The 144,179-nt window shown below is 41.0% G+C and overlaps 1 protein-coding gene across 1 annotated transcript; it reads left to right on the top strand.

Moving 5' to 3' along the window:
- Nucleotides 1-67,211: 67,211 nt before the first annotated feature.
- Nucleotides 67,212-141,510, top strand: HEPHL1 (hephaestin like 1; the record flags this gene model as incomplete). The annotated part of the gene is made up of 21 exons (XM_079707786.1): nucleotides 67,212-67,381; nucleotides 78,493-78,671; nucleotides 86,914-86,994; nucleotides 87,407-87,619; nucleotides 88,244-88,423; nucleotides 93,359-93,613; nucleotides 96,820-96,988; nucleotides 102,632-102,771; nucleotides 102,916-103,047; nucleotides 104,636-104,847; nucleotides 108,253-108,403; nucleotides 116,914-117,126; nucleotides 120,022-120,235; nucleotides 124,374-124,513; nucleotides 126,939-127,079; nucleotides 130,639-130,745; nucleotides 134,240-134,462; nucleotides 135,786-135,925; nucleotides 140,530-140,692; nucleotides 141,141-141,212; nucleotides 141,308-141,510. The coding sequence occupies 21 exons, from the start codon at nucleotides 67,212-67,214 to the stop codon at nucleotides 141,508-141,510; spliced, it is 3,498 nt and encodes a 1,165-aa protein (XP_079563912.1).
- Nucleotides 141,511-144,179: the final 2,669 nt, after the last annotated feature.

Raw genomic sequence — 144,179 nt, 5'->3', positions numbered from 1 at the left:
CTCTCCATTGTCCTTAGTTTGCCATTTGGGTTGCCAGGCGGCCCAGCATGTCCTCCCTGCAGGATTTCAGATGACATGCTATCTGTGTTCAGCCAAGTGAGGTGGCTGGGCTAGTTGGCTATAATGATGTGGGGCTACAGGTACTCTGTGCCCACCTGGGGAGAGTGTGGAATAGTTTCTGAATTTTCCCCAGAAAGTTTACACCATCAGCCAATCTGATAAACTCATTTGTGCGAAGGACGTTCTGGTGTGGTGGGCAGAGCTCTGGATTTTAAGTCAGAAGACTTGGGTATAAATAATGGCTCAGCTTCTTACAAAGCTGCATGTGAATTGACCACCTCTCAGAGCCTTGCTTTCTTCACTTATAATTAATTTATTTATTTTTGCTGTGTTGGGTCTTCGTTTCTGTGCAAGGGCTTTCTCTAGTTGTGGCAAGCAGGGGCCACTCTTCATCACGGTGCGCGGGCCTCTCACTATCGCGGCCTCTCTTGTTGTGGAGCACGGGCTCCAGACGCACAGGCTCAGTAGTGTGGCTCACGGGCTTAGTTGCTCCGTGGCATGTGGGATCCTCCCAGACCAGGGCTCGAACCCGTGTCCCCTGCATTGGCAGGCAGATTCTCAACCACTTCACACCAGGGAAGCCCTTTCTTCACTTACAGACATGGGTATATTCATATCTCTCTTTTCCACAAGCTGTTTTGTGGATCAGTGGGATAACGAATGTGAATATAAGGGGCCATACAGAGGAAGGGATTTGTGAATAGTGTTGGGAGAGCGTTAGAGGACTAACCAACATGCCAGCTCAAGTCAACATTTTAATTACATTTTCTGGAGAAAGTACCATTTCTTTCATTATCCAATTCAGAGGAACTCCATTTCAGGTGACTCTTAAATCACATTGCTAAGAATCCAGTGCCTAGAATAACAGGTGATATATGATAAGCACTCAGACAGTTGACTGGGTGACAGAATAATTGGGTGTCTAATGAACTGTGACAAGTAGATACCTTCTGGGTATTGTGGGGTGCATTTATTTACTGGTCTTAAAAGCATACCTTTAAGTATAGGAACTCAGATCCATTAAAGATAAATAAAGGAAGCTCTAGGTTGCTCAGTAGAGAAGTAAAAAAAAATACTACATTATGTATTATATCAGTAGATTAAAAACCCAGTATTGTTTTTTAATTTCAAAATAACCGTGTCAGTTATTGAACTATTGTCTCTGAGCTGCAAGCCTACTCTTCTCTACTTGGCTCTGGGGCTGGGGCTCTACAAATCACCTTTCGGCCAAGTACCTTTGCCAGCTGCTCTGGGTAGCGCCGGTAGGGGGCGCTAGAGGAGGGCTGGAAGAGGAAAAAGGGACATGGCCATGGCCCATTTGCTTCTGGTGCCTCTCAGCATTGCCCAACAATGCTTCTTCTTCACCTCGACAGGGCCAGTTTGTTCCAATCAGCAGGTGAATCCAATTTGCAGTTTTCCCAACGTTTGCAGAATCAGCCTCATGGCAACACTCTCCCCACCTGACCTGGGCCATCAACTCCAGTTGGCCAGTGCCTCCTCCTCAGTGGTCTGGATCCCAGCCCCAAGGCACCTCTCCTCCAAGCTCCTAGGTTTTAATCATTCCATACTCTTCTCTTTGTTTATGCACCCTAGGGGTTGAAGCTTCATCCTGCACTTGTTACCTCTGTTATATCTTAGTTTTCTCTTTTTGCCTTTTCAGGTCTTCAAACTTAGCTAACTTTTTTTGTTTTTTTTGTATCTGAATTCTTTTACTTAGGATAATTTTTTAAATTTATATTTTTTACTGAAATATAGTTAATTTACAATGTTTCAGGTATACAGCAAACTTTTTCAGTTATATTCTTTTTCAGATTCTTTTCCATTATAGGTTATAAAAAGATATTGAATAGAATTCCCTGTGCTATACAGTAGGTCCTTGTTGTTTATCTATTTTATATATAGTAGTGTGTATCTGTGAATCCCAAATCCCTAATTTATCCTTCCCCTACCCTTTCCCCTTTGGTAACCATTAGTTTGTTTTCTATGTCTGTGAGTCTATTTCTGTTTTGTAAGTTAGTTCATTTGTATCATATTTTTAGATTCCACATATAAGTGATATAATATGACATTTGGCTTTCTCTGTCTGACTTACTTCACTTAGTATGATATTCCAAATGTCCATCCATGTTGCTGCAAATGGCATTATTTTATTCTTTTTTATGGCTGAGTAATATTCCATTTAGCTAACCATTCTTTATATTAAATCATCTCAGTTCAGCTAACTGGTATGGTAGTTGATGTGGTGTGGACTGCACTCTGATGGATACCCTGAGTCTTAGAAAACCTTCAGAGCTCTAATGAGAAGTCTCTCCCTCTGTAGTGGTTGGTGGGTCCTTTCTGGATAACCACCTTTCTGGAAGGGAGGCATAGGGTGCAAGGAGCAGTTAGATACATGAAGAGGCACTGCTTGTTCCTGAACATTTGGAGAGAACATTTGGCAGATCTTTTTGTGGGGGACGGAATTACAAATATATCTCTTCTGGTCCTTAGAACTTTTTCTCTAGGACTTTTAAAATAAAAAGCTGAAAGAGACATTAAGGATCACTTAGTTCAATCTCTTCATTTTATAGGTGAAGAAACTAAGGTCCAGAGAGGTTGGTATTTGCTTAAGTTCAGTTAATTAGAGCCATTGTCTGGACAGGAACTCACATCTCTTGTCGCTTATTCCTGTGCATTTGTCACCACATCATGCTGTACTTTAGTTATAAACTCACCTTGGCCCTGCATGGGCTGATTAGGTGAGTCTCAGTCACATGTGGGCCATAGAAGGTAGTTGTACTTTCTGGAGTTATTAGGCATAAGATATGACTCTTTGGGGCTGCGTTGAGACATGGGCCTTATATTTTTTTTTCTTTCTGGAAACCTCACATCTTAGCCGTCACTGGGAAATGGCACTGTGAAAATGTGGAGGATATGTAAGTTTGCTTTGCTGGCTTCTAAGTGTTGAAGCCCCCTGAGCCTCAGGCTTTGAATCTGCCCTTTAGCTACATTCATTTTCTAGGTGAGCTCATCTAGTCCTGACTTTAAGTTCATTCTGTACTCCAGATTTATGTCTTCAATCTTGACCTTCACCTTGCTTTCCAGACACATATAACCAACTGACTATGTATCATCTCCCCAGGGATGCCAATAGGAAACTCAGACTTGACATGCCTGAAACCAAACTCTTCATCTTTCCCCCAGTTCCTAAGGCTGATTCTCCCCCAGTGTTCTCTATCTCTGTAAATGGTACCACAATTTATCTAGTTACTCAAGACAAAAACTTTGGAATCATCCTTGAATTTTCTCTTTCCTTCACCTCTATGTAAAATTCATCTGCAAACCCTGTGGATTATACCTTCTAAATATATCCAGAATCTAACTTCTTTTCACTTCCTCCACTGCTCCACTCTACTCTTACCCAGACTTTAGTAGTTTACTAATCGATCTCATGTTTCCACTCCTGCTATCTTTCATTCTATTCACATAACAGCCAGACTGGACTTTTAGAATTGCAAATCAGAGAACTAGAAACAAACATGGTGAGCTTTATGATCACTCAAGCTTGCTGCCTGGAAGTACTTTCCAGACTGTAGTTCAGGGAGAGAGAATCTAAGCAGAACATGGTGACCCTGCTGAGCTGAGGAGAGATTGGAGTTTGGAGAGGCTGAGGCTGCTAACATTTTAAAATCAGAATAATGAAGAGGAGGAGCGAGCCCCTTGTGTCTGTTGCTGAATACCAAACCGTGCATAGGGTAAAACTCCGTGAGGCAGGCAAAAAAATGGCTAGAGTCCTAGAAATTGAAAAATTCCCAGAGCTTACACCTGGAAAGCTGAAAGTTGTTTGTGGTCTAATCAGTCAAGGGATAGTACTACTGAATTCCTGGAGCATTCAGTATAGATCTCAAAAGGCTAATACCATATTTATAGAGCTAAGATAGCCCTAGAGTAAAGACTACTTTAGACCCACACGAACAAAACTTAAAAACAAGTCTCAAAAAGATCAAGCTGGACTTCAAGTAATTTGCCAAACTGGCCAGATAAAAATTCAACACTCAATAATGTAAAACACTTTTTATAGAACACTTTTATAGAACAAGATTCAACACTCAATAATGTAAAATTCATAATGTCTAGCTTCCAAACAAAAATGACTAGACATGCCAAGAAACAGAAAAATGCAACCCATAGCTGTTGCTATTTTAGGGCCTTTGCATTTGCTGTTATCTCAGCCTAAAACTCTTTTTCTCAGATATCTGCATAATACCTCATTTCCTTTAAGTACATGGTCAAATATTACCTCCTTAGAGAAGCCTTCCATGATATACAAAATTGCCCTCATCTATCAATCTCATCCTGTTATTTTTTCTTATTCAGAGTATTTTTTCACTAGATTATGTCTCTTTGATATGTTTTTGTCTTGATATGTCTTATACAAAGTATATACTCAACAGACATAATGAATGATTGAATGAATAAATATGATAAAATATTTTAGTTCCCTTTGAGTAAGGCTAAATATGGTTACTTAAATATCTAGTAAATGCCACCAGGATTTTTCTATGTATAAAATGTAGTCTGCCTTTACCTAGTTATCTCATTAAATTTATACAACCTTATGAAGTCAGTATTATTATATTCATTTATAGATGCCATTGATTTATTTATTTGACAAATATTTGTTGAGCACCTACCATCTAATCTATTGATAGATGGATAGATAGATAGGTAGATAGATAGACAGATAGATAGATAGACAGAGCAAAATATTCACAGTGTGACAAGCCAAGGTCAGGCCTACTACCTTACAACCTTGAAACCTTGCATTTGTGCAAGTAAATGGCTTGTATAACTGGGGCAGCAGGATATTGTGAACCCGACATCCAGACATTAGAACCAGTGATGGGATCTTGTATTACTCTTATTCTGGCTCTAAAATTGAATAAAAGGCAGCAGACCCTCACTTCTGGGCTTCCTTGACCTAGCAAATTCCTCTCTCCCCACAGTCTGCTGAGACCCCTGACCTTTGGGCATTCTCTGTGGGAATTGAGGAGTGTCACTGTCCATTTGCATCATTATGTACCCTTGATTTTGTGTAAATCCTTTCTTTAAAAAAACTGAATTTGGGCTTCCGTGGTGGCGCAGTGGTTGAGAGTCCGCCTGCCGATGCAGGGGACACGGGTTTGTGCCCTGGTCCGGGAAGATCCCACATGCCGCGGAGCGGCTGGGCCCGTGAGCCATGGCCACTGAGCCTGCATGTCCAGAGCCTGTGCTCCGCAGCGGGAGAGGCCACAACAGTGAAAGGCCCGCGTACCGCAAGAAAAAAACCCGAAATAACAACAACAACAAAACTGAATTTATCCTCTTCTCACAGACATCTACTTTCTGGGTTCCCTCAATTAAGAGTATCTTCAGTCAACTCCTTCCGCACTCTTGTTTCCAAACAGTCATCACATTCTTCCTCCTTAATTTCTCTCATATCTCTTCACTTCTCTCCAACCCCTTGCCACTGCCCTAGTTCAGGCTGTTAACTTCTCCGGTCTGGGGAACCGCAACCTCTTACGCCTTTACCTCCTGACTCTGGTCTTGCTCCGTACAATCAGTTCTCAATTCTCTAGCTAGGTGTGTAAAACTGAGCACTTCACTCCCCCTTCTTACAACTCTCTCTCTGCAGAACAAAGTCTAAAGTCCTTAGCATCACAGAGAGAGCATAGCATTGCATTGTGTGTATTCTCTGCATTGCTAGCTGGCAGAAGTGCTGGAAAACCAGAGTGAAAGCATCCCTAGTGAGTCAGCGCTGCTATTCTCTATGGTCCTTGAACCCGACCTTTCTCTCGTGGTCTATATAAACTAAACTGTCTAGAAGGAAATCATGCTGGGCCAACAATGACAGCATAATGCAGTTAAGAGCCAGCATAAAAGGCAACACTGAATGTTCTACAGCAAGCAAAGAAAAAGATGCTTGGAGTGGCAGGAGAAGGTCGGAGGAAATGAGGCTTAAGTTTAATCTTAACGGGTGGGTAGTTTTGCAGGCGGTCAAGGTGAGACACGGCATTCTGGGCTGAGCATACAGCATGGCGCAGGGACAGAGGTGTCAGATGATAGAGGGTTTGATAGGTCACACGCCTGAGTCTGGCTGTATCTTGGCACAGGGATCACTGGAGGGTTTTAGAATCAGTTTTCTGTGTTGAAAGGTGACTTTGGCAACAATGTGTGGGATGGATTTAGGTGGAGACTGGAGGCAGGAAACCAGTGAAGAGGCCACTGCAATAGGTCAGGCAAGAACTAATGAGGGACAGAAACAACACCACCAGCTAACATCGATTCAGAGCTTACTGTGTTTCTGACGCATAGTAGGTTCCCATTTTAGCTCATTTTACCCTAACAACATTCCTAGGAGGTAGGGAAACTGAGACAGTTTGCCCAGGGTCACACAGTCAGGGACGAAGCTGAGATAGAATGCCAGGTAGTAGCCCAAAGCTTATGTCCCACGATGAAGGGGATGGATTCTAGAGTCTTGTAGGATATTAAGTAATGAAAGGATAAGTTCCCAGTTTCCTCCCAGAACAGTCCAGCTCAGAGTGATTGATTTGACTTGTGAGAGGGTCACCAGAGGCCCATCCAACTTCTCCTGGGCATGAAGGACAGGAGTCAGGCCAGCTGGGGTGGCAGCTGGGCCTGTTTTGTACTTCCTCTGAGCTTGGCTTGTTTTGCTGCTGTCTCGTCATACAAAAATGTCACTGGATTTGAATTATGAGAGTCATTATAGCAGGCTGGTGCCAGCATGATGCATGACCAACACGCTCTCCAAATGAGAAGGAGTGCTTCCTGTGGGCTAAGTTTAGGGCTCATATGGCTAATTAGAAGCTGCAGAAAATGCCAGCATTTGAGATTTACCAGCAGCCTCTGTAAGGCGAAGCAGATACCTCTGTTTTCTGTGAAGGACTAAATGAGAAGGAAATGAATTGTCACCACTTACCACTCAGCAACGAGCAAAACTTTCAAGACCAAAGTGACAAAAAGGGTTTAAGTTTGTATTTCCCAGGTTATTTCTACATAATAGAAATGTGAGCTAATTTTAAGCTTTAAAATCAGATACACTTGTCAGCTATTAGTGATGTCTGTATTATCATACTTCTTTTCCCCACATCGACCTGATTCTGCTCCATTGGCAGTTGGATGAAGCAGAAGCAAAGCAAGCAAGACACCTTGGTCCTTGAGAATCTCTGTAAAAGTGAGAAAACTCTAGCAGCTATCATGTTCATACAATGGCCACAGGTCTTTTAAATGTTTTAATTGAAATATAGTTGACCTACAATATATATATATATATATATATATTTTTTTTTTTTTCCCTGCGGTACGTGGCCCTCTCACCACTGTGGCCTCTCCCGTTGCGGAGCACAGGCTCCGGACACGCAGGCTCAGCGGCCATGGCTCATGGGCCCAGCCGCTCCGCGGCATGTGGGATCCTCCCGGACCAGGGCACGAACCCGTGTCCCCTGCATTGGCAGGCGGACTCTCAACCACTGCACCACCAGGGAAGCCCTTCACATGTTTTATAATTATAAAAGTCTAAGTGCTCATTCTGGAAAATGTGGACATTTTTATACTATAGCACAGTGTAAAGAGTAAAGAATCTCTAAACTCACCATGAAGAGCTATTTTCTTCATATTTCCAGTAACAGATGTACCATGTTCTATAAACACTGTAAACATCCAGAATATGAGTTTGGAAAAAGCAACGTCAGTCAACTCTGATCTGGAAAACATGTGGTTTCTCTTGAGAAAGTAAGGAACTTAAAAACATGAGATATGCTTGAAGACACAGAGATTGAAGTGGAAATGACCACCTCCCCTGCTTCTGCCTTACATCTGGATAGTTGTGCGCTGAAAATAATTCCCTCCACTTAAACCCCTTCTTTCAGAACTGAGAGCCCTGTCCATCCCTCCTTTCTCCAGGCACTTTGCTTTGCACATTGTAGGAACTCAGGAAATAATTGTCATGTAGCTGAAGTAGACCTAAGTCAGCCTCAAAAATCAACTGTTTCTATTTAATTTCAGATTTATTTCAATTTATTTTTCATTTGGCAATAAACACTTTTTTAGTGGATTAATCATGACTCATTTTATACCTGGTCCTACGTTTAAAATGTTGGTGACGCTCTTTCCGCCCTCCAAAGCCCTTGATGGAGCACATGAGCCGGACTCTGTTGCCTTTATGAGCTGGGGTCCACTTTATTAGCCACAGAATGTTTGTAGTTTGGTGTCTTTAACTCCAAGTTCCTTTTACTCACCAAAGGAGGAACCACAAGAGGGACTTTTGCCAGAGGCAGAAAACCTTTCTCCTCCCTTGCTTCAAATCTATCACTTTACACAGAGGGTGTTTTAATGGGGAAAAGCTAATAAAACTTTTCGCTTTGGATTTTTTCCCTCCCAGGGAAACAGTATTTGGGCCATATAGAGCCATTCAATCTGATGGACCAACTGTTTTAAAGACTTCCCATCCATAAGCCCAGTTTTCTTACATGGATGACAACCTCAGCATTGTCAGGGCTGAGGGAACAGTCTCGGGGGCCAGTTCAGTTCTGGGCTCATTGCAGGGTTCTGGGTACCTCTCTTTCTGGGGGTTGTGTATCTGCTTTGTGTCAGTGGGAGGGCTAAAGGGAAGCTGAAGGAACAGCCTGGGGTAGCAGGGCAGCCGGGCCTTTGTGACATCAGCAGGGCCACCTTCATTTGAGTAGGATAAACGTTTCTGTACAAGGTAGTGGTCTAGCTTGAGTGGGGGTCTGAGATCCAGCCTGTGCCCGGCTCACCTGCGCCCGGCTTGCCTGCGCCCTGGTATGGGACTGTGTATGGGTGTCTGAGGGCTGCTGTAACAAACTACAACTAACTGGGTGTCTTAAAACAACAGAAACTTGGGAATTCCCTGGTGGTCCATTGGTTAGGACTCTGTGCTTTCACTGCCGAGGGCACGGGTTCAATCCCTGGTCGTGGAACTAAGATCCTGCAAGCTGCATGGCATGGCCAAAACAAACAAACAGACAAACAAACAACCCCAGAAATGTATCCACTCATAGTTCTGGAGGCCAGAAGTCTGAAATCGAGATGTGGCTGGTCCTGGAGTCTCAGAGGGAGCATCTGCACCATGTCTCTCTCTTAGCTTCTGATGGTTGCCAGCAATCTTTGGCATCGCTTGGTTTGTGGCAGCATAACTTCAATTTCTGCCTACATCTTCATGTGGCCTTCTCTGTGCGTGTTTCTTCTCTTCTTACAAGGACACTGGTCATATTAGATTTAGAGTCCACCCTAATCTAGTTTGACCTCATTTTAATTAATCACATCAACAAATACCCTATTTCCAAATAAGGTCACTTCTGAGGTTCCTGTTAAATATGAATTCTGGGGGGAACATTATTCCACCCCAAATGGGCATCAACCTGGAGGAGAAGGCACCTTTTAAAAATTTGCCCTTGGCTCTGTTTACTTACCAAGCTATAACATTTGCTTTTTTTCTTATTTGTACAAAGTTGGATATCATCTGTGGAAGCAGTCAGCTATGCAAGATCCATTAGTTTGCAAGCTTCCTGAAGCAGAAACCCTATCTGATGCCTCTTTGGGAACTGCCATGGCTTGTATGGTAGATTAAGTTCTTAAAAGTGTTTGTTTCAAGAAAGACAAATACCATATGATATCACTTGTTTGTGGAATCTAAAAAAAATGATACAAATGGACTTATTTACAAAACAGAAACAGACTCACAGACAGAGAAAGCAATCTTATGGTTACCAAAAGGGAGGGATAAATTAGGAGTTTGGGATTAACAGATATACAATACTATCTATAAAATAGATAAACAACAAAGACCTACTGTATAGCACAGGAAACTATATTCAATATCTTATAATAACCTATAATGGAAAAGAATCTGAAAAAGAATAGATATATGTATATGTATAACTGAATCACTTTGCTGTATACCTGAAACTAACACAACATTGTAAATCAACTGTACTTCAATAGAAATTTTTAAAAATAAAAAATAAAAATAAATGTCTGCTGCAATGACAGTAAGGAAGCCTGAAAAGAAAACTTCTGATTCCAGCAATTGTAACACAACTTCTTTTCTTTTCAACACAGGTGAGTCGTCCTTAACCTGTTTCATCCCATGTTTTTTCTGCTTCTCTGGTGGTTTGGAAAAGTCTCTTGGATTCTCATGGGTTAAGTGAGGTAGGTTCTACCTCATCACTAAGTGATGCATTCCTTTTCAAAGTGGGCTCCATGGGATATTAGCCCCGTTAAAAATTGTTCCAGGAGAAAAGGGTTTTGTGGTCAAATAAGACTTCTGGGAAATTGTGCATTTGCTATTCTCTTCCTGGAAATTAGCTATACACACTGGCTTTGTAGAGATTCTGACAAGTCCTGCAGTAGAGAAACCGATTACACTTTGTTTAATCCAGTGTATCTCAAATTAACTTGACCACAGAGTCTCCCCCACCCCTTTTTTGGGGTGTAATAACACCTATTACAATCCACAGAACTAGTCCAGTGGTTTGAGTACCACTGGAGAGAGTGGTCAAGAATATAAATGTTGCAATCAGGCTCAAGTTCAAAACTTAGATTTGCTGACTTCGGACAAGTAACTGAACCTCTCTGAGCCTGAGTTCCTCATCTGTAAGATGGCGTTATAACGCTTCTTGCTTCGTAGGATTAACTGAAATAATGTAGATAAAGTGCTTAGCACGAGGCCTGGGATATAGTAACAACTGAATACGGTTAAGTATCTATTATTATATTATTATTAAAATTTTTTAATTATTTACAGCCCTATGACTTCTTATTATTATTCTTAGAGATCATTTGGGGGAAATGACAATCTTGATTCTAGCAAAGATCAAAACTGTTGACTTTTGTAAAAATCAGGGGCTTTTCCTCAGCTTCTCAGAACTCTGGGGATTGATATTCACCAAATCCAGTCCTTCTGAAGCCGGGGAACTCTGCCAATCAGTTGTGACTTCTTAGGCTGGTCATAAGCCAGTTATGGTCACCTGAAAGAAAATTAAGCCCCAAGTGGCAAATGAAGTTCGACATTTCAAAAGGCATTCCCTGGTTACTGGATTACCTCTGGGAGTGTGGGGCTGGGGTAGGAGGGAGATGTGAGAAACAGGTCAGGGGAAATGACTTGAACATTCCTGGTTTGTAGAAGCACCAACCTGTCCTTTTCGGACACATGTACCACAGAAGATATCACAGAGTCCACTGACGACTTGGCTGAGGCAAAGGACAGCTTCTACCACGCCGATCCCCAGCAGGATGGAGAACAAGACCACGTTCCAGAGGACGATGTGCTCAGGCTCTTGACAGTTAGCCCAGGTGGGTTGGTTGAGTAAGTAGCTGTTCCTGCCAGGACAGGGGAGACAATTAGCCTGTCTTTGAGAGCCAGGAAAAGGAGAAAGCTGCCATTTACAAGCATGTGAGAGGCACTAGTCTATTACATCGCTCTCATCTTCACACGGATAGTACATTCATGACTGCCCATTGGTCGAGGGTTGAACACACCATCTTTCCCTGTAACAGCACAGCATCTGAGCAAGGCATTGTGGGTACAGACATAGCCACACAAGGGAGCACAGGAAGAAGCAGAAAATTGTGTGGTGCAAGATTTGAACTGCTCTAAGGATCTCAGGGGCAGTAAGGATTGGTTAAGAGCTCGGGCTCTGAAGTCCCACAGACCCAGATCCTAACTCCAGCTTCTTCACTAGGAAGTTCTTGATAAGCTTGGTCAGGGAGGGATAAAATGTCCCCCTCTACATGTCTTGAGTTCTTGTGGCTGGACTAATAATAAAATTGACACAACACAGATTAACAGGAGAAAGAGAAACAAAATTTAATGCATGCCCCTGGAGGTCTCGTAGAAATGAGACCTAAAGTAGTGGCCAAAGGAGGCAGCTTTTTTTTTGTCCACACCCCACGCAGCTTGTGAGACTTTAGTTCCCCAGCCAGGGATTGAACCCAGGCCCTCAGCAGTGAGAGTGCAGAGTCCTAACCACTGGACCACCAGGGAATTCCCTAAAGGAGGCAGCTTTTACACTCTTCAGACAAAGAAACAATACATTTGTGAGGAATCGACAGGACAAAGAAACTTAGGTTTGGGTGCTTAATTAGTAAAGAATCTAAACAGTTCGAGCTTGGTAGTAAATTAAGGAAGTAACAAGGCCTGTTACTGGCCCTGAACTCTCTATCTCTGGCAATAAGGGTGTCCTTTTAGGCCCCGATGTAGGGAGTGCACCTTTCACATGAGAGATTTATTTCCTGCTTTCAGGGAGACAAGAAAGGAGGGTCAGAATGGGCTTCTTACCTCATCTCTTTCTTAAGTAACTTTCACTCAAAATAATCAATATACCATTGATTGATATGTGTGTCAATATGCAGCCTTCCCTGGCCCCAATAGTTTCTTAAGTGTTTCGGTATATCAGCTTCCTTATATGTAAAATGGGGCTAAAAAATAACATCAATACCATCGAGTGGGTTGGGAGGATTAGATATTAGCACAGTGTCTGCCATGCAGTAGGCACTGTAGGCAATATATTTATAATTATTATCATAAAACGGGGAGGTCTAGAGGTTTAGAGTAGTTGGACAGGGTTTCGTGGGGGAAGGATGGAGTCACCTGGCCTTGAAGGAGGCAGCAGCCAAGGGGAGGGCAGTGCATTATAAGAGGAAACAGCAGGCAAGCAAAAACTCTAAGGAATATTTGGAATCAGAGGGTTCTAGCTGGACAAAGAGAAAATGCAATAGGTTTTCAGGCCCTGTTTCATAGAGTTATATATTGGTATCTCTGCCTTTAATCTCTGCCTTCACCCATATCCATACTCGTCTATTGAGTTCTCAATGAGATTGCAAGTTCCTTAAATGTAAAGATTTCTTGGCCTTAATGAGGACTTTTACATTTTAGAAAGCCCCTCCGGCTCATCTACAGCGAAAGGATTGAAGGGGAAAACGGAGCTGGGATGCTTACTGGAGGGCTAGTGTAGACACGGAAGCAAAGGGTGTTGCAGATTTGGAACGGGGTGATGACAGACTAGGCGAAGAGCAGCAGCCAGATTCAAGGTGCACTGGTGAGGTAGAACTCACAGGATTTGGTGGTGGATTGAACTTGGGGTGCAGAAGGGAGAATAATCAGTGACTCACAGGTTTTGGGTGCCATCTAACGGGCTGGGGATGACAGAGAGGAAATTGGCAAGGGAACATCAAGGGTTTGGACATATAAATATTGAAATGATCTGAAATTTGCAAGAGGAAATTTCAAAGAGGTAATTTGGTATCTGAGTCAGAAATTCAGAAGAAAGATCTGGGCTAGAGATAGACATTTGGGGATTATTTATATGGGTAGATAGAGGGTTCTGAAAGCCATGGGGATGGATGAGCTCTACCAGGGAGAGAACGTGAAATGAGAAGAGAAGCAGTGTCTTTCTCAATCATTGGTGCTGGGTTTCTTATTCCTTTAGGAAAATCAGTGGACGTCACAGGGCCTGCCATTTAAGGATATCTGTGCAACCCTGCAGTGTAAACCCTGACAGTTGGTTTTTCTTTTTGTAATGCAAGTGCCTGACTTAAACTTTGATTGTGAAGCACCGCTTCAAAGAGGGCTATCTCAGATAAACACAGTGCCAGCTTCACACCTAGGTAAAAGCCTGACTGAGGCTCCTTTGTTTTAGCGATCTTGGTTGATTTCAATAACCGACCTTTTGGGCCACTTATTTTTTCTATTCCTGTGCTTTAAATTCCTGCTTTTATGTTGTAAGTTCATCAATAAAGAGTGAGCCTGCGAAACCCTAGACCCCCAGCCTCAAACCCAATAAAAGCAGAACCCCAGGCCCACGCACTTGCGCTCCCTACCACCCCACCTCCCCTCCCCCCGACCTTGCTGTGTGACCCCAAGTGTGCTGTGTAATTTCCAGGTCCTGTATGTAAGAAATCTTTATTTTTTCAAAGTTTCTTGATGGTTATTGCTAAAGGGCGTCTTGCAATCATAATAAGAACCACAAGGACTGGTCCAACCACAACACTGCTTATTGATATGCTGAGATCGTCACAAAACAAACCCCAAATTTGACTATTGTCTCCCCAATTAGACTGTGAACAGGCAAGGTGTAAATAGGCAACTGGTCTTATCCCTCTTTTGGAATCCCTTCTCTTACCACAGTGCCTAGTCAGTACTAAGCAAGCCCTCAGCACATGCTCACCTGTGTTTAATAATGGGGGAAAATGAAGTCAAGGTATTGTACTGAATACCTTGGGTGAACTGCTTAATTCATGGGCACACCTTGCCTTGGCCAGTCACCTCTAGAGATTGGTGATTTGGGAATAAATGTGTCAATCTGGTACAGAGAGAAGAGCAAGACACCAAGTATGAATGGGGGTACCTGGCCCCACTACTGCATAGTCAATTCTCAGAGCACACACTCTTTGTGGTCATCACGGTATCATCTTTAGATGTTAGACACGGACCCAAGGTCATAAATGCTACTCACTCCAAGGAGTAATTCCTGAACGGGTAGGTGTAGTTTCCACTGCCTGTGTCACAGAGGGGGCCACTGAGCAAACCCAGTGAAGAAATGACCACACAATACACGGCGCCCACAGTGCCCTGTATGGCCAGGAGCACAGGGAACAGCATCTGCAATGGAACAGAATCAGAAATTCAGTGCAACAATGCAGAGGGAGGTGGTGGTCCTTTTGAAAGATCCATCCTGAGTTTCCTGGCAAATTGAAGAGGGGAATTGATCTGGTGGGCATCCTTGTTTTGCTTCCCAAATGCACACAAAAAATGGGGGCACTAGAGCTGAGAAGACCTATGTCCATTCATCTGCTCCATTTGCAATTCTTTTTTTTTAACATCTTTATTGGAGTATAATTGCTTTACAATGTTCTGTTAGTTTCTGCTGTATAACAAAGTGAATCAGCTATACATATACATATATCCCCATATCCCCTCGCTCTTGCATTTCCCTCTCACCCTCCCTATCCCACCCCTCAAGGTGATCACAAAGCATGGAGCTGATCTCCCTGCACTATGCGGCTGCTTCCCACTAGCTATCTATTTTACATTTGGTAGTGCATATATGTCAATCTCACTCTCTCACTTCGCCCCAGCTTACCCTTGCCCCTTAAGGGTACTTGAGGACCATTCTCTACATCTGAGTCTTTATTCCTATCCTGACCCTGAGTTCTTCAGAACCTTCTTTTTTTTTTTTTTTTTTTTTAGATTCCATATATATGTGTTAGCATATGGTATTTGTTTTTCTCTTTCTGACTTACTTCACTCTTTATGTCAGACTCTAGGTCCATCCACCTCACTACAAATAACTCAATTTCATTTCTTTTTATGGCTGAGTAATATTCCATTGTATATATGTGTCACATGTTCTTCATCCATTCATCTGTCGATGGACACTTAGATTGCTTCCATGTCCTGGCTATTGTAAATAGTGCTGCAATGAACATTGTGGTACATGACTCTTTTTGAATTATGGTTTTCTCAGGGTATATGCCCAGTAGTGAGATTACAGTGTCATATGGCAATTCTATTTTTAGTTTTTAAGGAACCTCCATACTGTTCTCCATAGTGACTGTATCAATTTACATTCCCACCAACAGTGCAAGAGGGCTCCCTTTTCTCCACACCCTCTCCAGCATTTATTGTTTGTAGATTTTTTGATGATGGCCATTCTGACCAGTGTGAGGTGATACCTCATTGTAGTTTTTTTTTTTTTTTTTTTTTTTTACGGTACGCGGGCCTCTCGCTGTTGTGGCCTCTCCCGTTGCAGAGCACAGGCTCTGGACACGCAGGCTCAGCGGCCATGGTTCACAGGCCCAGCCGCTCCGCGGCATGTGGGATCTTCCCAGACCGGGGCACGAACCCATGTCCCCTGCATTGGCAGGCGGACTCTCAACCACTGCGCCACCAGGGAAGCCCCTCATTGTAGTTTTGATTTGCATTTTTCTAATCATTAGTGATGTTGAGCAACCTGTCATGTGTTTGTTGGCAATCTGTATATCTTCTTTGGAGAAATGTCTATTTAGGTCTTCTGCCCATTTTTGGATCGGGTTGTTTGTTGTTTTGAATATTGAGCTGCATGAGCTGCTTGTATATTTTGGAGATTAATCCTTTGTCAGTTGCTTCATTTGCAAATATTTTCTCCATTCTGAGGGTTGTCTTTTCGTCTTGTTTATGGTTTCCTTTGCTGTGCAAAAGCTTTTAAGTTTCATTAGGTCCCATTTGTTTGTTTTTATTTTATTTTCATTTCTCTAGGAGATGGGTCAAAAAGGATCTTGCTGTGATTTATGTCATAGAGTGTTCTGTCTATGTTTCCCTCTAAGAGTTTTTTTTTATTCAAACAGAAAGTCACAAAAATTATAATCATCCTCATCAGTTCACTCAGTCCCATGTAATTAATTTTTTTCATCTTGATCTTTTGTTAGCACTTTTATGAATTCATCAGTTTTCCATTAGAGTTCTGAAAATGCTTATTCATTCAGTTCAGCAGTATAGTCAGTTACCAGAAACCTGTACTTGTCAGAATCTTTTCCGTGAATTCCTTGAAGATGAAACCCTTTTATAGGAACATATTTGCAAAAGCATCAGAGTACACCCACAACGGTCTGTAAATGACAAAAGACTGAAAAATGACCATGGTTAAAGATTTAATGAAAGTTCATAATAATAATGCAATTGACAAGGAAATTTAGTTATTTCTGTGATATACATTTTAAAGTAATAACTAGAATTATGACTTATAACATTATACCAGAACATATAATATTTTTAGAAATTTCATGTAATGTCTGAAACATTTATATTAACATATTTCTATACAAATAACCCAAAGAAAGTTTAGTATTAGTTGGGTTTTTTTGTTTGTTTGTTTGTTTTATACTGCAGGTTCTTATTAGTCATCAATTTTATACACATCAGTGTATACATGTCGATCCCAATCGCCCAATTCAGCACCCCACCATCCCCACCCCACCACGGTTTTCCCCCCTTGGTGTCCATACGTTTGTTCTCTACATCTGTGTCTCAACTTCTGCCCTGCAAACCGGTTCATCTGTACCATTCTAGGTTCCACATTCATGCATTAATATACGATATTTGTTTTTCTCTTTCTGACTTACTTCACTCTGTATGACAGTCTCTAGATCCATCCATGTCTCAACAAATGACTCAGTTTCATTCCTTTTTATGGCTGAGTAATATTCCATTGTATATATGTGCCACATCTTCTTTATCCATTCGTCTGTTGATGGGCATTTAGGTTGCTTCCATGACCTGGCTATTGTAAATAGTGCTGCAATGAACATTGGGGTGCATGTGTCTTTTTGAATTATGGTTTTCTCTGGGTATATGCCCAGTAGTGGGATTGCTAGATCATATGGTAATTCTATTTTTAGCTTTTTAAGGAACCTCCATACTGTTCTCCGTAGTGGCTGTATCAATTTACATTCCCACCAACAGTGCAAGAGGGTTCCCTTTTCTCCACACCCTCTCCAGCATTTATTGTTTGTAGAGTTTCTGATGATGCCCATTCTAACTGGTGTGAGGTGATACCTCATTGTAGTTTTGATTTGCATTTCTCTAATAATTAGTGATGTTGAGCAGCTTTTCATGTGCTTCTTGGCCATCTGTATGTCTTCTTCGGAGAAATGTCTATTTAGGTCTTCTGCCCATTTTTGGATTGGGTTGTTTGTTTCTTTGATATTGAGCTGTGTGAGCTGTTTATATATTTTGGAGATTAATCCTTTGTCCGTTAATTCATTTGCAAATATTTTCTCCCATTCTGCGGGTTGTCTTTTCATCTTGTTTATGGTTTCCTTTGCTGTGCAAAAGCTTTGAAGTTTCATTAGGTCCCATTTGTTTATTTTTGTTTTTATTTCCATTACTCTAGGAGGTGGATCAAAAAAGATCTTTCTGTGATTTATGTCAAAGAGTGTTCTTCCTGTGTTTTCCTCTAAGAGTTTTATAGTGTTCGATCTTACATTAGGTCTCGAATCCATTTTGAGTTTATTTTTGTGTGTGGTGTTAGGGAGTGTTCTAATTTCATTCTTTTACATGTAGCTGTCCAGTTTTCCCAGCACCACTTATTGAAGAGACTGTCTTTTTCTTCATTGTATATCTTTGCCTCCTTTGTCATAGATTAGTGGACCATAGGTGCGTGGGTTTATCTCTGGGCTTTCTATCTTGTTCCATTGATCTATGTTTCTGTTTTTGTGCCAGTACCATATTGTCTTGATTACTGTAGCTCTGTAGTATAGTCTGAAGTCAGGGAGTCTGATTCCTCCAGCTCCATTTTTTTCCCTCAAGACTGCTTTGGCTACTTGGGGTCTTTTGTGTTTCCCTACAAATTGTGAAATTTTTTGTTCTAGTTGTGTGAAAAATGCTATATGTTGTTTTATAGGGATTGCATTGAATCTGTAGGTTGCCTTGGGTATTATAGGCATTTTCACAATGTTGCTTGTTCCAATCCAAGAACATGGTATATCTCTCCATCTATTTGTATCATCTTTAATTTCTTTCATCAGTGTCTTATAGTTTTCTGCATACAGGTCTTTTGTCTCCTTAGGTAGGTTTACTCCTAGGTATTTTATTCTTTTTGTTGCAATGGTAAATGGGAGTGCTTCTTAATTTCTCTTTCAGATTTTTCATAATTAGTGTATAGGAATGCAAGAGATTTCTGTGTGTTAATTTTGTGTTCTGCTACTTTACCAAATTCATTGATTAGCTCTAGTAGTTTTCTGGTAGCATTTTTAGGATCCTCTATGTATAGTATCATGTAATCTGCAAACAGTGACAGTTTTACTTCTTCTTTTCCAGTTTGGATTCCTTTTATTTCTTTTTCTTCTCTGATTGCTGTGGCTAAAACTTCCAAAACTATGTTGAATAATAGTGGTGAGAGTGGGCAACCTTGTCTTATTCCTCATCTTAGAGGAAATGGTTTCAGTTTTTCACCTTTGAGAATGATGTTGGCTGTGGGTTTGTCATATATGGCCTTATTATGTTAAGGTAGTTCCCTCTATGCCTACTTTCTGCAGGGTTTTTATCATAAATGGGTGTTCCATTTGCAATTGTATCGAATGAAATCACACACTACAAAATTGTGAGCAGGAAATGTAACTTATTCATCACTGAACTCTTAGAGCCTACACACTGCCTGGCATGTAATATAGGTGTACTTCCAGTCTCCTGGTCTGCACTCACAGCAGACATCAGTTACTGATCTCAGTACTCTTCCCCTAGAAGAAAAAGCACCACAGTCCTCAAAACAGAGCGTCTGACCGATTCATATTGGCTTTGTTTGAAACCTAAATGAAACCTACTCGCCATCCTGGTGGTGGGTGTTTAGTAAGTGTTGTATGATTGGATGAATAAATGAATAATCACTTTTCTAATGCCTGAGTCAGCGATCAACACAGGGCCTTGTACTGTGTACAAACTCCATAAACGTGTTGGCTGGATGGGTGAATGAGTGTGACAGCGAGGCAAGTGTCTGGGACAGGCAACCTCCTGGCATATTAACGCATTAAATTGGGGCAAAGCTGAGAGACTCGTTTGCTTCAAAACATGAGCTCTTATTCCTGACACATCCATGTTGTATCTTTCTTACCACAAGAAGTGAGGGAGGGGCTGGCTGGAGTTGAATGGAATGACTCAGGGAGCTCCTTGGAGATGGTCCTCAAATGACCTGGTGGCCAAGGTCTCTGTGGAGGGTCTGACTGGGGACTGCAGATGTTGGGAGAGGGGACTCTGGGAGTAGAAAAGAAGTGAGACAGTGTATGAACTAGGAGTATAAGAACAGTGAACAGCTTGCTGTGAGCAGGGACCTTGATAAGCAGGTTTGTATGTGGGAAAGAGCACGACCTGGGGGTCAGGAGACCAAGACGAGTCCCAGCTCAGCCAGACCTGCCTTCACTGGCTGTGTCTTGAGAGCCGACCGTGTGTCAGGCATCTGGGAGTATGTAGGTGATAACTGTGGACCTTGCCTTGAAGAAAGCAGCTTATATTCTTCCTGGAGTTGCGTAAATAGTCCTATATGTCCATTCCAGCTTTAAGATTACAGCCATGAGAATCTGGGCAGGCCACTTAGCCTCTCTGGGCTTTTCCTTTCCTATTCATCAAATGTAGACCAGTTTGTAAAATTTGTGGTGACATTTCCATTGGTTTCTTCCAGCAGTGTTGGGCAGTAGAAAGACCAGTGGCATAAGAGGGCCACATGTCAGGAACAAGACATAAATACATAATGGATACACTTACAGAGTGTCAGCCTTCTGTTCTTCATGGGGTGATTGTAAGAGAGTATCTGTGAAAGAGTTTTTGACAGTAAAATCTCCAATTCCCTTCTTGCTCAAATCCCAGTTCTAGGATGTGTTAATCTACTGGCTATTAGGGAAATAAGAAAGCCAGAGGATGGGGGGTCCTAGACCTTCCCACAGACAGACAGACTGATAGAAACAACCAACCAAACCCTGGCAGGCTGGTTCACCAGAGCTCTCAGGCTTTGTGTGTTAACGGCTCTCTTTATACCCTCTCCAGGCTCATTCTTCCTGGGATCTCATGCAATAACCCTCATCACTGTTGGAGAGAGCCCTGCATAATATCACTGTACTTTAAAAGGAAGTATTAGTCATTTAGATGTGGAATCTAAAAAATGATGCAAGTGGATGTATATGCAAAACAGAAACAGACTCACAGATACAGAAAACAAACTCATGGTTACCAAAGGGGAGAGGGAAGGGGAGTGGGACAAATTAGGCATATGGGGTTAACAGATACAAACTATTATGTATAAAATAGATAACCAACAAAGATATACTATATAACACAAGGAATTATACCCATGATCTTGTAATTACCTGTAATGGAGTATAATCTGCAAAAATACTGAATCACTATGCTCCACACCTGAAACTAACACAATATTGTAAATCAACTATACTTCAATAAAACTAAATAAATGAAAGGAGGGTATTAGAAGTATTAGAGTATGGTCAGTGGGTTAATAGTCTGGCCTTCAGAAGAGAGAAAGCTTGCAGCCTAGGAAGTAAGCCCTTTTGGGGGTATGGGTGGGAGTCAAAACATTCTGTAGACCCCACAGTACTTACCCCACATCTGTGAGCACAGCAGTCCTCTCCACCTCCCCTCAACATTATCAGGGCTGGCACCATAACCTGTGGCAAAGAAGATGCTCTTGTAATGAAGGGAATGTTACCATTTAGGAACAAAGTTCCAAAACTCAAGTTATTTAAAAATGTCTAATGATTCCTCATTGCCTGTAGGACACAACACGGGTCCTGGACATTGTACGTGAGCCCTCATGCCCTGCTCCTGACCTGCCACCAGAGCCTCACCTCTCCTCCGTAGAGACCTCTTGACACACCACCTTATGGGCCCCCAGGAGACACCCGGGACCTTCCTGCCTCTGGGCTTTTGAATATGCCCTTCACCCTTTGCCATCAGATAAACTCCTATTCACCTGCAAAGGGTCAGTTCAAATGTTATCTTTTGTAGTAGGCTGAACAAAAAGGCTCCCCCCGCCCCCGCCCTGCCAAAGATATATTCACTTCTGAATTCTGGGACCTGTGAATATTACCTTATATGACAAAAGATACGATTGAGTTGGGATCTTTATTATTTATTTATTTACTTATTTTTGACTGCCTTGGGTCTTCGTTGTGGTGTGTGGGCTTTTCATTGCGGTGGCTTCTCTTGTTGCAGAGCACAGGCTCAGTAGTTGTGGCGCACGGGCTTAGTTGCTCCGCGGCATGTGGGATCTTCCCAGACCAGGGCTCGAACCTGTGTCCCCTGCATTGGCAGGCAGATTCTTAACCACTGCACCACCAGGGAAGTCCCTGTGTTGGGAATCTTAACAGGAAGAGTTTATCCTGGATTATGTGGGTGAGCCCTAAATGCAATCACATGTATCCCTAGAAGAGAGAAGCAGAGGAGTTCTGAGAGACACACAGAGGAGAAGGTGATATGGAGACAGAGACTGGAGTAATGTCTTTACAAGCCAAAGAATGCCAACAGCCACCAGAAGCTGCAAGAGGCAAGGAATGATTTTCCCTTACAGCTGAGAACAGGGGGCCCCGCCAACACATTTACTGAGAGCTTCTGGCCTCCAGAACTGTGAGAGAATAAATTTCTGATGTTTTAAGCCACCAAGTTTGTGGTAATTTATTATAGCAGCTATGAGAAACCAATACATCTCCTCTTTGTAGTGTTCAGTGACCCCCCCTCATCCACCCTCGGCAAAATGAATGGTTCCTTCCTTCCAGTCACTCCATCCTGTCACACTGAGCATGCTCATTCTCCTTTTACCACTGGGTTCTGAGTGCTGGTTCCAGCGCCTACCAAGGTGCCCAACATGGAATCAGGACCCAATGGTATGGTGGTAAAATCTATGATGACATTTTGCCATGTTTCTTCTGGCACTGTGGGGTAGGAGGAAGGTAGGGGTATGATAGGGCCATGGATCAGGAGCAAGAAATAAATACATAATGGTTGAACTTACCTTTATGAAAAAAATCACCTCACCCTGAGAGATAGTTGGTAAATGTGTTTGCTGATGCAGGCATCTGGGAAATCTCTACTTCTCACCAAGGTGACCAAGATGTACCCTGGGGAATGTATGGGTATGTGATTGATGCTAAAGATGACTGTTGCCTACACGGATGTATTCTTTCACCTGATAGTCTAAGGTGGTGGTGGCGGTTGCAAACTCGCATGCCTTTTGTGGCCAAGCAGGTAACTTTCTTTTTTTTGGCTGAGTCGCGTGGCTTGTGGGATCTTAGTTCCCCAACCAGGGATCGAACCCGTGGCGCCTGCAGTGGAAGCGTGGAGTCCTAACCACTGGACCACCAGGGAATTCCCAAGCAGGTAATTTTAAGTAAGAAAACGTGTCCTGGTATAAGACAATAGGGAGTGGTGGGGACTGTGGAGAGAATGGGAGGATGCATACCGCTCCTAAAGGTATCCAATTCCTGGTAAAGCAAAACAGACAGACACTGAGCCAAACTCTGGCCAACTCCCAGGTGTTTTGCAAACTTTAGGAAGACTTGATGGGGGCCGGGGCAGTGACACAGCATCTAGTAAAAAGAGAACCACGGTTTTAGGACTTGGCGGTGCGTGTCTGCTCTGTTGGGGAAGAGTGTGCTGAGTTTGCCTTACCATCAGCTCTCTTTAGTGGAAATGGGGCAACTCCATAACACTAGGTACAGTGATGGTTAGGCATCCCTTGCTCCCGCTCTCTTACGGTGGCCACTGAATGAGCACGATCCATGAGCCGGGCTTGGGACCGAGTGCTCTCTACATGATCTCCTACAGTGCTCATCCTAACCACAGGCTGTGGCTACTACTGATATCCACACGTCACTGAAAGAGGAACTGAGACTTGGAGAGACAAGTGCCTTGCCTGAAATCTCTCAGCTGGCCTGCTGTAGAGAGTGTTTCAAACCCAATTCCGTTTGGCTCCCACCACCCTGCATACCACGGCCATGGACACAGGGGAGAGAAAGCCCTGCATTCCCTGCCCCCCACCTCTTTTCCTGGCAGGAGTATTTCTCTTTGGTTCTCCTTGGGATAAATACACTGACATTTTTAGCAATTGAGCTTTGGTGAGTTTGGTTAGTGTTGATCAGAGTCCCTGAGAGGTTTTACTTTGTGCACAGACAAGATGGGATTCCTGATCTGCAATGCTGCCCATCAGACCTTGGCCAGAACTGACCTCACCAAGGCACTGCCCTTCTGAGCCACCTCTGTCTTCTGCTTTGGGCATCTTTTTTTGTGTGTGTGTGTGTGTGTGGTACGCGGGCCTCTCACTGTTGTGGCCTCTCCCGTTGCAGAGCACAGGCTCCGGACGCGCAGGCTCAGCGGCCATGGCTCACGGGCCCAGCCGCTCCACGGCATGTGGGATCTTCCCAGACCGGGGCACGAACCCGTGTCCCCTGCATCGGCAGGCAGACTCTCAACCACTGCGCCACCAGGGAAGCCCTGCTTTGGGCATCTTTTAAGCGTCAACAGATGAGTGCCCAGAAACCTGCATTCTACACCTGGCTATGCTGTACACTAGCTCTATGATCTGCATCTAGCCTAACCACTCTTGGATCTCTGTTTTAACTCTATAAAAACAACAAGGCCCTACTGTATAGCACAGGGAACTATATTCAATATCCTATGATAAACCATAATGGAAAAGAATATGAGAAAGACTATATATATGTACTACTGAATCACTTTGCTGTACAGCAGAAATTAACACAACATTGTAAATCAACTATACTTCAATGACATCTTTTTAAAAATTTAAAAGAAGAAAAAAGAAACCAGGGACTTGCTTAGGACTCTGCGCTTTCACTGCCTTGGGCCCAAGTTCAATCCCTGGTCAGGGGAACTAAGATCCCACAAACCACGCAGTGTGGCCAAAAAACAAAAACAAACAAAAAAAGCCAAAGCTGAAGGTGAGATGGCATAAATCAAGGCTAGATGAGGAATAAAGGGATGGTAACTTTCATTTGCAGGAAATGACATCACACAAAAAAATCTATAAAATAAGAACTGTTAAAATGTTGATGTCTTATATACACTAGCAAACGTAAAATAGATAGCTAGTGGGAAGCAGCCACATAGCACAGGGAGATCAGCTCGGTGCTTTGTGACCACCTAAAGGGGTCGGATAGGGAGGGTGGGAGGGAGGGAGACGCAAAAGGGAAGAGATACGGGAACATATGTATATGTATAACTGATTCACTTTGTTATAAAGCAGAAACTAACCATTGTAAAGCAATTATACTCCAATAAAGATGTAAAAAAAATATTGATGTCTAAGATTCTTTCCAGTTTAAATGTTCAGTTCCAAGACGCCTTAAACAGAGTACGATTTTTGAGCTGAGGAGGTGAGAGAGGAGAGGAAGTGCATTATTATAGGGCTGCCAGCCCACTCTTTCCCTTTCCCTTCCTGGTCTTTGGCCGTATTTTCTTTCTTCCCTACACTGATATAAATCAGGTCACATACCTGAATTCTTAGCCCCAGAGGAGAAGACAAAGATCAGAACTGCTGGTGCTTTCTGCAGACCTCACGCAAATCACTGAATGACGGTATACCCTGCACTGTTTATTGCACGAATGAGGCATATTAAATTTTTCTAGAGAAACCTGACTGGTGTGATGGTCGTGTGTATTTCCCACTTATTCAATGAAATATATTTCTTTAAGTGAAGTATTTTCACAAAAATCTCAGATTCTCAAAGTTATCTCATGGTAACTCTGTGCTGGGATATAGAGCTGATGGGAGCCTCCCAGGTAGGAAGAGATGGGCCGGGACTCCTGGCTTCCCTGGGGGATGGCTGAGGGCAGCTTTGAGCCTCAGGTCGCTGTACACTCATAACCTGGAGATGAGGTAATGCTCTCCCCTTTTTGAGTTTCTTTTCCTAGTTCTGATGATTCTCTGGCAACAGGAATTACTGATTCTTCTGTCTTATGATGGGCCTTTGGGAGACCCAAAGCTCCCTTGAGTCAAATGGGAGGGTCAGCTGGAGATTGTGTGGCAAGGGTACAAGTTTGGGCCTGACAAATGAGAGCTTTTGGAACCACCCTGGAGGAGGTGGGTGCTGAGAGTGTTTCTAAGCACCTTCTGGGGAGCATAGCTGGGCATTTCCAGCAAACCAGGCTCCAACACGGGGGTCAGGATGAAGTGATGGATTCAAGTCAGAATTGTCATAGCTTGATGGCACCTGGGCATGCTTCTCTCCTGCTTAAAAGTTCTAGTGGATGCTCATTTCTCCCCTGACCTCATTTCCTACCCTCTCTTCCAAATCTTTTTTTTTTTTTTTTTTTTTTTTTTTGCGGTACACGGGCCTCTCACTGTCGTGGCCTCTCCCGTTGTGGAGCACAGGCTCCGGACGCACAGGCTCAGCGGCCATGGCTCATGGACCCAGCCGCTCTGCGGCATGTGGGATCTTCCCGGACCAGGGCACGAACCCGTGTCCCCTGTATCGGCAGGCGAACTCTCAACCACTGCACCACCAGGGAAGCCCTCTTCCAAATCTTTTTCACGTGGTTCTAGCTACATTGGTTTTCTTGCAGATCTAGGAATTATTCAGCCCATTCCCAGCTCAGGGACTTAGAATGTGCCAATCCCTCTGTTTGGAATGCTCCTCCCCCAAATATCAGCATAGCTATTCTTCCCTCATTCAAGTGGCTTCTCAAACACCACCTCCTCAGACAGTATCTCACTGTCTATCTATTCCTTTACTCTATTTTCTTCCTAGTGCTCACCACCTGACATCACCACACAGTGGATTATTTATGAGCTTTCTCTTCTCCACTAGAATGTATGCCCTAGGAGAGTAGGAATTTTGTTTGCTTTTTTTTCTCCATGGTATCGCTAATACCCAGAACAGTGCTAGCACATAGTAGATGCTCAATGAATACTTGTGGGTCAGCTACTCAAGGGTAAGGGACTGGCTCATCAGCATGGTACACAAGGTCAAACGGAATGTTGCCTAAGTCTGCATTTCAGCACCATTTCCTATCCCTTCTTCACGTAAGCAGCCCTTGCTCCAGTCACACCAAACTGCACAGTTTCCATGAATGCATCGTACTCTGTGATGCTCCTCTGCCTTTACACAAACTGCTTCCTCTGCTTGGAACACGCTCCTCCCTTCTCTGCCTGGCAAATACCTACTAATTCTGTAACTCTATACAGTACAGCTCAGATACCTGTTTCTCTGGTATGCCTCTCTTGGTTCCCAGAGGTAGAGTTGATTGTTCTCTCTCCTGCAGACTCCAGGCCTCCACTGTGGCAGGTACTCACCCCACTGGGCTGAATTAGTTGTGTGTTTTCCCATCTCTCTTGGTGGAGGAACCTAGGGACCATCTCTGCTGGGTCAGGCAGACCCCCACCTGTTGCAGACCTTCCACCTCCAATCAGGCCTCAAGTGATCCCAAACCACACCACGGACTAGTTCTAACCTCTCCCTCCTAATGGTCTTGCCAAGTCTGCAAATAATATTGCTGGAAAACAGCCATTAGTTACCTATGGAAAGAAACTGGGGCCCTGCATCTCAGTCCCTAGAGCAACCAATTCGGTTTATGTCATGCTTGTCCCAGGTGCCCTGTTTTAACCACAGAAGCCTGCCAGGCGTTCTGGGTTGGCCTGTGGCCTCATGAGAACAGAGAGCTGTTATTCTTGGCCGTGGATTTGCTGGGACAACTACCCTGCTGAGGTCCCGAGGCTGCCTTCCATCAATAATATGGGGAGGGACAGGGGACCTCCCTGCCTAGGAGATGACATACTGCTGGATGTGACTTTACACACCATGGCCGTGAGCCCTGTGTGTATAAACTCAGCCCCCGAGTGGCTGACCTCCTGGCAGGGGCGGTGGGGAGACAGTGACTCACGTGGTCTGGTTTTTCTCTCTCATCTGGAAAGCAGCACTGTCTAGAGTAGCCCCCCACAGCCACTTTCCTGTCTTGTTTCATCAGGGCATGTACAGAGCAGGGCTCTGCTGGCTTAGCTTCACACGTGCCATCTTTTTCTCTGTGTCCCGTGTTGCAAACGCACATGTGCATCAAATGGGAGAAATGGAGAGATTATGCGCTTTGGGCTCAGATGAGTGTTTTTAAGTCCTAATTCTGCCGGGCTCCCTCCGCGTGGCCGCAGTCAGATGACTTAATCTGCTTGGGCCTCATTTCCCTACCCATAGGATGGAGGTGGTGATTCCACCTCACAAATGAAATACCATGTGTGCAAGCATTTGATACACTCGAAACCTTTGTGCAAACGCCTGTTACAATGATTATTAAAGGGCAGGAACTGTGAATTCAGGATTTCTCCCTTCCCTACCCTTACACAGTGTTTGGCATGGAGCTGATGATAAATGGATAGTGTGCTTGTCATTGCCTGCAGCGTCCCTTGTGGCTTTTGAGATCTTTCTGGCCTTTTTTTTTTTTGTTATCAGGAAGGCAGCTCTGCCTATTGGCTTCTCTTCCTCCGTTCAGAGCCCAGCTCCCTACCTCCACACCTTCCTCAGCTCTCTGCAGTCTGGGGTCCCCATCCTCCCTCAGGACCGCTCCAGCCAAGAGCCATCAGCACCTTGCTGGGTACCAGATGCTTTTCAGGTCCCAGCTACGTCCCTTCTGCTGCAGTTGACACTGGGATTCCTCTCTTCTTCTAGAAACTTTCTCTCTTCTTTTTTTCCGACTTTTCTCACTTTCCACTTTTTCGCTTTGCCTGAAACTTTCTAGCTGTTTTTCTCAGTCTCCTTCCTCCCCTCCCCTCCCTTTGCATACTCTCAATTTGCAAGGTTCCCTGGGGTTTTGACCTGGGCTTCTTTCTCCTCTCAGTCAGTTCACGAGCCCTGGGCAAACCCACTGTCCCCGGAGTTCTACATCACCTCTCCATGGTGGTTCTCAAGGTTGCCTCTCCCCAGGTCTCCAGTCCCAGCCCAACCATCCTCTCCTCCTTCAGGGGGAACGTGGAACAAAGCTCAGCCTCTGCCCTGCCTCCGAGGTCCCTGCCCCAGGGAATAGCCTTCACCATCTCCCCGGCTGCTCAGGCAAGAATGCCAGAGCCACCCTGACTTCTCCTTTTGCCCCCTTACCTCCATCACTCTTCAGATCCTGCCAACTCCACCTTTCAAATGCACCTTCCTCTCTCCAACCTCATGGCCACTGCCTTAGTTGGTCTTAGAGCCAGGCGTGAGTGAAGGCATAGAGTAGACACTAAAGTGGCCTGAACGAAGAAAAGGAAAAAGGAGGAAAAAGGAAAAGGAAGGAAAGAAGAGAAAAGGGGATAGCTCATTGGTTTTTACTTTATCCAACTGCATGGACTGGTTTGGTCCTGTTTATTTTATCCCCATTTCGCCGTGAATATACAAGTGTAAGCATCTTTTTAGGAAATCTTGGGAGGTCGTGTTGGAAAATTGGAGTGAGGGTTGGACAGCTGGCTGGTATTGAGGGATGCTATGCAGACAGGGTGTCTGGTCCCTGCCTGAGCCAGGCTCCACTCTGCTTTCCCCAGGACCAGGGAATGTCCTCTCTGGGTCACTCTCTTTCAGTGAACATTCTAAGATTCTGCAAATAGGAAGCCTAAATTCCCTCAAGCTGCTCAGCACCTTTCAATAGTCACTGTATTTGCTCATCTATATCTTGAGAGAAGTTGGGTGCCGACGTACCTATACATTCTACAGGTGAGGAGAGTGAGGCTAAGGGGAGTTTAATGATTTGCTTGGTGGTGGAACTGAGAAATGCAAACCTGTCCTGCAGAAATAAGCAAGGTAGGTAAGAGGCAGGACACAGGTGCTCGGCTGGATCCAGGGAGGAGGTGGAGGAACTGGTAATCTGGGCCAGGAAAGAGGACAGGTTGCATTTTACTGGCTGCAGGTATGTGCGGGGTTCTCTGTGTGTGTTGTCTCATTTAATGCTCCCCACCTCCTGGTAAGATGGTGTGATTCTCCTTTCACTGAAGCTCAGGGAGGACACACAGCTGGTCAGGACAGATGCATGGTTTGATCAGGGTCTGTTAGACAACTTGGTCTGTACTGCCTCTTAGGTAGGGCTCTGAGCTGAGAAACAGACAACCTTTGCTGAGGCATTGCTGATCTAGAGGTTCTCTTGGGCAGGAAGAGAAGGCCCAGCTCTACTAGGATGGGAGGGGCAGGTGGCCACTGGATGAAACTTGAGACATCACTGCGTCTACTACTGTGTGGGGAGGAGAAACAGGAAGGGAGGTGGTCACCTTTTTCTGAGGGTTCTTTATCCTTCATACATTCATCCTTCCATTTGCTGAGTTCAGTGCCCGGCCCTGGGGTCTCACATTAACCCATGATCTTTTCCTAAGGGACCCTGGATGCCTGGGAAAGGAGGAGCCAGATGAAAATAAAGGTGGAAAGGAAGGAAAAACACCCAGTGTCTACCTTGGGGGCAACGGATTACACCTTGTGGGCTAAATCCAGCAGGTTGCCTGTTTTTATAAATAAAGTTTTATTGGAACACAGTTCCACCCATTTGTTTACATATTGTCAATGGCTGCTTTTTGCCCTAGGACGGCAGAGTTGAGTAGTTGAAACAAGAGACCACATGGCCTGCAAAGCTGGAAATAGTCACTCTCTGGCCTTTTACAGAAAAAACTTGCCAACGCCGTAATCTAGCCAAGGGAAGCCTTGATGGGAGCTACATAATTTATTTTTCAAGATGACCATCTTGAAAACTGATGACCTGACAAATGCTCTGCTGTTGTGCTTTTCTTAATGCATATCTTTCATAACAACCACATACTAAGCTCTAGGCTGAGCCGGCACTTTGCTAGGTAGGTAATTTAGAGGCCACAGTGAATGCAACTTGGACTGTATTCTTAAGGAGCTCACAGCTAATGGGGGAGGCAGGCACATAAAGAGATGTTTGCAGTATGAGGTGCCAGTGTGGAGGGTGTTTATGTATCACATGTTGTGGGGTACAGAGGAGGAACAGCCGGCCATGCTCTGGGGGCCCTAGGAGCGTGGCCCCATGAGGAGATGAATTGCACTGTGACTTGAAGTTTGTTTAGGGGCATCATTCACCTGGAGGAGGTAAGGTAGTTAAACCTCATTCTTACCAAGAGTCCAGCTCCAAGAAAGCCGTGGAAAAACCAGACCAAGTCTGTGATCTTGGCAGGCTCCAGCACCTGTCCGCTGGGAAAGTACAGCAGGAGGTTGGCGATGATGGCGGCGATGGCCAAGGCCAAGAGCAGCAGGCCCGTGTACCTGGAACCCGTCTCAGAACACATGGTGAATCCTCCCTGGAAGGAAGAAAGAAACAACCAACACCAGGAAGCTGCCTGCTCCAGGCACTGCAGAGTCAGGAGAGGGTGCGTCAGCCTCAGAGCCCCAAGAGCAAGATGGCGAGTCCAGCTCTGCCACAGGTAAGTGGTGTGAGCTGGGGAACCAGCCACCTCACCACTCTGAGCCTCAGTTTCCTCGGTAAAGCAGAGAAAACATTGACTTTACAGATGGTGGTGCGTGGACTAAAGGAAGTAAAATCAACATGACAGCATCTGGCTCTAGCAGATGTTCAATAGGGTTTCTTTAAAGGATTGGGGCAATCGAGGTGATGTTTAGGAACTTGCTGTTACCCTGTTTGGGTTCTTTCATCCACTCCCAGAGGAATTCCCCTAGTGATTATGAACTACATCCTGATCCAAACCCTGTGGCTCCATCACTTAGCAGCTGTGTGACCTTGGGCAAGTTGTTTTACATCTCTCACCTCAATTTCTTCATCTGCAAAATGGGACTGACAATAGCACTCACATTATGGAATTGTTGAGGGTATGAAAATCATATTTTCAAAATGTTCTCCTACAAGGCTGTCAATATGTGGTAGCTGGAGAAGAAAGAACTAAAGGGAATCTGAATCATCTTGGCCTCTCCTTTGATTTACGTGGAAGATTTCCTCTCTCACTGTCTTTGTCAATTGAGATTACTGAGCATGGAGATTTCTGAGAAGCCAGGCTGGAGGCACATGGAAAGAGGGATAGAGGGAAAGGTTTTGCATCTTGGTTTTTTTCTGCATAATGATGCATTATTTTTCTCCTGGGCATAAATGAGTTTGGAGTAAACTCAGTATCTTGTTTGCCCTGTGAAGGCTGCCTGAGCAGCGTGAGCCCTGGTGCTCTGCGCCGAGGTCCAGGGGCTCCAGAACGTTCCTCTGAGACCCAGGGAAGGCTTCTTGTTTTGTGTTAGGTGGCGCTCTCCCAACAGCCCTTTGTGCCCATTCTTGACTCAGATTCACGCTGAGATTGTTAACTGACTCCTGAATAGCAGCTCCTTCACTACCCGGCTCCCAGACACAGAGGCCTGGTCCCACGAATGGCCCTTCCCACGGTGAGTGGTGGGTGGGGAGCGGAGGGTCCTGGAGCAATTTGCAGAGCCAGGGACCTCTTTTCAGGGGCAAAATTGAGAAATGTCCAGCCTTAGCTTTCTACTCCCCCAGAAGAGTCAAAGTTATTAATGCACAATGGGTTAGGCAGGGTGGTAATGCCTGGGGTCTTATTTCTATCTGATATCCAAGTTCAGGGCTACAGAAAGCTGATGCCTGAATGGGGCGCCGCCTCTGTTTGGATGAGGGAGGTTGAAACTGCTGACTTCACTCGCATTATAATCACTGAGAGTAGCGGTAATGAAAATTTAACACTTACGGGGACCCCATACTGTATGAAGAGCAACAATAACACACAGCTACTGCCACTTGTCCAGACACATGGTATGCATCATTTCATTTAATCCTCAAACATCCCCATGAGGTAATAGCTCCCTAGCTCTGAGAGGAAACAGGCTTATAGAAGTTAAACAAGATTGCAGGGTCTCCCAGCCCGTAAATGTCATTGCTGATCCTCAAATGTAGGTCTGCTCTTGTCCACTTCTAGTTATTCCCAGTGAGGGCAGATGATTCACAACTGGGAGCGCTGGGAATCCAGTGCTGTTGAGCCTCCTTACACACTGTAAAAGGATACAAAGCCAACAGCCCCTGTTGCTTCTTGACACCTAGAGGTCCCAGCTCTTACAGTAACAAATACAGTAGTGCTCACCCTCCTGGAAAACTGCAGATCTTCTTAGGAGGAAAGGGAGTAGGGGTTGAGACTGTGGCCACATTTGGAAAGGGGAACCACGCAGCACCCAGGGTTGGTGGGCACCGTGAACTAAAAATGCCACCTGCCATATCAGTAAACAAAGGATGTTGCAGCCATCAAGCCATCACATTATAGCCACCCTGACGGTGAGCCCTGAGGGAACTGAGGAGGGAGGCAGGATTTGGCCCCCATCCAGCCATCAGCCACTGCAGCCACCCTTGAAGATGGGCCCTGAGGAGACTCAGGATGAGAAGCACAGGATACTGGCCCCAGATAGCTGAGGTGCATATTAAAGGAATGGTTTAAATGAGCCCAGACTTTGCATCTTCCCATACTTAGAAAAGCGCCAAATTCCTTAACTTGAGATGTCTGGGTTTCTTTCATTAACAGTAATCTTTTGATGTTCTGACTACCTGGTCTTTGTTGCAAAAACTCCTCTATATCCTGGCTCCCCCCTTACCTCTTCTGAGCGGTCCCTCAGAGTTATCTGAGATGCTGTTCCCGGGCCTAAGTCCTCAGTTTTGTCCGCTGAATAAAACATAACTCTCAAATTTAGGTTGTGCCTTTTTTACAGCTGACAGCACTTAATTAAAACTGTGAGAAGCCAGTCATTCTCTTGGGCTGAGAATGTTAGAGTTGCTAAGGACTCGTGGAGATTTAGTCCCTTCCCTTTCTGAGCAGCATAGCCCTAGAGAGTTGAAATAACTTGTTCAAGGTTATATAGCTAGGTAGTTGGAAATCACAGCAAAAATAGTCACAGTCCTGTTCACAGGCATGCTCTCACTCGATCCTTTAATAGTTCAGTGACAGAAACATCATGATTATGCCTATTTTATTCACTTATTCATTTGCTGCTGGACATTCTGAGGCTCTGAGGAACCTAGGAGCTTGTAACGGGGCAGCTCGTCTTCTGAGGTTGTCCGGTCCCCATAGCTTGTGGCCTCAACAGGTGGGACAATCACAAGCCCTTGAGTTCCTTGATCACAGACTTCACATCTAATAATCTGCTTCATGCTCCCTGCATCATCATATTCATACGTGTCAGACAATGACACCCTAAGTTTGGGTTTGTTCAGCATGGTTGCTGCACTGAGGTTTTAGGCCAGCTGTGCAGCTCCAGGCTGTGAGGACCGGCTTTCAACACCAATCCTGCCCAATCTCAAGCAGAAACACACAGACATACCTGTCCACCCAGTACCTGGTCAGCGGGGGTTGGGCACAGGCCCAGTGGGCAGCCTCCCGTGGGCAAGGCACCCCGGCCCGGCCAGGCCAGCAGCAGTGTTGCAGTTCCAGAGAATCTAGCTCAGCCGCTGGAAGTTTCTGGGTGAGCCCCGGATCCTTCCACTTTTCAGGAGGCTCAAAGTGAACAATAGGTGTTGGGCAGCAATAGGTCCCAGGCACCAGGACAATTTATGCATCTAATCACAGCTGTCATCTTCTCTTCTCTGAAGGCCCCCTGTGAGGAGGTCTCTTGTCTCTTTAGAGTCTGAAGGCCTTTCCAGGTCCTTCTGAGGCCCCTCAGCACGACAGCACACTGAGCTCTGAGGGGCAGAGGGCTCCCTTCTTTCTGCCTGGACCCACGTCTCTCTTGCTCTCCCCCAGTCTTGTCAAAGTGGCTCAAATTCCCCCAGTAAAAGCCAGCACTTCCTGCCTTGCCAGGTGGCCCCAGGGGAAGGGCTCATCCACCCAGCCACAAAGGCGTGTGCACTTACTGTGCTCCGCCCCTCCCTCTGGGTCATTCCTGATAACCTCTGAAAAGTTTCCCTGGCGGATGTGTTTCCACCCAGCTGAGATGGAGGAGGGGAGGGGATGTGGGTGGGCAGGGAGGGCCCACCAGCCCTGCGTGAGCACGTGTGGGGAAGGTCCCAGTTACTCAGCGGGCAGGGTTGCAGCAGGGCCTCGCCACCTCTTCATCTTCCAGCTCCGCTGCTCCAGACCCCGAGCTGTCGGCTAATGGCGTCTCACATAGATGTGCAGTGCGGCTCCCTGGCTGTGCTTTGGTCTTCCAGCCAGACCTGATGCCCCAGCCAGCCAAGGAAAGGAAATGGATTGTCAAGTGGGCCCCCTCCCCCTTCTCACCCATCCCTCCAGCCCCTGACGCTGTGAAATTGATGCTGCAAGAGATGGAGGAAGTGTAACCGTGTGGGGCTCAGGGCCAGGAATCTGGTTACCCAGTTGCCCAGTGGGATGAGCCCCAAATGGCGCTGCTTGGCCTCCATCTCGGCTTTCCCAGTCGGTGAGCAGAGTGGCTGCAGGAGAAAGCCCTCTTTGTCTTTGGTCTTTTGCTGCCACTCCTTCCTGCCCATGAGAGCACATTTCCCTTTGGTCATCTACCAAGTTTTATTTTTCCTATACAGTGACACCCAGGGTGCTGTGAAACCTCTGAGAAAGAAGAACCAAGTGATTCTATGATCAGATACCTGGCTCCCAAGGCCTAACTGCATCGTAATTGGTAACCCACCTTGGCAGCAAAGTGCTTTGCTATGCTGTGCCTAGACTGCTCTGTCAGCAGCCCCAAGGGGCTGTCAGGACGATATTATTTTTTCCTCATTATTCAAATGCGGAAACAGGATCAGAGAAGATGTGACCTGCCTCAGATCAGGGAAACCAAGAGAGAATTCATGGTTCTCATTTTTGTGCTCTTCCTATGGTACTGAGATTACCTTCTGATCTTGAGCTCTTCCAGCAGAGTACATTCTGGGCACTCAGGCTCCGCCACACTGCTTGTCACCCGCAGAGACTCCCTTGAGTCTGAAGGGAACTACTTTTTTTTTTTTTAACATCTTTATTGGAGTATAATTGCTTTACAATGGCGTGTTAGTTTCTGCTTTATAACAAAGTGAATCAGTTATACATATACATATGTTTCCATATCTCTTCCCTCTTGCATCTATCTCCCTCCCTCCCACCCTCCCTGTCCCACCCCTCTAGGTGGTCACAAACAGGTCAGTCCGGTAGAGGCGGCGTTTGGAAGATCTATTCAAGGCTGCAAACGTCTGTACTATTTGATGCCTTTTCACAAGAGCACACTGTTCCTAAGGGTCAAAAATAATGCAAACATCCTCCAAAGCATAGCATTAACCTCATTCCTAGATGAATATGCTTCCAGGAGCAGACAAAGAGAGATGGAGAAATCTCACTTGCAGTTTGTGACAGACAGAGGTAACAAGATAAAAATTTCAACCAGGCCATTATAGTATGCATGTTGTACATATATATATATATATATATATATATATATATATATACACACATACAATAACTTACATCCTTTTAAAAAATTTCTTATTTTATATTGGAGTATAGTTGATTTACAATGTTGTGTTAGTTTCAGGTGTACAGCAAAGTGAATCAGTTACACATATACATGTATCTGCTCTTTTTCAGATTCTTTTCCCATATAGGTTATCACAGAGTATTGAGTAGAGTTCCCTGTGAATAACTTATATTCTTTTTTAAAATTTTTCATTGTTATTGGGGTATAGTTGATTTACAATGTTGTGTTAGTTTCTGCTGTATAGCAAAGTGAATCAGTCATACATATAATAACATATAATAACTTACATTCTTGAATCAAGTTTTTTGATTTATAAAGTTTCAAATACATTTACTATAGCAACCCTGTGAGAGAGGTATTCTTTTACAGAGGAGAAACCTGAGCTTCAGAGAGAATTAAAAAATTGCCCAAGGTCTTACAATTAATTCATAGATGGAAGATGTGGAACTCTAACCTAGGTGTCTGTGCGCTCGTTTCACTCGCGTCCGAGTATTGTCCACATACTCACTTACGTGTTCGTGTGTGCTTGTGATTATATCAATATACCTCAGCATATGAAACACAAGGCACACCCACAAATGTTAGACTCGTTAACACATCATGGGGGTGATGTACTCATCGGGTCTGCCTCTTGGGTCAACAGAACCCTGACTGCAGTGGTCCAGTTCTCCCTGTCCAGACATTGATCACAATACTGGAAGGGACCATATAGAGATAACAGAAAGATTTCACTGATGTAATTATTAGCACAAACACAAATAGATGCATAGCTCTAACTGAGTTCTGTACAGAGTTCTCCCACATTTCTAGTTCCATCCCTCTAAAGATACGGTGTAAATGCACAGCCAAGGAAGCGGTTTCACTGGGGTCCAGTCCGAGCTTCCTCTCCTCCCAGGCCCTGTTGATCCTCTGTTACATTTCTTATGATGTTCATGTCTTATGCTGCTGCATAGCACAGAGCCTTTGGGCTTAACTTTCTTGTGTTTCAGTTTCCTTATCTCTGAAACGGGGAGCATCATAATAACAGGATTGTAACCCTTATAACTCATAGGGCTGTGGTGAGGATGCAAGGTTCCTGGTACATGCAAATCCTATTTATCAATGGAAAGGTACAAGTCACAAAATGTCATGTGACGGTGCCTGATGCAGATTAAACGATCAATAAGTGTTACCCACTCACGTCATGCCAGGGAGCACTGACTGCTAAATCCTTAATCATACTCTCTGCGTCAGTGTTTCCATTTAAGAGCATAGGCTCTGGAACCAGATGGGCTGATTTCTCATCTCAGCTCTGCCACTTAGTTGCTGAGTGATCAGGACCAGTTACGAGGTTGCCTCTCCAGGCCTCAGTTTTCTCACCTGTAAAATGGGGATGATAACATCTATCTAACAAGGTTATTGTGAGGATTAAGTAATTTTATGTATGTAAACTGGAAATGTGGGAGAACTCTGTACAGAACTCAAAGCTATGCTTATATTTGCATTTGTGCTAATAATTACATCAGCGAAATCTTTCTGTTATCTCTATAAAGTACTTAAAACCATGCCTGGCACAGAGTAAACGCTATGCAATATTATTATTAAACACACAAAATAAGCCCTGGAGGAGTTGTGGTTTATCCCTTTACCAAAGGATCTGGTGTTCAGTGAGCACCCATAATAGCACTAAGAAGGTATAACTGAAATGAAATTGGTAAAATTCCTTGCTTGAACTTTATAACTATATAACTTTATAACCTGCTCTATCAATTAGAAGAGTTTTAGCCTGTGGCAGGAACTGCTATATGATCACCAAAACCTTTTCCTCCTGGAGGTAGCTTACCTTTCCCAGCCTCCCTTGTGGGAAGGTGTGGCCATGTGATTACATTCTGGCCAGCAAGAAAAAAAAAATAGCCCTTGACCTATGGAAGATCACGGAAGCTTCATTGCTTATGGTGTTCACAGTAAGATGGATGAAAAGACAGGGAGATGAGCCCAAGGACTTCTTGGCCCTAGGACCTGGCCACTGGCTGTGAGAATTACGGGTTGTACATGAAGCTAGGGCCTAAAAGCAATCTGGCAGTGATCCCAGAGGAAGTTTTAAAATGCTTTAAAAATTTTAAATAAATTTATAAAATAACTAACCTTGGTTTTAATAAATCAAATGGTATAGAACGCTGGTAATAAAAGCCACAGTCTCCTGCCTCATTCTTTCCTAACTCCTATCCTTTTCCCTAGGGCAGCCATCCCTAGGGCAGCCACTTGTAATCTTTTTACTTTTTCTTGTAGTATTACTTCCCATTTCTCTGAATCAAACGTTTATACTCTTGGGTTTTTTTGTGTGTTTTTTTTGTGTTTTTTTTTTTTTGCGGTATGCGGGCCTCTCACTGTTGTGGCCTCTCCAGTTGCAGAGCACAGGCTCCAGACGTGCAGGCTCAGCAGCCATGGCTCACGGGCCCAGCCGCTCCGCGGCATGTGGGATCTTCCCGGACGAGGGCACGAACCCGTGTCCCCTACCTCGGCAGGCAGACTCTCAACCACTACGCCACCAGGGAAGCCCTCTACTCTTGTTTTTTGATTCACCAATTTTAGAAACTAGTTATTGAATTTTGGGCATTGATCTATTAGGATTTTACCGTCCTCCATCCCCCTTCCCTCAACCTTTTAATTTCGCTATATCACTATTCTATTTCTTTTATCAGTTTCCTTTGAAACTTTGCCATAAACTTACCACTTTATTTCTTGTTCAGCTATAGACATTTTTTTTGACTCTCCACTTTATAAAATGGGACATTTTAGAGCATCTCTCGCCTTCCTTCTGGCTCTCCTTCCTGCCTTCCAGCTCCCAACTTCTATCATTCAAACTTCCCTATTGTCAAGATTGATATTTATATTCTGTATTGTAACCACAACTGCATCTGTGCTTTGCCTATGGATTTAGTTTAAGAGCCGAAGATCATTTTAACTGCTTAGTGCAGAGTCTGATTTTGTACTGATTATATTTTCTCTCTTGTAGAACTTCTTAGGTTTTTCCTAGCATCTTTAATTCCTTTCTTTTTCTGGTACTGTTTGCTTTTATTACATCCTTAATTTATTCCCAAGTGTTGATCTGAATAGGCATTCTATTAAATACCCTCCATCCATTTACCCCAGACCCCCCCCTCCCAGGGCCCTCCATCCTCTGCTGACTGCTCTCTACATGCTGCATGGCCATCACTCTGGGACTTCCTCACTGCTTTGGTTTTTTTGGAGCCCACATCTTCTTCTTTTTTAAAGAAAAATATATATTTATTTATTTATTTGGTTGCACTGGGTCTTAGTTGCAGCAGGCGGGCTCCTTAGTTGCAGCTCGTGGGCTCCTTAGTTGCGGTTCACTGGCTCCTTTAGTTGTGGCACGTGAGCTCCTGAGTTGCGGCTGGCAAGCTCCTTAGTTGTGGCTGGCAGGCTCCTTAGTTGTGGCTCACCAGCTTGTTAGTTGCGGCTCACCAGCTCCTTAGTTGTGGCTCACTGGCTCCTTAGTTGTGGCATGTGGGATCCTTAGTTGCGGTTCACTGGCTGCTTAGCTGTGGCATGCTAACTCTTAGTTGCAGCATGCAAGTGAGATCTAGTTCCCTCACCAGGGATTGAACCCGGGCCCCCTGCATTGGGAGTGCGGAGTCTTACCCACTGTGCCACCAGGCACGTCCCCCCACATCTTCTTTATTCTTGGTTTAATTTTTCTTACTTTCTTTCTTTCTTTCTTCTTTATTTTTGGCTGTGTTGGGTCTTTGTTGCTGTGTGCAGCCTTTCTCTAGTTGTGGCAAGCGGGAGCTACTCTTCTTTGTGGTGCGTGGGCTTCTCATTGCGATGGCTTCTCTTGTTGCAGAGCACAGGCTCTAGGCATGCGGGCTCAGTAGTTGTGGCTCTCGGGCTCTAGAGCGCAGGCTCAGTAGTCATGGTACACAGGCTTAGTTGCTCCACGGCATATGGGATCTTCCTGGACCAGGGCTCAAACCCGTGTCCCCTGCATTGGTAGGCAGATTCTTAACCCCTGCGCCACCAGGGAAGCCCCAATTCTTGGTTTACTCTTGTTTTGCTAGAACATATCCTCAATAGCTTCCCCAGAAAGGCATATTAAAAATATATTTTGAATTCTGAATGCCTAGAAATGTTTTTATTCTGCCCTCAACATAAGTGATAGTTTGTCTGGGTAGAGAATCCAGGGTTCAAAATACCTTTTTCCTAGAACTTTGAAAGCATTATTCCACTGTCTTCTAATTCCCAGTATTGCTGAGGAGAAGCCTAATGCCAGTCTCATTCTTGTTCCTTTGTGGGTGACCTATATTTTTCACCCTAACATCTCATAGGGCCTTTTTCCTTATCATTTTGAAATTTCATAGTGGAGGGTCTAGATGAGAGTCTGTTTTCATTGTGCTGCAAACTTGGTGGGCCCTTTCGATTTAGAAATGCTTATCTTTCATCTCTGGTAAATCTTTTCATATGGTTTCTTTGATAATTTTCTTCCCTCTGTTTTTCTGAACTATTTTTTCCCTTTTATAAAATTGAAGTATACTTGACTTATGCATTATATTAGTTTCAGGTGTTCAACATAGGGATTTGATATTTTTATCCATTACAAAATGATCACCACGCTGAACTCTTCTTTTGTCTCTTACTGGTGGTTACAGGCAGAATTGTGTGTGCTACAATTCATATATTGAAACCCTAACCCCCAAGTACCTCAGAATATGACTTTATTAGGAAATAGGGCTTTTAAAGAGGTGATGAAGTTAAAATGAGGTCATTAGGGTGCATCCTAAGCCAGTATAACTAGCATCCTTATAAGAAGAGGAAATTTGGATACACATAGAGAGGACGGACACAGAGGGATGGACACACAGAAGAAAGACTGGGTGAGAACATGGAGATAATGTAGCCATCTGTGAGCTAAGAGGCCTCAGAGGAAACCAAACCTTCCAACACCTTGATCTTGGACTTCTGGACTCCAGAACTGTGAGAAAATGAAATTCTGTTGTTTAAGGTACCTGGTCTGTGGTACCTTTTATGGCAGCCCTAGCACACTAATACCCTGCTCAAGCTCAAGTGATAAATGTAGAAACTGACAAACTTGAATTGACTCCTTTTAATAAGGAGAATTTATTGGCTCACATAACTTTGACCACTGCTGAATTCAGGGGCCAAGCAACATCACTGGGATGTGGCTTCTTTTATCTCTCTGCTCTGTGCTCTACTTTCTGCCTTTATTCACAGGCCCTGGGTGGCGTTGTGTTACATGCTCCCAGGTTTAAGTCCAGTGGAAAAGAACCTTTTCATCTGCAGTTTCAGAAAAAGTCTCTTTGCTCTTAATTGGCCCTTTTTGAGTCACATGTTATGAGCCAATGACTAAGACCAGGATAACAAGATGCTCTAATTATCTAGTCCTGTGTCACATACTCCCCTTCTGAGCTAAGTGTGTCTCATCATTCGTGTCCAAACTGCGTGAGTGAGAATGGGAGAAGGGTGATTGTCTCACCAGAGGGAATCAGTGTGGGGAAGCTAAATGACAGAAAAGGTTTAGATGCGCTAGGTTACATTTTGAATAGCGATTTTAAAAGTGTCTGGTAGCAGGAATATAGCTGCATTCAATTACTATAAATCTAGGGATTTAATACTGGCGTAATGGTGAGAGGCAGTAAGGATTTGATCTAATCAGTATTTAGTGAACATTTACTATGTATCTTGAAGGTAAGTGAAGATGAGGACAAAGCACATTTTTTATTTTCAGTGAGTGTGCTTGTGGTCAGTGATTGATGCAGAGTTTCCAATCTGTGACCAGGTAGGTTCATCCTATAGCACTTTCCCATGACCTCTGCCTTTGTAGTGGAATAAATAGTTATGGCTCATCTTCTTCATCAACATTCTGAGCCTCCATGAGAGAGCTCTGAGAAGAGGAACTTATTGCAGAGAGTTTATCACCACTCATCTCCATATCCTTAAAATTTTGCTTCATTCCTATTCCCTCTATCATCAGTGCATGTGTCCATGTGACTTTCTCTGATTGATGGCCTTCAAGCTGATATTAGGGTAGAGAAAGTGGGACACCTTCCTGTTAGGAAATCTCATAAGACTCAATGAGTCTTGAATGCCCTGTATAACTATCCTCAGAAAACCCATTTCTGGGCTTGGTGTGGGGTTCCATTAATGACTCACTGGATAACATTGGTCTAGCATAGTTCATTGCCTCAGTTTCCCCATTTGAGAACAGACCCCAATCAGACCTGTTTTCTTCTCAAGACGTTGTGATATATAGGGTTTTACTTTTCTTCCTCTCCTAAATTTATTTCTTCCCACAAGCTGTCCTCACTGCCAACTAATGTCAGTTAGAAGAGAAGTGGTAATAATAATAACAACAACAGTAATAATAACTTACATCTACTGGGTGTTTTCTACATATCAAGAACTCTGCTAAATAATCATTTTACTCACAACCATACTTTTTGTATGTACTTTGCAGTAAGTGGCCTCATTACACTGTTGCCATTTAACATATGAGGAAACTGAGGCATAGAGGGGCTCATCTGGGTTTGCCTTACTCTGGAGCCCTTGTTCTTAACTATTGTTCACACCTACCTTCCTAAATAGCATGAAGTCACAGGGATTATGGACCAGGACTGGTCAACTTCAGTGGTAGAGGACTAAAACTGCTTGGGGGATTTAGAAAGAAACTTCATGGTCATGGAGCCTAACACGTGGTCCACAGGTGAGGAAATTGAGGTAAAGAGATTAAGTGACTTGCTCAAGTTCATACCTAACAGGACCTCTTTGTCAACAATGATTTCAAAATACCATTTGAGTCAATATCAGAGCTCACATTGTTTTTTGTTTAATTTAAAAACTTTTTTTTTTTTTTTTTTTTTTTTGTGGTACGCGGGCCTCTCACTGCTGTGGCCTCTCCCATTGTGGAGCACAGGCTCCGGATGTGCAGGCTCAGTGGCCATGGCTCACGGGCCCAGCCGCTCCGCGGCATGTGGGATCTTCCTGGACCAGGGCACGAACCCGTGTCCCCTGCATCGGCAGGTGGACTCTCAACAACTGCGCCACCAGGGAAGCCCCTAATTTAAAAACTTCTATACAATTTTTAAAGGTTATTTTCTATTTACAGTTATTACAAAATATTGGCTGTATTCCGCATGTTGTACAATCCATCTTTGAGCCTATCTTATACCCAATAGTTTGTACATCCTACTCCCCCAGCCCTATGTTGTCTCTTCCCCAACCTCCCCACTAGTAACCACTAGTTTGTTCTCTATGTATGTGAGTCTGCTTATTTTTTGTTATATTCACTAGTTTGTTGTATTTTTTAGATTCCACATATACGTTCTATCAGACAGCATTTGTCTTTGCCTGATATTTCACTTAGCGTAATACTCTCCAAGTTCATCCATGTTGTTGTAAATGGCAAAAATTTTTTATGGCTAATATTCCTTTGCATATATTTACCACAGCTTCTTTAGCCATTCATCTGCTGATGGACACTTAGGTTGCTTCCATAACTTGGCTATCGTAAATAGTGCTGCTACATTAATTTTTAATTAACAAAATATTTTGTTCCTATAACATTGGTTTCCAGTGATAACATAGAAAAATTGCAAGCACATCTTTCTGGTATGGGTATTTTAAAGGTAAATTTTCCATTTTAAGAACTAAATCACACTCTTCACATCAGTGTGTTTCATCCAACTCATAAGCAAAACTTCTGCTAGAATGCCACATGGGCTTGTCATTGCTCTTCCACAATGTGCGCTGTGGGTAACGTCTGATACCAACAGCGTCATCTGATACTGGGACTTTACCATTAGCTGCCTTGTTTTCTCCTTAACAGATGAAACAGTATTGGGTTTTTTTTTTGAAATTTGGGACTGGTTTTAGAAGCTTTTGAAAATATCTGATTTATTTATTTATTTTTGTCATGAGGGCCGTAAGTTTTAGCCATGCCTCTGTAGGTTTATTCTCTTCTCCAATGATGATTAATCAATTTCTTTATAAACAAGGGTACTGTGCTTTGTTTGAACATGAAACAAGAGCATAAAATGGCTTTGTATTTGAGAAGTTCCGTAACAGACAGCACACTAGGCACCAAAGATGAGTGTATTGCCCCACAGTAAGTCAACTTTTCAGATAGTAATGGTGGTATTTCACAGGTAATTTTCTTTTTAGCTGCTGTGGGAAATCATCACATTGAGAGATTCACTTATTCTACTACAGAGCCAGTACAGTCTATATTTATACTGACATCCTTTTCACTCTTTATGATTTCGTTTTGAAATGTAGTATTGCTGTTACTGTTTTACTTCTATTATTTTTATTCTTTAAAATCATGACTTTTATACTTCAGTGAATCATATTTGAGGACTTGACCCCATTTTCAAATTGGTAGCATAATATAATACCATAGGTAAAGTAAAAATGCCAATTTAATGAACATGAACAGTAACATGCAAATGATGTAAAGTACTTTAGCTGGGACAAAGTATTTCTATTTTTTTTAACTGAAGTATAGTTGATGTACAATATTATATGTTACAGGTGTACAACATAGTGATTCACAATTTTTAATGGTTATACTCCATTTATAGTTATTATAAGATATTGGCTATGTTCCCTGTATCGTACAATATATCCTTGTATCTTCTTTTATACATAATAGTTTGTACCTCTTACTCCCCTACCCCTATCTTGCCCCTGTTTTTTTGTTGTTGTGGTTGTTATAGTCACTAGTTTGTTGTATTTTTTAGATTCCACATATAAGTGAAATCATACAGTACTTGTCTTTCTCTGACTTATTTCACTGGGCATAATACCCTCCAAGTCCATCCATGTTGTTGCAAATGGCAAAATTTCATTTTTTTATGGCTGAGTAGTATTCCACTATATATATTATATATATATTATATAATATATATATATAATATATATACCACGTCTTTTTAAAAATAAATTTATTTATTTATTTTTGGCTACGTTGGGTCTTCATTGTTGGGCACAGGCTTTCTCTAGTTGTGGTGAGCAGTGGGCTACTCTTCATTGCGGTGTGCGGGCTTCTCATTGTGGTGACTTCTCTTGTTGTGGAGCATGGGCTCTAGGCACACAGGCATCAGTAGTTGTGGCACACGGGCTCATTAGTTGTGGCTCGCGGGTTCTAGAGTGCAGGCTCAGTAGTTGTGGCACAAGGGCTTAGTTGCTCTGTGGCATGTGGGATCTTCCCAGACCAGGGCTTGAACCTGTGTCCCTGCATTGGCAGGCGGCTTCTCAAGCACTGTGGCACCAGGGAAGTCCTATACCACATATTTATCCATTCATCTCAAACCATGTTCTATTAATTGAATTCTGGTCAGAAGAAGCCAATCCAGTCCTTGAAGAGCATAAGCAACCTTTAAAAATGATAGGAGATTTCTGTGACAATAACAATCGATCCTTCATTTACAAATCTGCAGAATAACATAAATGAAAAATTCCACTGAAATTTTCCACCTGAAATTACCAAACCATCTGTAGCCAACTTGATAGACCAATGGCCAACCTCTGCTGCTGGTGAGACTCACTGGAGAAATGATGCTCTAAGGGTTTATTTGGGGGAGGATCTGTTGTTCTTCTGGGAATTCTAACATAAAAGTTAGGTTCACACACCCCAAACATCCTTGTGGTCTTTCACAAAGCCATTTGAATTTGTCTCAGAAAGTTCTTGTCCTCAAACTTAAATCTGTCTAATACAGAGGTGCAGGTGGGAGGTTCAAGTGAAAACTGAAATAGCCCCTTTCTCAGCAATATTGCCTTTGGTACCCACATGGACATATGAAGGAGGATTCCAAGGGCCATGGATCTACTTTGCCCCTTATTATGGGCTGAATCGTGTCACTCCAAAATTCATATGCTGAAGTCCTAACCCCCAGTATCTCAGAATGTATTTGGAGATAGGGACTTTAAAGAGGAATTAAGTTGAGGTCATTGGTGGGTCCTAATCCAATATGACTGGTGTCCTTATAAGAATAGGAGATTAGGACACAGACACATGTGAAGAAGCTACAACAAGAAGGCAGTCATCTACAAGCTAAGGAGAGAGGTCTCAGAAGACATCAACGCTGCCGACACCTTAAATTCAGACTTCCAGGCTCCAGAACTATGAGAAAGTAAATTTCTGTTGTTTAAGCCACTCAGAGTGTGGTACTTTGTTATGACAGCTCTAGCAAACTAATACACACAAACACTTCAATTTGGCAGTGGCCCTGATACCTGGAGACAGAAAGCAGTGCCCAGCCGAGGAGCTCATTGGTGAGCTCTGCAGGTAGTGATGTGGTATCTTCATGTAGCTTCTAAAGCACCAGGGCCTCGGAAGTCAGCATCACCAGAGCACAGACCAGGTCAGAAGATGCTTAAAATAGAGTATTTATGTAGTAGCTGGATAGGGCTTGTTCATGAGCATGGAGGAGACATAACCTGAGGATCCCAGATGCTGGGTGAGGTCTTCGCAGGAGACTGGGACCCTGTATCAGCACATAAGAACAGGATCCTATAAAACTCACTATAAAACAATGACTAATATATTAAGAAAGGTAGGATCTCATATCTGTTAAAATTTGCACGTATTTGGTGATTGGAACTGTGGCTTATTTTCTTTCCAGATCGCTTCCTAATTATGGCTTGCATTTTATGACTTTTTGCGTAAAGTAGTATATATTTTTAAAAACCTGCTTTTCTCATTTTTTTGCTTTTATGTTTCCTGTATTCTTTTCTTTAAAACTTGTGTGCATGTGTGTGTGTACGCGCACACACACACACACACACACACACACTCTGAAATATAATGCAGACTTACTAAGTTTTCAACACTGCTGAATACTTTCATATATAACATCTTAAGAGACAGGTATGCTCTCTTCACACCTCTCCATAAAGTCAAATTGTATATTTCCTTCAAGATGCATCTAATGACCCCGCTTCCTCTACCATGTATTAGTGATGATAGTTATTTTTTGAGCACTTATTGTGCTAAGTGCTTTATATCCTCTAATATATGATATCCCCCGTTTAACAGATGGGGAAGCATATACAGACCAGTTGAAAATTGTTTAGGGTTACCCTGAGGTAACCAACTCTCCATTGTTATATTTTTAGATACTTTAAAAACATTTCCAGGTTGGTAAATGAAGAATTTTCAAAAATAACTAACATTTATTGAACACTTGCTCTGTGTTAAATGCTTTACAGGTTTTATTTCATGTAGTTTCACAACCCAATGAGGTATTATATCTCTTTTACAGATGAGGAGACTAAGGTTCAGAAACTTTAAATAAATCTCCTAAGATGATACTAGCAATTGATAAAATTGGGATTCAAACTCAGATGTCTCTGACACAAAAACTCAAGTTCCCTAACTCTTACTTGAAATATTTTCTTTGCTCTGAATTCCTATGTCATTTGTATACCTGCCCTCTGTTTTTGCCCTGTGTGTAATTTTTTTCCCCATTTTCTCATCTAGATGGTAAACTCTTTAAAGCTAAAGCATGTAACCATTTTGTCTGACCCCTGCAGACTGCCTAGCAAAGTGCTGGATCCACACCTATCTCTTGATATATGTACATTAGATGGATGGATGCATGGCGATACATGGAATGGTGTCTGGAGCACTTTTTCAGTAGATCTGGCAACAGTTGGCAGCTATCAGTGAAATCCCTTGAAAGTCAATGGCTGCTGCAGAAAACTGTGCTCATTCTCACTAGACAGAGCAAGAGTCTTAGAGCTATGGGAAAGCTTTAGGGCCAGAATATGTCTATCTTGGTGAATGTTCTATGTACACTTGAGAAGAATGCATACTCTACAGTTGTTATGTATAGAGTTCTGTAGCTATCAATTAATTTTGGTGGGTTGTGAGGGTTGCACAGATTCTCTATATTCTTACTGATTCTTGTCTCCTTGCTCTACAGTTACCGAGAATAGGATGCTAAAATCTCTAAATATGATTATGGATTTGTCTATTTCCCCCTTTAGTTTTGTCATTTTTGCTTTCTGTATTTTGAAGCTCTTTTATTACATGCATATACACTTATGCAATTTATGATTGATATGTCTTCCTAAGGAACTGGCCATTGTATTATTATGAAACATCCCTCTTCATTTCTTGTGTTAATTTTTGTCTTGCAGTCTATTTTGTTTGATAGTAACATAGCCACAATGGCTTCCTTATGTTTATTGGTTGTATGTTGTATTTTTTCCATTCTTTTCCATATTTTCAAACTACTTATGCCTTAATGTTTAAAGTGAATTGCTTGTAGAATTCATACAATTCAGTTGGATTGTGCTTTCTTTTTTTTTAACCTTGTCTGACAATCTGTCTCTTTTAATTGGAATGCTTATTTCATTTACATTTAATGTAATTATTGATAGTTTATAGTCTCCCAGCTTGCTACTTGTTTTCTATTTGCACCTGCTGTTTTTTGTTCTTCTGTTGCTCGTTTTCTTTCTTCTTATGGTTTAATCGAATTTTTTTTAGTACAGGCATACCTCGGAGATATTGCAGGTTTGCTTCCAGACCATCGCAATAAAGTGAATATCTCAATAAAGTGACTCACAGGATTTTTTCTGTTTCCCAGTGCATATAAAAGTTAGTTTGCACTATACTGTAGTCTATTAAGTGTGCAATAGCATTATGTTTAAAACAATCAATGTACATACCTGAATTAAAAAATACTTTATTGCTATAAAGTGCTAATCATTATCTGACAATGCAGGGTTGCCACAAAACTTCAACCTGTAGAAAATGCAGTGTCTGTGAAGTACAGTTAAACAAAGCACAATAAAATTAAGTATACCTCTATTCCATCTAATTTCCTCTGTTGGCTTCTTAGCTATACTTACTTTATTTCATTTTTTTGTGTCTGCCCTGGTCATAGCAATATTTATCCTTAATTTGTCAAAGGCTGTTTATATCAATATTGTAACTGTTCACATTTTCCTTCCCTCTTTATACCTTACTCTTCACATTCCAACTTTCCACCTCATACCTGACACTTTCTACTCCACAAATATAATAATTTTTACAACTATGTTATTCCATTTACCTACTCTCCTTATCCTTTGTTTTATTGTTGTCATGACTTTTAGTTGTAGATACACTACAAACCTTTCCTTACAATGTTAATTATTTTCACCTTAAATAGTCAGGTGGTTTTAAGAAAATTATAAGAAGAAAAAATGTAATATTTTACATTTACCCACAATTTCTGGTGGTTTTTTTCCTTCTGTAGAAGCAAGTTTCTGTCTGGTAGTATTTCCCTAACCTTGAGAAACATCTTTTAGCATTCTTGGTAGTATGGGTATACTGGTGACAAATTCTCTCAGCTATATTTTACCTTAAAGTGTCTTTATTTCATCCTCATTTTTGAAGACTATTTTCCCTGTGTGTCCATCAGAGGTTGGAAGAATGTTTTTGAACTGAAATTTATAGGGAATTTTTCTAAGACTGTATTAGCTCAATACTTCCATCAAAAAGCAAATTATGAGAAGTCCTAATGATTGTGAGAAAACACTAAGGCTACTAAGTGTATCTGGAAAAGGATTACTTTTGATGTGGAGAAACGCCAAGTAATGCTTTAGATAGAATGCTAACTGCTCTGCTTGTACAAATGTCTGCTTTATAACCAAGGTTCTTGATTGTAAGTGCCTTGGGCAAATGAAGTCTTTGATGAAGGCTTGTGTCTTCCGCAGATAACATGAAAGGTGACGTGCCAGATGTGGTCTCACACCACATAAAACACATCTGTAGGAAGAAGTATCAACACATGAAAACCCTATTCTCTGCTAGACAAGTCTTTCATTAGGGTTTATTACAGTATTGGCTGTTCATTCATAAGCATTTATTAAGTACTGCAGAAGGTGTTGTTAAGGGATATAAAACTGAGCAAGTATGGATCTGTTGTGCAGGAACTTGTTGGCTAGCTGGGGCACCATCATGGGCACAGGGCAGCTTGCACAAGGGCTGTGGCCCAGCCATCAGAGACACTGACAAGAGCATCGTGCTACAGCTGGACTTAGTCTCTAGTCACTGGGGATGAGGAAAAAGGGGTAGGGCTCATGTTACTATGGGAACAATTTCTGGAAGAGTTGTATTTTGATACATACCTTGAAGGAGGTAGAAGCTGTGGATTAGAGAGGAGAAATGATGGAATTGGAGGAAAGGAGAGTTGGGAGAAGGAATAAAAGTATAAAGACACTAAAATAAACTTGGTAGAACATTTATTCCGCTATATCAAAGGCAACATGATAGGAAGTAAATACAGTAGGTCGCCTACACACGAACCTTCAAGTTGTGAAATTTCCAGCAAGGAACCAGAACCTGTGCCATCAATGTCAGATGTGAGTGAAATTGCAGCTTGCCCTCCATCTCCTGTTGCTGATGATCCTTCAGCTCTACCATCTCCCACCTCCTCTCCCTCCTCCAGTCAGTAACTCTTCTTTCCTGTTCACTTGATGCCAGCCCTTGTATGCCAGCTGTTGTACAGTACTTCTGTACTTTTCAAGGTACTGTACTGTAAGATTAAAAATGTTTTATTTTTTGTGTTTGTTTTTTATGTATTATTTGTGTGAAAAGTATTTGTGTGAAAAGTATTATAAACCTATTACAGTACAGTACTGTATAGCCGATTGTGTTAGTTGGGTACCTGGGCTAACTTTGTTGGACTTACGAACAAATTGGACTTAGCAAACCCACTCTTGGAATGAAGCTCGTTTGTATGTAGGGGACTTACTGGATGAGATTGCAGAGGTACAAGCTGTGGGCTGTGGGGAGCCAAGACATGGTTGGGAGTCCTGACTACAAGCTGAGAGGTTATAATTAGTTATGACAGGTAACCGGAAAGGAGGCACTAAATGGAAAAAGACAATGTGAAAAAGAGAGCTTGAGAAGGGACTATCTGGTATAGAGGGATGAAGGAGCAAAGTTTGGAGTCTCTGGAGGTTGGAGACCAACTAGGAAACTGTAATAGTTCTACAGCAGTGCCATATACTAGAAATACAGTGCAAGCCACATATGGAATTATATGTTTTTTTATAGTCACATTGAAAAAATTAAAATTACTTTAAATAATATACTTTATCCTGATATATTGAAAATATGACATTAACATGTAATCAGTATACAAATTATTAATAAACCACTTAACAGTTTTTTTATACTCAGTCTTTGAATTCCAGTGTGCATCGAAAAAATAATTAATTAATTAATTAATTAATTAATTAGACTGCGTCAGATCTTAGTTGCGGCACATGGGATCTTCGCTGTGGCATGAAGGATCTTTCATTGTAGTAAATGGGCTTTTTGTTGTGGCGCTGTCATCTCCCTAGTTGTGGCTCGTGGGCTTAGTTTCCCCATGGCATGTGAGATCTTAGTTCCCTGACCAGGGATCGAACCCATGTCCCCTGCATTGGAAGGTGGATTCTTAACCACTGGCCCACAAGGGAAGTCCCCCCACAGTGTGCATTTTTATTTATGGCACATCTCAATTTGGATATTAAATTTTCATTAGAAATCCTTGATCTGTGTTTAGATTTTATAAAATTTATGGTTAAAAAAGTTGATTCACACACTCATGTTATTTCAAAGATACTTAAATGTCTCCCAATAGCTGGATTGAGTATAAACTATTAAATTAAATTAATTAAAATTAAATAAAAGTAAAAAATTCAGTGTCTCCATTTTCCAAGCCATATTTTGAGTGCTCAGTGGCCTCATGTCGCTAGTGGCTGCCATATGCACAGCTCAAGGGTAGAGGCTGGCCCTAGAGAGACAACTGAGGATAGGAGCTTGAGTGGAGGGAGTTTCCATCAGAACTGTGCTTCTCTTGATGCACTAAAGTGCACAGGCAGAAAATTATTTCTCCCTAGAGGGAATAAAGGTGGTCTCCTTGTGTCTAAAAATGTTACCTTATAAGTTGCTTGACACAATTCTGCTCGCTTTTCTTTTCAGCTTCGTCAACACAAGGCCTGAAAGGCGGTAAGTGCTTGTTAAATACTCGCTGACCTAAGGAAACCACTTCAACTTAAGTCTTGAATTCCTTTCCGCCTTCTCAGAGCACAATGGTTTGTTCACATCTGTCTGAACTTCACCTTCTAGTCATACTCAGCCTCTGATCGCAGAGAGGGTACAAGGAAGCATGTTTCTGCCTGCCTCTCAGGGCCCCTGAATTAGAGAACGTGGGGCGAGAGCCAGAAAAGTAGGTTGAACAGAACTTGATTTGGGTGTTTCCTCCTTTTTCCTTCTTCTCCAGTCCTTTTTCCCTTCCTACCCTTGTTTCTCTTATATTAGGATTAATTTCTAAAATGAACACAGAAAGTTATTCCACAGCATTTTAAAAATCTGGGGACTTCTCTTCCCATCTGATGATCTCTGCAGAAAGCCTTGGTCACTGCTCTGTGAGAGGGCAATGGCCAGTTTGGGACCCCGACTCTCATCTCAGTGAAGACCAGAGTAAGTGGCAGCCCTGACACTACCTGCCAGGCCACTCCCATCACTGTTGGGTCCAATTAAATCACTGTGCTACCTGGGGCCTCACAAAGCAGGCTTCATGTGAGATATATTTTTACACCTTTTGGGGGGCCTTTTTTAAATTTTATTTATTTATTTTTGGCTGTGTTGGGTCTTTGTTGCCGTGCGTGGGTTTTCTCTAGTTGTGGCAAGCAGGGGCCACTCTTTGTTGAGGTGCGCGGGCTTCTCATTGCGGTGGCTTCTCTTGCTGGGGAGCACGGGCTCTAGGCACGCAGGCTTCAGTAGCTGTGGTCCACAGGCTCAGTAGTTGTGGCTCGTGGGCTCTAGAGCGCAGGCTCAGTAGTTGTTGTGCACGGGCTTAGTTGCTCCGCAGCATGTGGGATCTTCCCAGACCAGGGCTCAAACCCGTGTCCACGGCATTGGCAGGTGGATTCTTAACCACTGCACCACCAGGGAAGCCCCCCCCTTTTTTTTAAAGTACAATTTTGGATTTACAGAATGATGGAACAAATAGTACATAGAATTCCATGTACCTACCTCCCCCACCCTGACGCCCCCCAGCACACAATTTCCCCTATTCACGTCTTGCCTTAGTGTGGTTTATTTGTTAAAATTAATAGGCCAATATTAACACTTTATTATTCACTAAAGCTCATAGTTTATATTCTTTGTGTTGTACATTCTAAGGATTTGACAAATGTACCATTAACGTGTTGTATAGAGTAGTTTCACCTCCTTAAAATTCTCCTGTGCCTCACTTATTTAAGAAATAAAAAGGACAATAATATTTCATGACATGTGAAAATGATCTGAAATTCAAACTGCAGTGTCCATAAACAGGTTTAATGGGACACAGTCAAACCCATTTGCTTACATATTGTCTATGGCTGCTTTTGCTCTACAACAGAGTTGAGTGGTTGCAACAGGGACAGCTGGCCTGCAAAGCTGAAAATATTTACTCTCTGGTTCCTTGCAGAAGAAGTCTGCTGACCCCTAGCCTTGACCATGAGCTCTGGAAAGTTTGAATTGTCGCTTCTCAGCACTCACTGAGGGGATGTGAACCTAGTAGGTTTCTGCTCTAATCTGACTGATTTGTGATACAAAATGACCTGTCTGGAATGTTAGCAATTATTTCCATAGTCAACTTTCTCCCAGGGCCCTAGAATCCCTTCTTCCATTTTGCTGATGGGTCTTATCACTTACGTCTTGATTTTTTAAAAAGTGAATCTCTGACAAGAGGTGTATGGTTGATATGTTCATAAATCATAAAAATTTGGATCAAATAATTCATTCATTTGTTCATATATTGTCCCTTCCTCCCTCCAACAAACATTCACTTAGTACAATTGACCCTTGAACAACACAGGTTTGAACTGCACAGGTCCACTTATATGCAGATTTTCAGTAGTATATAATCCAAGTTATTACTGCATAATCAAGTTTGGTTGAATCCCCGAATGCAGAACCACGGATATGGAGGAACCATATAGGGAGGGCTGACTATAAATTACACAAGGATTTTTAACTGCATGGATGGTGGACACCCTAACCCCTGTGTTGTTGAAGGGTCAACTGTATTGGCTTTTTGTTGTGTGCAGTCTTGGTTAGCAGAGATTAAGAAAACAGCCCCATCTTTAGGGAGATCAGAAGTAAGTATGGATGACAGACAGATAAAATAACAACTACAACACAATGTGGTAAGTGCTAAAATAAGCCCCAGGCAACAATAATAGAATCATAGGTTAATAATTAAAGAACCACCAATCATTTATTTAACAAATATTTACTAGGTATCTGTTAAATGCCAGGTACTGTGCTAGGTATTGGGAATATTATGGTGGGAGAGACAGATCTTTTATTTTTCAGCTGTGCCTCGTGGCTTGTGTTATCTTAGCTCCCCAACCAAGGATCGAACCCGGGCCCTTGGCAGTGAAAGCACAGAGTTGGGTATTCCACTGGACCGCCAGGGAATTCCCAACACAGATCTTAAAGAACTTTAGGTCTAGATTGCATTTATCATAAACATAGAAAGGATTTTTGAGGCCATGTGATGTAATCCAATTATCCAATGAAAAATCCTTGCTATAGCTGTCTTGGCAAGTGCCATTTACATTAATGTGGGCTATCTCCAGTGATAGGAAGCATGGATTGATTTATGTCTAATGTTGAATGATTATAAATGTTGGTTATGCTTTGAGTGAAACTGTGCCTCTGAGTAAAAATTATATATTTCAGAGATGAAAAGTGCTTGCTAGGAAATCTAAATTCTTTTTTTTCCCCCATGTGATAAAAAAAGGCATTAACCTTCATTAAAATATAAGCTCAAGGAGGTTAGGGATTTTTGTCTTACCACTTTATTCATAGCATTTAACATAGAACAGACTTTGGCACATGATAGGCACTAAGTATGTATGTGAACAAGTGAATAATAGTAGTTATCACATACCAAGCATAGAGTATGTATCAAGCTCTTTATATAAATTATCTCATTTCTTTCTCACAATAAGATGAGAGTATTGACTAATTCCCATTCTCCTGGTGGGTCAACTGATGCTTACATAACTTGCTGAGGCTAACAGACTTAAGTGGTAAAGCTTAGGTTAAAGCTTTCTTTATACCTTCTTGTGGCCAGTTGTCATTCTTGCCTGTACTCTGGAGACTTGCCTTATTCATACATAGTTCAGTTGAAAGACCCTTAGGGAAATGCAGCATTGGGTGATGCCTACTCTCTGGGGGTAGGGATAAAGTGTATATGAATATGCTCTTAAGCAACCAGTCAGACCACAACATATCTCTTCAGGTCTTAGAAATTGGTACCTGGAAGTAGCCATGGGTAAACTGGTGTTAGCTGAACATTCTTTCATACACTCCACCGAAAAGAGTGTAAGAATTTGCTCCCCTGTGCATTGATGTGGAGTATCTTTTGCTATTGAGAGTGGATCCCATCAATCATCAGCATCAGCAACATCTGGGAGTTTGTTAGAAATGTAGCATTTCAGGCTCCGGCTGGGCTTGACTGAATGAGAACCTGTAATTTATAAGATCCCCAGGTGACTTGTATGCACACTAAAGTTCGGGAAGCACTAGTGTAATTCATAAAGTTAATACTTTGTTCAGCTGGTATCACAGGCTTCTATGTGAGACACGCTGTGCTGTTTCCTGGTTTAGGGAAATCTTTTCTGAGCTCCCATGGACTGAACTCATCCTGCCTTACCTCTTAGACAAGCTAAGAAATTGGACAGCAGGAGTACGTTGTTAATTCTAACAACAACAGGATGATGAAAGAAAGAAAGAATGACACATACCCACAATTACAATGTCATATAGAATAGTTTCACTGCCCTAAAAGTCCCCTGTCTGTAGCCCCTTTTGCTCATCCATCTTGCTTTTCTCAGGGTCTGTCTCCATACCTCCCCTGCCCACCTAATACGGTAAGATTACACTCCACTGGATTGAAATAAAGGGGCAGCATATACTCAGGTCACCTTGCCCAACCCCAGGATTTTGGCTGATTTACCACCCAGACATCTCTAAATCTCCACCAAACTTGACAGGAAATTCACTCTGCATACCCGGTGGAAAGATCCACAGAGAGATGAGAAGAGACTGGGTCTCTAGGCTCAGAAAATTACAAAGAATCCAGCTGGCTAGCAGGGCAATTTAATTTTCTGCTTAGCAGCCTCAGGGAATTTCCCAAGAAATGCCAAGATAGAATAAGTGGCTTTTCTTCAATCTTGACGACTCATTCCTCCTAAGCCAGCCCCAGTCCTTTAATGGAGCATTTTTGCAGATGTAATTTTAGTGGTGCTACAATGTGTCTAATGAAGTAATAATTTATGAGTGCACAGGGTATATGAAGCAGCAGGGGGGCCAGTTTAGGCTGCTCTAGCTAGAAAGAAAAGCCAAGACATGGACCTGATTTAGAAGCTGCCCATTTCCCAGGCCCCTCTGGCTGCTGCTCATTGGGCATTTGGAAACCTGTGGTTGGCAAGAGTCCTTACAATATATATATATATATATATATATATATATTTTTTAAGTTACTATTTATTTATTTATTTATTTATTGGCTGCCTTGGGTCTTCATTGCTGCGCGGAGGCTTGCTCTAGTTGCGGAGAGCGGGGGCTGCTCTTCGTTGCGGTACCTGGTCTTCTCTTGTCATGGAGCACGGGCTCTAGGTGCGTGGGCTTCAGCAGCTGTGGCTCACGGGCTCAGTAGTTGTGGCGCACAGGCTTAGCTGCTCCACACCATGTGGGATCTTCCCGGACCAGGGCTCAAACCCATGTCCCCTGCATTGGCAGGCGGATTCTTAACCACTGCGCCACCAGGGAAGTCCCCGTAGCAATATTTTATATTTTACTTTCAAATCGTTGTTCCAGGAAAGCAGCAGGGGAGACGGTAATCATTCTGGTTTGCAAGATTATATCTGAACCTGCTGGCAACAGGTTCTACTGGGCTTGGGAGCTGTGAAGTTCCTCCTTAGAAGGACACCGATCTTTGGAAGGCAAGAAGGAAGTAAGCTTCCTCATGGTCTGCTGAGCCACTCCACGTGACAGTCCAGGAGGCCAGGACTGTCCTCAGTTTTCTTCCAGGCACTCCTGCTGCTGCTCCCCCGTTCCAGATTCCAGTGTGCTGCCATCCGATCCCGTGACCTTGGCCACAGACACCCCCATGCCCCGCCCACAACCTGCAGCAGATATTGCCCCCATCACGGGGTTCCTTATAACCTATTGTCACTGTCTCCTCACTTGCCCACAGGCCCCTCTGGACTGTAAGCTGCTTGTTTAGTCACTGAGGTCTGGACAGCCCTTACCACAGTGTCGGCAAAGTGTGCAGGTTAGTTGGACAAATGAATGAACTGAAGGGTTCGGACTGCTCTTTACCAACATGAATGGCTCCCCTGTGTTATAAAACAGAAGCCTCAGTGCTATTCACACTTCTTCCCTCTTCGGCGCCTGCTTATTCCATTTGGTCACCAAGTCCGTCAGTTTTAATCCTAAAACGTCTCTCGAATCCTCTCCGTTACTTGTCCCTACCCTAGTCAAGACTCTGAGCATCTCTTGTCAGGGTTGCCAGGTGAAATACAGGATGCCCCGTTACATTTGAATGTCAGGAAAACAACGCATTAATTTTTTTGTATGTCCCAAATATTGCAAGGGACATACTTAGGCTAAAATGTTATTCATAGCTTATGTGAATTTCAAATGTAATTTGGTGGTCCCGTATTTTTTATTGTAATAAAATACATAAAATTTACTCGTTTAGCCATTTTCAAGTATACAATTCAGTGGTATTAAGTACATTCACAATGGTGTGCCACCATCACCACTATGCATTTCCAGAACTTTTTCATCATTCCAATTAGAAACTGTACCCCTTGTAAAATAACTCCTCACCGCCCCCAAGATCCCCTAGTAACATCTACTATAGTACTTCCTGTCTCTATGAATTTGCCTATTCTAGGTACTTTATGTAAGTTGAGTCATACAATATTTGTTTTATGTGTCTGGCTTATTTGACTTAGTGTAATGTTTTCCAGGTTCACCAGTGTTGTAGCATGTATCAGAATTTCATTCCTTTTTAAGTCCAAATAATATTCCATTGCACGTGTATACCACCTTTTGTTTATCCATTCATCTGTTGAAGAACATTTGGCTTGTTCCATCTTTTGGCTATGGTGAAGAATGCTTCTATAAACATTGGTGTATACCTAGAACTAGAATTGCCAGATCATAGGGTAATTCTATGTTTAAATTTTTCAGGAACCATCAAACTGTTTCTGCAGTGGCCACATCATTTTATATTCCAAAGTTTTTGACTGCAAGGAGGCTTAGTGCCCCTAATGCCTGTGTGTTAAGGGATCAACTGTAATTCAAAACCAGAGCTGCAAAATAAGCTGCCACCAAGATGAACTGGACTGCTGTGTTTACCTTGCTGATGAATATTGGTTTTAATTTAGCAGTGGCACAGCAAGGATTGAAATATTTAGCAAGCATTCTCAGTGTTGGAACAGTTCAATATTTGACATCAAAATGATAACAATCAACATCACACCTTTTGACATTATCATGTAAGTAAGTGAAACTGGAATAATATCTGCACAGGTCAAGCTAACATATGAGGTACTGATAGGTATTTTATCAGCAAGTGGACCAACAACACATCCCAGAGCTGATTTTTTTTAACATCTTTATTGGAGTATAATTGCTTTACAATGGTGTGTTAGTTTCTGCTTTACAACAAAGTGAATCAGCTATACATATACATATATCCCCATATCTCTTCCCTCTTGCATCTCCCTCCACACTCCCTATCCCACCCCTCTAGGTGGTCACAAAGCACTGAGCTGATCTCCCTGTGCCATGCGGCTGCTTCCCACTAGCTATCTATTTTATGTTTGGTAGCATATATATGTCCATGCCACTCTCTCACTTCGTCCCAGCTTACTCTTCACCCTCCCCGTGTCCTCAAGTTCCATTCTCTACATCTGCATCTTTATTCCTGTCCTGCCCCTAGGCTCTTCATAACCTTTTTTTTTTTTTAGATTCCATATATATGTGTGTTAGCATATAGTATTTGTTTTTCTCTTTCTGACTTACTTCACTCTGTATGACAGTTTCTAAGTCCATCCACCTCACTACAAATAACTCAATTTCATTTCTTTTTATGGCTGAGTAATATTACATTGTATATATGTGCCCCATCTTCTTTATCCATTCATCTGTTGATGGACACTTAGGTTGCTTCCATGTCCTGGCTATTGTAAATAGTGCTGCAATGAACATTGTGGTACATGACTCTTTTTGAATTATGGTTTTCTCAGGGTATATGCCCAGTAATGGTATTGCTGGGTCATATGGTAGTTCTATTTGTAGTTTTTTAAGGAACTTCCATACTATTCTCCATAGTGGCTGTATCAATTTACATTCCCATCAACAGTGCAAGAGGGTTCCCTTTTCTCCACACCCTCTCCAGCATTTATTGTTTCTAGATTTTTTGATGATGGCCATTCTGACTGGTGTAAGGTGATAGATACCTCATTGTAGTTTTGCTTTGCATTTCTCTAATGATTAGTGATGTTGAGCATCCTTTCATGTGTTTGTTGGCAATCTGTATATCTTCTTTGGAGAAATGTCTATTTAGGTCTTCTGCCCATTTTTGTGTTGGGCTGTTTGTTTTTTTGATATTGAGCTGCATGAGCTGCTTGTAAATTTTGGAGATTAATCCTCTGTCAGTTGCTTCATTTGCAAATATTTTCTCCCATTCTGAGGGTTGTCTTTTTGTCTTGCTTATGTTTTCTTTCGCTGTGCAAAAGCTTTTAAGTTTCATTAAGTCCCATTTGTTTATTTTTGTTTTTATTTCCATTTCTCTAGGAGGTGGGTCCAAAAGGATCTTGCTGTGATTTATGTCATAGAGTGTTCTGCTTATGTTTTCCTCTAAGAGTTTGATAGTGTCTGGCCTTACATTTAGGTCTTTAATCCATTTTGAGTTTACTTTTGTGTATGGTGTTAGGGAGTGTTCTAATTTCATTCTTTTACATGTAGCTCTCCAGTTTTCCCAGCACCACTTATTGAAGAGGCTATCTTTTCTCCATTGTATATTCTTGCCTCCTTTATCAAAAATAATGTGACCATATGTGCATGGGTTTATCTCTGGGCTTTCTATCTCATTCTATTGATGTATATTTCTGTTTTTGTGCCAGTACCATACTATCTTGATTACTGTACCAGAGAACTGTACCAGGGAACACTCTTGCACTGTTGGTGGGAATGCAAATTGGTACAGCCACTGTGGAGAACAGTATGGAGGTTCCTTAAAAAACTAAAAACTAAAAATAGAACTATCGGGCTTCCCTGGTGGCGCAGTGGTTTAGAGTCCGCCTGCCGATGCAGGGGACGGGGGTTCGTGCCCCGGTCCGGGAGGATCCCACATGCCGTGGAGCGGCTGGGCCCGTGAGCCATGGCCGCTGAGCCTGCGCATCCAGAGCCTGTGCTCCGCAATGGGAGAGGCCACAGCAGTGAGAGGCCCGCGTACCGCAAAAAAAAAAATTAAAAAATAAATAAATAAAAATAAAAATAGAACTATCATATGAGCCAGCAATCCCACTACTGGGCATATAACCTGAGCAAACCATAATTCAAAAAGAGTCATGTACCAATATGTTCATTGCAACTCTATTTTCTTTCTTTCTTTCTTTCTTTCTTTCTTTCTTTCTTTCTTTCTTTCTTTCTTTCTTTCTTTCTTTCTCTTCCTCTCTCTCTTTCTTTCCCCCTTCCTTCCTTGCTTGCTTGCTTGCTTCCTTCCTTCCTTTTTGTTGATGGCAGTGGGTGAGGCTTTAGGGATGAGACTTTAAGATGCTCTATTCCACTCTATAAAATATCAGCATGCTTCAGAGCAAGCTGCTGGGCCACCTTCCCAAACATCTCAAACACCTCCTGGGTGCAGCCCTGATGTTCTCCCCACACCATTCACATTGGATTTTACTTGAACTTCACTGAACTCATCATGATATTTGGTTAATATTTTTAAATAAATACTTTAATACTTGTTTATTATCAGCAGTCTGTTTCCCTCACTAGAACATAAACTCTTTGAGGGCAGGGCCTGTCTCATTCTCAGTTGACTAGAACAGTTAACAAAGTAGGTGCTCAGCAGATGGTTTCAAATAGTGGAATGAATGATTTCATCACTGGACTTTTGTCTGGTGGAGTGGGTGTCCATGTGCATTCTACATTCTGCTTCTTTAAAAATCATAGGTCATGTTTATGTTTGGAGAAATTTCTGTATACTGCTCATGTTTCCTTTCTTGAAATGGTCTCCTGAACTGGCCTTGGCTTTCATTTAGTCCAGTGTGGTGGTCTTGAGTGTAGGCTTCTGTATCAGACAGACCCTGCTTTGAATCCTGGCTCTACTATTTTCTAGCTGTGTGATGTGGGCAAGTTATTAATCTTCCCAAACCTTAGTTTTCCCACCTGCAATACAAGAACAAAAATATCTACCTCATAGAGTATTGTGGTGGCAAGGAATAAGAAATGATGCATGTAAAACATTTATTACCTTGCCTGGCGTGTTGTAAATGCTAGTTGTTATTCCCTTTTTTTCCTCAGTGCATACTGCTAACCACTGGTTCTGTGCTTACCACTGAGGATGCAGAGATGAACAGGATGCCTTTCAAATCTCCCAGTCCACATATGAAGGGGCCTGAGCACAGAACTGGATGTAGGAATGAGGCAGGACTGGTTCTCAAACCTCAGAGCTTGGAGCAGAGGCATGAGTGGAAGATAGGAGGGTGGGAAGGAGGAAGGGAGGGGAGGAGGGAAGGCAAAATCCCATCCCAGGTGAGTGGATGGTGCAAAAAGAATGGGCAGGTGAGAGTCTCAGGAGAGCAAGAGTTTTGAGATGGGGGACCCAGGGGTGGCAAGTGGAGGTTGGAGCAGGCCCTGAGCAGTGAGTTCTTTTAGTAAAGCCTTAGGACTTCAGGCATAGCAGGAGGGAGGTGTTGAGGGCTGGTCAGACCCTGTTCTCAAGGAGTTTAGAGCCTAGTAAGGAAGACTGACATGTAAGCAAATAATCATAAAAACAAGGATAAGCATGTATGCAAAGTCCAGAAGAAGCACAGAGGAGGGACACATGGGAGGGAAGGTGTGGTGGGTGTAGCAGGAAACAAGGAAGGCTTCCCAGAGGAAGAGCCTAGGAAGGTTCAGGAGGATGGTGAGGAATTTAGTGCGCGTGAGACGTGGAGTGGGTGGAGGGTCAGAACAGGAGGGATGAAGCAGAATGGCATGTTTGGGTGTTCTGTAATAATTAGGGCTTTCCTTGGCTGTCAGGGGTGCATGAACTGGGCTGGTGGGGTGGCATTTGGGGATCCTCCTGCAATGGACAGGTCCTTGAACAGTCCTGGTTCATATTTCTTTACAGAGAGCGGGTCCCACTCAGTAGTATAAAGCAGGAAGCCATAAGCTCTGACATCCCCATTCTCCTTTGTCTGGGTAGAAATGCTGGTGCTGGAGTCTCACAGAACTCTACCACTTACCAGTGTGGGGTGCTGAGAAAATTATGGAATCCCTCTAAACTTCAGTTTCTTCATCTGTAAAATGGATAAAATGGTGCACACCTGATGGAGATGTTGTTATAATTAAATGAGATAATACACGTAAAGGGCTTAGCATAGAAACCACCACATAACACACACGTGGTACATACTGGTAGCATCTAATATATTCATTCATTCATTTGCACATGCGTTGGTTCACCATTTAACATCAGACAGCGGGAACACAGGGATGAACAAGGCTCAGTCCCTGCCCATAAGAAGCCTCTGATGAGTGTTGTGTGGGAGGGCAGACAAACAGATGATTACTACACTATGTGAGTGTGATAAATGCCATGGCAAAGGCACACACAAAGTGATGATGGGAGCACAGATGAAGGGCAAACTGGTTGCCAAGATGATGATGATGATGATGATGATGAGAACCCGAGCTAAATGTTGAGGAGAGGGCTCCAGTCCCTAGGAGCCAGATCAGGACCAGTCTTGAAAGTCAAGTCAAGGCTATCAGCCCTTAACCTGAAGGCCATGGGGAGCTACTGAAAAATCTCAGGCAGTGGAGAATCCTGGTCCCATCTACATTCAGGATGATCACTCTGGGCCCTGTGAGAGCAACTAGAAAGCTCTAAGATTCCTCCAGGTGAGAAATAAAAAGATCCCATCAAGAAACTACGGGACCAAAAAAAAAAAAAAAGAAAGAAACTACGGTACCCAAGGAGGTTGAAGAGCCATGATCTACTGTGGCAGGGCAGTGAGAGGGCTAGACCGGTGAAAGTTTTGGGTCAGAGTTTGGAATATTGAAAATCTCTTAAGGAGTATTTAATATTTCTCTTAAAACACACAAAAAGTCTAAAGAATGGGACAGTCAATTTTGTCATTTACAGTTTATTTATTACTTAAAATGACACCTCAGCTAAGGCTAGCTGGAATACTATTTATCTGAATTGGCTTCTCCCACTAAAAGTTTTATTCTCTAAGTATCCTGTAGTATGTTTCAGAGAAATATGATATGATCCTATTGATGCATGGCATCAGATTTACCATGTCTTAAACCCGGTGAGTATACTGAGGAAATCATGGTGTGAATATCTGGACTGTCCATCCCACATAGTAGATGCTTTATAAATGTTGCATTTCTTTGCTTTATTTATGTCTGAAGAGTGTCCAATGGAGTTTAAAGTATTTGTTCACATTATTACTCAAACTTCCTAATCAAACTCTCGACATTGCCCATGACACCTTGTATTTAGCAGTGGGTTTTCAGAAATGAGTGTTACAGGAACAATTCATTCACTCACACACCTTTCTTTTCTGCTCCTCAGCTCTTAGGTAATCCAGACGCTATTGTCCTAGAATAAGGAAGAAAGTCAGAGAAATTTCCAGAACTTTATTTCATCACTTTTAGTAAACTCTTTCCCTGACTCTTTTGCCCCTCAGGAACCACGTTCTCTGCTTCGAATGGATTGAGTGCACTCATCTCATCAGCTACAGCACCTGCCGTGCTCTGGGTCTTCTCTCTGGGCCTCATTTTGAATCAGAAGTTAGGTGATGCCTTCCTCAGGGTCTTCATTTTATGCATTCAGTATCCTGAGTAGAAAAGTTAACTGTGTGTTTTTGATTTGTGTCATTTATACCTGTTTCTCCCGTCTAAAAGAATTGTGTGGAATATGTTCTAATGAAGTTTTTGATACCACATCAACCTTGTTTGGCCCAAAATAGTCCGCTTCTCTGGGGTATAAACAAAAAGCTATTTGTTCTGGGACATTTCCAAATTCCAAGAACTCCTAAAGCCCTACTTCTTTTGAGGTCGTGCTCAGGTTCGCCCTGTGAATCCTTCCTCTGTAGTGGATATTAAAGTGACGAACTCACACAAAGCTTCCAAACTTATACTAAAGAATAGATTTGAGTTAAAGGGTAATGTGCTATGGCAATTATTCTATTGTACAAGTGTCCTGACATAAAAACAAATCAATAAATCAAAGTTATTAAGAGCTTGGCTATGAAACAAGATATTCAGCCTGTATTTTATTAGCTAAGATGGATGTCAACTCAAAACCCATGCTATGGCATATCTATAGCATACCTACAATTTAAAGAGAAAGTACTCTCTTACTTGAGGCTAGTGGGAGGTGTAGTGGATGGGACTCTGGGAAAGAAAACAGAAGAATGTTGGTGAAAATGCATCTGTCATAACACAGGCTGAGGCAGAGGCTCTCTTAGAGGGTGTAGATGAGGAATAAGGACGTTAACATTTATTGCAAACCTATTCTGTGGGTATGGTAGGCACTTTGCAGACATCATCTTTTCAGATCTTCTTTTAAAAAAACAGATTTGACTCTTATAGAGAAGTTTTAGGTTCACAGCAATACTGAGCTGCAGAGTTTTCTCACACACCTCCTTCCCCCGCGCATGCTAAGCGCCCCTATTATCCGCATCCCCACCAGAGTGGTACATTTATTACAATCGATGAACCTTCAGTGATACATCATTATCACCCAATGATAACGGGTTCACTTTAGGGTTCACTCTTGGTGTTCTATATTCTGTGGTTTTGGACAAATGTATAGTGACATGTATCCACCACATGTTATAGTATTATACAGAGTAGTTTCACTGCCCTAAAAATCCTCTGTGCTCTGCCTATTCACCCCTGCCTCCTCACAAACCTCTGATAATCCCTGATCTTTTTACTGTCTCCATAGTTTTGTCTTTGCCCATGTGTCATCTAGTTGGAATCATACAATATGTAGATTTTCAGATTGGCTTCTTTCATTTAGTAATATGCATGTGAGGTTCTTCCATGTCTTTTCATTGCTTGATAGCTCATTTCTTTGTTGAATAATATTCCATTATCTGGAATAATGGCATAAATAAACTACTGTTCATTTATTCTGTGCAGGTTTTTGTCTAGACATAAGTTTTCAAGTCCTTTGTGTAAATACCAAAGAATGCGATTGCTATCATATGGTAAAATTTTAGGGTTTTTAAAAAAAGTTTTACTGAGGTACAATTGACAAATAAAATTGTAAGATATTTAATGTGCACTGTACATTTAGTTTTATAATAAATTGGCAATCTGTGTCCTGACATGGCTGTACCATTTTGCATTCCTACCAAGAATGAGAGTTCCTATTGCTCCACATCCTCACCAGCGTTCGGTGTTTTCAGTGTTCCAGATTTTGGCCATTCTGATAGGTGTGTGGTAGTATCTCATTGTCATTTTAATTTGCATTTCCCTAATGACATATGATGTGGAGCATCTTTTCATATGTTTATTTTCCAACCGTATATCTTCTTTGACCAGGTGTCTGTTGAGGTCTTTTGCCCATTTTTTAATCAGGTTGTTTGTTTTTTTACTGCTGAGTTTTAAGAGTTACTTGTATATTTTGGATAACAGTTCTTTATCAGATGTGTATTTTGCAAGTATTTTCTCCCAGTCTGTGGCTTTTCTTCTCATTCTTTTGACAGTGTCTCTCACAGAGCACAAATTTATTTTTGAAGTCCAGCTTATCAATTATTTCTTCCATGGATCATGTCTTTGCTGTTTTATCTAAAAAGTTATCAAGCTCAAACTCATCTAGATTTGCTCCTATATCATCCTTTAAATTTTCTTAACAATCCCTCCAACCCCATTTTACAAACCCAGACTTAGCGAGGTTAAGTTATTCTTCAGTGCCACTAAATTAGTAACTGGTAGGACTAGATTCAGACACAGGTCTGTCTAACCTAAAAGCCCAGCCAGGAGGCTGTCTCCTTCATTCCATGGCTGCTGCCTCAAGAGCAACTCTGCATGGGAATCAGATTGGCTGTCTTCCAGGGTTGGATGAGGTCTCTTTCAGTATGGAGATTCTAGGTCACAGATTGGAATAAATAGAAGAATGAGCATCCCTTCACCTTTTTGACCCAAAGACCTGCTACTGAATTTTGTCTTCATGTGCCTGAAGGGTACTTCTTCCTTATTATTTTCATTCATTCTAAGAAAAGCAACTCTCTGCCCTTGGGGGTGATGGCCTCTAAAATTTTGGCTAAACTGGGCGATTGAGTGCCTCATTTTTGCTGATGGGATTTGAGAGCATCTGGGGAAGATGGTGCATGAGCAATGGAGAATTAGTGAGGTTTTACAATGTTGTTACAAACTTTATGATGTGAGTTGATTGTTTCATGTAGCCTCATGAAACAAGTTGGAGAAGGTGGAGGGTGATTACATCACTCCCTCTGCCTTTTCGACAGAGATGAAGTCTTCTTTAATGCTTGGGATTATTTCCTGATGCTTCACACAGACCCACCCAGTTTCCCAATTTTAATATGTTCTTGTAATAGGTGTAGAGAAAAAAAGAGAAAGCAGGGGGAAGTCATCAGCCCAACTTGTTGTACTGACATTCCTGGCAAAGATGAAAGACTAATGTCAGAGCAGAGCACAAAACCTTACAGAAACAAGTCTGTTTGGTTTGGAGAGTAAATAAACAAGCCAGTTACATTACTTGGATGGCTGGCAAAAGTTTTGACATCATAGCAACTACCCCATCGAGCTTGCTCTGCTTATACAAGTTGTCAGTCTCTGTCCCAACCCCAAACTACCTAAGTAGGAGGAGCTGAACCTTGTCCATTCCTTATTTATAACTAGCTCGGAGTGAGCGGGAGGGACAGGCAGTGTTGTCTCCTGTGCAGGCTGCTTGCCTGAGTTACATCCACAAATGCCTCAGAAGCGGCCGGCTGGCTGCATCCTTCTCCTTACATTCCTGGGTCTGTCTGGGATGGTTGGTGCAGTTACCAGAACATACCACATTGGGATTGTGGAAGAATACTGGAACTATGTACCCCAAGGAAAGAACGTTATTACTGGGAAAAGTTTCGCAGAAGACAAGTGAGTGAAATTGAGGTCCCCATAGACTCCCAGGTTTGGCTCCTTTTTGACTCTGCTTGGGGAAGGTTGTACTCCTTGGGTGGCTACAGTGGGGGTGAGTTGACCTAAATCAACAGGAGGGGTTTTGTGTTTGCTTGGAGAGCCCTTGCATGGGTGAGTGTGTAATCTGGAAGAGACATCTTAGCTCCATCTATTCACAGCCTCGTCTGTGAAAAGCCATGTACAAAACCATGTGTTTTGAATAATGGCTTACTCTCTATATGGACAAATTTCACTAGGTACCACTAAGAACTTCCAGGGGTTCTGGACTCACTGTGTTAAAAAAAAAAAAGTTAAAACTTGGGATAAAAATTTGAGAAATTTCAAGAATTCTTCACTGTTAAAACACGTAGTGTTTTCTTAGCTTTTATTTTTGGAATGAAACATCATAATTAGAGATAAGTATGCTCTAGGTAGTTACATTTTGTTTTGTAACATTTAAAAAAGGGGGACAGTTATAATAGATTTGGCTGGTATTTTAAAAGTTTCCTTGAGTCCACTTAGAAATGGCTTTATTTTGCTGGTGAGAGGTTTGTTCCAGCCCCAGCTCATTCAATCTGAGGGCAATATTTATCTCCAGAGCCCAGGGCATAGCTGGGTGAGATGATGCTGCAGTCTTCTATGTCCCTGACTTTTTATTTTTGCAGAAAATAGCACTTGTTATCCTTCTTCCTCCCAGAGTGCTGTGTCTTAAATCTCTCATTTGCTCCCTGGAGTTCCCTCTGAAATCACCTTCTGGCTACAGAACTGTCGTGCATATTTTCAACGTTGTAGTTCTTAGAACATCTTTTGAGATGTTTTGGAAAATAGTCATATATTCGGATGCTTGTTCCTTTCTTGATAGGCAGAGCCCAGTGCATTCAAATCCAAGTTCCATTTTTTAAAGATGAGGTTAGTTGCTAAGATTCATGGGGTCTTCCAGCAGGTCTTTAAATGCCAGGTCCCCTTGCCCTGGGGAAAGACCAAAGACTTTTGTCTTGGACACACGGCTTCCAGGTTTTCTAACAACACAAAAGAGGCATAGTCATGTTTTGTTTATTCAAAAAGGATGATGCTCATGCCAGCCAGGCTACCAAGAAAGAATTTTCCTTAAGCTTTGTACCAGGAAATTTAATGTCCAGGGGCTATTTCCAGAGAATGCTCTTGACTTCTTTCAATCTCACTTCTGCTGACAATTGATGGTGGTAGTTTGTACTGTGACAATGGATATGGGGTTGAAAGACTCCCCTAACTGCCAGGGGCTTTCCCTGAAAATAGAGCTCTACTGTCCTCAAAAAGCCATCAATAGAAAAATGATCATTGTGAGCCGCTATTGGATGGGAAAATATTCAAGATGTGTGCGTTGAGGGTAGTGAGTGTAGTCTTTAAGCTCAATGTGATGTTGGACACATTTCCATATGCACAGAATTCTATCTTTCTCCTAAAATGCCCATGCCAGTATAGCTGTTTGGTAGCATTTACTCTGACCCAGTGATTGCACCAGAGACTTTTATTTCATTACTGCTCACAGATGTTATTATTCCCACTCTACAAACAAGGAACTGAGGCTCTGAAGTTAAGTACTTGTTTATAATGTAAAAGGCAGCACCAAACTCACATTGCTTTGACTTCAGAGCCAATATTTTTTCACGATGCAAACTTTTCCTGGCAAAGGTGATCCTTTCCCATTGAATTAAACTCAACTTTGAGGGAAGTCAGGGATTCCATTAATAAGAACTTTCTAGAAAGACCCAATTCTTTACCAAGGGCAGGTTTAGGCTCACTTGTCACTCTTTCCAGAAAGACATTGAAAATGATCACTGGTGTCAGTGACCAAACCAATTACCTGGGTTCATTCAAAAACCCAAAGTACTTTATTATTATTATTTTTTATTTTATATTGGACTATAGTTGATTTACAATGTTGTGTTAGTTTCAGGTGTATAGCAAGGTGATTCAGTCATACATATACAGATGTCTATTCTTTTTCAAATTCTTTTCCCATTTAGGTTATTACAGAGAATTGAGCAGAGTTCCCTGTGCTATACAGTAGGTCCTGTTGGTTATCTATTTTAAATATAGTAGTGTGTATATATTAATCCCAAACTCCCAATTTATCCCTCCCCCTGCCCCACCTTTCCCCTTTGGTACCCATAAGTTTGTTTTCTATGTCTGGGAGTCTGTTTAAAAACCCAGAGTACTTTAAATACTCAAATACTAAAATGCCATTTTCACAAGGCTGGGTGCAGGAAGAAGTTAGGGGATCTCTGTTGATCATTTCAGCCAGAAGATGGTGCTTTGAAGAAATTACAATAAAATGTATGAAAATAGTTATGGTGAAAAAGAAAAGGAAAAAAAATAGGCATGACTAAAACACAGTTTGTCATCAGATTAGAGTAAGGTGGTTTAACAAATGCTGTGGTTCCATAGAGGAGTACTCCTGCCCTTTAGGGGAAGCTGGCATACTAGATGTCATACCTGGAATGCCAAGGTCCCCAAGGGTTCCCTTCTGGTGTGTCAAGGAGCAATGTTTATGCGGGGCAGACTCCTGACTCTTAAAAGGGAGCCTGAGTGAGGATGTGATGAGTGCTGGCTTTTAGCATCAATCATGCCAGGAAGTGCTACTCATGTGGCCAGTGGCTCAGGGCAAGTTTCTAAGAAGGTACAGTTGTGGTTGGCTGCTGAGTCTTGCTGGAAGGCCACAGGACACATGTCTCAGGTGCCATGGTTCACAAGTGTCATGGGTGCCACAGGTGACATATGTGAAGATGTCACGATTATGGGACAAGTATGGAGTTCACTATGTGTGCTCTGCATTGTGCCATTTGCCCCAGAGCAAGGAATCATCTTGGGTGATGTGACCATGCCTCTTAGCTTCTGCAGGTTGAGTAGACAGCACTTCTGAGGACTCTCTGCTGGTTAGATAGTCACACCCAGAAAGTGCCCAATATTTAGAAGTTCATGACAGCTGGGTGCCTAGTAGTCCATTATGAGTGGAAAGAGCCTAGACTAGAAACCAGGAGACCAGACTTCTAGTCCTTGCTCTGCCCCAACCTGCTGTGTAACCTTGAACATGTCACATAATCTCTCTGAACATCAATTTCCTTACTTTGTATAACAAGGGAGTTGAAACACAATCCTTAAAGTCACTTGAGAAGTATAATTCCAAGGCATTAGACATAATTTTCAAAACTAAATGAAAAACATCTTACCTTACTTGCCAGTTTTAGAAAGATTTTTTGCAATGCAAGGAGAGAGATGATTTGCAAATGTTCAGCCTAGAAATCAGAGTTGAAGAAAGCCCGAGAATGGGGATATGTGACAATTTTTGAAGTTTTCTATATTTTTATTTACCCATTCATTTTTTTCCCTATTCTTTAAGAATGGTCTCCAAATCTTCACTTCACCCACAGAGTTTTTCCCCACAGCCCTGGCTTATTCTGATCAGCTTCCTTCCCAACCCCTCATGGAGCTTTATCTGGTGTCTTTATCTGGCCTTGGACACAGTGTTTCCTTCTCCCTGCTTTGCTCTCTAGTGGTTTGATGTACACCAGTCACCTCTGCAGCTGAAGGATGAGTGCTCTGTTGGTGTAGAAGAAGGCCCAGCATATGTAAAATAACCCCTCTACCCTACACAGAGTTTGTCAGTGACAGTGACCCATGGAGGACTGAGAAAAGCTGGTCATTTGGAATCAGAGTTTCCTTAAAAAACTACAAATAGAACTACCATACGACCCAGCAATCCCGCTACTGGGCATATACCCTGAGAAAACCATAATTCAAAAAGAGTCATGTACCACAATGTTCATTGCAGCTCTATTTACAATAGCCAGGACATGGAAGCAACCTAAGTGTCCCGTCTTACCCTTAGGTTCTTCATGACCTTTTTTTTTTTTTCCTTAGATTTCAAATATATGTGTTAGCATATGGTATTTGTCTTTCTCTTTCTGACTTACTTCACTCTGTATGACAGACTCTAGGTCCATCCACCTCGTTACAAATAGCTCAATTTCATTTCTTTTTATGGCTGAGTAATATTCCATTGTATATATATGCCACATCTTCTTTATCCATTCATACGATGATGGACACGTAGGTTGTTTCCATCTCCTGGCTATTGTAAATAGAGCTGCAATGAACATTTTGGTACATGACTCTTTTTGAATTATGGTTTTCTCAGGATATATGCCCAGTAGTGGGATTGCTGGGTCATATGGTAGTTCTATTTTTAGTTTTTTAAGGAACCTCCATAATGTTCTCCATAGTGGCTGTACCAATTCACATTCTCATCAGCAGTGCAAGAGTGTTCCCTTTTCTCCACACCCTCTCCAGCATTTATTGTTTCTAGATTTTTTGATGATGGCCATTCTGACTGGTGTGAGATGATATCTCATTGTAGTTTTGATTTGCATTTCTCTAATGATTAATGATGTTGAGCATTCTTTCATATGTGTGTTGGCAGTCTGTATATCTTCTTTGGAGAAATGTGTATTTAGGTCTTCTGCCCATTTTTGGATTGGGTTGTTTGATTTTTGTTATTGAGTTGCATGAGATGCTTGTAAATTTTGGAGATTAATCCTTTGTCAGTTGCTTCATTTGCAAATATTTTCTCCCATTCTGAGGGTTGTCTTTTCCTCTTGTTTATGGTTTCCTTTGCTGTGCAAAAGCTTTGAAGTTTCATTAGGTCCCATTTGTTTGTTTTTGATTTTATTTCCATTACTCTAGGAGGTGGGTCCAAAAGGATCTTGCTGTGATTTATGTCAGAGAGTGTTCTGCCTATGTTTTCCTCCAAGAGTTTGATAGTTACTGGCCTTACATTTAGGTCTTTAATCCATTTTGAGTTTATTTTTTTGTATGGTGTTAGAGAATGATCTAATCTCGTACTTTTACATGTACCTGTCCAGTTTTCCCAGCACCACTTATTGAAGAGGCTGTCCCTTCTCCACTGTACATTCCTGCCTCCTTTATCAAAGATAAGGTGACCATATGTGCGTGGGTTTATCTCTGGGCTTTCTATCCTGTTCGATTGACCTATATTTCCCTTTTTGTGCCAGTAGCATACTGTCTTGATTACTGTAGCTTTGTAGTATAGTCTGAAGTCAGGGAGCCTGATTCCTCCAGCTATGTTTTTCTTTCTCAAGATTGCTTTGGCTATTCAGGGTCTTTTGTGTTTCCATACAAATTGTGAAATTTTTTGTTCTAGTTCTGTGAAAAATGCCAGTGGTAGTTTGATAGGGATTGCATTGAATCTGTAGATTGCTTTGGGTAGTATAGTCATTTTCACAATGTTGATTCTTCCAGTCCAAGAACATGGTAAATCTCTCCATCTATTTGTATCATCTTTAATTTCTTTCATCAGTGTCTTATAATTTTCTGCATACAGGTCTTTTGTCTCCTTAGGTAGGTTTATTCCTAGATTTTTTTTTCTTTTTGTTGCAGTGGTAAATGGGAGTGTTCTCTTGATTTCACTTTCAGATTTTTCATCATTAGTGTATAGGAATGCCAGAGATTTCTGTGCATTAATTTTTTATCCTGCTACTTTATCAAATTCATTGATTAGCTCTAGTCATTTTCTGGTAGCATCTTTAGGATTCTCTATGTATAGTATCATGTCATCTGCAAACAGTGACAGCTTTACTTCTTCTTTTCCAATTTGGATTCCTTTTATTTCCTTTTCTTCTCTGATTTCTGTAGCTAAAACTTCCAAAACTATGTTGAATAATAGTGGTGAGAGTGGGCAACCTTGTCTTGTTCCTGATCTTAGGGGAAATGCTTTCAGTTTTTCACCATTGAGGATGATGTAGGCTGTGGGTTTGTCATATATGGCCTTTATTATGTTGAGGAAAGTTCCATCTATGCCTACTATCTGCAGGGTTTTTATCATAAATGGGTGTTGAATTTGGTTGAAAGCTTTCTCTGCATCTATTGAGATGACCATATGGTTTTTCCCCTTCAACTTGTTAATATGGTGTATCACATTGATTGATTTGCGTATATTGAAGAATCCTTGCATTCCTGGAATAAACCCCACTTGATCATGGTGTATGATCCTTTTAATGTGCTGTTGGATTCTGTTTGCTAGTGTTTTGTTGAGGATTTTTGCATCTATGTTCATCAGTGATATTGGCCTGTAGTTTTCTTTCTTTGTGACATCCATGTCTGGTTTTGGTATCAGGGTGATGGTGGTCTCGTAGAATGAGTTTGGGAGTGTTCCTCCCTTTGCTATATTTTGGAAGAGTTTGAGAAGGATAGGTGTTAGCTCTACTCTAAATGTTTGATAGAATTCGCCTGTGAAGCCATCTGGTCCTGGGCTTTTGTTTGTTGGAAGATTTTTAATCACAGTTTCAATTTCAGTGCTTGTCATTGTTCTGATCATATTTTCTATTTCTTCCTGATTCAATCTTGGCAGGTTGTGCATTACTAAGAATTTGTCCATTTCTTCCAGGTTGTCCGTTTTATTGGCATAGAGTTGCTTGTAGTAATCTCTCATGATCTTTTGTATTTCTGCAGTGTCAGTTGTTACTTCTCCTTTTGCATTTCTAATTCTAATTTCTAATTCTATTGATTTGAGTCTTCTCACTTTTTTTCTTGATGAATCTGGCTAATAGTTTATCAATTTTGTTTACCTTCTCAAAGAACCAGCTTTTAGTTTTATTGATCTTTGCTATCGTTTCCTTCATTTCTTTTTCATTTATTTCTGATCTGATCTTTATGATTTCTTTCCTTTGGCTAACTCTGGGGTTTTTTTGTTCTTCTTTCTCTAATTGCTTTAGGTGCAAGGTTAAGTTGTTTATTCGAGATGTGTCCTGTTTCTTAAGGTAGGATGGTATTGCTATAAACTTCCCTCTTAGAATTGCTTTTGCTGCATCCCATAGGTTTTGGGTCATCGTGTCTCCATTGTCATTTGTTTCTAGGTATTTTTTGATTTCCTCTTTGATTTCTTCAGTGATCACTTCATTATTAAGTAGTGTACTGTTTAGCCTCCATGTGTTTGTATTTTTTACAGATCTTTTCCTGTAATTGATATCTTGTCTCATAGCATTGTGGTCGGAAAAGATATTTGATACGATTTCAATTTTCTTAAATTACCAAGGCTTGATTTGTGATCTATTCTCGAGAATGTTCCATGAGCACTTGAGGAAAATGTGTATTCTGTTGTTTGTGGATGGAATGTTCTATAAATATCAATTAAGTCCATCTTGTTTAATGTATCATTTAAAGGTTGTGTTTCCTTATTTATTTTCATTTTGGATGATCTGTCCATTGCTGAAAGTGGGGTGTTAAAGTCCCCTACTATGATTGTGTTACTGTTGATTTCCCCTTTTATGGCTGTTTGTATTTGCCTTATGTATTGAGGTGCTCCTATGTTGGGTGCATAAATATTTACAATTGTTATATCTTCTTCTTGGATCGATCCCTTGATCATTATGTAGTGTCTTTCTTTGTCTCTTCTAATAGTGTTTATTTTAAAGTCTATTTTGTCTGATATAAGAATTGCTACTCCAGCTTTCTTCTGGTTTCCATTTGCATGGAATATCTTCTTCCATCCCCTCACTTTCAGTCTGTATGTGTCTCTAGGTCTGAAGTGGGTCTCTTGTAGACATTATATATACGGGTCTTGGTTTTGTATCCATTCAGCCAATCTGTGTCTTTTGGTGGGAGCATTTAATCCATTTACATTTAAGGTAATTATCGATATGTACATTCCTATTCCCATTTTCTTAATTGTTTTGGGTTTGTTATTGTAGGTCTTTTCCTTCTGTTGTGTTTCTTGCCTAGAGAAGTTCCTTTAGCATTTGTTGTAAAGCTGGTTTGGTGGTGCTGAACTCTCTCAGCTTTTGCTTGTCTGTAAAGATTTTAATTTCTCCATCAAATCTGAATGAGATCCTTGCTGGGTAGAGCAATCTTGGTTGTAGGTTTTTCTCCTTCTTCACTTTAGGTATGTCCTGCCAGTCCCTTCTAGCTTGCCGAGTTTCTGCTGAAAGATCAGCTGTTAACCTTATGGGGATTCCCTTGTGTGTTATTTGTTGTTTTCCCTCGCTGCTTTTAATATGTTTTCTTTGTATTTAATTTTGGACAGTTTGATTAATAGGTGTATTGGCATGTTTCTCCTTGGATTTATCCTGTATGGGACTCTCTGTGCTTCCTGGACTTGATTAACTATTTCCTTTCCCATATTAGGGAAGTTTTCAACTATAATCTCTTCAAATATTTTCTCAGTCCCTTTCTTTTTCTCTTCTTCTTCTGGAACCCCTATAATACGAATGTTGGTGTGTTTAATGTTGTCCCAGAGGTCTCTGAGACTGTCCTCAGTTCTTTTCATTCTTTTTTCTTTATTCTGCTCTACAGTAGTTATTTCCACTATTTTATCTTCCAGGTCACTTATCCGTTCTTCTGCCTCAGTTATTCTGTTATTGATCCCTTCTAGAGTATTTTTTAATTTCATTTATTGTGTTGTTCATCGTCGCTTGTTTCATCTTTAGTTCTTCTAGGTCCTCGTTAAATGTTTCTTGCATTTTCTCTATTCTATTTCCAAAATTTTGGATATCTTTACTATCATTATTCTGAATTCTTTTTCAGGTAGACTGCCTATTTCCTCTTCATTTGTTAGGTCTGGTGGGTTTTTATCTTGCTCCTTCATTTGCTGTGTGTTTTTCTGTCTTCTCATTTTGCTTATCTTACTGTGTTTGGGGTCTCCTTTTTGCAGGCTGCACGTTCATAGTTCCCGTTGTTTTTGGTGTCTGTCCCCAGTGGCTAAAGTTGGTTCAGTGGGTTGTGTAGGCTTCCTGGTGGAGGCGACTAGTGCCTGTGTTCTGGAGGATGAGGCTGGATCTTGTCTTTCTGGTGGGCAGGTCCACGTATGGTGGTGTGTTTTGGGGTGTCTGTGGACTTATTGTGATTTTAGGCAGCCATTCTGCTAATGGGTGGGGTTGTGTTCCTGTCTTGCTAGTCGCTTGGCATAGGGTGTCCAGCATTGTAGCTTGCTGGTCGTTGAGTGGAACTCGGTGTTGGTGTTGAGATGGAGATCTCTGGGAGATTTTCTCCACTTGATATTACGTGGAGCTGGGAGGTTTCTTGTGGACCAGTGTCCTGAAGTTGACTCTCCCACCTCAGATGCACAGCACTGACTCCTGGCTGCAGAACCAAGAGCCTTTCATCCACACGGCTCAGAATAAAAGGGAGAAAAAGTAGAAAGAAGGAAAGAAAGAAAGAGGATAAAATAAAATAAAGATAAAATAAGTTATTAAAATAAAAATAATTATTAAGAAAAAATATTTTTTAAATAAAAAAGAAAAACAGATGGATAGAATCCTAGGACAAATGGTGAAAGCAAAGCTATACAGACAAAATCTCACAAAGAAGCATACACATACACACTCACAAAAAGAGGAAAAGGGGAAAAAACAATAAATCTTGCTCTCAAAGTCCACCTCCTCAATTTGGGATGATCGTTGTCTATTCAGGTATTCCGCAGATGCAGGGTACATCAAGTTGATTGTGGAGATTTAATCCGCTGCCCCTGAGGCAGCTGGGAGAGATTTCCCTTTCTCTTCTTTGTTCACACAGCTCCCGGGGTTCAGCTTTGGATTTGGCCCCGCCTCTCTATGTAGGTCGCCTGCGGGCGTCTGTTTTTCACTCACACAGGACGGGGTTAAAGGAGCAGCCGCTTCGGGGACTCTGGCTCACTCAGGCCGGGGAAAGGGAGGGGCTCGGAGTGCGGGGCGAGCCTGCGGCGGCAGAGGCCGGCATGACGTTGCACCAGCCTGAGGTGCACCAAGCGTTCTCCCAGGGAAGTTGTCCCTGGATCACGGGACCCCGGCAGTGGCGGGCTGCACAGGCTCCCAGAAGGGAGGTGTGGAGAGTGACCTGTGCTTGCACACAGGCTTCTTGTTGGCGGCAGCAGCAGCCTTAGCATCTCATGCCCATCTCTGGGGTCCGCGCTGTTAGCCGCGGCTCGCGCCTGTCTCTGGAGCTCCTTTAAGCAGCGCTCTTAATCCCCTCTCCTCGCACACCAGGAAACAAAGAGGGAAGAAAAATTCTCTTGTGTCTTCGGCAGCTCCAGACTTTTTCCCGGACTCCCTCCCAGCTAGCCGTGGCGTACTAGCCCCCTGCTGGCTGTGTTCACGCTGCCAACCCCAGTCCTCTCCCTGGGATCTGACCTACCAAGCCCGAGCCTCAGTTCCCAGCCCCGCCCGCCCCGGCGGGTGAGCACACAAGCCTCTCGGGCTGGTGAGTGCTGGTCGGCACTGATCCTCTGTGCGGGAATCTCTCCGCTTTGACCCCCACACCCCTGTTGCTGCGCTCTCCTCCGTGACTCCCAAGCTTCCCCCTCCGCCACCCGCAGTCTCCGCCCACGAAGGGTCTTCTAGTGTGTGGAAACATTTCCTTCTTCACGTCTCCCTCCCACTGGTGCAGGTCCCGTCCCTATTCTTTTGTCTCTGTTTATTCTTTTTTCTTTTGCCCTACCCAGGTAAGTGGGGAGTTTCTTGCCTTTTGGGAGGTCTGAGGTCTTCTGCCGGCGTTCAGTAGGTGTTCTGTAGGAGTTGTTCCACGTGTAGATGTATTTCTGGTGTATCTGTGGGGAAGATGGCGTCTTACTCTTCTGCCATCTTCCCAATCCACCACCCTCACAGCAATCGTTTCCTTCTGTGAACAAATATATTCCTAGAAAACCTGAGCCAATATCCATTGCATCAACCACTCAATTGGCACTTACTTAATCATATATTGCTCTGAGTAGTTACTTAATTTTTTCATTATTAGATCATAGACTCCTACTGAGAATGCGGTAAGTGCATAATAAGTGTTTGTTGAATGAAAAGGGGCAAATGGACAGTGTGACTTTAGAATATTTTGGTTTTGTTTTCGTTTGGTTGTGAATACTATTTGTTTCTGGCTTGTCACTTAACTCTTAGGCTCCATTTCCTCACTAATAAATTGAGGATAATCTTACCAGCTTTACAGAGGCTGAAGGGTTTTGGTGAACACCAAATGAGAAATCATGCTTACAAGTACTTTATGGACTATTAAGGTAAGCTATTAGGATTTCTCTTTTAATTTCAATTATAAAATATTTTCCTTCTTACTTTTAGACTTGCAACCTTATTTCTCAAAAGAGGACCCAACAGGATAGGCAGTATTTACAAAAAGGCTGTATACAGACACTACACAGATGAGACCTATTCCACCCCCTTACCCCCACCCCCTTACCCCCACCCCCTTACCCCCACCCCCTTACCCCCACCCCCTTACCCCCACCCCATCTCCATCTGTCCCCACCTTTTCTTTCTCTTTTTCCTTTTTCTTACCCTATTTCCTTCCTCTCTTCTTTCTCACTTTTGTTTATGTTGCTACAGAACTGGGTGTTGGCGTCCCTTGACACATGCTCCACCGTGGCCCCAGAAGCACACTAACCTTCCTGTTAATCAGTCTTGACTGGGTCCCATGTTGGATAAGGAGCAGAGTGCACAATGGATTCCTGTGTCCTATCACCCATAACAGCCTCAGCTATGGGGAGGGTGTCTCAGTGCACGTGGACCTCAACTTCCCTGCTTAAGGCTACTGTCTTTGGTGCTTCCTTTCTGAAGCATCCCTGCCTTCTTTTGTTTGTTTTTAAAACTTGATTTATTTATTTGTTTGTTTGTTTATTTAGGCTGTGCTGGGTCTTCTTTGTTGCGCGTGGGCTTTCTCTAGTTGCGGCAAGCAGGGGCTACTCTTGCAGTGCATGGGCTTCTCATTGTGGTGGCTTCTCTTGTTGTGGAGCTCGGGCTCTAGGCACATGGGCTCAGTAGTTGTGGCTTGCAGGCTCTAGAGTGCAGGCTCAGTAGTTGTGGCACACAGGCTTAGTTGCCCCGCGGCATGTTGGATCTTCCCAGACCAGGGCTCGAACCTGTGTCCCCTGCATTGGCAGGCAGATTCTTAACCACTGTGCCACCAGGGAAGTCCCCCATCCCTGTCTTCTTGTTTGTACTTAAATAGCTTCAATAACACAGTTTCCTGAGTACTCCCTAAAGTTAAATTCTTTTTAAAAGCAACATTCTTAGGCTTTTGAGATTGAAGTATTTCTCCGTCTTCAGAAGTATTTTTCACATCTTTCATTTTATTCTTGCTCGTGACCAGGTGGAATGTGTCAAATGATGTTAAACCTGCTACACTACTGGCTCTGAGGAACATGCCAGGAACAGCACCATTAACTCTGATGCAGCTTACTTTACCACCAAGGACGACCTTCTGGCTATTAAATATTGTCCTAAGGCAACGAAACTTGCCTGGCAGTTGCCATAGACAGGTCTGTCTAAGCAGCCAGAGGAGACACCTCTGATGATGGACACAAGATTAGGAGTGCCCTTTGTTCTTGGTGCTTTTCCTCAATCTGAAGTGCAGCAAACCTCTCGGTCCCAGATTTGGTTAGTTCTGAGTAGGTGAAGCTGAGCACGTAGAATTCATTACCTTCATGATACTTCCACTGAGTGCCCACCAGGTGCCAGACACTGACTGTAGGTCCTGGGAATAGAAGATAAATGATTCATAGGCTATATTTGAAAATCAATAACTATAAGTATAAGGGTGTATTTCAGGGCTCTCAATTCTGTTCCCCTGATCTATGTGCTTACCCTTGCACAAACACCACACTGTCTTGATTACTACGAATTTATAGTAAGTTTGAAATTGGGTAGCATAAATCCTCCAACTTTGCTCTTCTCCAGACTTAGCTACTCTAAGTCCTTTGCATTTCCATATAAATATCAGATGAACTCATTAATTTTTACCAAAAAACCCACGAAACATCAGCCGGGTTTTGATTAGGATTGCATTGAGTTTTATCAATCAGTTGGGGGGAAATTTTCACCTGCATTTAAAAGATGAATTGCCATCTTGACAATATTGAGTCTTTCAATCGGAACATGGAATTTAGACTTCTATTGTCTCTAAACAATGTCTAGTTTTTAGTGTACAAGATTTGCATTTCTTTTGTTAAATTTATTCAGAAATATCTTATTCTTTCTGATACTGTTATAAATGGAATAGTTTTCTTAATTTTATTTTTGATTGTTTGTTACTAGTGTGTAGAAATACAATTGAGTTTTATATATTTATCTTGAATCCTACTATCTTGTTAAACTTGTTTATTAGTAGATGTTTAAAGTGTTCCTTGGAATTTTCTAAATACAGAATCATGTCACTATGAATATAACGTTTTATTTCTTCCTTACCAATGGGTATAACTTAGTTTTTTCTTTGGTTTATTGCACTGGCTAGAACTTTCAGGACAGTATTTAAGAATAGTGGCAAGAGCAAACATTCTTTCCCTGTTCCCAGTCATAGGAAGAAAGCATGCAGTCTCCCTCCCATTAAGCATGATGTTAGATGTGGATTATTCTTAGAAGGAAGTTCCCATCTATTCCTAGTTTGAGAGTTTTTAATTTGATAAGTACTGCATTTTTAAAAATTTAATCTTTATTTTATATTGGGGTGTAGTTGATTTACAATGTTATGTTAGTTTCAGGTGTGCAGCTAAGTGATTCACTTATACATACACATATATCCATTCTTTTTCAGATTCTTTTCCCATATAGGTTATTACAGAATACTGAGTAAAGTTCCCTGTACTATATAGTAGGTCCTTGTTGACTATCTATTTTATATATAGTAGTGTGTATGTGTTAATCCCAAACTCCTTATTTATCCCCCCTCCACATTTCCCTTTTGGTGATGATATGTTTGTTTTTGAAGTCTGTGAGTCTGTTTCTGTTTTGTAAATAAGTTTCAAATTTTCTACCATTTTCTTTAGATTCCACATATAAGTGAAATCTTATGATATTTGTCTTCATCTGACTTACTTCACTTAGTATGATAATCTCTAGGTCCATCCATGTTGCTGCAAAAGGCATTATTTCATTCTTTTTTATGGTTGAGTAATATTCCATTGTATATATGTACATCTTCTTTATCCATTCCTGTGTCTATGGACATTTAGGTTGCTTCCATGTCCTGGCTATTGTAAATAGTGCTGCAATGAACATTGGAGTGCATGTATCTTTTCAAATTATAGTTTTCTCTGGATATATGCCCAGGAGTGGGATTCCTGGATCATATGGTAGCTCTATATTTAGTTTTTAAAGAAAACTCCATACTCTTCTCCACAGTGGCTACACCAATTTACATTGCCACCAATAGTGTAAGATGGTCCCTTTTCTCCACACCCTCTCTAGCATTTATTGTTTGTAGACGTTTTGATCATGGCCGTTCTGACTGGTGTGAGGTGACACCTCACTGTAGTTTCAATTTGCATTTCTCTAATAATTAGTAATGTTGAATATCTTTTCTTGTGTTTTTTGGCCATCCATATGTCTTCTTTGTAGAAATGTCTATTTAGATCTTCTTCCCATTCTTTGATTGGATTGTTTGGGTTTTTTGATATTGAGCTGCATAAGCTGTTTGTATATTTTGGAGATTAATCTCTTGTTGGTCTCTTCATTTGCAAATACTTTCTCCCATTCTGTGGGTTGTTTTTTTGTTTTGTGTATGGCTTCCTTTTCTGTGCAAAACCTTTTAAGTTTCATTAGGTCCCATCTGTTTGTTTTTGATTTTATTTCCATTACTCTAGGAGGTGGGTCAAAAAAGATCTTGCTGTGATTTATGTCATAGAGTGTTTTGCCTATGTTTTCCTCTAAGAGTTTTATAGTGTCTGGCCTTACATTTAGGTCTTTGATCCATTCTGAGTTTATTTTTGTGTATGGTGTTTGGAAGTGTTCTAACTTCATTCTTTTACATGTAGCTGTCTAGTTTTCCCAGCACCACTTATTGAAGAGGCTATCTTTTCTCCACTGTTTATTCTTACCTCTTTTGTCAAAGATGACCCTAGGTGCATGGGTTTATCTCTGGGCTTTCTATCCTGTTCCACTGATCTATATTTCTGTTTTTGTGCCAGTACCATACTGTCTTGATTACTGTAGCTTTGTAGTATAGTCTGAAGTCAGGGAGCCTGATTCCTCCAGCTCTGTTTTTCTTTCTCAAGATTGCTTTGGCTATTCAGGGTCTTTTGTAAAGACTTTTACATAAAAATTGGAAGATTTTTTCTTCTAGTCCTGTGAAAAATGCCATTGGTAATTTGATAGAGATTGCATTGAATCTGTAGATTCCTTTAGGTAGTATAGTCATTTTCACAATTTTGATTCTTCCAATCCAAGAACATGGTATATCTTTCCATCTGTTTGTATCATCTTTGATTTCTTTCATCAGTGTCTTATAGTTTTCTGCATACAGGTCTTTTGCCTCCTTAGGTAGGTTTATTCCTGGTATTTTATTCTTTTTGTTGCAATGGTAAATGGGAGTGTTTCCTTAATTTCTCTTTCAGATTTTTCATCATTAGTGTATAGGAATGCAAGAGATTTCTGTGCATGAATTTTCTATCCTGCAACTTTACCAAATTCATTGATTAGCTCTAGTAGTTTTCTGGTAGCATTTTTAGGATTCTCTATGTTTAGTATCATGTCATCTGCATCAGTGACAGTTTTACTTCTTCTTTTCCAATTTGGTTTCCTTTTATATCCTTTTCTTCTCTGATTGCTGTGGCTAAAACTTCCAAAACTATGTTGAGTAACAGTGGTGAGAGTGGATATCCTTTTCTTTTCCCTGATCTTAGAGGAAATGCTTTCAGTTTTTCACCATTGAGAATGGTGTTGGCTGCGGGTTTGTCATATATGGCTTTTATTATGTTGAGGTAGGTTCCCTCTATGCTCACCCATTTATCATAAATGGGTGTTGAATTTTGTCAAAAGCTTTTTCTGCATCTTTTGAGATTATCATATGGTTTTTATCCTTCAATTGCTTACTATGGTGTATCACATTGATTGATTTGCATATATTGAAGAATCCTTGCATTCCTGGGATAAACTCCACTTGATCATGGTGTATGATCCTTTTAATGTGCTCTTGGATTCTGTTTACTAGTATTTTGTTGAGGATTTTTGCATCTATGTTCATCAATGATATTGGCCTGTAGTTTTCTTTTTTGTGACATCTTTGGTTTTGGTGTCAGGGTGATGGTGACCTCGTAGAGTGAGTTTGGGAGTGTTCCTCCCTCTGCTATATTTTGGAAGAGTCTGGAATGATTGGTGTTAGCTCTTCTCTAAATGTTTGATAGAATTCGCCTGTGAAGCCATCTGGCCCTGGGCTTTTGTTTGTTGGAAGATTTTCAATCACAGTTTCAATCTCAGTGCTTGTGATTGGTATGTTCATGTTTTCGGTTTCTTCCTGGTTCAGTCTTGGAAGGCTGTACTTTTCTAAGAATTTGTCCATTTCTTCCAGGCTGTCCATTTTATTGGCATATAGTTGCTTGTAGTAGTCTCTCATGATCCTTTGTAATTCTCCGGTGTCAGTTGTTACTTCTCCTTTTTCATTTCTAATTCTGTTGATTTGAGTCTTTTTTTTTTTCTTGATGAGTCTGGCTGATGGTTTATGAATTTTGTTTATCTTCTCAAAGAATTGGCTTTTAGTTTTATTGATCTTTGCTATTGTTGCCTTCATTTATTTTTCCTTTATTTCTGATCTGATTTTTATTTTCTTTCTTTTTGCTAACTTTGGGGATTTTTGTTCTTCTTTCTCTAATTGCTTTAGGTGTAAGGTTAGGCTGTTTATTTGAGATTTTTCTTTTTTCTTGAGGTAGGATTTGTATTGCTATAAACTACCCTCTTAGAACTGCTTTTGTTGCGTCCCATAGGTTTTGGGTCATCATGTTTTCATTGTCATTTTTTTCTAAGTATTTTTTATTTCCTCTTTGACTTCTTCAATGATCTCTTGGTTGTCTAGTAGCATATTGTTTAGCCTCTATGTGTTTGCATTTTTTACAGATTTTTCCTGTAATTGATATCTAGTCTCATAGCATTGTGGTTGGAAAAGATGCTTGATGTGATTTTAATTTTCTTAAATTTACCTAGGCTTGATTTGTGACCCAAGATATGCTCTATCCTGGAGAATGTTCCATGTGCACTTGAGCAGAAAGCGTATTCTGTTGTTTTTGGATGGAAGTATTTTTCCTTTTAAATTATTGAGATTTATTTTATGTTTAGGTTACTTTCTATCCTGAAGAATGTTCCATGTGCCCTTGTAAAGAAGGTGTATTCTGCAGTCATTGGGTGGAATATTCTATAGGTATCAGTTAGGTTGAGAAGTTTGACAGTATGGTTAAAGTCTTCTATATCCTTGATGATTTTCTGCCTAGTTTTTCTACTAGTTATTTAGAGAAGGGTATTGAAATCTCTAACAATTACTGTTGAGTTGCGTATTTCTCCTTTCTGTTATGTCAGTTTTTGCTTTATGTGTTTTGAGACTCTTGTTATGTATGAATACCTTTATAATTGTTTTATCTTCCTGATATATTGACTATTTTATCATTATGAAATATCTTTGTCTCGTTACATTTCTTGTCTTAAAATCTAGTTTGTCGGGCTTCCCTGGTGGCGCAGTGGTTGAGAGTCTGCCTGCCGATGCAGGGGACACGAGTTCGTGCCCCAGTCCGGGAAGATCCCACATGCCGCGGAGTGGCTGGGCCCGTGAGTCATGGCCGCTGGGCCTGCGCATCTGGAGCCTGTGCTTCGCAACGGGAGAGACCAAAGCAGTGAGAGGCCTGCGTACCACAAAAGAAAAAAAAAAATCTAGTTTGTCTGTATTGAGAGCCACTTCAGCTCTCATATTGTTGCTATTTGCATTCTTTTGCTTTCAATTTATTTGTGTTTTGAATCTAAAATATAGACTGCATATAGTTGGATGTTACTTCTTTGTCCAATTTGACAATCTCTGCATATTGATTGGAGTGTTTAGACCATTCACATTTAATGTAATTATTGATTAGTTTGAGCTACACTTATCTTGCTAATTATTTTCTATATGCATTCTGTCTTTTTTATTCCCCTGTTCTTCCTTTACTGTCTTCTTTGGTGTGAAACAATGTTTTAAAATCTACTATTTATATTTCTCTGTTGATTTTTCAACTATATATTTTGAGTTCATTTCTTATTGGTTGGCCTATGGATTGTAATATGCATTTTAACATATCACAATATACTTCATATTTTTTACCTACTTAATTCTGGAAATATATAAAAGCTTTACTCCAACAGAACATCATTCTCACCCACCTCTTTTGTGCTATTATTGTTATATTGTCATTACATCTCTCTCTCTGTAAACCCAGCAATGTGATGTTATACTTGGAACTGTATATTATCTTATGAATTTTAAAGAAGTCAGGATAACAAAGGAAAAATATATTTATAGAATCTTTTATATTAACTCCCATTTTTCCTATTTTTGGTGCTTTTCACTTCTTTCTGTGGATTCACATTCTCTGGTGTTATTTCCTTTTAGTCTGAAGACTCTTTTAGTATTGCTTGTAAGACAGGTGTGCTAGCAGCAAACTCACTTATCTTTGCTTATCTAGAGCATCTTTATTTTGCCTTATTGTTTTGAGGGCTAGTTTTGCTGGATGTAGTACTCTTGGTTGGTATTTTTCCTCTAGCACTTTTAGTATGTCATCCCACTGTCTTCTCATATCAAATATTTAAATGGGAAGTCAACTGTTAATCAGGTTGGGGCTCCTTAGTATGTGATCATTTCTCTTTGCCTCTTTTTCTTCCCCAACAGCTTGACAACAATATATTTGTGTATGAATTCTTTGTATTTATTCTACTTGTGCTTTGTTGTGCTCCTTTGATGTGTAAGTTAATGTTTGCATCAAATTTGGTAAAATTTTCTGCAATTATTTCTTCACATATTTTTTTCTGCCCCCATTTCTTTCTCCTCCCCTTTGGCAGACTACATCACACACATGTTAATATACTTGATTTAGTCCCATAGTTCTCTGAGGTTCTGTTTATTTTCTTCAATCTTTTTTTTAACCCTCTCTTTTTCAGATAGGATAATTCTGTCAATGTCTCTTCAAGTTCAGTGACTCTTTTGCCATCTTGAATCTGTTGCCAAGCCACTCTAGTGAATATTTTATTTCATTTATTGTATGTTTCAATGCCAAAACTCCAAATTGGTTCTTTTTTTTAATGTATAAATTTTATCTCCTTATTGAGATTCTCTATTTGTTGAATAATTTGTCCTACTTTCCTTTAATTATTTAAACATAGTTTCTGTCAGTTGCTTGAATATATTTATAATAGCTGCTTTAAAGTCTTTATCTGCTGAATTCAACACCTAGAAGCACTTAGAGATAGTTTCTATTGGCTGCTTTTTTTTCATTGAGTATGGATCATACTTTCTTATTTCTTTGCATTTTTCATTTTGCTGTGGCTGTTGTTTTTCTTGTTGAAAACTGGAAATTATTGAGAATATACTGTAGCAACTTTGGATTCTGGATTCTGATCCCGCCATCATCCAAGTTTGTTTGTGTTGCTTGCTTTTTTGTTTAGTAACCTGTCTGGGTTAAACCTGTGAAATCTGTATTCCTTATAGTGTGCTGGCCATTAAGGTTTCTGCTCTTTTTTTCCCTTGTTTTTATTTTTAAGCCTGGGTGCTGAGTGTTCACCTCTATACTTGCTTAGCTTTGAGGTCAGCAGATCTTTTTCATGAGACCCAAAATCTCTCAGGTCTCAAATTTAGGTGCTGAATGTGTAGTAAGTGCCCAAGAAGTGTTTGTTATTTCTTCTGCTGCTTCTCCTTTCCTTCTTCAGTTGATGTTAAGTGAAGTAGATTGAAGCCTTCCTGATTGGTACTGGAGGCCTGTCAGAAGGGGTCTTCATGAATATTTATTAAACATCTGGCTCTGTGCAGGACACTTCATATACACTGCCTCATGTAGTTCTTACGTCTCTTTGGGGGTAGATATAAACATTCCAGCTTTACTGGTAGAAAACAAAGGCAGTGAGAATTTAAGTAACTAGCCTCAAGTCCCATAGCAAATAAATTTTAATTCATGTGTGTTTGATTTCAAAGCTCTAGCTCTTTCCACTGTAGTGTGTGATCTCTGCATTTTAACTATGTTTTATATTTTCTTGGAAGGAGCCCTGTACCCAGATGGAACATATGGAAGTAACAAGGATGATGACAATGTTCCTCCTGGCAAAAACTATACCTATGTCTGGCCAGTGAGAGAAGAATATGCTCCTTCCCCAGCAGATGCAAATTGCCTGACCTGGGTGTACCATTCGCACATCGATGCCCCTAAGGACATCTGCTCTGGGCTAATTGGCCCACTGCTGGTGTGCAAAGAGGGTAAGATGTCTCTTCCCCACCCTCTCTGTCCCTAAGAGCCTATTCCCAGGTGTGTTGAAAAGTGTATATAATCTTCAGGTCGTCTTGCCTACCTCCCTTGCTTCACACAGAGTGTGCCTCTTCTTCCAAACTTTCTGTAAGATTAAAGAAATTCTTCTAACATAGAAGATCCATAACAGGGACAATAATTCAGGCTTCTGCCTAAAAAATCATAGCATTCTGAAACTTACATGCTTTAAAAAAATACACACTGACACCACACATAGGAAAGTGTAAAATGTAGTCAAATGACCAGGAATGCTTTTGCTTTATTATTTCACCCACATAATCACTTTGCTATTTTATTCCCTATTAATTGATTTAGTGTATCTGTGCTCTGTCAGTAAAGTATATTTCCTTTAAGGACAGCCAGGTTTCCAAGTCTGTGGTTGTGAGGATTTCTGTTTTATGAGTTTTCTATGGTTCTATCATTTCCATCAAAGTCTTTCACTGATTTTATGTTGTGGGTTACTCTTGTACATGTAGGTCTTTCAAACTTACCTGATACCACTGGCAGGAAGAAAAGCTCATCTTGATTTAGTCCACTTTGAATTTTTTTCTTACTCTTTTGAACGTGCCTGATAGGTATCCTGCATAAATATTCAGGGACAAGGACTGATGTGGATCAAGAGTTTGTTATAATGTTTACTGTTGTGGATGAGAATCAAAGCTGGTACCTTGAGGAAAATATCAGACATCTCTGCACTGACCCTGATTCAGTTGACAAAGAAGATGCTGTTTTCCAGAAGAGTAACAAAATGCACGGTGAGTGCCTCTCATGTTATCAAGTACATACTGACTGCCTTTTGTGTATCTGGCACTACACAGGATACAGAACACACAGAAATATTAAACCTAGTTTTCCAAGATTTATAACTTTGTAATGAGAATAATAAGAAAGTGAAGAAACATAATCCCTGTCAGAACCTAAAACAAAGAAAGAGAGCAAGAGAAGAAGAAAGGAACAGAGAGGAACTACAAAAACTGACAACAATTAACAAACGGAAATAAGCACATACTTATCAATAATAACTTTAAATGTAAATGGACTAAATTCTCCATTCAAAAGACATAAAGGGGCTGAATGGGTTAAAAAAAAACAACAGCAAAAAAACCAAAACCCATCTATATACTATGTACAAGAGACACACTTTAGTTGTAAGGACACACATAGACTGACTCTGAAGGGATGGAAAAAACTATTCCATGCAAATGGAAACCAAAAGAAAGTTGGAGTAGCTACACTTATATCAAACTTTAAATTGACTTTAAAACAAAGACTATAATAAGAAGGGTGTTACATAATGGCCAATTCAACAAGAATATATAACATTTAAAATATTTGTGCACCCAACACAGAAGTGCTTAAATATATAAAGCAAATATTAATAAACATAAAGGGAGAAGTAGACAGCAACACAGTAATAGTAAAGTACTTTAATATCCCACTTATATCAAGGTAGGTATCTAGAAAGAAAATCAGTTAGGAAACTTTAGCCTTAATCAATATGTTAGATCAGACGGACTTAACAGATACTTATAGAACATTGCATCCAAAAACAACAGGATACACATTCTTCTCAAGTGCACATGGAACATTTTCCCAGATAGATATGTTAGGCCATAAAACAAGTCTTAATAAATAAATTAAGAGGATTGAAATTATATCAAGCATCTTTTCTGACCACAATGATGTGAAACTAGAAATTAATTACATGAAGAAAACTGGAAAATTCACAAACATGCAGAGATTAAACAGCATGTTACTGAACAACCAACAAACTGAAGAAGAAATCAAAAGAGAAATTTTTTAAAAACTTGAAACAAATGAAAATAGAAATGTAATATATCAAAATTTATGGGATGCAGCAAAAGCAGTTCTAAGAGGGAAGTTCATAGTGATAAATGCCTACCTCAAGAAACAAAAAAAGTTGCAAGTATGCAACCTAACTTTACACCTCAAAGAACTAGAAAAAGAAAAAATTAAGCCCAAAGTTACTAGAAGGAAGGAAATAACAAAGATTATAGCAGAAATAAGTGAAATAGATACTAAAAAGACAATAAAAAAATCAATAAAACTAAGATCTGATTCTTTGAGAAGATAAACAAAATTAACAAACATTTAACTAGACTCACTAAGAAAAAAACAGAAAGGTCTCAAATAAATAAAATCAGAAATGAAAGATGAGATATTATAACTGACACCACAGAAATAAGAAGGATCATAAGAGACTACTATGAACAAGTATATGCCAACAAATTAGATAACCTATAAGAAATGAATAAGAACCATACAACCTACCAAGACTGAATCAGGATGAAATAGAATCTGAACAGACTGATACTAGCACGGAGATTGAATCAGTAATCAAAAACCTTCCAACAGGGCTTCCCTGGTGGTGAAGTGGTTGGGAGTCTGCCTGCCGATGCAGGGGACACGGGTTCCTGCCCGGTCCGGGAAGATCCCACATGTCACGGAGTGGCTAGGCCCATGATCCATGGCCGCTGAGCCTGCGCGTCTGGAGCCTGTGCTCTGCAATGGGAGAGGCCACAGCAGAGAGAGGCCCATGTACTGCAAAACAAAAACAAAAACAAAAAACAACCTTCCGACAAACAGAAGTCCAGGAAATAGATGGCTTCACTGGTTAATTCCACAATTCAAAGAAGAATTAATACCAATTCTTTTCAAAATCTTCCAAAAAATAGAAGAGGGAGAACTCTTCCAAACATGTTTTATGAAGCCAGCATTGTGCTGGTACCAAAAGTGGACAAGGATGCCACACAGAAAAAGAAAAAATACAGGCCAGTATTCCTGATGAACACAGATGCAAAAGTCCTCAACAAAATATCAGCAAGCCAAATTCAACAATACATTAAAAGGTTCATACACTGTGATTAAGTGGGATTTATTAATCCATGGGATTTTAACCATGAAAGTACGGTTCAGCTTCCACAAATCCATTAAGGTGATATACCACAGTAACAAAATGAAGGATAAAAATCATATGATCACCACAATAGACACAGAGAAAGCATTTGACAAAATTCAACATCCATTTATAATAAAAACTCTTAACAAAGAGAGTATAAAGGGAACATACCTCAACATAATAAAGGCCATATATGACAAGCCCACAGCTAACGTTATACTCAATGGTGAAAAGCTGAAAGCTAATCCTCTAATATCAGGAACAAGAGAAGGATGTGCACTGTTGCCACTTTTATTCAACATAACATTGGAAGTCCAAGCCAGAGCAATTAGGGAAGGAAAAGAAATAAATTCATCCAAATCCGAAAGGAAGAAGTAACAGTCATTATTTGCAGATGACATGATACTATATATAGAAAACCCTAAAGGCTCCAAAAAACTGTTAGAACGAATAAGTAAATTTGAGGGATATAAAATCAATACACAAAAATCTGTTGCAGTTCTTTACACTAGTAATGAATTATCAGAAAGAGAAATTAAGAAAACAATCTCACAACTGCCTCAAAAAGAATAAAATACCTAGGAATAAATTTAACCAAGGAGGTGAAAAAACCACATATTGAAAATTAATAAAAAAATTTAAGAAGACACAAATAAATGGAAAGATATTCTGTGTCCATGGATTGAATGAATTAATATTGTTAAAATATTCATACTACCCAAAGCAATCTATAGTCACAATGCAATCTCTATTAAAATCCCAATGATATTTTTTACAGAAATAGAACAATCGAAAAATTTGTATGGAACCACAAAAGACCCTGAATAGCCAAAGCAATCTTGAGAAAGAACAAAGCTAGAGGCATCATGATCCTTGATTTCAAATGATATTACAAAACCATAGTAATTAACACAGTATGATATTGGCATAAAAACAGACACAGAGATCAATGGAACAGAATAGAGAGCCCTGAAATAAACCCATGTAAGAATATACAAGCGGAAAAGGACAGTCTCTTCAATAAATGGTGTTGGGAAAATTGAACAGCCACATACAAAAGAATGAAGGTGGACCACTGTCTTACACACATACACAAATATTAACTCAAATTGGATTAAAGACTTGAATATAAGATCTGAAATTCTAGAACTCCTAGAAGAAAACATAGGTGGTGAGCTCCTTGACATAGGTCTTGGTAATGATTTTTTTAATCTGACACCAAAAGCAAAAGCAACAAAAGCAAAAATAAACAAGTGGGACTACATCAAACTAAAAACTTCTGCACAGCAAAGGAAACCATCAACAAAATGAAAAGCCAACTGACTGGGAGAAAATATTTGTAAATTGTATATCTGATAAGAAACTAATATCCAAATATATAAAGAACTCATACAACTCAATAGCAAAAAGCCAAACAATCTTATTTTTTAAAAATGAGCAGAAGATCTGAATAGATATATTTCTAAAGAAGAAATAGAGATGGCCAATAGGTATGTGAAAAGATGCTCAACATCATTACTCATCAGGAAATGCAAATCAAAACCACAGTGAGAGGGGCCTCGCTGTGGTCCAGTGGTTAAGACCGAGCTCCCAATGCAGGGGGCCCGGGTTTGATCCCTGGTCAGGGAACTAGATCTCACATGCATACTGCAACTAAAAAAAAAAAAAAAAGATCCCACACATTGCAACTAAGACCTGGCACAGCCAAATAAATAAATAAATACTAAAAACAAACAAACAAAAAACCCCATGAAATATCACCTCGTACCTGTTAGAATGGCTATTATCAGAAAGAGAAGAAATAACAAGTGTAAATTGGTACAGCCACTATGAAAACCAGTATGGAGTTTCCTTAAAAAAACTAAAATATAAGCAATTCTGCTCCTGGGTATTTATCTGAAGAAAATGAAAACACTAATTCAAAAAGTTATATGCACCCCCCATGATCATTGCAGCATTACTTACAATAGCCAATATATGGAAACAGCCTAAGTGTCCATTGATGGATGAATGGATAAAGAAATTGTGGTATATAATAATAGAATATTATTCAGCCATAAAAAAGAATGAAATCTCACCATTTGCAACAGCATGGTGGACTTTTAGGGCATTATACTAAGTGAAATAAGTCAGACACGGAAGGCAAATATTGTAAGACCTCTTTTATATGTGGAATCTAAGCAAACAAACAAACAAACAAAACCCCCCAAACCAAGTTCATAGATCCAGAGAACAAATTGGTGGTTAAAGAGGCAGGGGATGGGGATGGGAGAAATGGCAAAAAAAGTAACAAGTCTCATAAGTCCCTTCTAATCCTTTTCTTCTTGCTGCATGCTTTTGTCATTTAAGTAGCTACTATGTGCCAGGTTTCCCACTGTGAGGTAAGACAGGGTTTCTAATTACAAGGAACAGATCTGGTGGGGAAGGTAAATATGTAAATAGAGATGGAGGTAAGAGGTGGCCAAGCTGTCCTAGAAGTATGAACAGTGCTTTTGTTTGCTCCTGATCTCATTGTGTTCACATAACAGCTCGAAGGCTGTTTTCATGCTGCTGATCACTTTTATTGAGTGCTTTTCTCTTGAAAAGACTAATGCTTTTCATTCCTTTCTGGGACTGTATTTTACCAAAGAAATCATGCCTTTCTGCACAAAAACATTACAAGCAATAATCTGTGCTAATTTTCAACTGTGCTAGAGCATGTGTTACCATTTCTACTGGATCTGCTTGCCTCTGCAGGGGAATCTCTCCCACTAGTGTTTCTGTTTTTCAGCGCTCAATGGATACCTCTTTGGAAACTTCCCCGAGCCTGATATGTGTGTTGGTGAATCGGTGTCCTGGCACCTATTTGGAATGGGGAATGAGATAGACATCCATTCCATCTCTTTTTATGGTAACACCTTCATCAGCAGAGGCCATCGGACTGATGTCGTCAACCTCTTCTCAGCCACCTTCCTGACAACAGAAATGATAGTTGAGAATCCTGGGAAGTGGATGATAACCTGCCAAGTCAGTGATCACTTTCAAGGTAAAAAGGACAGAGACCAGTGTAGAGATGCTTACAATGGTACAATTAAACCATGCAATCAATGGTGCTCATTCAGTGCCTGCTGTTGGATAGATTCTTGTACGTGTTATATTTAATTAAATATTAAACATAGGAAAAATGTATAATGTCTATTTGGCATCTTATCAACAGGTATTTATTAATCACATCCCTATGAACCAGGTAAGAGGTGATTGAAAGAAATGATAAGACCTTCTATGAACCTGGAATTTAGTAGTTAAATATAGTTAGACATTTACAAAATGAATAAAACTTGAGGCAGAATGATAAATGCTCTTTAAGTGCTTTATCACTTTGCTGAAGCAGAGAGGCTTCCTGAGGAGGTGGTCCCTAATCTGAGCCTAGAAAGGTTAGGAATTTTATAGATGAAGAAGGGGAAAAGGGTTTTCCCGGCAGAGGAAGCAACATGAACTGGGAAAAACACATGGGCAATTGTAAATAGAATAATAAATTTTTAGCACTGAAAAGGAATTTATAGATAATCTGGACCAATCCCCCATCCAATTCTTGAATTCTCTTTTGGACATCTCTTTTTAAAATTTTTATTTCATTTTATATTGGAGTATATTTGATTTACAATGTGTTAGTTTCAGGTGTACAGCAAAGTAAGTTATACATATTCTTATATCTATTCTTTTTCAGATTCTTTTCCTATATAGGTTATTACAGAGTATTGAGTATAGTTCCCTGTGCTATACAGTAGGTCCTTGTTGATTACCTATTATATATATAGTAGTGTGTATATGTTAATCCCAGCCTAGTAATGTAGCAGCTTGTTTCATCTCTGGGCTGCTCTGTGAGAACATTCTTCCTTATATTGAGACACAATGCAATAATAGGTACAAAATCCTATGAAAGATGAATGATTAACATTTGTTGACAAATACCTGTTGAATGATTTGGTTCAGGTTCCTTGGGAATAGGTCTTTACTTAGCTGGACCTTAGGCTCATGTCAGAGGAGTGATGAAGGAGAAGCCTTAGAGAGGCAGATTGGGCCCCAGGCAAGCATCTTTGAATGGCAAGACTAAGGACTGTCTAGAAGGCAAGAGTAAGCCTTTCTAGATCCTTAGGCACACTAGTGCCATGATCAGTGCAGTGGTTTAGGAAGATAAATATGATGCCCGTGTGCAGAAAGGACACAATGGAGAGACTCTGGCTACTGGATGCCAGTTAAGAAGCACTGGCAACATTACAGTTATGATATATTAAAAGTTTGGCTTAACATGGTAAAAACAAGAATATAAAAAGAAAATGTGTCAACGGGATAAACGTAGAAGAAATAATGTGTGATTCCACTTGAATACTGACTAACTACACACAGTCACTATGAGGTCAGGGATGCAGCTCTTCAGGGCTGCTTTCATAACACATTTTTGTTCCCATCAACCTTAAGCAAACCTCACATTTGTCCACTGGGTTATTCCAGTTAAATTCAATTCAGCAAACGTTGAGCTGCTCAGTTAATATGTATAAGACACTCTCCTGGGAAGACAAAGATGAACAAGACAAGGTTACTATACTTCCCTGCTCCTACCCCCAGCTTTATTGAGGTATAATTGACAAATAGGATTTGTATGTATTTAAGAGGTACAACTTGATATTTTGCTATACTTGTAAGGTGTGATTACCTTACACTCAAGCTAATTAATATACCTATTACCTCATGTAGTTAAACATTTTTGTTGTGGTGGTGGTGAGAACACTTGAGAGCTCAAAGAATACAGAGTTTCAGTTATGCAAGATGAATGGTTTCTGGAGGTCTAATATACCGCATGGTGACTACAATCAACAATACTGTGTGGTATACCTGAAACTCCCTAAAAGGGTAAATCGTAAGTGTTCTCCACACACGATCCCTAAATCTGAGAAGAAACTAATCAAGGAATTAGCAGCCATTTGAGATTAGTAAGATTGCTAAACGTGGCCAGTAGTTGTGGACATAAGCTGGAATACATTACTGAAATACAATGTTTCCTAAATTGTCCATAGCCTCAGAAAAAAATGTTTAAAAATTAGAAGATAGGTATAATTCAATTTTAAAATTAGTAATTACCTCTAGAGATAATGGTGTCACATTTTGATGAATATCCTTCCTATTTTCTAGACCTTAATATATAAATGCTTATGTTATATATAAAATGAAATCAATCTATTAATAGTGCCCTGTAGCATACTTTTCCACTTGTTAATATACCAGAAATAAATTTATATGTCAGTGAATATATATCTACTACATCATTGTTAATCCTTCCAGTGTCCTTTGTAAGGAGATTACAATTTACTTAACCAACAGTCTTTATTAACACTTATATTTTCCCTATTTTTTGCTAAACACTCATAAACATCAATTTATAGAAATGTTTGTACTTTGTCTGACATTTCCTTGGGAAAACTACTAGATTTAGAATTCCTGGGTTGAAGAGTTTAATTTTTTTTTAAGCTATGGACATATATTGCCGAATTCTCCTTTAGAAATTGTTACTCTTCACTCAGTGTGTGAGCATTCCCTTTTCCCTGTTCATCTGACAACACTGATAATTACTAGTCTTTTTAGTCTTTACCAATCTCATAAATGAACAACAGTATCACTTGATTACTATTTTTTTTGTTTTTGTTTTTTATTTGGTTTTTTTGTGGTACGCGGGCCTCTCACTTTGTGGCCTCTCCCATTGTGGAACACAGGCTCCGGACGCGCAGGCTCAGCAGCCATGGCTCACGGGCCCAGCTGCTCCGTGGCATGTGGGATCTTCCCAGACTGGGGCACGAACCCGTGTCCCCTGTATCGGCAGGCGGACTCTCAACCACTGCGCCACCAGGGAAGCCCTTGATTACTATTAAGGTTGAACTTTTCTTTTTTCTTCATTTGTTCATGGATCAGCAGTATTTCTTCTGTGAATAACCTATAAATGTCCCTTGCACATTTTCTATTGGGATATTTACTTTTTTCTTTCTTAATTATCAAAGGTACTTACCTATTAATCTTTTGTCATATGTGCTAAAATATCCCCCTACCCACTGTTTATTTTTTACTTTTAACTTTGTTTACAGTCCTGTTTTCCGTACAAAAGTTTTAAATGTTCATGAAGTCAAATCTATCATTCTTTTCCTGTATGATTTCTTTTTGGAGCATTTATACCTTGGCTCATGGATTTCCTCTCTTCTGCAGCTGGCATGCTGGGGCAATACAATGTTGGTAACTGCAAAAGTGGTATTTTTCTCCCCAAGATGAAGGGTCAACAGAGGCGCTATTTTATAGCAGCTGAAAAAATTCTTTGGGATTATGGTCCTCAAGGCTATAACAAATTCAGTGGTCTTCCCCTAAATGCCTCTGGCAGGTAAGCTCTCTTTGCTGGTGTTGCTAAGCCTCTCATAAGAGAAGCATCTATTAGGCTTTTCGTTGTGATCTCATTTGTAGTCTAGGCATTGCTCTTATGAGCACATACTGCATAGATGGCATAATGGCATCACTTAAGGAGCTCTGAGCCCTGTAATGTGTACAGCTGAGACATGGAGGAGTATTTATTGCTTCATGATTTGCTGGCTAAATCAAAGCACTAGATTCATTGATTCATCAAACATTTTATGAGCATCTACTGTATGCAAGCTGCAGCATTAAATGCCATGAGAAATACTAAGCTGACAGAGAAGAGAGTAAGGTGCTTGCACATATGAAGCAGACAGTTTTTTTCTTTATTTATTTTTTATTTTTTATTAGTTTCTGCTTTATAACAAAGTGAATCAGTCATACATATACATCTGTTCCCACATCCCTTCCCTCCTGCGTCTCCCTCCCTCCAACCCTCTCCATCCCAACCCTCCAGGAGGTCACAAAGCACCGAGCTGATCTCCCTGTGCTATGCGGCTGCTTCCCACTATCTATCTACCTTACGTTTGGTACTGTATACATGTCCATGCCTCTCTTTCGCTTTGTCACAGCTTACCCTTCCCCCTCCCCATATCCTCAAGTCCATTCTCAAGTAGGTCTGTGTCTTTATTCCCGTTTTACCCCTAGGTTCTTCATGACATTTTTTTTCTTAAATTCCATGTATATGTGTTAGCATACGGTATTTGTCTTTCTCTTTCTGACTTACTTCACTCTGTATGACAGACTCTAGGTCTATCCACCTCATTACAAATAGCTCAGTTTCGTTTCTTTTTATGGCTGAGTAATATTCCATTGTATATATGTGCCACATCTTCTTTATCCATTCATCCGATGATGGACATTTAGGTTGTTTCCAGCTCCGGGCTATTGTGAATAGAGCTGCAATGAACGTTTTGGTACATGTCTCTTTTTGAATTATGGTTTTCTCAGGGTATATGCCCAGTAGTGGGATTGCTGGGTCATATGGTAGTTCTATTTTTAGTTTTTTAAGGAACCTCCATACTGTTCTCCATAGTGGCTGTACCAATTCACATTCCCACCAGCAGTGCAAGATGGTTCCCTTTTCTCCACACCCTCTCCAGCATTTATTGTTTCTAGATTTCTTGATGATGGCCATTCTGACTGGTGTGAGATGATATCTCATTGTAGTTTTGATTTGCATTTCTCTAATGATTAATGACGTTGAGCATTCTTTCATGTGTTTGTTGGCAGTCTGTATATCTTCTTTGGAGAAATGCCTATTTAAGTCTTCTGCCCATTTTTGGATTGGGTTTTTTGTTTTTTTGCTATTGAGCTGCATGAGCTGCTTATAAATTTTGGAGATTAATCCTTTGTCAGTTGCTTCATTTGCAAATATTTTCTCCCATTCTGAGTGTTGTCTTTTGGTCTTGTTTATGGTTTCCTTTGCTGTGCAAAAGCTTTTAAGTTTCATTAGGTCCCATTTGTTTATCTTTGTTTTTATTTCCATTTCTCTAGGAGGTGGGTCCAAAAGGATCTTGCTGTGATTTATGTCATAGAGTGTTCTGCCTATGTTTTCCTCTAAGAGTTTGATAGTTTCTGGCCTTACATTTAGGTCTTTAATCCATTTTGAGCTTATTTTTGTGTATGGTGTCAGGGAATGATCTAATCTCATACTTTTACATGTCCCTGTCCAGTTTTCCCAGCACCACTTATTGAAGAGGCTGTCCTTTCTCCACTGTACATTCCTGCCTCCTTTATCAAAGATAAGGTGACCATATGTGCGTGGGTTTATCTCTGGGCTTTCTATCCTGTTCCATTGATCTATCTTTCTGTTTTTGTGCCAGTACCACACTGTCTTGATTACTGTAGCTTTGTAGTATAGTCTGAAGTCAGGGAGCCTGATTCCTCCAGCTCCGTTTTTCGTTCTCAAGATTGCTTTGGCTATTCGGGGTCTTTTGTTTTTCCAAACAAATTTTGAAATTTTTTGTTCTAGTTCTGTGAAAAATGCCAGTGGTAGTTTGATAGGGATTGCATTGAATCTGTAGATTGAAGCAGACAGTTTTGAAAAGGGAACATGGCAGGACTCTCTCTTTTGTTTTGTTTTGGCCACCACGCGGCATGTGGGATCTTAGTTCCCTGACCAGGGATCCAACCCGCGCCTCCTGCATGGAAACACAGGGTCTTAACTACTGGACCACCAGGGAAGTCTCAGCAGGACTCTCTTTCATTGGAGATGAACTAGTCAAAGAAGGTTAACCTTTTTGGCTCAAGGACAGCCTGATATAACTTAAGCTCCCTCTATGCAGAATTCCTTTTTCTCCCTGTCCAGTATAATGCCATTTTTTTCTTCCAACTCTAACTCTAATGTCACCTCTTAAGTAAAGCCTCCCCTGACACCTGAATACTTTTCTCTGGGCTCCTGCAGCATATAGTATTTTTTCAAATTTAATCGAACAATTCATTAAGTGGATGCAGACTCCTGTGACTTCTTATTGTAGAATCATATGGAAAGATGTCTGTGAAAGCATTATAAAATGTACAGTGTGATACTAACAAGTATTGCTATTACCCTATAATCCTTTTTCTTTAACATCTTTATTGGAATATAATTGCTTTACAGTGGCGTGTTAGTTTCTGCTTTATAACAAAGTGAATCAGCTATACATATAAATATATCCCCATATCTCCTCCCTCTTGTGTCTCCCTCCCACCCTCCCTATCCCACCCCTCCAGGTGGTCACAAAGCACCGAGATGATCTCCCTGTACTATGTGGCTGCTTCCCACTAGCTAGCTATTTTACATTTGGTAGTGTATATGTGTCCATGCCACTCTCTCACTTCGTCCTAGCTTACCCTTCCCCCTCCCCATGTCCTCAAGTCCATTCTCTATGTCCACGTCTTTATTCCTGTCCTGCCCCTAGGTTCTTCATAACCTTTTTTTTTTTTAGATCCCATATATATGTGTTAGCAAACGGTATTTGTTTTTCTCTTTTTGACTTACTTCACTGTGTATGACAGACTCTAGGTCCATCCACCTCACTACAAATAACTCAATTTTGTTTCTTTTTATGGCTCACTAATATTCCATTGTATGTATGAGCCACATCTTCTTTACCCATTCATCTGTCGATGGACACATAGGTTGCTTCCATGTCCTGACTATTGTAAATAGAGCTGCAATGAACACTGTGGTACATGACTCTTTTGGAATTATGGTTTTCTCAGGGTATATGCCCAGTAGTGAGATTGCTGGGTCTTATGGTAGCTCTATTTTAGTTTTTTAAGGAACCTTCATACTGTTCTCCATAATGGCTGTATCAAATTACATTACCACCAACAGTGCAACAGCATTCCCTTTTCTCCACACCCTCTCCAGCACTTATTGTTTGTAGATTTTTTGGTGATGGCCATTCTGATTGGTGTGAGGTGATACCGCATTGTAGTTTTGAGACATGGGTTTTGAGTCATTTCTCTAATGACTAGTGATGTTGAGCATCCTTTCACGTGTTTGTTGGCAATCTGTATATCTTCTTTGGAGGAATGTCTATTTAGGTCTTCTGCCCATTTGTGATTGGGTTGTTTGTTTTTTTTTTTGATATTGAGCTGCATGAGCTGCTTACAAAGGATAATGCTGTATCCTTGGCTTCCTGTGGCCATCCGGGCCCGCATCCCCAGCAAGAATCTATCCTATAATTCTTTTAATGTTTGAGGGATTGTTTTAAAAATTGTCTTTGTGGTCAATAAGATACCCTTTGTTTCTTTCATTGTAAATGTATTCATTCATTCATTCTTCCACCAAACCAATGCACTTGGGGCTTGCCTAAAGAATTTGTGTGGACCATATACAAAAAACTCTTTGATATGAACATTCTCTATTGACCAGTATTTCTCCATAAACAAAATAATGAAAATTAACTTTGAAAATTATTTCTTAGAAGCCTTCCAGAATTCAGAAGCTCCTTATAAAATATGAAACATTAAGCTATATTCAATCAACATTTAATGTAATATGTGACAGCACAATGCACTGAGTGACACAAGGGATGCAGGGAGGTCTAAGACAATGTTCCCAATCTCAGGTAGAGAAAGATGCTGAATGCACAGGAGAAGAGAAGAGATTTTGCAAGTTACAAATAAGATTTAGATGAGTTGTCCAGACAGTGAGTTCTCTGCACATTCAGAGAGAGCTACGATAACCAGAAAGACTTCACAGAGGAAGTGGAACTTAAGTAGGGTCTTAAAGAATGGTAGAATTTATATAAATGAATTGTAAATAGAGGGAAATTTTAGGTGCAGGGGTTAATGCAAAGCATCTGCCATAAAGCAGAGTGATTAGATCAGAGAGTGAATGCCTGGTGTGGGGGATTTGCATGGGGAACGGCACTCACATAGAGCAATGCAGAGAGAATTGGGGTAAACTGGATACCCATTGCAGAGGTCCTCCAATCATTTGAACTTTACTTGATTGGCAATTGGCAATTAAAAACAACTGAAGATTTTGGAGCAAGTAAAATGACACTAAAAATTACTATTTTGAAGATTAATGTAGTAGTAGTGTGTATGCTGAGAAAAAAATTGAATGTATGGACACCAAGGGGGGAAAGCTGCGGGGGGGGGGGTGTGTGTGTGATGAATTGGGAGATTGGGACTGACATATATACACTAATATGTATAAAATAGATAGGTAATAAGAACCTGCTATATAAAAAAATTTTTAATGCAATTTTTAAAAAGGTAAAAAAAAAAAAAAAGAGTGAGCCAATGTGAGATAGACGATGCTGCATGCACAGTTAGGAGGTTTATATAATGGTCCAAGCACAAGGTGAGGAGGACATGCATGTACTGGGGTTGCGACCGTGGGAAGAAAGGAAAGGAAAAGATGGAGGAATGAAGGTGAAGAAAAGGAAGGGTGCAAAATAAATGGTTACAAAGTCAGGATGAACAAGATAAGGAGTTGAGGCAGAAAAAGAAGACAAAGCCTGCACATCTGCAAGAGTGATGGCACCATTGACAGAAATAGAATAGAGATAGTACTAATTGGATACTAATTAGTATATTAGTATTAATACTAATTGGATATTAGTACTAATTAGTAATAGTACTAATAGTTATATCATCGTATTTCACAGCTTTGAAATTTGGTATTTCATGTATATAGTTTGTATGGTAACTCCATTGATTAAATTATTTGATTAACTAGACACTCCATTCCTTAATCATGCCAGATATCAGAGCATACTCTATGCAGAGTCTATTCATATTGACATCAGCAAGAGATAGAGGGATGCTTATTCTGCAAAGAAACCAGTTAGCTCTTGGTTACTTTGTAGGACATCATTCTGGGATACCAATATTGATAATGAAGGAGTTTGCCTGTGCCTTCTTCAGTTGCTGGACCTCTGGGGAAGAAAGTACAATGGCTAAGAGAGAAATGAGCTTGAGCATCAAACAGCTTCTGAAGAATTTTAAGGCTGGTTCACTATTCCTGGGAACTTTGTTGAAGACTGTGCTATCTTTTCTGGAGATAAGGGTCGATAAGTGGGCTAAAGGCAATACAGTAAAGCTCCATAATTAAGGCACTTGGTAGATATGCAGAGGTGTGATCTCAGCCAACTTCCTATTCTTTCCACAGTGACTCTGAGCTCTACTTCACACAAGGGGACAACAGAATAGGAGGAAAATATTGGAAGGCTCAGTATATAGCGTATGTTGATGCAACTTTTACTCGAAGAAAAAGACTCTCTGAGGCAGAAGCTCACCTTGGAATTCTTGGTACAGTGAAACCATCTGTCATGTTTTGAACAGGGGAAATGTTTTAGTAGGACATGCACACCTAACATGGAATGACTCTTCTCCTGTTCCTATCCACTTCTCTCTTTTCATCCTCTTACCTCTCCTTCTCTTAATATTTCTCAGGTCCCATCATCAAGGCAGAGGTGGGTGATACTCTGTTAGTGACCTTTGCTAACAAAGCCGACAAGGTCTACAGTATTTTGCCCCATGGTGTGATCTATGACAAGGCCTCTGATGCAGCCCCAAATGTAGATGGTAAGTCCCAGCCTCAGCCTTCATAGGAAACAGGATGAGTGAGCAAAGGACTTAGAACTGGACAGACCTGGTTCAAATCCTGGTCCCTTTACTTACCAGCCCTGTGAGCTTGAGCAGCTATTTCAACTTTCTGAACCTTATTCTTCTCACCTATCAAATGCAGATAATGACACTCACCTCATAGGGCTTTGGAAAAGGATGGAGAGAATTTAGGACAGGGTCTGGCCCACAGTAGGTACTTAGGAAATGTTAATGCCTTTCCTTTTCCCTCAGTAATGTAATAAATCTCAAAGTGATCTACTTTTACAGTCACCTCCACTTCTCTAAGATGGAGAGCTTTTCTGCTGCATTTGGATGGGATCTATGGCTGAAGGCTGAAAGGGAACTCTGATTTCCAATGTTTTGTTGAAATCAAAATCTTACACGTGGTCTTTGCTTTGTCTCTATCGACAAATATTTATTTAAAACCAGTATTATGTGCTTACCATCATACACGGCCTCTCCCAATCACAGAGTATGTAGCACAGGCTCTCTACATGTAAGAAAGGCAGCTTCTACCCAGTGGCTGCAGGAATTATCCTTCCATTCATTATACTGCTTTTGGGAAACTCCCGGTCGCGTTGGAAGCCTTCCCCATCACTACAACAGACATCATGACTCCTGGGATACTTACTTCTTCATGCCCAAGTATGAGGCCAGTCACAGTCCAGAGCAGGTGATGGGGAGGGGACAGAGAAGGAAGGAATGGAGGGAGTATTCCCCCTCTCTACACCCACCCTCCCCTCCCCCTGCTGCAGCAACATTTCCTATGCCTGCAGTCTCTTCCTTGGTCAAAATGCTCACAATGACTTTTGTGTGTGTGCAGAAAGAACACTAGTGACAGTGCAAATGTCCACATTTTCTATTGTTTAACTCAGAAAACTTACTGGGCACCTTTTTGCAAAGCTCTGGACAAGATACAGAAAGTCTCTGGCCCCAGTCTAGTTGGAGAGATTCAGTGTGTTCATTTGGCAATATAATGTGAGGGTTAAGTGCAAAGTCTTTGGAATCAGACAGCCCTGAATTTGAATCCCAGATCTGCCATTTATCAGCTTTGTTACCTTGGGCCTTCACTTACCTCCTGTAACTTGTAGTTATTTGGGTTATTCCTAGTTCAACCTTCTAGATTTCAAACTCTTTAAAGATAAGTCTCTTGTTTAACTTATTGGGGTATCCTCTGCAAGGCCAAGTATAATATATTCCACATAGAAGGTACTCAATGATATTTTATGAATTTACATTTATATATTAATATATAAATGGGCAATTATTGCTCTTCTAACATTTGCTAAACCTGGTAGTTGAGTAAGAAGTAGTATCTGTGTAGATATTAAATGTAATCTGTGAAGAAGATAATCCTTTGATATAAGCTTCTATCTCATGAAACAGCAGATTGTGGCAGTGGCCTCTCTGGTAGGATACAGTGAAAATAACTGTCCTTCCACAAAGTACATCATCAGAGAGAGACATACCAGGGCTGGAAGACCCAGTGTGACAAGTTAGTGTTCTTGGCTGTTGCTTTGAATAACTGTTTCATTTATCTCCTCAGGATTTCTGAAACCAGGGGCACACGTTAAGCCAGGTGAAACTTTCACATACAGGTGGACGGTGCCTGAAAGCATAAGCCCAACAGCTGATGATCCCCCCTGTCTGACCTATCTTTACTTCTCAGCTGTTGAGCCAATCAAGGACACCAACTCTGGCCTTGTAGGGCCTTTGCTAGTCTGTAAAAAGGGCATTCTCAATGCTGATGGGACACAGGTAGGCCATCAAAGGTCACCAAGTTCTTCTCAGGGTTGTATGTGAGAGAGATCAGTAATACGGCTAGAGAGTAAATATTAATAGTCAGTTACAAAAAGTGATTTTTCCTCATTGCTCTTGAAATTGACTTCTACGAAATGAGGATTTTATTTTATTTTGTTTTTCCTAAATTTAACCTCTGAATTTTAATTTAAGGTAATTTTGATGTAATTAAAATTTTAATTTTCAGATCTTAAATATAAATTTAAGATCTGAAAGTTACATATGCCCACTTAGAAAACCAGGATTTCTGCTTGTTGTGGCTGGAATTTGGTGGGTCTCTTTCCCTGTGTATTGCTTTGATTCTAGAAGCTTCAGAGATCTATATGAAATGCAAATTGGGATCTTTTGGGGGGGCAAGTTTTCTCAAACTTGGCCACACATTGGAATCACCTGGGGACCTTTTAAACATCCTTTATTCAGGTGTTCCAGATCAATTAAATCAGAATCTCCAGGTGACTCCAATGTGCAGCCAAGTTTGAGAACCCCTGTAGCTCACCACTATAATCTGGAAATTAGTCACTATGACCAAAGGAACAAGAAAGCAAGTAGACTGTTTCTTGCAAGTCCCAACTTAGAAATTTCAATTAAGTCAAACTGATTAGTGTGGCAAAGCATAGCATTTCAAGCTTTGTCTGCATGATATTAAACACATTGATGGAAAAAGGAAAAGCCAGCCATTTAACCATTTTAAATTACTTTACCAAGCAGAAATAGCAAGCTATTTATTTAAATTGTATATTTTGTAATATTTGGCATTAATCCTAGTTCTGTAGAGAAAAGGAACCATTAGGATGTGTATAAAGATAGAAAGAAAACTATTATAAGGAGTTGGCTCACATGACTATGGAGGATGACAAGTTTCAAGATCTGCAGGGTGAGTCAGAGAAAGAGACCCAGGAGACCCAAAAGGCCAGCAGGCTCAAGACCCAGGAGGAGCCTGTGTTTGAGTTTGAGTCCAAAGGCAGGAAAAAGCTGTTGTTCCAGTTCAAAGGCAGGAGGAATCCCCATTTACTTGTGAGAGGGTCAGACTTTTTGTTGTTCTGCTAAGGCCTTCAACTGATTGGATGAGGCCCACCCACATTAAGGAGGGCAATCTGCTTTACTCAGTCTACTGAATTAAATGTTAATCTCATCCAAGCACGTCCTCATGGAAACAGAATAAGGTTTGACCAAATATCTGGGCACCCTATAGCCCAGTCAAGTTGGCACATAAAATTAATCATTACACAGGGTCCTATCACCTACCTTCTAACCTTCTCCTGAGCTAATATCCCACTTTTATAGACCCAGTTACATTCCAAATAACTCTCAGATGATGAGGTTCTTCAACTGAACTCCTTTCAATGGTTCCTTCTCATCTTGTGGACAATTGAAATCACAGTTAATAACAGTTAACATTGAGTACTTAGTATTTGCCAGATGTTGTGTTGAGTGTTTTACCTATAGTATCTAATTTACCTTCCAAAAAAACATGAAATAGGGACTACTCATACTCAGTTTGCAAATGAGGGAATTAGGACTTAGAGAAGACAAGTCATTTGTCCCAGTTTTCACAGCATGTAAGCAGAATGGCACTAGAGCCCAGGATCTTTTAAAATATGTTTGACCCCTTGTCCACCCCCCCAATTTTTTATATTGTAGTTTGAAAAATTTTAAGCCTATATTGTTTCTTTCCATAGCCAATGATCTTAAATTATTGCTTTCTAAAACACCATGTGATAAAAGCAGTAAGTGTACATAAGGTATAGTAAGAACATAAAGCAAAGAATACCCTTATCTTCAATGAAGAGTTAAAGCTTCACAGGGGTGGGACAGCTAAGCTGACCCTTGAAGTTGGATTACAGTGGGAGACCATCAAAGTTGAGGGGGTACACGCATAAAGGACAGGCTTGCTGAACCTAGCAAGTTCAGATTGCTGCAAGGATCTTGGCCTTACTTCAGTCCAAGTGCCAGGAGGGAAGGGCTGAGAGATGAGGCTGAACAGGTAGGCAGGGACTGATCACTGTTGAGTTTAGATTGTATTCACCAGATTAAGTAGAGAGATATGATCAGCTGGCACTGCTGAGGATCCCTCCAGAGCAGGCAGCAGGCTGAAGGGTAGATTGGAAGGGAGCATATTAGAGAAGGGAAGATGGTTGAGGGACAGAAAATACAGTTACCTCTCTGGTTCAGCTTTAAAGAAAAGTAGATTTCAGCAGTTCAGCATGCTGTTTGGTCAGACATGCTCAAAAAAGATGGATTAGGAATATACACAGTGGGAAGTAACCCCTGAATATCAACTCAAATTAACATAACATAGCAAAGTCCATGGGTTACATGAATTCATTATTTCACTCAAAAACACCTATTGAGTGCCTACTTGTCCAGTCGTTTTTGGTTGTTTTTTTTTTTTTTTTTTTTTTTTGCGGTAGGCGGGCCTCTCACTGCTGTGGCCTCTCCCGTTGCGGAGCACAGGCTCCGGATGCGCAGGCTCAGCGGCCATGGCTCACGGGCCTAGCCGCTCCACGGCATGTGGGATCTTCCCAGACCGGGGCACGAACCCGTGTCCCCTGCATCGGCAGGCGGACTCTCAACCACTGCGCCACCAGGGAAGCCCAGTCCAGTCGTTTTTGTGGGAGCTGGGGATCCAGAGAGGGACCCAAAACTTCCCTACTCTCACAAAGCCTACATTGCAGCGGGGCAACATCAAAAAATATAAGTGCATAAATAAATATAATTTCAGGTGGAGATAAGTGCTATGAAGAAAAGTAAAGTGTGGTAAAGTAGAGTGAGTTTGCAGGCAGGATGGAAGATGAGTGACTGTTTTGTATAAGGTGGTCGGGGAAGGGCACTCTGAGGAGGTGATGTTGGTGTAGGGAATGGAACAGAATAAAGGAGTGAGCCAGGCAAGACCTAGGAGAACCTCCTAGACAATAGGAACAGCACACACAAAGGCCCTGAGGCAGGAATGAAGTTGGTGTGTTCACAGAAGAGCAAAAGGCCAGGGTAGCTGGAATAAGTTAGGGGGTGAATACACAGAGATGAGGCCAGAGAGAGAGGCCGAGGCCAGGACTTAGAGTCTAGGGTAAGGAAAATAAGACAGTGATGACCAGCCTGAAAATAGGAGTACCACAGGGAAGGAAAGCTTCTAGCAACGACTTATTTCCTCTGAGGAGGTCATATGGACAGGGAGAAGGATATAATGAGGAAGATGAATTTGTTGGGTGTAGAATGAATTTATCAGAATCCTGATTTACAAAATGACCTAGTAAATCTATGGCTGACATTGACCCTAATTTACTTTGTGTTAATTTTGAAAGTGAAATAGAGCTAAGAAGTCCTCCAAGCTGTACTTTAATACATTCATTTCTTTCTTCTATGTAGAAAGGAATAGACAAGGAATTTTACCTATTATTCACAGTCTTTGATGAGAATCTGAGCAGGTATCTTGATGAAAATATTCAGAAGTTTACCTGGCGTCCCTTCAGTGTTGACAAGGAGGACAAAGAGTTTGTAAAGTCCAACCGAATGCATGGTACGAAAAATGTTGTTCCCTCCTGTAAAGGAAAGGCATAATTGCATTTGAAGTGAAAATGTTTGGAATGCTTTAACTATCTTAAGTTTGGTTTCTTGGGTATTGTTCTTGGTCATGAGTAAAATATTTCGTGGCTTCAGACGCACAAGGTATGGTGAAACCTCCCTATCTTGAGAGATGTGAAACTTAATTAATACTTCTAAAGCACTTTATCAGCCTTAGATAAAGCAATACAAAATTTGAACTAGCAAAGATCACAGTACATCATAAATGTAGAAATTACTGACAAAATGCCCTCCCTTGGGTTTGCAATAATGTCATTAAGTCTGATAATGCAGCTGATAATTGGAGATAATTATTATCCAGCAAGGCATCTCTTATCAAGTTGTATGTATAACTATCTAAAGTGTTAATTTGTAAAACATTAGCCATTCCCATCCAAGACATTCATGTAGGAGAAATTAGTTAATTATCCTTCTCTGTCTCTTTTATATCAGTTGTTAACAATAGCAAACCCACATTGTAATTGGTGTGAGTAACATGGGATTCTTGTTAGTCTTGGAGAGATTACCCAAGGTGGCAGAGTAATGCACAAGAGTCCAAACTCAAATGGCCACCAGAGTGTGGAGTCAACAAAAATGCCTAGAGGGAAGGGATCAAGATGGTGGAGTAGGAGAATGTGGAACTCATCTCCTCCCACAAACACATCAAAAACACATCTACAGGATACAGAGGAAGATGGCAGAAGAGTAAGACGTGGAGAGCACCTTCCTCCCCACAGATACATCAGAAATACATGTACATGTGGAACAGCTCCTACAGAACATCTACTGAACGCTGGCAGAAGACCTCAGACCTCCCCAAAGGCAAGAAACTCCCCACGTACCTGGGTAGGGCAAAAGAAAAAAGAAAAAACAGAGACAAAAGAATAGAGACGGGATCTGCACCAGTGGGAGGGAGCCGTGAAGGAGGAAAGGTTTCCACACACTAGGAAGCGCCCCCCCCCCGGGCGGAGACTGCGGGTGGCGGAGGAGGGAAGCTTCGGAGCCACGGAGGAGAGCGCAGCAACAGGGGTGTGGAGGGCAAAGCGGAGAGATTCCCGCACAGAGGATCGGTGCCGACCGGCACTTACCAGCCGGAGACGCTTGTCTGCTCACCCGCCGTGACGGGCGGGGCTGGGAGCTGAGGCTCCGGCTTCAGAGGTCGGATCCCAGGGAGAGTACTGGGGTTGGCTGCGTGAACACAGCCTGAAGGGGTTAGTGCGCCACGGCTGGCCGGGAGGGAGTCCGGGAAAAAGTCTGGAGCTGCCGAAGACACAAGAGAATTTTTCTTCCCTCTTTGTTTCCTGGTGCGCGAGGAGAGGGGATTAAGAGCGCTGCTTTAAGGAGCTCCAGAGACAGGCGCGAGCCGCGGCTAAAAGCGCAGACCCCAGAGACGGGCGTGGGACGCTGGGGCTACTGCTGCCGCCACCAAGAAGCCTGTGTGCAAGCACAGGTCACTATCCACACCTCCCTTCCGGGAGCCTGTGCAGCCCGTCACTGCCAGGGTCCCGTGATCCAGGGACAACTTCCCCGGGAGAACAAGGACGGCGCGCCGTAGGCTGGTGCAATGTCACGCTGGTCTCTGCCACGCCAGGCTTGCCCCACACTCCATCGCCCTCTGTCCCCCTGGCCTGAGCGAGCCAGAGCCCCCGAATCAGCTGCTCCTTTAACCCCGTCCTGTCTGAGCAAAGAACAGACACCCTCAGGCGACCTACACGCAGAGGCAGGTCCCAATCCAAAGCTGAATCCCGGGAGCTGTGCGAACAAAGAAGAGAAAGGGAAATCTCTCCCAGCAGCCTCAGGATCAGCGGATTAAATCTCCACAATCAACTTGATGTACCCTGCATCTGTAGAATACATGAATAGACAACAAAACATCCCAAATGAGGAGGTGGACTTTAGGAGCAACGATATATATATATATATTTTTTTCCTTTTTCTTCTTCTGTGAGTGTGTTTGTGTATGTTTCTGTGTGTGATTTTGTCTGTATAGCTTTGCTTTTACCATTTCTCTTAGGGTCCTGTTTGTCCATCTTTGTTTTTTTTAGTATAGTTTTTAGCACTGGTTATCATTGGTGGACTTGTTTTTTGGTTTGGTTGCTCTCTTCTTTCTTTCTTTTTTAAAATTACTTTAAAAATTATTTTTAATAATTATTTTTTATTTTAGTAACTATTTTGTTTTATTTTATTTTCTTCTTCCTTTCTTTCTTTTTTTCCTCCCTTTTATTCTGAGCTGTGTGGAGGACAGGCTTTTGGTGCTCCAGCCAGGCGTTAGGGCTGTGCCTCTGGAGTGGGAGAGCCAAGTTCAGGACATTGGTCCACAAGAGACCTCCCAGCTCCACGTAATATCAAATGGAGAAAATCTCCCAGAAATCTCCATCTCAACGCCAAGACCCAGCTCCACTCAACAACCGGCAAGCTACAATGCTGGACACCCTATGCGAAGCAACTAACAAGACAGGAACACAACCCTACCCATTAGCAGAGAGGCTACCTAAAATCATAATAAGCCCACAGACACCCCAAAACACAGCACCAGATGTGGACCTGCCCACCAGAAAGACAAGATCCAGCCTCATCTACCAGAACACAGGCACTAGCCCCCTCCATCAGGAAGCCTACACAACCCAGTGAACCAAATTTAGCCATTGGGGGCAGACACCAAAAGCAACGGGAACTACGAACCTGCAACCTGTGAAAAGGAGACCCCAAACACAGTAAGTTAAGCAAAATGAGAAGACAGAGACAGAGCAGATGAAGGAGCAAGGTAAAAACCCACCAGACCTAACAAATAAAGAGGAAATAGGCAGTCTACCTGAAAAAAAATCAGAATAATGATAGTAAAGATGATCCAAAATCTTGGAAATATAATGGAGAAAATACAAAAAATGTTTAACAAGGAACTAGAAGAACTAAAGAGCAAACAAACAGTGATGAACAACACAATAAATGAAATTAAAAATTCTCTAGAAGGGATCAATAGCAGAATAACTGAGACAGAAGAATGAATAAGTGACCTGGAAGATAAAATAATGGAAATAACTACTGCAGAGCAGAATAAAGAAAAAAGAATGAAAAGAATTGAGAACAGTCTCAGAGACCTCTGGGACAACATTAAACACACCAACATTTGAATTACCGGAGTCCCAGAAGAAGAAGAGAAAAAGAAAGGGACTGAGAAAATATTTGAAGAGATTATAGTTGAAAACTTCCCTAATATGGGAAAGGAAATAGTTAATCAAGTCCAGGAAGCACAGAGAGTCCCATACGGGATAAATCCAAGGAGAAATACGCCAAGACACATATTAATCAAACTGTCAAAAATTAAATACAAAGAAAACATATTAAAAGCAGCAAGGGGGCTTCCCTGGTGGCGCAGTGGTTGAGAGTCCACCTGCCGATGCAGGGGACACGGGTTCGTGCCCCGGTCCGGGAAGATCCCACGTGCCGTGGAGCAGCTGGGCCTGTGAGCCATGGCCGCTGAGCCTGCGCGTCCGGAGCCTGTGCTCCACAATGAGAGAGGCCACAGTAGTGAGAAGCCCACGTACTGCACAAAAAAAAAAAAAAAAAAAAAAGCAGCAAGGGAAAAACAACAAATAACACACAAGGGAATCCCCATAAGGTTAACTGCTGATCTTTCAGCAGAAACTCTGCAAGCCAGAAGGGACTGGCAGGACATATTTAAAGTGATGAAGGAGAAAAACCTGCAACCAAGATTACTCTACCCAGCAAGGATCTCATTCAGATTTGATGGAGAAATTAAAACCTTTGCAGACAAGCAAAAGCTGAGAGAGTTCAGCACCACCAAACCAGCTTTACAACAAATGCTAAAGGATCTTCTCTAGGCAAGAAACACAAGAGAAGGAAAAGACCTACAATAACAAACCCAAACCAATTAAGAAAATGGGAATAGGAACATACATATCAATAATTACCTTAAACATAAATGGACTAAATGTTTTTTTTTGTGTGTGGTACGCGGGCCTCTCACTGTTGCAGCCTCTCCCATTGTGGAACACAGGCTCCGGACGCACAGGCCCAGTGGCCACGGCCCACGGGCCCAGCCGCTCCATGGCATGCGGGATCCTCCCAGACTGGGGCACGAACCCGCGTCCCCTGCATCGGTAGGTGGACTCCCAACCACTGCGCCACCAGGGAAGCCCTATTTTTATCTTTTTAAGGAACCTCCATACTGTTCTCCATAGCGGCTGTACCAATTTACATTTCCACCAACAGTGTAGGAGGGTTCCCTTTTCTTCACACCCTCTCCAGTATTTATTATTGGTAGATTTTTTTGATGATGGCCATTCTGACCAGTGTGATATCTCATGGTTGTTTTGTTTTGCATTTCTCTAATAATTAGTGATGTTGAGCATAGAACAAATAATTTTAAAATTTGTATGGAAACACAAAAGACCCCAAATAGCCAAGACAATCTCAAGAAAGAACAGAACAGGAGGATTCATGCTCCCTGACTTCAGACAATATACAAAGCTATAGTAATCAAAACAGTTTGATACTGGCACAAAAACAGACACATAGATCCACAGAAGAGAATAGTGAGCCCAGAAATGAACCCACGCACTTATGGTCAATTACTCTATGACAAAGGAGGCAAGAATATACAACAGAGAGAAGACAGTCTCTTCAATAAGTGGTTCTGGGAAAACTGGACAGCTACATGTAAAGGAATGAAATTAGAACATTCTATAACACCATATATGAAAATAAAATTAAGATAGATTAAAGACCTAAATGTAAGACTGGATACAATGAAACTCCTAGAGAAAAACATTCGCAGAACACTCTTTGACATAAATCCCAACAATAGTTTTTTGGATCTGCCTCCTAAATTAAAGGAAATAAAAGCAAAACTAAACAAATTGGATCTAACTAAATGTAAAAGCTTTTGCACAGCAAAGGAAACCATCAATAAAATGAAAAGACAACCTACTGAATGGGAGAAAATATTTGCAAATGATATGCCTGATAAGGGATTAATAGCCAACATATATAAACAGCTTGTACAACTCAAAATCAAAGAAACAAACAACCTGATTAAAAATGGGCAGAAGAACTGACTAGACACTTTTCCAAAGAGGAAATGCAGATGGCCAACAGGCACATGAAAAGATGTTCAACGTTGCTAGTCATCTGAGAAATGCAAATCAAAACCACAATGAGATATCACCTCACACCTGTCAGAACACCTATTATCAAAAAGAACACAAATAGCAAATGTTGGCGAGGATGTGGAGAAAAGGGAACCCTCCTACACAGTTGGTGAGTATGTAAATTGGTATAGCCACTGTGGAAAACAGTATGGAAGTGTCTCAAAAAACTAAAAATAGAACTACCATATGACCCAGCAATTCCACTCCTGGGTATATGTATATCCAAACAAACAAACAAAAAAAACCCCAAAACCACTAATTCGAAAAGATACATGCAGGACTTCCCTGGTGGTCCAGTGGTTAAAACTCCAGACTTCCAATGCAGGGGGCCCAGCTTCGATCCCTGGAAGGGTAACTAAGATCCTGCATGCCACGTCGTGTAGCCAAAAAAGAAAAAAAAAGAAAGAAAAGAAAAGATACATGCACTCCAATGTTCATAGCAACATTATTTACAATTGCCAAGATATGGAAGCAACCTAAGTGTCCATGAAGAGATGAAATGGATAAATACATGGTGTATATATATATATATATGAGGAAATAAAACTCAGCCATAAAAAGGAATGAAATTCTGCCATTTGCAACTATGTGGATGGTCCTAGAGATTATTACGCTTAGTGAAATAAGTCAGACAGAGAAATACAAATACTGTATGTTTCACTTATATGTGGAATCTAAAAAGTAAAACAAATGAATGTATATAACAAAAAAGAAACAGACTCAGACATAGAGAATAAACTAGGGGTTACCAGTGGGGAGGGGGAAGGGTGAAGGGGCAAGATAGGGCTATGGGATTAAGAGAAAATAACTACTATGAATAAAATAAATAAGCTATAAGGATATATTGTACAACACAGGGAAATATTGCCATTATTTTGTAATAACTTTAAATATAGTATAATGTATAAAAATAATGAATCACTATGTTGTACACCTAAAACTAGTATAATATTGTAAATCAAATATACTTCAATAAAATTTTTTTTCAGTGCTTAAAGCAAGCATGGCGAGATAACAGGCCTTGTCTTAGGACCAAGCATAACATCTGATTATTGGGAAACAATAAACAAATGTTTATTAAACATTATGGGAAAAATTATGGGAAACATTATGGGAAAATAATGAAATAGCCCTTTCCCTCTCTCCCAAGGAAGTCCAAAAAAAGTTCAAGGTTCCAAGTGATGCACAGCACCAGCTCAGACTCCTGTGGTCCTGGATGTTCTGTTCCAACAGAGTCCGCTCTTGAACCAATGGAAAGCATGGAATAGTGCACCTTCAATATCATCTTCTATGAAAAATTTTGTTATAACTGAATACAAAATGTAGTTCCTACCTCTCTAGTAGCCAATAGAAAAGGTAAACTCAACTATAAATTAGGAAACATAGCAATTCCTTAGTGGAGAAGCTAGGTTGCAAAAGAAATTTATCATGAGAGGCCTGTATATAGAAAACAGAAACAATCTAATGGACCATGTCAAATCCAGTCCCATTCTGGTTTGACAATTTGAAATACATTTGTATATTTTGAACATGTAGAATATGTCATTTTTCAAGCAAAATTCAAGGAAAATTATGTATTTTACTTTAAATTTCACATTAATTATAAATTAAATTTTGTCTCCAGTCTTGCTTGCATGAGTGGGAGAAAGAAAGTTGGCAACAATATCAAAGAGAAAATGCCTTATATAGCATATAATGCTTTGCATTGCTGGTATTATATAGTCTATATTCAACGCTGTTTGTTGAATGTCTGAATGCATGAATGAATGTTCCAGAAAGAGAGGGTTTTTTGGGGGGTTGGGGGGCACGCTGTTTGGCTTGCGGGGTCTTAGTTCCCTGACCCAGGCCCTCAGGCCCTTGGCAGTGAGAGCGCCGAGTCCTAACCAGTGGACCACCAGGGAATTCCCGGGAAAGAGAGGCTTTAAACTAGAGTTCCAAGGCAACAGAGGATTCTTTACCAGCCAGCCAAGGACTAAATTATTAGCATCACAATTTACAATGATATCTATTTAACATTCAACAGACAAGACTTAGTTTATTTGCAAGAGCATTATCAAAGATTTTTTTTTCAGAAAATGTGATATTCTTCTCAGCAGCCCCAGGGCTTCTTGGAATTTCTACTAATAATTCCAGATATTTGAGTAAAATTACCAAGCACCACTCATTCTGCAGATAAAGAAACAAAAAGTAATTTTATTTGACAATGAGATTGTAACAGATCATTTATATGCATGATGAATGGGCATTAGAAGGAGTGGGAGTGGGAATATCTCTCTAAGGGCCATCAAGCATGAGACATAATTAGGTGCAGTCACCCTTCAGTGCTATTCAATCACGGCATTCATCCCCCAGAGTGAGGATGTGGTTTCTCAATTCTTCTCAAGGCACTGCTCCAGGTAACCACTATTGATGGATTGAGGTTGATGTAAAAGAGAAAAACAATTTGTATTTCTGGAGATAAAAAGTGTTTTCATATCTAAGTGATCATTATTCAAAGTTCTGTCAGTTATTTTATTGGGGAATGGAAATCAAAGTTATCATAAGGCCAAATTATTTACTCAAGGGCCAACCTCTTATAACTTAGTGTCCCTTCCCCCCACCCCAAAAGCCATCTCCACTGACTAGACATGCAAATATAATGTCAATCAACTGCAATTTTTTCAAATGATACAAGATCCATGAAATCAGTGAAAAGATGTGTGATAACTTCTAGAATCAAATGCAAAGTCATTTGCAAATGAGGATCTGACAAAATTAAATGAATAACTGAGGAAAAGACACTTAACAAGGGAGATGACAGGATAAGAGCCTCAAAAGAAAATTATTTTCATATCAACACCTTTAAAAAAGACTTCGAGAAAATTAACGAAGTCTGTAAATATTTTTGCAAGGATGATACTCTTTATAATCTGTAAACCTAAAATGTGAAATGAAGGCTATCATATTATACTATCAAAAAATTTTGTCAGAAAACATTACTCCAGAAAACAACCTGGTTTATTTCTTATTGATTCTTAGAATTAATGCCCTGTGTATATATTATTAAATAGAACAGATTCACAGTTTTAGTATATTTTCATTATTCATTGTTAATTTCAGTCTCCATTTAAATTTGATTCACCACGTGACTTTTCCCCAGGACTATTTATTCTCTGATAATAAGGATCTTCTGTAAACAGTTTGAACTTGAACACCACTGCCCCTACACACACTGATAATCTTTCACTAAGATGATGTGTTTTCAGTACATCTACAAAATTATAGTGGGCTCTGCTATCTTTTTCCTTCCATTTAGCTATTAACGGCTATATGTATGGCAACCAGCCAGGACTAACCCTGTGCAAAAAGGATAGAGTTTCCTGGCATATGATTGGAATGGGCACCGACACTGACATGCATGGAGTTTATTTTCAAGGGAACACCATCCACCTACGAGGGACTCACCGCGACTCCCTGGCCCTGTTTCCCCATGTCTCCACAACAGCATTCATGCAGCCGGACCATGCAGGTAAATTTGGCAGTGCCAGCTCAGGTGATCAAATTCCTATCTTCAGGCATATACTCTTTTTTCTTTTTTAACATCTTTATTGGATTATAATTTCTTTACAATGGTGTGTTAGTTTCTGCTTTATAACAAAGTGAATCAGCTATACATATACATATATCCTCATATCCCCTCCCTCTTGTGTCTCCCTCCCACCCTCCCTATCCCATCCCTCTAGGTGGTCACAAAGCACCAAGATGATCTCCCTGTGCTATGTGGCTGCTTCCCACTAGCTATCTATTTTACATGTGGTAATGTATATATAAGTCCATACCACTCTCTTACTTTGTCCCAGCTTACCCTTCCCCCGCCCCGTGTCCTCAAGTCCATTCTCTACATCTGCATCTTTATTCCTGTCCCAGGCATATACTCTTAGGGCCCTCCCCCAGAAGAAATTGTTTGAATTAGGGCACTTCTGGGTGTACAGAAAGAGGTATAGTCCTGATTAGAATCTGAGAATCCTGACTATTTTATTTCAAATATATAGTGTAAAGGACAAAGGAAAGGCATCTAAAATAACATCCACAAAGCAGAAGTGGGAGTACTCCAAATGACCTTGCCTCACAAATCCTAGAAGAATGCTCTTGATTTATATCCATGAACAATTCAGGCCAAGAAAGAGGAATTTCTGTTGTTGTTGTTCTCTTTAAGCACAAACATCATTTTAGTTACTACTCTGAAGCATCTACCAGGCATGAGCAGCCCAGTGGTTGCTTCCAGGTTATGGACACAAACTTGTCTTGTCTGCCTTCTTTAGAGACTGATGGTGGTCTCTTGATGAGTCCCAAATGGTGACTTCCCTATTTTCATTCTCTTGGGCACCCAGAAAGCAAGCTGCATTGGGTCTTAAGTTCATGGAGAGCCCATTGAAATACCAGTACCTGTCCCTTCTCTTAGAGATTCCCAAGCTAATTAGATAGCGGGGGCATTTTAATAAAAGATATAGAGCAACATATGGCAGCATATGCTGTCTCATGAAAAATAAGAATAGCAAGTGCTACGGGTGTTCAACACGTTTCTCGAACCCAACTTTTTCATTAGTCTTAAGAAGAAATCAATATTCTACCCACGATGAGTACTTGCCAGCTCTGTCTCCTTTATGAATGGGTATTTACTTCTTTACTCCACACTAGAACTGCAGTTTAGATGCCTCTCCATGTCACTGGTTAAGCACTTGAGGTTTGAGCTTCAAAACTTTTGCCTAAGAACTGTCTCAGAGTAGGAGCTCCATAATCCTTGCCTTGTAAACTTCTAGTATTCAACATTTCTATATTAATAAAATTGATCAATTATGAATCATCCCAAGGGATGCCTTGGGAACAATGATCTTTTTTTAATGCACTCTTCAAGACCAAAGAGGGAAGAGGAGGAAAACAGCCAAATAGGTTTAACCCATAGAAAGAGGCATTCAAAACTAGAGATGGCTGGAATAATTTTAGGGCTTTGGCTACTTACTCATGTGCCCTACAGGCTTCTAAAGAGCTACATGACGATGTTTTCCAGTTTATATTTGGTGGTGAGTATAAATCGGTTATTGCTGAAAAGCTTAGTTATTTCACCAATTCCTGTCCCATATCTCTAAGCCAAAAGGAGCGCCCAAAACATGGGTAGAGGAGCTTGTCAGTTGCAAGTCAAACGTTTTCTCTTTGAATCTTTTTTTTTTAAACCACTTTACTGATGTATGACTGATAAACAAAAAGCTGTATATTTAGTATATGTAAATGGATGAGTTTGGAGAGAAGTATGCATCTGTGAAAACATCACCACAATCGAGGCCTTAAGCTCCTCTTTGTTCTTAGAGAAGATAATTCCTCATCTGTTGAAGGAATGATGTACACATAAATAATGAGCTGCCTGGAGACCCACATAGGCAGAGGAAGCTCTCGCCATGTCTGTCTTCTGAGGTGTCTTCTCTCTGGTTTTATAGGGACCCTTCCTCATGACGGTCACCACGGGGTGTTAGGGTACCCCATGAATCAATGGTTTGGGCTCATCCTGAAGGGGTAACTTGGTAGTATTTAGACATGTGTAGCATGATAGAAGCTATCTCTGTGCTTTGTAGGTAGTTAACAAGACCCGCACTCTCACTCACCTCTGAGAACAGAGTCTACTAGAGGAAGGGAAGATTTATTGATCCAGTAATTTCACTGAAAGTTGATACTTTCCAATAATTTGGTTTTATATGATTTTATGGTGAATTCAGTTAAGATATGTATACCTGATGCCAAGGCATCTAGAAAATTCAGCTTAAAAATTATATTGTTCTCAGTCAGACATGATTGTTGGTTTTTCTTTTCATCTGGCATAATGTAGACTTACCATTGGAAACAAGACCATCCTCTGCTCAAGGGCTTAATGAAGAAATACATTTGGCTTTAATAATAATACCTTACTTGTGTATTGCACTTTATAGCTTATGAACACCTTTAGAGCAAAAGTCATGACTTCAGAAACGTGACCTAATTTGAACTTTGTCTAGAATATTCATCTTACGGGTAATGAGTTCCTTTTAAACTGGTTGGGATGAAGATAATCATCACCTATCAGTGATTTTGTAGGACTGACCATCTTCTAATAGGTGTGTACAATAGGGAAGACCCAGAGAAATCATCTGTTGGCAACAACTTTGCAAGTTTTATTTGTCCATGACAAATGAATTTCAGATGGTATTTTTCCCTATAAGTAAATATATTCAGAGTAACTTATTCCCCTTGGTGTCTGATTTTTAAATACTATATAAAGGTGATATTTTAAAAATCCACCTTATCGGTTATTTTGAAATAAATTACATAGGTTTGCTAGCAAACCAAAATCAAACTCTCGAGCATCGCACACAACGCCAAGCTATTTCTCTTCCAGGCATCTTCAGGGTGTTTTGCTCCACCCTGTACCACTTCACGAGAGGCATGAATCAAATATATGAGGTCAGCAGCTGCGGCAACAAGGACCCTTCTGAACAGCCGTACAGGATGATAAGAACATTTTACATCGCCGCTGAAGAGGTAGAATGGGATTATGCCCCTAACAAAAACTGGGAGTTCGAAAAGCAGCACTCGGACGGAGGATGGGAAAGGTACCACAGGCGAAGCCACCGCAAAGTCTTTTGAGTGGGGTCGCACATGCTCCGTGGACGTTTGTCAAACGTGGAAACTAAAAATGCCCTGGTTTTGTCTGCCCAGTTCTGGCAGACAAGAGATTTTACTCAGGGGCATGAAAGCTTAGGGAAGCTGCCCTCTCCGTCCTGGGAAGGGGTCTGAAGTCATTTTAAGGGCACTCCCGCGGCGGGCTCGGTCCACAACCTCTGGCTAGTTTCAAGGGTGGCTGTCGGACCAGCAAATGTGGCTTTGAGTGAGCGTCTGGACTGAAAGGGTTTAGGCAAAGAGGCCCATCTCACAGTGATCCTGGGAGGACAAAAGGATGCAGAGGGAGGCAGACATGGTGCGTAGATCTGGGGTGAGAGGATGGGCAGCTGTAGATTGAGGACCACAGGGGCCGTTGGCCGAGCACTGACCGTGGGGGACAACCAGGGAGCACGTGGGAGGCATTGGCAGAGATCCCCGAGTTGGGACAGGAAAAGCAGGTCTCTTTGGATGACCTGGTACCCAGAAAGTCCTCCAGATTGACCCTCCTGGGCAGCGCTGTCGGCCAATGCTAAGCACCAATGAATGAGCGGAGGCAATGAGATGCTGGGGTAACACCCAGGCATTGGTATTTTTAAAAGCTCCCCAAATAATTCGAATATCAGATTCTAGATTAAGAACCACAGCACAGGGCTTCCCTGGTGGCGCAGTGGTTGGGAATCCAGCTGCCAGTGCAGTGGACATGGGTTCGAGCCCTGGTCCGGGAAGATCCCACATGCCGCGGAGCAACTAAGCCCGTGCGCCACAACTACTGAGCCTGCGCTCTAGAGCTTGCAAGCCACCACTACTGAAGCCCGTGCTCCTAGAGCCCATGCTCTGCAACAAGAGAAGCCACCGCACCGCAACAAAGAGTAGCCCCCGCTCACCACAACTAGCGAAGGCCCGCGCGCAGCAACGAAGACCCAATGCAGCCAAAAATTTTAAAAATAAATAAATAAAATAAATAAAATTTAAAAAAGAAAACGGGCGTATCATGCCAGACACCCAAGGGTTAAAGGGCATAGCCCAAGACCCCTTCCCTCACCTGGCTGCAAGCCCCCTGCTGGCTGATGAGCACTGGTCTCTACTGCCCTAAGCCCACCAGGGCCGCCGGGTAGAGCCAAGGAGGAAAGGAATAGAAGCATCTCAGGCACAGACCTGCAGACCTTTCCCCCAAAGTTAACACCCTCTGCTTGGGTATCACTGTCCCATATACGGACGAGGAGACTCGGCCCAGTTAAGTGGTCCAGCTAGTCACTGGCAGAGTTGGAGTTGAACATAGACCTTTTGAAGGACAAATCCTGTTCTCAACACAAGCTGACTTTCACACCCTTGTTCCTCTTTGATATTTATTATCACACTTCCCTTGCCCTCCCCTCCCCAGCCCTCGTACTAATCCTCTGTGGTTATGCCCCCCCACCAACTCTCCCACACCCAGCTGTTCCGAATATTAACCTGTTTTGTTTCTTTTCTTACTTGGCCTGTTTTGAGGGTTCAGGTTAATGCAAGGAATGTAATGGTGCCACCTTATGGACAAATGAAGAAACACAATGACTCTCCATTTTTAAAAGATTTGCCTCAAGGACAGGACGGTTTAAAATTCATTCAATGATTCACCAACCCAGTTTGCTAAACCAGACACCCCTCCTGCTAAACCAGTGCTGCCAATACAAGTTAAAGACTGATACTGCAGTAGAAAATGAAATGAATATTAATTTTGCTTTTTATAAAATGATTATTTCATTAACAGGCTGCCATCACTGAAGAAATCATCATGTAATAATTTTGTCACGTGTACAATCTTAGCCCATGAGTGTGTAAGAAATTAATTTTCTTGAAACTCAGTGTAATTTCTGTTCTCAGCCCCATCCCTCTGGGCTGGCAGGAAGAGCTAGCTTTGGTCTTCTGAGATTGTCTCCCAAGCTGCATAGAGAGATAGATAGAGGGTGCTGAGTGTGTCTGCACCCTGCCCCTACCACTCTGGATTGTGCCCATAAATAAATAAAAACAAAGTGGGATGAGAGCATTTTCACCTATTAAAAATACAACAGATCTGTAGACAAAAATGCAGTACAGAATTGAAATGCCAAGTCATCCTAGTGGCAATCTGTGGCACCCCTGTAGATCAGAGCCCAGGAACGAATGCCCCTCTGCACCCCAATTGCTATGCCTCTGCTGTTTGGCCCAAGGCCATATCTATAGGACACCTCTAGTTTTCAGACTACCCCTCAGTATGTGTCTTCCCTGAGACATTTATTGTCCTGGTCAGCACAGACCCTCTGCCTCAACTTGGAACCTGGAAGTCTTTCCCTGGGGCTTCCTAAGAACATGCTGGGGAGACCTCAGTATCCCAGAAAGGCAACAAATGGGACCATTGGCACAATGCCAGGGTCTGTGCAGTGAGAAGGAATTTGAAAATAGAGAGTAGGTTGCTATAGAGAAATAAAGTTATACCTAGCACTCCTGAGCTTGTGGACTGGTATGCATGTAATTTAACTAACCTGGGATTCCAGACAAGACTCGCCAGCTACCTAGAGTCTGTCATACAGAGTGAAATAAGTCAGAAAGAGAAAAACAAATACCGTATGCAAAGGCACGTATATGGAATCTACAATAACAGTACTGATGAACCCAGTGACAGGGCAGGAATAAAGACGTGGACGTAGAAAACAGACTTAAGGACACGGGGCGGGGGGGAAAGGAAGCTGGGACGAAGTGAGAGAGTAGCATTGACATATATACACTACCATCTTCTGTGATGATCTCGCTTGGTGCTAGATAAAATATATAGCTGATCCTCATTATTTGCAGATTCCATGTTTGTGAATTTGCCTACTCGCTGAAATTTATCTGTAACCACCAGGTCAATTCTTGTGGTGCTTTTGTGGTCATTTGCCGATATGAATAAAGCAGTAAAAAATGTATGTCACTTAATGTTCACATTCCCAGCAGAAGTCAAACCAACAATGCATTCTTCTGCCTTCTTGTTTCAGCTCTCCTATGGAAACAAGTGTCCTTTTGGTCATCTATTTAGTGCCACTTTTTTTTTCTTCTTTGTGCTTTTTGTTGGTGATTTAGCTGTTTAAAATGGCTCCCCCAGCTTGGGGCTGAAGTGCTGTCTAGGGTCCCTAAGCACGGGAAGGCTGTAATGTGCCCTTATGGAGGAAATACAGATGCTAGATAAGCTTCATTCTAGCAGTTTATTCTATGAGTCACAGTACTATTGGCCATGAGTTCAGTATTTATGGATCAGCGATATATATTGCATGTCTTTAAACAGAAACACACATCAAACAAGGTTATATATTGATCTGTTGATGAAAATATTGTGACCCGAGGTTCAAAGGAACCTAACCCTGCGTTTCCCCTAGGAAAAATGATTCAGTATTTGTTAATTCAGTGTTTGGGGTGACTCTCTAGAATGTAACTACTGTGAATAACAAGAGTCAACTATATCTATATTTAGGGAATTCCCTGATAGTCCAGTGATTAGGACTCAGCACTCTCACAGTTGGGGTCCAGGTTCAATCCCTGATCAGGGAACTAAGATCCTGCAAGCCATGCAACGTGGCCAAAATATATGTATATATTTGTATGTATATGCACAATACACAACCCACAGACTTTCTTGAGCTCTTTAAAATGTTAAAGCATAACAAGGTACAGAATGATACGTATAAAATCTGGAGGAATGCAGGGTGGTAGAATGTGTGTGTATGCGCATGGGTGAGCATGTGTGTGAGGTTAGTTAGTTCCAAGAAGAGAAGTGCAACCTCAAAGGGCTCTTATGAGTCTCTAACTAAGGCTGGTCAGGGATTGAGCGCCCAGTAGGGCTTTAGAGCAATGGTTCCCAAGAGTGGACCATAGGCCAGTGCCGGACTGCCCACATCTGAGCACCCAGAGATGCCTTCAAATGCAGAATCCTGGTCTCACTCCCCGAGAGCCTGGTGCAAAAAACCAGCTCCGCACAGAGATCCTGATTGCTGCCAGATTTGGGAAGCACTGCTCCAGTGCACCCCTGAATCATGCAGAAGCACTCAAGGATTTTCCTACCCTCTAACAACTTTAATTCCTGTTGCTTCTGATTTGCAGACATGGAGATATATTTATGAACCGCACTGAAAACTGGATTGGTTCTCAGTACAAGAAAGTGGTTTACAGGGAATACACCAATGGAGAATTTGTGGAGATCAAAGCCCAACCGCCACGAGAGGAGCACTTGGCACTCCTGGGTATGGCACAGATGGCAGCCGTGCACTGCCAGCACACACACACACACACACACACACACACACACACACACACACACGTCTGGTTAGACTTCTGCCCAAGAAGGGATGGAAGGAACAGAGTAGCCTGACTGCATTCATCCAAGTATGACAACTTCCTGCTCTCCCATTATCAGGGAGTGTGCTGCATGCTCAGCTCATACAAACAGTAGCCATAAGAAGACTACCAGATGACGTGCAAACAGGAATCCATATAATCAGGGCAGTCTACCCAGTACCTGTTGCCCTGAAGTTCCTTTGCCACCCCTCTGCTGAGCCAGGAAATTTTCATCTGAAACAAGTTGATGCCTCAGAACAGCGGGCAGAGTGTTTGCATAACTTCACCAAGGTTCTCAATCATCCATGCACGGTGCCTTACCAACACACCATGAAAATCATTCTGACAAAAGAGGAACCCCTTACTTAAGAGGGGTGCTTGGGTGAGTGGCCTAGATTCAGTTCCAGGGGCCCTAACTCCTGGCCTTCTCAGAACCGACTCTGCCTGTCTGATGCCCCGGGCTGCCTGACCTGGAGATCAGATAAGCTCTTCCTGCTAACCTTCCCCACTTTTCTTCACCTGAACATCACCAAACCTGACTCCATTATGAAGATGCAATCTTAAAGCAGAGGGCTAATCTAGATGACTTTTAGAAATCCGTCTCCATTTTTAAAAGTACAAGGCAACTTATATAAATAGTAAGGCTGTAAGGTGTTTTATTATTAAAATAAGGCACCACGAGATTACGAGATTCATAAATTATTAAACAGCCCATCCATCTTCACCATCTATTAACATCAGCTCCCAAGCTTGTTTGTCATACCAAATGAGTAATCTCCCATGGGAACATTCCTTCTTTTGAGCCCTGTGTGTGGACAGATCTCTGAAGAAAGGGTGCCGATCTTGCAGAGGGGGCTGGGCCACCACCCCCCCCAAAGAGCCCCGGTTTGGTTGGCTCAGTAAAATGACACAAACCAGTGACTTCATCAGAGGCAAGCCCAGCAGCACTTCAGCCAGTGGAGCGGGAGGCCCATCTATTCATTTTCTGCAGCTCAGGAAGAGGTCTGCACTCCTGAAGCTGCAAAGGGCACAGGACAGGCCCACCTCTGGTCATTACTGTTCCCTGTGACCCACCAGGCGGTAAATCAGAAAGCATCTGCTCCCTCTCACCAATACAGCAAGGCATGTGCAATTTACGTGGTAATGTATACATAAATAGTGATTTTAATACATGTATGCACATGCCCCATCTGTAACTCTACCCCAAACTACTGTTTAAAAACATGTCTAGATTTTTCTTTTCTAGCTTTATCGTGAAAAGAGTGCTTTTCAGACACTTTCTGATTCATACTAAGTATTTCTTCTGAAGATAATAATAGTCCAACAAATTTTAGATTTATTTAGGCCTTTCATCAGTACAGTTATCCTTTGGTATCCACAGGGGATTTGTTCCAGGACCTCCATGGGTACCAAAATGCTCAAGTCTCCTTTTTTTTTTTGGCAGTACGTGGGCCTCTCACTGTTGTGGCCACTCCCGTTGCAGAGCACAGGCTCCAGACACGCAGGCTCAGCAGCCATGGCTCACGGGCCCACGGGCCCAGCCGCTCCGCGGCATGTGGGATCTTCTCGGACCGGGGCATGAAACCGTGTCCCCTGAATTGGCAGGCGGACTCTCAACCACTGCGCCACCAGGGAAGCCCAGAAATCCCTTTTATACACATCATTTCATTGCATCCTCACTATTATATCCATTAACCAGATAATGAGTAGTTTTAGGCTTACCAAAGGTTACACACAGGGGGATTACAACTGAAAGTCACCATATCCTACATCATTAGTATGCATGGAATTATATTTATAAAATATACATATATTTTAATTTAAAAAATTTTAATTGACATTATATTTTCATAGTCATTTGGTTTCCAATCCCTTAATGATAACAAAACGGGCACTCGTTTCTGGAATAAAAACAAACAAACAATCAAAAAAAGTCACCATGTCCTGTGGCTATAGCTTTTCCTGGAGAGTATGTCTCAGCAATATAAAAGTTTAAGCATTTATTGAGTATTTACTGTGCTTCAATCCTTACTGTAACCCTCTGAGAAAGGTGTTATTAAACTCATGTTACAGATAAGGAAGTTGACTCAGGTCACTTAACTTACTCAAGGCCTCTCCAATAAGTAAGTGAAGGAGGCAGAATTTGAACCCAGGTTGGTGCAATTGCCAAACATGACGTGATATTTAATGCTACCAATATCTCCCTCTAGAGGAAATACACTAATAACGATGCTAACCTTCGTTTATTTTGTCGAATACTACCTACATGTAAATTACACCAATGTTGAAAAGAGCAACAACAATGCACACAGGTCTGTGTTTTGCCTTTAGGCCCAATGATTCATGCTGAGGTGGGCGACTCCATCCTGATCATATTTATGAACAAGGCCAATCGGCCCTACTCCATCTCAGCCCATGGAGTGGAGGACACGGAGAGTGGGAAGGGACTCCCAGTGCCTGTCACAAAGCCAGGTAACTTATCCCACAGATCTGCTCCATCCTGATGAGTACTGCAGACTCAACTCTTCTCTGATCTTTTCTGAACTCTGAAGGGTTTTGGAGAGCTCATTGTAATGTCAATGTGTTCCAACCATTACCCCAATATGAAATCACCATTCATCCAATGACCAAGTGCTTATGGAGTTCCTACGGCTCCATTAGGAACCTTAAAGGGTATTAAGACGTAACAGCTAACACATATTCAGTGTTAACATTGTCCCAGCTTTTACATTTAAAACAAATTTTTTTAAACTCATTTATCCTTAAAATAACCCGGGGAGGTAGACACTAACATATTTCATTTAACCTAATACCATCAATTGTAATGGCCATGATTACTTTATCTGTTACTAAAAAAAGAAAAAAAAACATGCTGCCAATTAAACTTTAACATGCCACTGATTGAAAGATACATCCTGACATCAGAAGTGCTAAATTGTGAAAAAATGTGCATCCTGTAATTGATGAAGTATGGTAGTTATGCCCATTTAACAGGTGACTGAAGCAAAGAGGAGTAAAGAACTTAACCAGGTCAGACGTTAGTAATAGTGGAACTCAGTTTGTTTGACTTCAGGACCTGAGTTCTTAACCACACATTTCTCTCAAGATGCTTGAAATGAGTTTGGAAGAAAAAAAGATGAATCATTTCAGCAAGAGTGCATATTACGCAAGATGAAATTCTAAGTGGTGAAGAATTTCAAGAATATATCTGAGAGTGTTGATAAAATTTCAGAGAAGGAAAACCGTGAAGACTGATTGTTTAATTAGGAACAATTAGGGAAGGCTTAAGAAAGGAGATAGAACTCCAACTGGCTTTTAAAAGATGCATTGGAGGGAGAGAAGAGCTCACAATTTAAGGAGCTTCCATAACATTTACACAGTTAAAGTGTGCTTGTGATAAATGTCAAGAGCCCCTGTGACCTTCAGTTATGAAATTGATAGCAACCATAGGTATAATTACAGGGGAGTTATAATACATTTTACCTCTGATGAATACATAATAACATTATAATAATGCTATATAATTGCAATAAAGGTCATATAAATTTTAAAAATTTAAATAGATATAAAGAAAAGAAAACAATCTAATGCATCACTAGAAAAAGTTAGCAAGGTATCTATTCAAGGTTGGGTTGTGGGAAGGAGAATTGTTATTGGCTACTATTCCAACTTCTGCCACTTCCTACTCCCAGTCTCAGAAGCTGCTTCAAGAAACTTCTCATGAACATCTAAACGCTATCTACAGAGAAATAGTCAATTTTGGAATATTCTTAGAATGGACCATTGTACAATCATTAAATGACACTTAAGAAAGTTTTAATAACATGGGAAATACTTGTTGAGCAAAATACAAGCATAGAAGAAAGACCAGAAGGAAATAAGCCAAAATGTTAATAATGGTTTTATCTTTGTGGTGGTATTTTAAACAGCAGAGTGATCATCTTTCCTACTTCCTCACATTTTTTATACTTTCTAGGTTTTCTATAATGGATGTGTCTTGCTTTGATGAAGAGGGAAATGGTTTAAAATGGATCAAAAAAGCTATTAAATATATTTATTTTTGATGGTTGAAAGCAACTCTAAAGGGAAGAAAGGTGCCTATTAGCCATGGGGAGTGGGGAGCTCTGGTAGGGCTGTGGGCAAGCTGGTGTGACCCCTCCCAGGTTGTTGTGCCCTGGTGGTGAGGAGTGGCAAGGGACACAATTTCTCTATGGTGACTGGCCTTCCAAGAGTCCTAGATGTGAGGGTTATGAGAGTAGGGAGAAAAATGTTTAGAGCATGGCAAAGGAGAAATTATTACTATTTTTTTTACTGGAACTCAGAGAGATTCAGTCCCCATAAGGCAGAAAGATTTGGAAGAACCCAGAGATTGGATGTAGGAGCAATAAACTAACTTTGTGCAGGAAGTCCAGGCAACTTGGAGAAGAAAGTTTAATCAGGGCATGCATGCGATGAAGAGAGCAAACTAGTATTTTAAGAAAAGTAAGCCCCTATCAGTTTTCTCCTCCTCCTCCTCCCCCTCCTTCTTCTTCTCCTTCTTCTTCTTCTCCGTCTCCTTCCTCTTCTTCTTCTTCTTCTCCTCCTCCTCCTATTCCTCCTCCTTCTTCTTCTTCTTCTCCTCCTCCCCCTCCCTCCTCTTCCCCCACTTCCTCCTCCTCCTCCCTTTCCTCCTCCTCCTTCTTCTCCTCTTTCTTCTTCTCCTCCTTCTCCTTCCTCTTCCTCTTCTCCTTCTTCTCCTCTTTCCTCTTCTTCTTCTTCCTCTTCTTCTTCTCCCTCTTCTTCTTCTCCTTTTTATTAAATCACTCAACAAACATTTACTTAGCATCCTCTTTTTGTTGAGAGCTGGGCTCCCAGCTGGGGTAGACGATGGATTGTTCCAACTTTAACACCACCCCTGTAGTCACTTGCATTTAGAAAGCTAAATATCAGTTGTTTATCTTGTGATTACAAAGGCATAGGGGCTATAATGAAAATCATGGAAACTAGACCTAAAATTATATCGCTAACCAACTGGTGCATGAGCAAGCATGGAGCAAAGTTTCATGTAAGCATTACTTTTGTTTTGCTTTGTGGCTCACATTCAGCTGTAGGTTACTTGTCCTGATAGGGTGGGGAAGGGACACAGTTCAAAAGGAGACAACAATTTAAATGAGTCTTTTACAATGTGATTATCTTGATAATTCATGAATATATTTATGATTCCTTTGCAAGGCTCTGGGTCAGCCCCAGGGGATGCACAGATATGGGGCCTGATAAGAGGGAGTGCATGTATTTGTTATTAGTATACATACAAATTAGCAATTAGTGACTGCCTTCAATGTGAGGCACTATTCTAGGTATTTTATTTCATTTAATCCTCACAACAATTTGAAAACTGGGATGACTAATCCACTTTACAAATAAGGAAACTAAAAGTCAGTGAGATTAAGTAGCTTGTCAAGGTTAAGTGAAAACAAGTCATTAGGGTTGAGATTTGAAGCTAGACCTCTCTGATTATCTCTGCTTCCAACTAGATCTCACCTGCCTGCACATTAGAATCACCTGAGAAGCTTAAGGAATATACTGGTACCCTAGTGCCAGATCCCAGATACTCTAATTTCATTGGTTTGGGATGAGGCCTGAGCAGTGAGAGTTTACAAAGCTCCCTGCTGATTCCACAAGAAGCCAAGGCTGAGGCCCACAGTAACTCAAGCATGCTCAAGCATAACTCTTAGGAAAAAGATACAAAATTTGAGGAAAAAAAAATTGAGGTGTAAAATAAGTCTTCATTTCCTGAATAAACATCAGTTGATAATAGAAAAGGCAAACTAAGATGGAAGGCTATAGTCTGAAATGAAAATCTATCATTTTGAACCTGCAGAAAGTCAAGATGTGAATTTAATGGGAACATTTCTAATGAATGGGCAATGCTACCCAGCAATAAACTTTAACCAAAATATAAGAAGAATCTGTTTGTATTTCTTCAAGTAAGTTGTCTGGAACAGAGGTAACATGAATAAAAATTTTTTCTATTTCTTCTCATTTATTTCAGGAGAAATAAAAACTTACAGATGGAATGTCCCTAAAAGGTCCAGTCCAGGGCCATCTGATCCAAATTGTATTCCATGGGTTTACTATTCAACAGTAAACTTTGTGAAGGTAAGGTGGAGAGAGCCACCAAAATGCTCAAGGTGATATGGCTTTAAGCTGACTATTCAAGTTATCACAACTATGGTGGGTATATGTGAAGAGATGTATTGGTTTAGAGCAGGGGTCTCAAACTATGGCCATGCCTGTTTGTTTGCATTATTGATGATGAAGTTGAGTAGTTGTGATGGAAATGGTATGGGTCACACAGTAAAAAATACTTGCTATCTGGTGCTTTACAAAAACAAAGTTTGCCAACACTTGTTATTAGTATACACACAAATTAGGGGAAAAAAATAAAATCTCAATGTTTCAGTTACCGAATTTAGAACTTACAAGGTAGTTTGAAGCAAGAGTCATATGTAAAACAGATAACCATAAAATAAATATATTTTTTAATTTAATATATACCATTTTTTTTTGTTTCGTTTTGTTTTGTTTTTTGCGGTATGCGGGCCTCTCACTGTTCTGGCCTCTCCCGTTGTGGAGCACAGGCTCCGGACGTGCAGGCTCAGCGGCCATAGCTCACGGACCCAGCCACTCCACGGCATGTGGGATCCTCCCGGACCGGGGCACGAACCCGTGTCCCCTGCATCAGCAGGTGGACTCTCAACCACTGCACCACCAGGGAAGCCCAATATACCATGGTTTTTGATGTGTGAAAAAGGGCTCAGGAAAGAAAATACACTCCAAGTAGACTTAGTAACTGAAACTACAAACTATTTGAATGATAAATAGGCTAACTTTACTTAGAAATTAAAGGCAAAGATTCAATATTGAGCTTGAGTCAGGTATGTGTATATAAAACAACTAGTCTAGAATTATACTTCATAAATCAAAGTCCAAATTAAGGTCATATCTGATATAAAATGTAAACATTGCCCATTATTTTAAAAAGTGAGGGATTATCTTAGCCTTCATTTTGAATATTAGATGGCTGCATTAATGTCCTTGAGTTGTATTGGAGAGCACAATAGTTCAGGAGAAACATACCAGACACTTGAAAAAAAAACTTACTTATTAGAATTATGGGAAACCCACATTTATTTGTTGATTCCTTTGTGCATCCCAACAAATATTTATTGAGCCCTTGTGATGCACAAATGACCCCACCAAGTACTATGAGGGTTGCAAATATTCTTGTCTTGAAGGAACTTATCATCTTCGGGGAAAATAATACGTGTGCACACCCATAATGATATTACAACTCTGAATCTGGTGAGTTTTATAGGAGTGCAGGGCTATAGAGGAGGCATTGGGAAGAGAGTCTAGGAAGAGAGAACATCATGAGTCAAGCTGAAAATAGGGAAGTAGAAGGTGTGTTTGGGAAATGTTGAGAGTCCCGTGCAGCTATCATCTAGGGTAGAAAAGGAAAGCAGCAAGGGAGCATAAGCTAGAAAAGTCCACTGGGAGAGCACATGAGGGGCTTCAGGACCTGTCAAGGATTAGTCTTTTATTCAGTAGGACCATCACTGGAAAGTCACTGAAGACCTCTAGATATGGGAGTGATGACATTAATCTGATGGTTGTCAACAGGATGCACTGGAGGTGCGGAAAGCAGAGACCAGAGAGGAGCCAATTTCTAGTCCAGGGTGAGGTATTAATATCCTACACTAGAAGGATGTCAGATAGAGTGGAAAGGAAGTCACAGAATGGAGAGACACTGTGAAGGGAAAAGAAATGTAAGATTTGATAGCAAATGAGATGGGATGGAGTGAGGAAGACGGAGGAAGTAAACACTGAAATCAAGTTTCCTGAACTAAATGACAAGGAATATCATAGTGCTATTAGCAGAAATAGAGAATTCAGGAGAAGGAAATGGTTTGAGGGAAATACTAAAATTCTCTTTAGAAATGCTTAGCAGATTGAATTGTTGCAAGAGGCACATCCAGGTAGAATAGCTAATAGGCAGTTGAAAATGTGGGAGTTTTCCATCAAAAGAAAGCTCAGGGCTGAGTAACTCGACATGGAAGTCATCCATGGGCTCATATTAATTCCTAAATCATCCAGCTAACTTTTACCCATAGGACGTGGAATATAAGCATCTGTATATACCTATAAATACAGTCTCACTTGGGTTTCACCTCACACCAGTCAAAATGGCCATCATCAAAAAGTCTACAAATAATAAATGCTGGAGTGGGTGTGGAGAAAAGGGAACCCTCCTACACTGTTGGTGGGAATGTGAATTGGTGCAGCCACTATGGAGAACATTATGGAGGTTCCTTAAAAAACTAAAAATACAGTTACCATATGACCCAGCAATTGCACTACTGGGTATATATCCAGAAAAGATAAAAACTCTAATTCAAAAAGATACATGCACCCCAATGTTCATAGCAGCACTATTTACAGTAGCCAAGACATGGAAGCAACCTAAATGTCTATCAACAGATGAATGGATAAAGAAGATGCAGTATATATATATATATATATATATATATATATATACACACACACAATAGAATATTACTCAGTAATTGAAAACAATGAAAGAACATCATTTGCAGCAACATGGGTGGAACTAGAGATGATCATACTAAGTGAAGTAAGCCAGACAGACAAAGACAAATATCATATGATATCACTTGTATGTGGAATCTAAAAAAATGATACAAATGAACATGTTTACAAAACAGAAATAGACTCACAGACATAGCAAACAAACTTATGGTTACCAAAGGGGAAACCGGGGGTGGGGGATAAATTAGGAGTTTGGGATTAACAGATACACACTACATATAAAATAGATAAACAAGGACCTAATGTATAGCACAGAGAACTATATTCAACATCTTGTAATAACCTATAATGGAAAAAATCTGAAAAAGAATATTATATATTTATATATATATGTATATATGCATAACTGAATCACTGTGCTGTACACCTGAAACTAACGCAACGTTGTAAATGAACTACACTTCTATAAAAAAATACAGTCTCACTTGAAAAGCACACAGAAAAATAGAAATAAGCATTTGTTTATTCAACAAATATTTATTTAACACCTTCTATGTAGTAGACACTGGCCTCTGCTCTGGAGACTCAGCTATGAGTGAAGGACACAGCCTCAGCCCTCAAAAAGCTCACTCTTGGGCTTCCCTGGTGGTGCAGTGGTTGAGAGTCCGCCTGCTGATGCAGTGGACATGGGTTCGTGCCCCGGTACGGGAAGATCCCACGTGCCGCGGAGCAGCTGGGCCCGTGAGCCATGGCCGCTGAGCCTGCGCGTCCGGAGCCTGTGCTCCGCAACGGGAGAGGCCACAACGGTGAGAGGCCCGTGTACCGCAAAAAAAAAAAAAAAAAAAAAAAAAAAAAAGCTCACTCTGAACAAATTTTTAGAAATAGTCCTAAATTTTCACAAAGATCACCCTATTCTTCATGATTTCTTAGTACTTATTCCTTGGTAGATAGTCTTTTAGTATTTTTACAATGACTTTCTTACAAGCAATCTGTGTTATTAAATTATTCAAAGGCTCTTCTAATTCAGTTTATTTTTCTTTCAGGATACCTATAGTGGTTTGATGGGTCCTCTGATTACATGCAGGGAAGGAGTGTTGAATGAAAAGGGAAGAAGAAGCGACGTTGACTCTGAATTTGTTCTCTTGTTTTTGGTATTTAATGAGAATGAATCCTGGTATCTGGATGACAATATTAAGAAGTATCTTAATAAAGATCCACGAGATTTTAAACCCTCTGGTGATTTTGAGGAGAGCAACAAAATGCATGGTATATCAGAGGTTTAAAAAGGAGACAAGCTCATAGAAATCTGTGGAAGGTCCCAGCCTCCCTCTTGTTGAGATAAGCTCACAGAAATCTGTGCAAGGTCCCAGCCTCCCTCTCTGAGCCCTTCTTTATTGCCAGGGGCACCTGGACTGAAGAAAGTCCTCTAAAGCTTTCCTTCAGAGGGAACCAGCCAAGCCATTGATTGGCTGCCCGCAAGGTCCAATAAGGTTTTGGACCAACTGTTTAGGGAGCTGTATCTCTGAATGCTGGGATCCCTAAACTATCAGACTGTAAAGTAATTCCTAGGAAATGAATCATCACTTATTGGTATATTTCTGTAAGAATACAGGATAACTTCTAGTTGATCAAATTTGAGGGGCTGGTTTAACTGTCTCTGGAACATGAAACACCATCCCCAAATTTCTGTTTTAATGTGTCTATGTTATTTAATTCTTTGAAATTTAAGGTACTTTTTTTTAAGTGTAAGTAATGTGTTCTAATTGACATACCTATCCTTTCTCACTGAGATATACTTTTGACCAGAAGTGTGCAAGAAGATAGGTCTTGCCCAAGATAACAAAACTAGTTAATTGCTAACATTGATTAGAATATAGTAGCCTGATCTCTGATTCAGCTATTCTTTCCCCTACAATTTTGCCTCCCTCTCCCAAAAGTTTCTTAGTAGGCTCTCTCTTTTTAATGAATGTAACTCATTTGGTTGGGTCATGATGCAAAGAATAAAAAGTTAGTAGAAAGCAGAGGAGTGAAAGTCCCCGCCATGTCCGCCCAACTGAGCTTGCTTTGGTAATTGTTAGATCATGGGCTCAGCCCATGTGAAGTTTTCCTTTTTTTGGAGATCCAGCCAGGTTTAGGAACTTGCCCCAAACTAGTTCTCAGAAAGTGAAATATTAAGTAAATACCTTTTAATTGCTTCAGTTTTGATTTATATAAACTTAATTCTCTGGCCTTTGTCCACTCAACTGTAGAACGGTATAAATCTGGCGACCTCACACATGAGGTGGTAATCCACCCCATAAAGGGAATATGGCTATTTGGCATATTCCAACCAACATGTACTGCTACCCAGGAGATCGCTTTTAAAAACAAACTACTATTCCTCTTTTCTGGCTATCTTTTATAGGGATTTCTTAGTACTCTGAATTTAGGGTCTTAGATGGTGGGGACATTGGCAAGTGTGAGTGAGATTATTACATGTTTACCAGGCAGATGAAAATATTGGTGACCTAAAGATCTTCTTGAATCAGTTCTAAAACCAGATTAAGTAACCATCACTAATCAAAGGCTGTTCTCTTTTTACCTTCTTAGCTATTAATGGAAAGATTTTTGGGAATCTCCATGGCCTCATCATGAATGAAAATACAATGACAAACTGGTATCTATTAGGAATAGGAAGTGAAGTGGACATACACACCATTCATTATCATGCTGAGAGCTTTCTTTTCAAGGTAAGTATAAGAGAAGTGTTTTGGGGAAGACTTACTAACAGATTCAATATATTTCCATTGTGAAATGAGAGTTATTTGGCAATAAGGCTTGTGAGGGGTGTTAGTGAATATTAGAGAATGGAACAGAAAAATATGATTGTGTCCTTCCACTGGTAGATATTTCTTAATATGTATTTTATTATGCTTGTAAAAAAAAAAAACCTCTGAGCTTCAGATGAGTTTTCTCATCAGTTATATGGGGATAATTCTGACCACTCTGGAGTATCGTATATGAAAGTACCCATAGTATTTTGTCCCTTTTCCTCTTTTTTTTTTTTTCTTTTCTCTTTTCTCTTTCCCTTCCCTTTTTCCATTTCTTTTCTATGTGATTAGCCAACAGAATAGTCCTCTCTAGTAAAGGAGATATTTCAAGCTTTGGCTTGGGCCCAAAATTTTACCTTGACTTTTGCCCTAGTGGGCTGGGCTGGACCATGTGTGGCTTTCTGCCTTTCGAGCATCAAGCTGCACCATATGGGTGGTGCTGGCTGTGCTGAATCACCTGGGGAGCCGTTAAAGAAGAAGATTGCCAGGCCCCACCCCAGACCTGATGAATCAGAATCTCAGGGATAAGGTCCAAATATTCTGTCATCTCAAGAGCTGTGCAGTCTACAAGGAAGTAGAATAGAAAAGAATAATCACATCTAACCTGTAGGGAAAACCTGCACTGCTCCTTTTCCAATTATACAGAAATGAAGAGCGACTAATGAAACATCTAATATCCTCTCCCCTCTGTATATTCATTCAACACAGTCTAAGACACCAAGTACTAACCTACAATGATTTTAGTTTCACATATTAAATGGCTATGCTGCTTTTCAGAACTTGGCTTTTTCAATCTGCATTTTTAAAATTATATTAAAAATATATAAAATGTAGTAAAATTTATAAAATCATACAATTATTTTACATATATATAAAATTATTTTATATACATACATAAATATTTTAAATTAAGCTATAATTCACACTGAGCAAAATGCACGCTATTTAGTATACAGTTCTATTGTGGTAAACACATACAGTGGTGTAACCAACGCTAATCAAAATACGGAACACCTCCATCAACCCCCTAAAATGTCCCCTTTGCACCCTCTAGAGTCGTCTACTTCCCTATGTTTAACCCCTGGCAACCACTGAACTATTTTTTGTCTCTTTAGTTTTGCCTTTTCTGAAATGTTATACAAATGAAATCATACAGTCTGTAGCATTATGAATCTGGCTTGTTTCATTTTGTATCGGCATTTGAATTGCATCCACCTTGTTGTAACGGCAGTTTGTTCCATTCGATCTTTGAGCAATATTCCATTGTATTGCAGTTGGTTTATCCGTTCCCCCACTGAGGGACATTTGGGTTGTTTCCAGTTTGGGGTTACTAAAAATAAAGTCATTATAAACCTTTGTGTACATGCTTTTGTGGGAACATCATAAGTTTTCATTTTCCTTGAGAAAATATCTAGGTGTTGGATTGCTAGGCCATGTGGTAAGTATATGCTTAACTTTATGAAAACTGCCAAACTGTTTTCCACAGAGGCAATACATTTTGCACGCCTACCAGAAATATATGAGAGTACCACTTGACCACAACTACATCCACATCAGCACTTGGTATCTCCCATTCTTACTTTACTTTTTCTTAGCCATCCATCTAAGTATATTCTGGTATCTCATTTTTTATTTGAATTTTCCTAATGGCTATGATACTGATTATCTTTTCTACCATCTGCCATCTGTAAATCTTTGGTGAATGTCCAAATTTTATGCCCATTTTTAAATTGGATTGTTTGTTTCCTTATTGTTGAGTTTGAGTGCTGTATATATTCTGGATACAAATCCTTTCTATCTATATGATCTGTAAATATTTGCTCTCAGTCTGTGGCTTATCTTTTCATTCCCTTAACGTTATCTATCAAAGAGCAGAAATTCTTAATTTTGATATAGTCCAAATTATCATTTTTTTCTTTTATGGATTATGCCTAAGAAATCTTTGTTTAACTCAAGGTCACAAAGATTTTCTTCTAGAAGTTTTATGGTTTTAGGTTTTATATTTAGGTCTCTGGTCCATCTTAAGTTAATTTTTATATGTGGTTCATGGTTTATTTTTTGCATAGAGACATCCAAGTTTTCTTTTTTTCTTTCTTTCTTTTCTTTTCTTTTTTTTTTTTGTTTTTGTTTTTGGCTGCACCACGGCATGTGGGATCTTAGTTTCCCAAGCAGGGATCAAACCCATGCCCCCTGCATTGGAAGCATGGAGTCTTAACCACTGGACCACCAGGGAAGTCCCTAGACGTCCAATTCTTCCATCACCTTTCAGCAAAAAGACCATCCTTTTTCCCTCTGTGTCAAAATCATATTGATCATATACATGTGGGTTATTTCTGGGCTCTCTGTTCTATTACACTGATTTATATGCCTGTCCTTTCTTAAATTCCACACTGTTTTGATTGCTTTAGTGTAATAAAAAGTCTTGAAATCAGATGGTGATGGTTTGAGCTATTCTAGATCTTTGCCATATAAATTTTAGAATCAGCTTTTAAAATTGTGCTGGGATTTTGATTGAGATTGCATTGAACCTGTACACTGATTTGGGGAGAATTGATATCTTAACAATATTGAGACTTTCAATCCACAAACATAGCATATCTCTCTATTTATTTAGAACTTCTTTGATTTTTTTCATCAATGTTTTGTAGTTGTCATCACACAGATCTTGCATATATTTTGTTAGATTATTACCAATATCATGGGTTTTGGTGATAGTGTAAATGGTATTGTTTTTATTTCAATTTCTAATTGTCATGCCAGTATATCGAAATATAACTGATTTTTGTATAATTGACCTTGTATCCTGCAACTTTGCTGACAAATTCTAGTAGCTTTTGTAGATTTTCTTTTTGTAGATGGTTATTTTTGGGGGGCGGGGGTTCCTACATGGCAAATCATGTTGCCTGTGAATAGAGATGGTTTTATTTCTTTATTTTCAATCTGTATGCATGCCCACCCACCCCCGCTCCTTTTTTGGTATTATTGCACTAGCCAGGATCTCCAGTAAAATGTTGAATATTAGTGGCAAAAGTAGAGATCCCTGCCTTATTCTTAATCTTAGGGGGAAAGCATTCAGTCACTCACCATTGAATATAAAGTGAGCTGTAGGTTTTTGTAGACCCCATTACCAGGTTGAGGAAGTTTCCTTCTGTTTTCGGTTTGCTGAGGGTTTTAGTCATGAACAGATGTTAAATCCTATTTTTTCTTCATCTATTGCGATGATCATATTTTTTTTCTTTAGTCTATTGGTGAATTACATTGACTGATTTTCAAATGTTGAACCAGCTTTTCATTCCCCGGTAAACCTTACTTTGTCATGATGCACTATCCTTTTTTATATATTGCTGGATTTAGTTTGCTAGTGTTTTGTTAAGGATTTTTGCATATACGTTCATAAAGAATATCGGTTGTGGCTTTCTCCTCTTGTAAATTATTTGTCTGGTTTTAGAATTGGGCTAATGCTGGCCTCATAAAATGAGTTGAGAGTGTTCTGTCCTCTTCTGTTTTCTGGAAGAGTTTGTTTAGAAATGGTATTATTTTTTTCTCTAAATGTTTGGTAGAATTTGCCAATGAAGCAATCTGGACCTGGAGTTTAATCTGTTGGAAGATCTTAATACAATTTCAGTTTCTTTAATAGATATAATTTCAGTTTCTTTAACAGATAACCTGAATAGATCTAACCTGAATAGATAATCTATTCAGGTCATCTATTTCTTCTTGAGTGAACTTTGGTAGTTTTCATCTTAAGCAACTTGTCCATACCATCTAAGTTGTAGAATTCATGGACAAAACAGTTGTTCAAAACATTCATTTATTATCCTTTTTAATGTCTATAAAGTCTTAGTGGTATCTCCTCTTTCATCTCTGATATTTGTAATTTGTGTTTTTTAAATTTTTTCTTGGTCAGTTTGTCTAGAGGTTTGTATTAGTTATCTATTGTTGCATAACACATCATCCCAAAACATAGTGGCCTAAAACAACACACTCTTATTATCTCACAATTTCTCTGGGTTAGGCTGGAAATAGTTTAGTTAGTTGGTTCTGAATCAGCACCTCTCATCAGGCTACAGTCAAGATGTCAGCTGAAACTACAGTCATCAGGTTTGACTGATGCTGGATGATCCACTTCCAAGCTCACTTATAGGACTATTGACCAGAGGCTAAAGTTCCTCACCATGTGGGTATGACATGGGAGCTGGCTTTCCCCAGAGTGAATGATCCAAGGGGAGAGAGTGAGAGAGAGGGTCTAAGACCCTTGGAAGTAGAATGCCATGACTTCTGCCATATGCTATTGCTTTCAAGGACGAACCCTCAGACAATGTAGGAGGAGACTACAAAGGTTATGAATATCAGGAGGCAGGGATCCTTGGAGGCCATCACAAGCTGGCTTCCACAGGGTTTAACAATTTTATCAATCTGTTCAAAGAACCAGCTTTTGGTTTCTTTGATTTACCTTTATTATGTTCCTATTCTTGATTTTATTGATTTCTGTTCTTATCTTTATTATTCCCTTCTTTCTGCAGATAGATAAATCTTACCGAGAAGATGTATATGACCTCTTTCCTGGGACATTCCAAACCACTGAACTGTTTGCGGATCACCCAGGGACATGGTTATTACATTGTCATGTATCTGACCACATCCATGCTGGCATGGAGACAACCTACACAGTCCTTCAAAACATTGGTACTGTTATCTGTCAGTGATGCTGGCTTAGATAGCACCAGGCTTCCTGTAGACCCTGAAAATAGGAGGCATGAGAGCCCCCAAGGAGCTCAGAGTCAAGGAAGAGAGACAGACATTTAACCATAATAGAATATGACATATGCCAAGATAGAGTGCAGAGTGCAGGGTTCAGTGACAGCAGCAGGAAGCAATGATTAACAGTTTGGAGACATGAGCCAAGGTTCCATAGATGAATCTTAACAGGTGAGCAGAAGCTTGCAATGTGGATGGGGTACGAACAGCATGTGTACTGGCATGAAGTAGCACAGTGAGTATCCAACAAAGACTTACAGATACTGGTGGGATAAAGTCTTTGTTGGTGAAATGACATAACTCCTGAAACAACTCATGTCATGAAAAGAATCTACTCCTATTGTTTATAAACCATCAAATTGTCTTCTTTGTCCAGACAACAGGATCCCTTACTCCACCAAGCCTCCTTCTGGAAGAGCGTCCCACCCGGCCACAGCACCCTCTAATGGTATTGATACCCTCCCCCAATCCTGCACGTGAAGGGTCAGTATTCACTCCCCAGGGAAAGGCAGAGGCCTGACACCTTACTTTTCTTTTGCACAGAAGAACCTGGCAAGGAGCAGCTCTACTTCTTCGGCAAGAATCTGGGTCCCAGAGGAGCCAAAGCAGCCTTGGTCATCTTTTTCATCATCGGACTCCTCCTTCTGGCTGTCACGGTGATTCTCTCCCTCACACTGTGCTCTGCAAGTAAGCGGGTGGCATATCAGGAAGTCCAGTCCTGTGCACTCCCCATGGATGCTCTGTGACCTGCCGGTCTTCCTCAGTAGGGAAAATGGACCAGGGTATCGTTCACCAAGGAAGTCTGACACTGTTTCCTGGATCAGGCTCTGAGCCTCTGGAACACATTCAAAGCAATTTTATTTTATTTATTTATTTTAAAGGGGCTGTGAATAATCCTCAGGATAAAATAGAGAAAAAGAAGAGTGGGCATGACTGAGAAAACTGACCCAGTCTGTTCTCTGAATGAATTCGCTGAAGTGGGAAGACCTCTGAAAGATATCTTTGTTTTCTGTCTTTCATAATTCTTAGATTAGATAGTGCTTCCTTAACAAACTGTCAAATTCTCTAGATGGACAATTTCGGGAAAGAGTTACACTGCCTCAGACATCTAACTTGAATGGTGCTGATTTTTCAACGTTGTTATGTAACATGCTTCCCTTAGTTGTTCCAGGAAAAATAACTTTCTGAGGAGTTCATGAAAATGTCTAAATCAGTATCTGCTGATAGAATTTGACCAAATGAAAATTTTGGAGGCTTTAGCCAGCTCCCCTGGCCTTTTCTTCTTTCATATAAATAGCTTGTGCACTGTTTGCTACAAAAGGCAGAGTTGTATGCATTTTTTAAAATTCTGCCATTTTTATGCAAACCTGTAGAGATAATTAAATGTTTACGACTCACTTCATGTTACACATTTTTACAAGATGTTTCTGTGGCAATGTTTGTATTTTCAAAAATCAACTAGAGAATTTGTATTTGTATTTCAGAATGTGGAGGGCTGGAATCTGAAATAGCAGGCTAGTTCTCCCACTGTGAGTCACGACACTCCCTGAGAGTTTAGTGGGAGCTTCTAAGGGGAGTGCGGAGGGACTTTGCAGGAGGCAAGTCTGACCTTGAATCTTGAGTCTGATTTTTCATTCAGTTAGGAGGATCTTTCCCAGTCTCCATCTTTTATGAAATAAAGACAGTCTCATCATGTGAAAAAACACCAGGAAGAATTAGTCGATGCAGCTGACTGGCTGGGAAGAGAAGGGAGTTCACAAAATCCTCGAGTCCATGCCTCTTAAAAACATAGCCTCTGATGGGAAGAGGAGAGAAAAGAAAAGGCAAAATTGTCCTGGTGGTAATTTTTTAAACCAACAAATCAGCTCTGAGATATGTATTACAGTTTTCAAGTCTCAAATACAAAATAAAATATTGAACAACTAAACTCAACCCATTACGAGGCAATCCATACTCTATATGCATGCCTAAGCTTTAGGTGTAAGATTGATAAAAGCAACATTTATTACTAGACTGAGAAATTGCCTTTAGCCCACGCTGCTGCCAGATGAGTGATACTAGTACATCTGCCTTAACAGTGGATCATTTGGCTGTCCAGGTGAACAATTAGGACCTAAAGAATACTCTGGTGGAGGGACTTTTCATACTTTCTCATCTTCATCTTGGTGAGGGGAAACGGGTATTTTGATAGAGGCTATAGTCTTACATAAAACAGGATGCTAGTGCTAATAGTTCTGTTCATAATCTACTTGAATGTCATATCAAACATGGTACCCAAGGATTTTGAATTCCAGCCTGCTAACCACTGATAATGAGATTTTGTAGTACGTGCTCTACAGTTTTCAGACATGTGTAGGCTGTATGATTTCATAATAATCATCATGATACATGACAGACTTATAACTCACCTAGACAACAAATTATTTAGTAATAAGTTTTTTCCTTTTCTCTTAGTTTATTTTTTTAATGAAAATGAAACCACAAAGTAGTTTGATTATACCATTTCTCTTTTTAATAAAGTTTCACATATCATAAAGATGGCTATTTGCATGTTTTTTTCCAACCCCCTACCCCGGGTACAGTGATAGGTAATTTATTTTACCTGGAGCAGGTGTTTAGTTAAAGGAGAATTATCTTTTAGATATTTAGCAACTATCCTAGTTATACTCGTTAGAAGAAATGAAACAAAGTAACAATATATCTCTACAGATAACATACTCTCCCCAAACATGGTTTCCTCAAATGTACCACATTTCTTCATTCTAATCAACCACATTTATACACATCTTATCCTCCTGTTACAACAGAAGAAGTGTCCCTGCTCCTAGCAGGGCCAATCTCTCCCTTAACTCTGGACCTCATCCCTTCTTGCTTTCCCAAGAACTTCATTCCCTCACTTATCAGTTTTCCCTCCTGCATGAAGTCATCAACAATACCCTTCATTAAAAATAGAAAACAGGGCTTCCCTGGTGGCGCAGTGGTTGAGAGTCCGCCTGCCGATGCAGGGGACACGGGTTCGTTCCCCGGTTGGGGAAGATCCCACATGCCGTGGAGCGGCTGGGCCAGTGAGCCATGGCCGCTGAGCCTGCGTGTCCGGAGCCTGTGCTCCGCAACGGGAGAGGCCACAACAGTGAGAGGCCCGCGTACCGCAAAACAAACAAACAAACAAAAAGAAAACAAACAAAGAGCCATTGCCTTTAACTCCATAACCTCCTCCAACCCAGTTTCTCTGGGCCCTTGATAGCAGAACTGAAAGTACTGCCCACACATCGTCTATATCACCTCACCCTATGCATCCCTCCACCCATTCCAATGGCTTCCCATCCAGAGGGCCCTGCCCAACCCTGACTTTGCATCCCAATCTGCTGTTATCAAAACCATAAGAACCATAATAATCATAATGGAAACTATTCCA

This window comes from Hyperoodon ampullatus (assembly GCF_949752795.1).
Source record: "Hyperoodon ampullatus genome assembly, chromosome: 7".
Taxonomy (NCBI): Eukaryota; Metazoa; Chordata; class Mammalia; order Artiodactyla; family Ziphiidae; genus Hyperoodon; species Hyperoodon ampullatus.
Note: the sequence above shows the minus strand (reverse complement) of the source record. Positions and strands in the feature narration are given on the sequence as shown.